At 52.3% G+C, this 141,302-nt stretch overlaps 4 protein-coding genes, 1 non-coding gene and 1 pseudogene across 5 annotated transcripts in view; all 6 read right to left on the bottom strand.

Annotated features, from left to right (window-relative positions):
* Nucleotides 1–1,261: 1,261 nt before the first annotated feature.
* Nucleotides 1,262–34,648, bottom strand: TMPRSS6 (transmembrane serine protease 6). The gene is made up of 17 exons (XM_052640892.1): nucleotides 34,453–34,648; nucleotides 29,402–29,535; nucleotides 27,926–27,993; nucleotides 27,167–27,351; nucleotides 26,869–26,910; nucleotides 22,360–22,564; nucleotides 19,529–19,665; nucleotides 18,059–18,171; nucleotides 17,653–17,762; nucleotides 9,227–9,372; nucleotides 8,750–8,848; nucleotides 7,692–7,805; nucleotides 6,172–6,288; nucleotides 5,704–5,872; nucleotides 4,084–4,355; nucleotides 1,951–2,087; nucleotides 1,262–1,420 (listed from the first exon to the last, which is right to left on the bottom strand). Exons 1-17 carry the CDS (start codon nucleotides 34,646–34,648, stop codon nucleotides 1,262–1,264), a joined length of 2,403 nt encoding a protein of 800 aa, XP_052496852.1.
* TRNAC-ACA (transfer RNA cysteine (anticodon ACA)) lies at nucleotides 23,014–23,085 on the bottom strand. The gene has a single exon. It is a non-coding gene; the product is annotated as a tRNA-Cys (tRNA).
* Nucleotides 34,649–57,931: 23,283 nt separating the features above from the next.
* On the bottom strand, nucleotides 57,932–100,226 carry IL2RB (interleukin 2 receptor subunit beta). The gene is made up of 15 exons (XM_052640604.1): nucleotides 100,212–100,226; nucleotides 99,575–99,695; nucleotides 99,029–99,245; nucleotides 97,451–97,617; nucleotides 95,304–95,452; nucleotides 72,832–72,942; nucleotides 69,364–69,484; nucleotides 68,815–69,031; nucleotides 67,911–68,013; nucleotides 67,249–67,354; nucleotides 65,439–65,587; nucleotides 64,070–64,304; nucleotides 63,476–63,596; nucleotides 62,091–62,175; nucleotides 57,932–58,687 (listed from the first exon to the last, which is right to left on the bottom strand). The coding sequence occupies exons 1-15, from the start codon at nucleotides 100,224–100,226 to the stop codon at nucleotides 57,932–57,934; spliced, it is 2,673 nt and encodes an 890-aa protein (XP_052496564.1).
* Nucleotides 100,227–123,145: 22,919 nt separating this feature from the next.
* C1QTNF6 (C1q and TNF related 6) lies at nucleotides 123,146–129,188 on the bottom strand. Its single transcript, XM_052640781.1, has 3 exons — nucleotides 129,061–129,188; nucleotides 126,544–126,802; nucleotides 123,146–124,240 (listed from the first exon to the last, which is right to left on the bottom strand). Exons 2-3 carry the CDS (start codon nucleotides 126,794–126,796, stop codon nucleotides 123,693–123,695), a joined length of 801 nt encoding a protein of 266 aa, XP_052496741.1. The 5' UTR covers nucleotides 126,797–126,802; nucleotides 129,061–129,188; the 3' UTR covers nucleotides 123,146–123,692.
* A 5,345-nt stretch (nucleotides 129,189–134,533) lies between these two features.
* Nucleotides 134,534–134,862, bottom strand: LOC128048205 (ras-related protein Rab-6B-like; annotated as a pseudogene).
* Nucleotides 134,863–141,198: 6,336 nt separating this feature from the next.
* SSTR3 (somatostatin receptor 3) overlaps nucleotides 141,199–141,302 on the bottom strand; it is a 1,269-nt gene continuing 1,165 nt past the window's right edge. The window contains exon 1 of the mRNA XM_052641176.1: nucleotides 141,199–141,302. This exon is cut by the window's right edge and continues 1,165 nt beyond it. Within this exon, the coding sequence (XP_052497136.1) occupies nucleotides 141,199–141,302 (104 nt within the window).

Here is a 141,302-nt window from a genome sequence, read left to right on the forward strand (position 1 = left end):
GGCACGTGGTCAGAGCCTGTGAGTTGCTGAATAAGAGACGCAGAATGCAGAGGCAGTGCTGAGACAGAGAAGTCGTCGCCTGGGAATCAGGAGACAGGGCTTCCGCCCCAGGCTCCACTCCTGACCCCTCCCTGGTGCGATCAGGAGGCTCCTTGTCCCTCAGTTTCCTCCTAGGCTTCCAGAAGCAGCCCAGCACTTGTCCCAGCCCTGACTGACCTGTGTGCGTCTGACTCTTTGTGGCCCAATGGACTGTTGAAGGGAGTTTCCAGGCAAGAATACTGAAGTGGGGTGCCATTTCCTACTCCAGGGGATCTTCTGAACCCAGAGGTTGAACCTGTGTCTCTTGCATCTCCTGCCTGGCAGGCGGATTCTTTACCACTAGTGCCACCTGGGAAGCCCAACTCTGACCTGAGGGCACCCAACCACTGCCTTTCCAGGGTGGCTCCTGGGATTTAGGCAGATGCCCTGGAGGTCAGCCCTGCCCCCACTGACCCCGCCTTGGCCTTCTGGACACGTAGCCAACAGGCTGAGCAGATAGCAAGGGTCTGTTCAGTCAAGGGCATGAGATTGGTGCTGGGGCCCCATTCAACCCCCAGAGTAGGACCTTGGGTCAGACGGCTTTATTCCACAGGGCAGCTGAGCTCACCTCCTGGTGAGAATGGACAGTGAAGTCCCAAGGGGCAGGTGGGGTTAGGAGGACCCTGGACCCAGGGCTCCCCACCCTTTGGCTTGCAGTGGCGGCTGGCCCACTTGGCTGTCTCCAGGACTCTGAGGGCCCTTCCTGTGGGAGCACCTTCCTCCTCCACCACTCAAGTTAGGCCGAGGGCTTCAAAGGCCAGAATCTGCTGTCTGGAGAAGATGCCATCCCAACAGCCTTTGCACTGGGGTAGGGGTGGTGGCGGGAGGACCTTGCAGCCACAGGATCACTGCTCAACTCTTCCCCACAAAAGTCAGCAGCGGAGGAGCAGGGAGGAGAAGAGAGAATCAGGAGGTGACAGCCTGGATGAGAACCCCCCATCCAGGACTGGTGACCATCCCAGGCCCTCAGGGGTGGTCTGGACCACCAGCGAATGGCCCACCTCCCTCTTTGTACCCGCACTGAGGCTGATATCAGGCATTAGGTTGGGGGACAGGAAAGACACCACCTCCTGTCCCCTCCAGGCCCTGCTGCCTGCAGAATACTTGCTCCCAACCCCCCAGTGGGTGCCCTGGGCTCTCTGAGTCCAAGAGGTAGGCCCCTGCTCTGCAGGGGGGCAGCTCCTCAAGTCAGCACCTGCTGGATCCAGCTTATCACACCAGTGATGCGGGTATAGACGCCAAAATAGTTGGGCCGGCCACAGCCCAGACCCCAGCTGACGAGCCCTGCCAGGAACCAACGGCCACTGGGCTCCTTGCACACCAGCGGGCCACCTGAGTCACCCTGTAAGGCGCGGAGAGACAGGACTACGTCAGGGTAAAGGAATCCACTTCCAGGTAAAGGGCTGGACTACTGGGGATATTCTGGGAGTGACAGCAGGAAAATGACAACCCCTTTGGAAGCCTCCGATACATGGAGGGAGCCCGAACCAACCCAGCCTGGCCTCCAGCGGGGCCTGACTCTCATGGAAGCTTGAATGTGTGTCCCAATGCCCTGCCCAGCTCTGCCTCCATTCTGTGGGCTCCGTCTAGTCCTCTCTGCTGGGTCACTTGGGCAAAGTGCCTCTCAGAGGATAAGAAGCAGCGCTGGGGTTGGGTCTCAGACCTGGCACCTGGGTCTCTTCTGATCTGGGGTCTGCAACCTGGAAGCAGTCTCTCAACCTCCCAACCCTCAGTTTCCTCACCCACAAAGTGGGGACAGCCAAGCCCACCTTGCCATGAGGCTGCTGCAGGCTGCTGTGAGCCAAGGGCCGGGCCCTGGGTGATGAGAGCCGTGCCCTCTCCCCGCCCCCTGGCACACTCCGCGGGAGTCACCTGGCAGGCATCCTTCTTGCCGTTGCGGTAGCCGGCGCACAGCATGCGGGGTGTCACCTGGTAGCGGTAGGCCTCGCTGCACAGGTCCTGCGGGATCAGCTGCACGTCCACCTTCTGCAGGCCGTTGCTGGTGGGGCCTGCCCGGCAGGGTTGAGGGCAAAGGTAAGAGGATCTGAGGTGCCCAGGGCCCCGTCTCTTCTCTTGGCTGTTCCTTTCGTATCTCAAGAGCTCCTTCCTCGTCCTGCTCTGCCCTCCCTCCCATCTCCACCATCCCCCTCACTGACACTCTGTTCTGGCTCCTTCTCCAAGTGGCTCGTGGGGACAGAGCCCCCCACCCACCAGGGCCAGTGTCCTCAGGTTCTCCTCCACCCCTTCCTCATGCCTGAGGCCTCTTGGCCGCCTCCCCTCTTCTCTGTGACAGCCCTGGGGAATTTTTCCAGAGTACACACCTCACGCCTCTGCTCCCACCTAAAACTCAGCCAGCGTCTGCTCATTGTCCAGCCAGCGCTTCTCCAGGAGGATGCGTGTTAGGACCCCGCCACCCAACCACGGAGTTTCAATATACACCCTGTGCCTAGCTCCACTGGAGGATCCGGTCTGTTCAGCTGGGGTAGGACCCAGACGCTGATTTTCTTTCCTGAAGCCCTGAGACCTTCATTCAGGTCAGGAGTAGGAATCCTAGCTCAAGATCCTGACTGAGATTCCCTGCCTGCCCTTCCTTCCTGTCCTCACCCAGATCCACCTGCTCCCGGCTCCCCTCTGGTGCTGTGTGTTCTCAGGTGGGCTGCCACCTATGCTCTTACCAGAAACGCCTTTCTGCTTTGCTGGGACACTGCTGACCCACCTGCAAGCCTCAGCTGAGCCCACCCCTCCTCTGGGCTGCCGTTGCCCCCACACCCCCATCCGCGTCAGCTCTTAGCACTGTCTCCTATTCATTTTTATACTGCTTTGTCCAACTCAGTGCCCCCCATATAGCAGATGTCCACAAATGTGTCACTGAATGAATGAATGAGAAAGTGGACAGAGCCTTGCTCGACCGCTGTTCTCTATCATCTTCTTGGACAAGTCACTTTACACGTGAGCCTCAGCTTCTCCATCTTTGCATTATCCCTCAACCTCACCTACCTCCAGATTGTAAAGCACAGTACACACTCCTGAACGCCACCACCACGAAGGGTGCAGGGCATGGCTGTAGTTGTGTACAGAACTGAGAGCTGGCCTCTAGGGACAGCAGCCTCTGGTCAGTGCAGGAGCGAAGGACAGAAACTCATGTTTCTGAGAGGCAGTAGCAGGAACAGCAGAGTCTCTGGGGTCAGACAGTCCTGGGTTCTAGTCTCTATTCCAGCTCGCCCTGGCTGTGTGACTTTGAGTCAACACTAAATGTCTCTGTTTTCCCATCCTTAAGATGGGGTCCATGATTACCAATAACTAGAGTTGTTGGATGGATTAAATGAAATCATGTTCCCCTAAAATCTAACCTCCATATGGTAAGTGTTAACAATTAAAAGTCTCCCCCCAACACAGACATACCCTCCATTGTCCAAGGAGCACAGGGCTGGAGCTTGCCCAAGGGCCATGGGGCCCCTGGCCTGCCCTGTCACCCCACAGATATCCCCCAGCATCGCCTCCATGACCCTGGTTCTCCTTAAGTGCCCTTCACTTGAAAGGTATTGAAACTCCAATACTTTGGCCACCTGATGCAAAGAGTTGATTCATTGGAAAAGACTCTGGTGCTGGGAGGGATTGGGGGCAGGAGAAGGGGACGACAGAGGATGAGATGGCTGGGTGGCATCACCGACTCAATGGACATGAGTTTGAGTGAACTCCGGGAGTTGATGATGGACAGGGAGGCCTGGAATGCTGCAATTCATGGGGTCGCAAAGAGTCAGACACTACTGAGCAACTGAACTGAACTGAACTGAACTGAAGTGCCCTTCTGGAAGGAAGGGAAGGGCCAGGGAGACAACCCATGGCTGTAGTAAAAGCTTTTTTTTTTTTTTCTATGAAATACAACCCCATTTAATCCAGGACTGGCAAGAGTGGAGCCCCAGGGTCCCTCGCCAACTCCCTTCCAGGCTCAGAAGTTAGGTGAGCCAGACCCACCCCATCTCCCCTGCCCGCAGTCCAGCTCACCGCCTTCTCGCAGGGCACCCCAGCCTGTGATCCAGCAGTACAGGCCTGGCTCGAAGAAGTGGGAGCGGGCAGGCAGGCAGACGGGCTGCACGGCGGCTGAGCGCACCACGGGGTGGTCGAGCTGCAGCAGGGCCACGTCGTAGTCGTGGCTGTCCTCCTCGTGGTACGGGTGCAAGAGCAGGCGGCTCACCTTGAAGGACACCTCACCCGGCCAGCGTGAGCTCTGCCACACTTTGCCCAGGAACACGGTCCACAGCGCCGGGGATGCCATGCTGGGGGCAGGATGGGGACTCGCTCAGCGGCCGCCTCCCCCATCCCATCCCGGATCCCTGTGATAGCCAGCATTCCCACCTGGGACCCGGTCCCCCACACCCATCCCCACCCTGTTCTGGCAGACCGTGCAGCTGGCAGTGTGGTGCTCAGTGCTGGCCCTGGAGTCTGACTACCTGGATTTCAGCCCCAGCTTCAGCCCTTCCTAGAGGTGCATGTACCTCTCTAGGCCTCAGTCACCCTATCTGTGAAGTGGGAATAGCATCTTCGGCTCATATGTTCCTGGGGGAATTCAATAAGATGGTGGATTAAAAAAAAAAAAATCCAGCACAGTGCCAGGCACCGGCAGATGTTTTCTGCGCACTCTATAGATGGAGAAACTGGGAAACCCCTGGAATTTGCGGGTCCTCAGGAGGAGCGGGTGGGAGTTGAGTGTGAAAGAATCGGCAGAGACTGGGCTGTGCAGATCCCTGGAGGCCAGGTCAGCATCCAGGTCTTTCTCTACCTTGTGGACAGTGGGGAGCCAGGGATGGAGTGAAAGAACCTGGGTAGTCAGACCACACCCAGAAGGGCACCTGGGCACCCAGGCATAGGATGCAGAAGGGATCTGGACTCTGGGCTGCTGCAGTGACGCAGGGGTGATGGTGGCAGCATGGACGGGCAGTGGCTGAAGATGCGTCCGAACCACTGAGAGGGCTTGCTGCCTGGCTGAGTGTAGGGGAGAGGAAAGGGTGCCCGGGTGGCTCCAGGCCTTTGGTTTGGACTGTGCAGACCCAGGAAAGAGGAGGAAGTGTGGGGAGAGAGTCCAGGGCTGCCGTGCTGGGTGCTGGGTCTGGAGCACAGGGCATCAGGCTGGAGGTGGAAAGGGGAGCTGTCAGCCCACCATGGAGATGGGGGGATGTCTGTGGGCGGGGTGAGATGGCCCTTCTTGTGGGCTTCTCTGCATCTCTCCGTCCCCGGGGTGGGGGACAGGCACACCTGGAGAAGGGTGTCACGACCTCTGACCAGGGCAGGAATTCTGTTCTCAGCTCTACCCCAGTGTCTCGCACAGTCCCTGGCACATGGTAGAAGCACAACAGATATCGCTGAACGGAGGAATGAGTAAGTGAATGGCTCACTGGCCCAGCTGAGAGCAAGACACCAGAAGCAGAGCGCAGCAGGGGTTAGCAACCTTTCCCAGGGCGCAGAGTGTGTTCTGGTAGTCAGGGCTGAACCCAAGTGTCGGGACAGCAAGTCTGAGGGGCTTCCCACAACCCTCCCCTCTGTCTGCTGAGATCTCAGACACACTGCCCCCGCCCCCTCACCACCACCTTCCTACCCACCTCTCATGGCCTGTGTCCCCAGGCTCACCTTTCCTCCTGGAAGCAGTGGGCAGCAGTGATCACCCAGCGGTCAGCGATGAGGGCCCCCCCACAGATGTGTCGGCCACGAACCTGGAGGCTGGCCTGCCACGGCCACTCACCCTCTGAGGACACGGCCCCGCCCACGATGCGGCCCGAGGGGCCCTGAAGGCCACAGTCTGGGGGCAGGGGCAGGGGCAGGAGAGAACCAGTGAGACACAGGGACAGGAGAGGCATGGAAGAGGAGAGAGGAAAGACACAGAGGGGGCCAGGGAAAGAGAATGAGGGAGCGAGAGAGAGGGAGGTGGGCAGGACCCCCACGAGAGGCCAGAGGTGGGGTAAAAAGAGACAGATGGACAGACAGTGAGCTCTCCCTCCAGCCCCCCAGGGTGGGCACCTCCCTGCCCCCCATGCTCGTGGGCCCAGCAGGTGGAGGGTGTCCTGCCCACCCCAGCCTGTCGGAGCGCCCAGGACTCACCGCAGCGCTGCTCGTCTGAGCCATCCCTGCAGTCGGGGTGCCCGTCACACTGCGGGTTGGGCTTCTTCACACAGCTGCGGTCCTCACACTGAAAGGTGAAGGTCCCACAAGGCACCCCTAGGATTGGGTGGGGGGCAGGGTGCAGAGGGTGGGTCCCTGAGCCCGAAGGAGTCTCCAAAACAAGGCCCAGGGAAGATGGAGCCTGAAAGAGGCCAGGAGACGACTGGAGAGGGGTCCCTTGATCACTCTAAAGGGTCCCCTGAGGCTCCTTTAGGATTCCCTAGAGGAGAATCCCCTCCTGACCCCTCGCTCCCTCAGACTGGTGTTTTGAGAGAAGGTGATGTCTCCCCTCTCAGACCTGGGCTCCTGACGGTAGGGTCAGGCCTTTCCTAGGTGTGGTACCTGAAGCCAGAACTGTGCCTCCCCCTTGAGATGAGCAAGGCTCCCAAGAGCAAGGCTATGCCCCTCCCATCACGCTACCTTGGCCTGGCAGCTCTCCAGGCCCCCACCCACCTAGACACCCACCTGTGCCTCACTGCCTTCACTGTGAAGAGCTTTCTGCCCCACCAGCCAGTCTTCACCTGGTCTCCTTTCCTCCTCTATTTAAGTCTTATTTCTCTTCAAGGCCCAGTTCAAAGCCCACCTTCTCTAGTTCCAGCCACATCTCCTCCTTGCCCTCCAGTCTTTCTATGCTACTGGGCACGATGCTCAGAGGCTTTGGCCCAGAGTGACCCATCTTTTTTTTTTTTTTTAAATCAGATAATCCCCAGAGGACGGGGACCACTTCTCCGGTGCCTTTTATTTCATTTTCCTTACTCTGCCTTGCATATCACCGGGTAATCTGCAAGTGAAGGTTGGATGGTCTGAGAGATGGATGGGTGGGTGGATGGATGGATGGATAAAACAATGGAGACTCAGACAAGAGACTGGGCAGACCAATAAATGTGCAGTGTGATGGTCTGATAAGAAGACTGACACACAGCTATTTAGATGGATAAATGAGTGGATGTAAGTGCCAGTGGACAAACAACTAGTTAGATCCCTGGATGGATGCCTGCACCTGTGCATTCATGGATGCATGGACGGAGAATGGAACAACAGACAGGTAACTGGGTAAACAAATAAACCCAATAAATGAGTAGATTGATGGCTTAGCGGACAGGGAGATAGGTGGTTGGACAGGCTGATGGACGAATCAGTGGGTGGATGTATGAATCAACAAACAGACAAATAGTTGGAGAGACCAGAAGACGGATGGATGGACAGATGGATGGATGGATGGATGGATGGGTGGATGGAAGAATGGGTGGATGGGTATTTGGATGGATGAATAGATAGATGGATGGATGGACAGATGATGGGTAGACAGATGGACATATAGGCACACTTATAGATGGGCTGGTAAGTATTTGGACAAGAGGGCAGAAACCTTTGTGGAAGAAGCATGGAGAAGGGCCAGGCTGTCTGGCTGAGCCCATTCTTTGGTTTCCCTCTAGATACCTAGTCATACCCTGCCCTACCTTCCTGGCATTGCTCTTCGTCACTCCCGTTGAGACAGTCGGGCTGCCGGTCACAGACCCTGGACAGGGGGATGCACGTGCTGTCCTCCTGGCACTGGAATGTGGCTCTGCAGACTGTGAGGACACAGAGGAGGGGCAAGTGGGAGGAAGCCAGAGGCACCAGGCTGGGACTTTGTGTTGCCTGGAGACCATGCGTGGTGTCGCAAGTTATGATCACAAATCTCTTTCTCAGCTACTTTGCACGAGTCTCACAGCAACCCGGTGAGATACTCCATTTCACTGGTGGAAAAACGGAAACAAAGTGACTTATCTGAGGTCACCTGGCTGAGCAAGAACTTGAAGCCAGATGTTCTGCTTCCAAATATGAGGTGCCTTCCTCAGCATGAAGGCAGGATCAGTCCAGAGGCAGGCACATCCCCTTTCCCTCCTACTTCCCTCCCACGTGTATAGACTTTGATGGGATGCAGGCTGCTGTGATGGTGACTCTGGGGGCCAGAAGCCAGGATTCAGAGGCAGAGTTATTATTCCAAGAGAATCCTGACTTGGGGACCATCAGAAGCCCCTTCTGATCCCCTTCTGCCAGGGTTGGGTGGCGGTGAGCATAGCCCCAGGAAGAGTCAGCAGCTCCAGTCTGAACCCCTGCAGTGGAGGGTCCTGCTCAAAACAGGCAGATACAGTGTCCTCTCTTTGGCCACCCTGGGCCTGCCCAACCCTGCTTAAGAGCCTTCTTCCTCCTGGGCCTGCCCTCCCTCGTCTGCTCTGTTCCTTCTCGGATGGCTGCCTGGGCAGAAGGCTGAGGGTCATAGCCTGGTGGCAAGAAGCCATGAGCTGGGAAGCAGCATACCTGGGTCCCCGTTTGTCTCTGCCACTGCCCCACGGGGAAACCCTGGAGAGGACACTTGCCCATCCTGTGCGTCCACCCTGCATCTCAACACAGCGAGGGAGTCTCCTGAATGCTGATAATGGGAGCTGCCCACTGGGAGATCTCGAAACGATAGGCTCAGCCCAGCAGCACAGAGGTGGGGAGAGAGGAGGGACCGAGTGGGTGGGCTGCTCACCGCAGTTTCTCTCATCCAGGCCGTTGGGGCAATCCTTGACCCCATCACAGGTGGGCACACAGAGTCCGTTCACGGAGCAGAGGAACTCTCCAGGGCAGGCTGGATGGGGAGGGCACCATCAGGACACACATCATTATGAAAACACGTGCAGACACACCACAGCTGTGTGCTCACATGTGTGCCCATGTGGCTGTGTACATGGTCCATGAGGACACACACATCTGGGGACATGCACACAGCACACACTCGGGTATGTATGAGTGTATATACCTCATAAACACCTGTGAGTGCCTTGCACATGTGGGCACACGCAAAGCTGCCTATGCTCATGCACACATGTGGGCACACGAGTGAACACACACACACACACAACACTCCTTTAGACTAGCCTCTAGGTGCTTCCAGGGAGGGCTAAGAAGCAGGGAGAAGCTGAAGGGGCTTTGGGGTCCCCCCACTCCCTGATCTGCCCACACTCACGATCTGACTGGTTGTACAGGCTATAGTGCACCTGCACGCCGGGCCCGGTGAGGGAGATCTGGGATGTGAAGTTGATGGTGATGCCGGCGCTGGCCACCACGGGGATCCTCTCAGCGTAGGGCTGCAGGGTGCGCAGGCCACACAGCCTAGGGGGGACCAGAGACAGACTGCGGGCTACACGGGCTGGTCCAAGGCACGGGACAGCCTGGGTCCCGGTGCACAGACAGAGCAAGGACAGGGCAGCTGGGGAAGAAAGGGGAGCTGCACCCTGGGCACCCCCCACCCCTTCTGTCTTGGTTTCTCCCCTGGGTGACCGCTTACCCCCACAGTCATCCAGAAAGCAGCCTGGCAGTGTCACTGCCCTGCTCAGAAGCCTTCGATGCCTCCCCATTGCCGGCAGGATAAAATTTATCGTCTGGATTCTAGTCCCAGTCACCTAGGAGCTGTGAGATTCTAGCAGGTCAGAGCCCTTCTCTGAATCTCACTTTCTTCACTTGTAAAACAAGGGAAATTCTCATCTCTGTTGACCTGACAAAAGGCTCCAATGTGTCAGTGGAAGGAAAATTCCTTTACTGGTCTACTCTCCATAGGTGAGAAGGGACATTCCTACTGTACTCAGTCAGAGTGGGGCAAGAAGACAGCCATGCTCTCCATTCAAGCCCGTGCCTCCCACTGAGAAGTCTCCATAGCCCTGGGGGCTTCCCTGTGGCTTTCTGGACACAAGGGGACACCAGTGCAGCTCCAGGACCAACAGGTGATGGGCAGCACCTTCTCAAGCATGGCCACACCCAGCCACCATCCCCCAACCATGGGAACACACTCATATCCCTGCTGGCCCCCCAACCCCCACGGATGATGATTTTGTTCCCACAGAACAGGTGGGAGACCTCCATGGAAAGGTGGAATCCCACCCCCTGGGAAGCAGGTAGGAATCCTCCCAACTCCAGGGCAGGGGGAAAAGGGGGCTTTTCCCACACAGCATTGGTCCCAGCTCGCCTCACAGAGCAAGTGGACATGCTTTCATGGAAGGTGCAGCCACACCCCCAGAGTGGCAGGACCCACCGCAAAGAGCAACCCAGGGTACGCTGCCTTCCCAGGCAGGACACCCTCACGGAAGAGATGGGTCAGCCCCATCAGATCCTAGGAATGCCCGCCCCTATAAGGAATGCCTGTACAGATGAGAGAAGCACCCAGAATATGGGTGGAAAAGTCTGCAGGGAGAAGTGAAAATGACACTAGCAGAGAAGGTAGGAGGAAGTCAGGAGAGCAAGTGAGAGTGCCCCAAAGCATGATGAGAACATCTCACAGCAGGTGCAGCAGCCCACACTGCAGGTCCCCTGACTCCCAGGGGTCAGAGGCTTCCTCATAACTCCTAGAACATGGCAAGCACTTACTGGTTCAGTAATAGTTGGAGGCCTCATTGCATGGGGATTTTGAGGTCACAGCAGCTCCACCCTATAAGCAGGAATTGTTCTCATCCTGTTTTCCAGAAGAGGCTCAGCAAGGGAAATGCGAAGGTAGGCAAAAATCCAGCCTCCTCAAGGCCCAGAAGGCCCCACCTGGCCTGCTCTAAGTGGAGGTGGACACCCTGACCCTCACGCCACATGAGCTCCACAGGCTGAGCCCTCATGTCCCCTATGGCCCCTCTCAGACCTGGCCATACTGTCTGGCTGTGGGAACCATATTCTTGCCCCTATGCCAATGAATAGTTCTCAAAATGTGGCCTGGGGACCCTTGGAGGTTCAAAGAGAAAATTATTTTTATAATAATTCTCAGGTATCATTTGCTTTTTTCACTCTCATTCTCCACAAGGATAAAGTAGAATTTTCCAGAGACTATGTAAGGATGTTTGTGTGTGTTCCATCACTCAGTTGTGCCCGACTCTCTGTGACCCCGTGGACTGAAGCCCACCAGGCTCCTCCACTCATGGGATTCTCCAGACAAGAATACTGGCGTGGTTAGCCATTCCCTTCTCCAAGGGATCTTCCTGACCCAGAGATCAAACCTGGGTCTCCTGCATTGCAGGCGGATTCCTTACTGTCTGAGACACCAGGGAAGCCCCCATATAAGAATACAGTAAAATTTTCCAGAGACTACGGGATATATGATACTGTAACCCACTGAACGAAGAAGCAGATGTGGGAATTCAGTCCTGGTCTATTAATCCAATTACTAAATAAAGTTGCAAAAACATAAAATGAGGATATTTTTCTTCACCAAATGTTTTTAGTTTTGGAAAATATAATTCATTTTCTTTATGTTAAAATGTAATGGTTTTTTCTTTTAAATGAATTGATAAATATGTTTAAATGTTTTAAGTTTTCATTTCTACTACTGTACATATAGATTACAAATATAGTTTTTGTATGAGGCATATAACTCTCTGGGTTGCTCAAGAATTTTTATGAGTATAGAGGATTCTGAAATGGAAATTTTTGAGAACCAGGGCAGTACAGCCCAGGGGGACCCGAGAGGGATGAGGTGCCACCAGGGGGCGTCCCGAGCAAACCTGGTTCTTATCCTTTCAAAGCTAAGGAAACAAGGCGGGGATGGCGTGGGGATCCTCCATTTGTTTTTAAAGTATTTTAGTAAAAGTTATCAAGGATTACTCTCCCCAGAGACTGGTCCTGGGGAGTGGATAGGGAATCTGGGGGTTGGGAGATACTGAGCAAGGGGAAATGAGAAATCAGGGGCATCCTGAACATACTTAAGGTTCAGGGGCCTGGGGCATTGTCCCCACATGCTCACTGTGGACAGACACAGAATCAGAGCTGGGTTAGAGGGAAGGGAAACGTTATATTTATAAGAATTTGAGGGCTGCGTGGTCGCCGTGGCCAGAGGCTCTAAGGACATTTTGGGGCAAGGCTCTTCCGTTAGCAGACACGAACAAAAGAATTCAAGGCAGAGGCTGAAATCTGGCGACGTAGGCTAAATTACTCAATCAAAAGAGGATCTATTTAGCCTATGCAGTGTTAAAAACCTTTTAAAAAATGCACGTGCCAGCTAATTTCACATAACGGCCTAGATTCTTGCCTCTGAAAACTACACCCCAGAAACATTGGCTGGAAGTAATCAGAGGCTGCCCGAATTAGCCAGGGCATGTATAGTCCAGCTAAGGCGGTTCCTCCCTCCCTTGCTCCCTCTCCCCCACAGCAGCCCGGCTTATGGAACTACACACTGGCTTGGCCTCTTTGCACATTTTCGTTTCTGGTTCTTACTGCAGTGCCTTCTGGGAGAGGGTTTAAATCCCCTGACTCTCCAATCCCTCTTCATCTATCAAATGCTGCCCCCACCCCCATACACCCTCTCCAAGGCGCGCCAAAAGTCTTAAGACTGTGGAGCCCACCTCTCATCTCAGCTACAAAGTGCTTGGGGTCTGAAGGCACCATTTTTTGCACTCATGCCTGCCTTGCTTTCTCTGAATGTGGGGAATTTTGCTTCTTGCCTCACACAGACAGTAAGCAGGGATCCAGTCAACCTTGCATATCAGCATCTCTAGCTGAACTCAAGGAGTTCAAGAAAGATTGGATGGTGGACGGATAGAAGGGTGGGTAGATGGGAAGAAGGAAGGGTGGGTTGGTGTATTGATGGATGGATGAATGCATAGAAGGAAGGAAGGACTGATGGTAGATGAAGGATTGAAGGTGGGTGAATGGATAGATGGATGAATATACACACACAGATATTCCCTTCCCTCAACACAGGCTAAATGGGAAAGAGAGTCAGAGAAGGCGAGCACTGAAAAAGGGAGGTCAGCAGTGTCTCACATGGCCAGAGCACTGGACCTGAAGCTGCAGAGCTGAGGCTGAGGCTGGGCTTTGCCACGTGAGCCAGCTGTGTGACCTTGGGCATCTCGCCCAACCTCAGCAAGCTTCTGTTTCCATGTCTGTAGTAAGATGGGGTGCTAGCTCCCCGTAGGATGTTTTATGGAGTGAATGAGAAGGGATTTCTTTGAAAACTAGCTGCTGACGTCGTTGGGCTGTGAGCTCACTGAAGACAGTAGCTCCCCCTTCCACACTGCCGGCCCCCAGCAGTGCCCGGGGAGCCTCTGTGGCCACCCAGGGGCTCTGGAGACCAGAAGGGCTACCCCATATCTAGGCCCAGCCTGAGGGGCTCCAGCAGGCTTAAGGAGCCAGTGACTCTGCCTGTCGCCATCAGCGAAGTGGAAATGGTTGGGCAGATCACAAGAAAAGTGACATCACAGGGGAGGAAGCTGGCAGGAGGCAGGTTCCCGGAAAGGGGGAAGCCTGTGCTGTATTGACGCCCCGTCAGAGCTGGTTCTGTGAAACCCAGCCGCTGCTGGCCGGATCTCACGAGGTCAGCTTCCTCCCCCGCATCCAGGCCACTCAAAGGGCATGAGGCCTAGGCCAGGGAGAAACTGGGGAGGAAAGAGGGAGGTGGGAGGAAGGCAGTAAGGGCTCAGAGGAGGAAGGTGACATGCCCAAGGATGCCTCGCCAATGGAGGGAGCCCAGCCAGCCTCTCCTCATCACCATGCTGGCACTGAAGGGTGAGACCCCCCTCTCCCCCAACCTACCCTCTGTCGCTCCTCGTCAATGGCCATTCTGTGCATCCCCCTCCCTACAGATCCTGTGCCTGGAAATCTACACCCTTCCCCAGACCTCTCATGTCTCTGCCACCCACACAAGCAGATTTTCCAACAAATGCTTATTCAAAGAATTTCCCAGCAACTACATGGGCTGATGGTTATCAAAAAAGATCAGAACCAGAGGAAACGGTTTGCCCAGTGCTTGCAATCTGGAGGTACACTTCTGCCTCCCCTTTTGCACTCAGACGCGGGTAGGAGCCTAGGGGCAGGGGGCCGCGAGTCTCTCCTAGGGACCCTGATCCTTACAAAGGTCTGCGAAGACAGAGCTGGGACTTCCCAGGTGGCTCTCAGATGTGGAGAGAGACAGAGCAGTGGTCAGTCCCCTTAGAAGGGCGCCTTGACCATGGGAGGGAACAGCTGACACGGCTGCCCCAAGGCTCTGACAGAAGACTGCACAAGTGTGCGTGTACATACTCTCACAGACACACGCTCACAGGCCCACACGCCCTCATGCATGCTCTGGATCTTACTGCTCAACTCTGTTTTCTCTAGTTATAAGCTGAGTGATTTTGTGGGAATGCCTTTGCTTCTCTGTGCCTTGGCCCCTCATAGGTCTATGAAGGCAGCGTGGGGCCAGCTCCCTCTCCAGGTTGCTGAGGGTGAGGGAAATGGCACCCGAGCTCAGGGCCTGCCTGGTGCAGAGTCAGGAGCCAGTCCTGAATGTATGGTTGGTGCCTTCTTGAACTGGGCTTTATCCCAGCCTACAGGAGCCAGCATCCTCTAGCCATCATTTCAGTTACTCTTCCCTGGATGGGAGGTCTGCTTCATGCCCATTTTTTAAATGGGCTACTTGAGGCTGAGAAAGGTGAGTCCTTGCCAAATAGAAGGAGGGGAGCCAGGACTTGAATCCTGCTTTCTTGTTTCAATAGCTAAACTCTTTCTACCTCTCCAGCCCAACTTGGAATGACATTTCATTAGGAACTAATAAACACAACTTACTGGGAGACATCTTTCTGATGGGTAAATAATAAAAAGTTACGGCCTTGGGCTGGCCTAACTTTCTTGTTTTATCGATAAGGAACAGGATGTACCCAGAGTTACATGCCAAACCAGGTGGACAGGCTTCCCTGAGCACATCTTTATCACCCCAGCCTCCCCTCTGTCGCTCCTTGTCAACGGCCAAGGTGGACGAGGCTTCAGAAGAGAGAGGGGGGTGGGAGCGCCAGGCCCTGTCGGGCTTCACCTCCCCACCCCACCTGCCACTTCAAGACAAAGAGACAAGGACATTAGGCCAGGGACTTCCCTGGTGGTCCAGTGGTTAAGAACCTGCCTTCCAATGGAGAGGATGTGGGTTTGATCCCTGATCAAGGAACTAAGATCCCACGGGCCACAACAAGAGAAGTCAGTGTGCCACAACTAGAGAAAGTCACAAGGAAGACCCAGCACAGCCAAAAATAAATAAATAAATAAATATAATAATAAAAGGACAAGTTCTTAGTCCTCCTTTGGCCTCAGTTTTCCCACCTGTACAATGGGTAAAGATAGGGTTCAATGGCCAGCCCAGCCCACTTTTCTGTAGCTCAACGGTGCTTTGAGACACTAGGGTGGGTGAGACTCCTCCAACTTTGGTAGATTCTGCCACAGTGCCTGAAATTTCACCATTGCAGCATCATTCCTTTTGATGAAGACTCTCCCCATCTATGGTCCCCCCTGGAAACCCAAGGGCAACTCATGAAGTCCTACCACCTAGGGCCCCCACCTCTGCCCAACCCTCCTGGCTGCGTCAGGGAGGCAGACAGGAGGCCCTCCAGGGGAGCACGGCGTGGACCACTGTGTGTCCCGCTGTTCCCATGGTGTGCATGGGAGAGGGGCCCTGACTCTGGACCCATCTGGGTACCACTTAATCCCACTGAGCCTTGGTTTCCTTCTCTGGGAAATGGAATGATGATACTGCTGACATCACAGGCTGTCAGGCCAGTGAACTGAGGCCCTGTGCTGAACACCAAGCAGGCGGAATGGGGCACCTGATGCCAGGGCCCACCTCCCAGCCCACGGAATAGCCTTGGGGGTGGGAAGTACGTGAAGAAGCATCAGACCCAGGGCCCTTCTGTCTTCCTAGCTCCTCTTTGAGATATCAGATTCACCTCTAGGGTTGAGAAGGCAACAGGAAAAGATATTAATCTCATTCGGAGGACCATGAATCAAGGACCACTCTCAAGGTCACTCTGTGGGCTCCCGATGCTGAGTTGGGGGTCAGCCCAGTCATCCTCAATCTGCGTGGCCCCAAGCCGATGCGGAGGGCCCTGAGGGAGCTCCATGAAAGATCAAGGCAGTCATGCCCAGAAAGGCCTCCCACATGCTGGGGCCTGTGGGACAAGATGCCTTCTGCTCTCCAAAAAGCACAGGGCCAGAGTCACACCACCTGACATCACCCCCAAATAGCACAGGCCCAAACTCACATTGTTGGCATGTCTTCTTTTCCCTTTTAATCACAGTCCCTGACAGCTTCCCAAATCCCTGGAAAGGATGGTGACGAGTCAACGAGTGTAGTCAAATCCCTGTCCCCCTTTGCCTGGCTGATGCTTTTCAATAGGATCAACCAATAAGCAAAACCCAAGCATGGGTGAACATGAACACTACCCCCAGAATCCAAGAATTCCAGAGTCCCAGAACTTTCCAATTTTAATGTATTGGAATCTTTGATACTGAAAATCTGCGAAACAAAGAAATCAGGAACCTTGCACATTAGAATCCCAGCCTCTCATAGACCCCTAGGACCTCAGGGTTGGAAGGAAGAGCAGAAGGCCAACCTGAGATGAGATGTAGAATCTTCTCTTGGGCATTCTTGGTCCCCAGGTGGGGAGGGGGTTCCCTAGTTCTGCGAGGCTACTTTGAGACCCCTTCTCTCTCCCCAAGCCTCTGCCCCACCCTTGCAACAACGGTGCCATGCCAAGATGTTCTGCTGCTGCCCTTTGTGCCTCCTACTCCCCTCCCGCCTCACCCCCTCCCGGTGACGACCCATGCCTGAGCCATCCTCTCCCGCTACGGGACGCTCCTGCACAGTATTTAGACACAGAGCCCCTCCCATTGTACACATCCCCTCCCTGAACGCCCCAGTCCACTGTCTCTCTCCAAACCAGGGGAAACTCACCTGCAATGTCTGCATTTCCCACCTCCCCACCCACCCCACTCCTCTGAGACTGCCAGGACCACCTGTGGCCCTCAGGGGGCCAGCCCCCCTCATCCCACTGATCAAACTGCATTCATGCTGACCAGGGGATGGCCTGGCTCTGCCGCGTCCTGCCCACCTCTCCAAAGGACTCAATTCTTCCTCAGGAACTCTGTCACCAGGGGGCCAAGGGTAGGACAGAGAGCAGGACCGGCATCCCACGAGGGATGCGGGTGACTCAGGTGGCTTCGGAGAGTGGTCAGGTTAGCAGAAGTCGCGTGGACTCAGGCTAAGCAGTGTTGAGGCCCAGAAACTGCTTTATTTTGACCAACAATGGGGGGCAGGATAAGGGATGGCACTGGGGTGGATTTAGGAAAGGTGCCCCAGCACTGCTGAGTCCTATGACTCTGCATCATCTCATTTAAGGATTCGGGGTGCCAGGCAGTGGGGTGACAGTACCTACAACAATGAAACCATTTCACTCTAACGAGGATCAGCATCCAAGGTGACTGATGACAAATGTGTGTCTGAGACCTCTGAGTGGCAGGAGGCGAGGCTGGGGCTGGAGCTGGACAGGGGTCAAGAGTAAGGCAACAGGCTGACCAACCCCACCTATGCTCTCTTCCCGTGATGCCCCTCTGAGATTCCACACTTGAGCTCCCAAGGGAGGTTACCTGCAGAGAAAGGGAGGGGGTCCAGGGGGTGGGTACCTTCTGTTTTGGATGGTCCACTGGCCCTGGGTGCATGGCATGTCGTATTTCTGCCTCCGCAGTGCGTAGGCGTCAAACCAGAGGGCCAAGCCGTAGTCCAGAGAGGGCACCTAGGACAGAGGAGCCGGTCACTAGGGGGCCCACGGGCTGTGGCGGCACTGATGGCCCCATCTCCCAGGAGCACAAAGCAGGAAGGAGGCCTGCCAACATAGAGCGCTGGCTGGGGCTGAGGTCTGTCAGTCACTCAACCATCAAGTGTCGCCATGGCCAAGGGACCCATCCCACCCACCCCAGAGGGACTAGTACCCAGGGGGCAGCCTGGGTCAGAGGCAGAACACTGCTCCCCTCCCAGCTGGCGTCCCTGGAGGTCTATAGGGTGCTGTGGGCAGAGGGTAGGTGGGCTCACCGTCAGGTGCCAGGAGCAGTGGGTGTTGGGTGAGTAGTAGCTGGGGAAGTATGGTGTGCTGAGGACACCCTGCGGCTCCAGCCGGCCCTCCAGGGTCAGGTTCACCTCGCAGGCTGGGCCCAGAGAACAGAAGTTACAGAGGGTTCCTCAGCCCTGCCCCACTGCACCTGCCAGCAGGTGGGGGGCAGCTGAAACCCCACCAATCTGACTGCCACTAAACAGTACAGCCTAAAGACTGAGTGTGAATGCATGAACTTGGGCCTCAGTTTCTCCCTCTGTGAAATGGGGACAATAAAAGTACATACTTCATAGGGTAGTTGAGCAGATTACACAGACATGGCATGTAGTAAATGCTCAATAAATGTTCGCTACTGACATCAGCTGTGCAGCCCTTGATCGTTTACTGAACGTGTTCACTGCTGCGCCAGCCTCACGGTTACAGGGACTGGGCAGAAAGAACCATTCCCCTTTTCAAAGATGATGAGGTTCAGAGAAAAGGAGCAACTTGGATGAAGTCACACAGTGAGAGGGCGAGGGATGGGGAGCAGCTGTGTCCTCAGCTGCCCTGACACCTCCCATGGAGCCAGGGTCCCTAAAGCCCTCCTTCCCCTCCCCATCGAGGTGTATCAGAGACGCCCATGAGAACGGGCCGACTGTGGCACTTCTTCAACCCCAGAGACTCCCAGAGGGTCACCTGTGGATCTGGGTGACCAACAGGAGACCAAGAGGGTGGAACCAGGGGAGGGAGGGCAAGTGGCAGAGGAAGGGAAAGGGGGCAGGCCCTGTGTCCTCGGCGTAGCCCTCCCTCCACGGAGCCCGGGAAACTTCAAGTTTTGCTTTGTCTGCCCAGAGGCATCTGATGGGTGATAATTGATGGTGATGATGACAGTCAGGAGGCGTGAGGGTGGGGCCTGCTCTTCCTGAGAAAGCGGGTGGTGGAGGGGGATTCGGAAGCAGGAGAGAGTGGGGAAGGCTCAGAGGGGCAGCCTGGGCACCCTTTCCCATGAATCGCCCGCCTCTGAACACCCTTCCCCTGCCATCTCTAGGGACAAATGCTCTGACCTTTAGTGTGAGAGGGTCCTCGGGGACTCCACTCTCCACGCTCAGCCAGGGTGCGCACAGAGGGAGGAGGGGCAGGGGAGGGGACTGGGAGAGGAGACAGCCAAGGAGGGAGGGAAGAGAGAGGAGGCAAAGAGGCAAGTTGTCTGCAAGAGGGCAGGAGAGAGGATGAGGTGAGGAGGAGGGAGGAAGCATGGGTGGGGCAGGGGCAGGGGTGGTGGAGCCAGAACAGAGAGAGATAAAGGGGCTCAGAGGGGTGGGTGTGAATTTGGAGAGCAGAGAGGCTTCCAGAACCTTCCCTCCCCCATCCCATCTCCAACCAGAGCAAAGAAGGGGAAGGCAAGCCCAAGGAACACCCGTGGCTTCTGCCGCTGAGCCCCTCTCCTCCCCGAAGGACTCCTGACCCCTCACCCTGGAAGGTCACAGGCTGCACGGAGAGCACGAAGGGGTCGTAGTAGCTGTGAAGGCCCTTCTTCCAGACCACCGCCATGATGGCGCCTGAGGCTAGGACCTCCACCACGGGCTCCTGGCGACTGCAGCCATAGACCCTGGTGGGACAGAGAAAGGTGACGAGGAGGGGCGGGGCCTGGGAAGGACATCTGGGAGGGCTGTGGGCTGCCCAGAAGAACAGATGAGGAGGGACTGGGAGCCTGTACATCTATGGCCAGGCTGCTGTGTGTCCTCAGGCAGGTGTCTAACCCTCTCAGAGGGCTCCTATAAGGGTCAGTCCAGCTCCTCAGAGGAGAGAAGACAAGGGGTTTCCCAGACTTCTGGAGCTTACAATTCCACTGTGACTGCTGACTCCTGTCCCACAGCACCCCTCCAGCCCCTCAGAATCCCTGTGACCCCTAAGTGCCCAGCCTATGCCCTGTAAGGAGACCAGACTGGCACCTATGCGGGCCATGCCCTCTGGCTGACCATACCTAACTCCTGGCTCTCCTGACTGGAATAGAGAGAAGACAGGTGTACAGTCTGGTGATCCCCTGGGTACCCCAGGACTCTACCCAGAGCTTGGCTTGGGGGAGGCACAGGAGAAATAACCATATCTTAGAATTCGAGACTCAGGAATGTCAACCATGATAAAGTTCTTCAGTGATTGTCAAGGTTAACTGCTTGGTTACCAGGTGGGGAAACTGAGGCTCATGAAGCTGCCAAGGCCCCACTCTGGGTCCACAGCACAGACAGACCCATGCTGGGCACTGCCTGTGATAGCGGCTGGCACTCCTACAATGTCTGTGCCCCCATTCAACCCATTTCAGGGTACGATGCTCCAGGCTTCCCCCACCCTCACTGTTGGCCAACCTCTGCCAAACTTCCTCTTGACAGAATTCTCTGGAGCAGTAGACCAATTCCTAGGAAGCTAGTAACCCTGCGTCCCCTGGAGGGAGTGCGCCGGCATCCAGCAGGGAGGTACTGCCTGCCTGACCTGTGCCAGCTCTGAACTCGACCGGTGTGAGGGGACGGCAATGGGGGGACTGCAGGCACCCAGGCAAATGCGAGAAACCTCAAGCACAGCCTCAGAAGCACCATCCACACCAGCCCTGGGAACCCTGCAGCTGGCGAGGGAAGAGTGAGCAATCCAGAAATTTCCTCAGGAAAGTCTTGGTGCCCCAGGGTCCTGGAAGGGTCCTTTCCCCTGGCCTCGGCTCACCCAGGAGGCGCTCACCCCTCCCTGGTCCTACTGCTTTGACCATCACCAGCTTGTTCTCACTGCTGGGGGCCCCCCCCCACCCTCCTACACCATGCCTCCACTACTCCTCTCCTTCAGGAGGTGGGAGATAAGATATAAGAGGTCACCTTTAATCCTCACTTGTAATATTGGGGATTTCTTTTCATTTACTTAAGCAGCTGAGCCCTTGTTGTAACTAAAATGAGCTGAAGGTTGATGGAGACCCCACCAGTTCCCCCTACCACCCTATGCCCCTCGCTCTGTGTTCCTATCACCCCTAAGGTACCCCTCTCATGGTACAGGATGCAAGTCTGAGGACTCCCCTCAAGTCCTGTCTGATCCACCATTTTACACCTTCTCTGAGGGCCTGAGACAGCAGTCAGATCCCCTCTCCAGTAGCAGGCTGAAGGGGGCACTTGGAGAAGCCCCAGGGAAAGCCCTGAAGTATCCCCACCCTCATCAGGCCTGGAAATCAGCTGGTGTCTGGCTTCTCTGCTTCCCAGAGCCCTCCAGGAACCCAGCCTACACACAGCCTAGACTGCGGTCAGCTCATGGCAGTGGGTGGGGCCGCAGATGACAGGCAGCCTCATAGCCTGGAGAATCAGAGAAGCCCTGGGGGAGGCAGCCGGGGAGAACCTCACTCAGCTCACCCTGCAGGACTGCCCTGGACCCAAACATGCAGGTCGCACCCCCATCGGGCTTGGAAGCTGGTGCCCAAGCAGGACAGAGAAGGCAGCAGCCTGGTGCCCCAGGGTCTCCCCCAAGCTCCTGTAGCCCCCTGCCCCATCCCCACCCTGTGGGAAGGCGACCAGGCTCCTGGAGGCCAAGGCCATTTCCAGCCCCTTCATGGGCTCCCCAAGGCCCACTACTTGCCTGTCTTCAGCATTCCACATCTTATCCTGAAGTTCTTCTCTTCTGCTCAAGAACTTTTCATTAGTTCCCCACTTACCAAGTATTAAAGATCAGATTATCCCTTGCATTCCATGCCCTTTGTGACCTCGCCCCAGCTAGACTGTACATAATGATAAGTAATAATGGCTAGCAGCTGCTGGAGGTTTAATGGATACATCGAACGTTTGGTAATAGTGGACAGCATTACTGTGTGTAAAGATCTTGGCCCAGATCTGATTGAAATCCTCTCAATAACCCTGCAAGGTAGGAATGGCTGTGCACCCATTTTACAGGTGAGCAAACTGAGGTTCAGAAAGGCAAAGTAACTTGCCTTAGGGCACATAGCTAGGAAGCAGTAGCGTAGGGTTGGAAGTCAGGGACTGCCAGACTTCAGAGCATTCTTACAAGATCATGTCACCTCCCAGAGCTGAGCTTAATCGTCTAGTACAACTGCTTTGTTACAGATGGGAACACGGGCTGGGGGAGGAGAAGGGGATTGCCCAAAGTACACAAGCACTTCCACTCTTCTCTCGCCATCTCCCTCTGGCCTCACTGTCTCCCAGATGCCAACTACAGGGCCCAGGGTCACCCAGCCCCTTGTCTCAGAGCACTGGGTGTGGCTTTGACCTCACACCATCACCCCCTTCCCAACTTTCCCCCCACCACCTCCCCAGGGACTCACGAGGTGATGAGCCTCCTCTCGAGAGGCCCCGCCGCATCATACATGGCCAGCCGGTCCCGGCAGTCAGCCAGCTTCCACTCGAGCCGGAGTTTGAGCATGAGATCCTGGGGGCCCTGAAGGTGCCACAGGCAGCTGGAGGCCAGGGTGTCGGGCCCCTTCAGCCGGAGGACCTGGCCCTGGCCCACGTAGCTGTAGCGGTAGCAGCCTGGAGTGGGGAAAGGGACAGGCCCCCTGACCCCTGTTAGCTGGGAGGAGGGACTCGGTTGGGGGGCAGCCCACCAGGTCCTCACCTGGGCAGGGGTGGGGTGGGGAGAGGGGCTGGATGGGGGTCAGCCCAGAGGCCCTCTGCCCCAGCTCCCTGTTTCCCCACTGCTTTCATCTCCAGCCTCCTCATCCACACATACATTCATTGGTTCATTCATTCATCCCCTTCACGCTCACCAGACCAGGCGAATGCTAGAGAAAGGGTCGGTCAACTGCCCGGGCGTAACGAGAACAGCAGGGAAATATATAGACGCTGAAATGAAGTGAAGTCACTCAGTCGTGTCCGACTCTTTGCAACCCCATAAACTGCTGCCTGCCAGGCTCCTCTGTCCATGGGATTTTCTAGGCAATAGTACTGGAGTGGATTGCCATTTCCTTCTCCAGGGGATCTTCCCAACCCAGGGCTCGAACCTGGGTCTCCTGCATTGTAGACAGGCGCTTTACCACCTGAGCCACCAGGGAAGTCCAAAACTTACTTGGGAATGTTTACGTGGGTCTATTTCTGGTTTCTGTATTTTACTCCATTTATTGATGTGTTTTCAGGTGTGTGTGTTAGTCGCTCAGTCATGTCTGTCTCTTTGCAACCCCATGGACTGTAGCCCGTCAGGGTGCTCCATCCATGGGATTCTCCAGGCAAGAATACTGGAGTGGGTAGCTAGTCCCTTCTCCAGGGGATCTTCCCAACCCAGGGATTGAACCTAAGTTGCCTTCAGTGCAGTCAGATTCTTTACCACCTGAGCCACCTGGGGGGGGGGGGGGCGGATATCTCGGAAGTGAGGGATCTCAGGGAAGTCCGGTGGAGGGTGGGGGGCGTGTCACAGAGTGAGCACAGGGCTGCAGGCTAGGGTGGGCAGGGGCCTTGGAGGCAGGAGGGCACGCTAGAGGAGGGAGGCAGGGCCCCCTCACGCCCAGGAGAGAAGCCTTTTGGTCCTGCAGATGACAGCCATGGAAGGTTACGTGAGGATGGGACACGACTGGGCTCGGGCCACAGACTCCTCTGGCTGCTGAGAGCAACGCCGAGGAAACCAGGAGACCAGCAGGATGGCCAGGCAGTAAGGGGAGCCGGCTCAGGGCTGCATTTCGCATGGAGAGAAGGGAGTGTGTTCCAGTGGGGCTGGGAGGCAGCCAGGTAGAGGAAGTCAGCTCAAGCCAGTGATCCTCCAACAGCACGAATGAAACAGACTGCACTGAGCAGGCATTTTGATACATGCCCAGAGTGAACCAAGTGCCATACACTCACAATCTCATTCAACGGCTCCACGAAATAGTTTCTATTATTGGCCCCATTTTACAGACCTGGGCCAGGCACATCTAGGTTCACAGAATCTCCACCTGATCTTCCTTGGGCCTCAGTTTTTTCCTCTGTAGAATGGAGGCAGTGGTGATCCTTGCTAGGTTGTCACAAAGCTTAAGGAGGGTGCATGCTTGAACACTCAGCATAGTGCCTTGCACATGCATGCATGCTCAGTCGCTTCAGTCACGTCCAACTCTTTGCGACCCCACGGACTGTGGCCCACCAGGCTCCTCTGTCCAAGGAATTCTCTAGGCAAGAATACTGGAGTGGGTTACCATTTCCTTCTCCAGAGAATCTTCCTGACCCAGGGATCGAACCCAGGTCTTCTGCACTGCAGGCAGATTCTCTACCACTGAGCCACCTGGGAAGCCTTGCACATAGCAGGTGCTCAATACAGGTAGTGACCATTCTTCTTCAGGTAGGTGTGGGGGAAAGGGAGAAGGTGGAGCTGGGAAGAAACTCCTATGACTTCTCACCCTTCGGCTGGTCACACTTGAGGCTCAGAGGTAACCTGTCCCGCTGGCTGCCCTCGCTCCTCGCCTGCCCCATCACACCTGTCTGCTTCCACACCCCCGCTGTGCTGCCTGTCTTGCAGCCCTCCACGAGCTTTGAATGCAGCGCTAGACGCTGCACAGCAGTATCGCCTATACCATTCACTCATTCTTCATAGCTGATGGGCACCTGTACTGTGCTGGACTTAGGCTCCAAGGACCAGCAGTGAACCTGGGCTGTAAGTATGTCATTTAAACCTCACCTTGACCTATAAAGAAGGGAGGATGCATGCTCTGCCAGGAAGCAGAAGGGATGTGGGAACCAGCCCCGGATGTGAGAGGCAGCCTGCTGCGCAGGGAGTCCACACTCTGTATGATTGTTCTGGCACCGCCTCTTGCTGCTGTGTGACTTCGTATCAGTTGCTCAGTCACTCTGAGTTCTGTCAAATGGACATATTGCTGATCCCTGTCCCACCTCTTTCTCTGCGTGGTTCTGAGAACCAGGAAGGGTGCGGAGGCGAAGGACCAGGCTTTGCTCTGACTGCTACCACTTGCTCAGCTCCCTCCTCCTGATGACCCCTGGCCATCCTGACCCCAGCTGTGGAGCTGATCTCTCCAGGGAGAAACCTCTGACATCGCCAAGGGGAAGGGAGAGGGAGCCTGGGGAAAGGTGCCTGGCATTTGTATTCTTTGAATCTTGCTCCAAGCTGATGCTTGCTTTTGCCGCTTTCATAATTACTTTTTTGTATGAAGCTGATCAGGGGAGTGCTGGTCTCTGTTGATCATCAGAAACACCTTTAGGGAGGCTGGGAGAAAGTAAATGAAGCTCCTGTGTATTCTCCTCGCTGCCCTTTGCTCATGCTCCTCTCTCTACCCAGAGTGTCCTTTCCCCACTGGATCTGACGGATTCCTCCCTATCCCCCAATCCTGAGCCTCCCTCCTCCAGGAAGCCTTCTAGGACCTCTCTAGTCAGGAGCACCCCTTCTTCCCTCTAGAGACACATCCCTTCCTCTGCTTTGGATCACAGCCCCGGGGGTCCACCTCTGTCCCAGGGCAGAATGGTTCCCTTTCTGCACTGCCCCCGGGACCTCTATTCTTGCCCTGGCACTTGGTGCTGTGAGATTCTGTTTATGTGTTTGTCTCCCTCGTGGGGCTCAGAGCTCCTCTGAGGGCAGGGGTGAGGACACGGTCAGCTGGTGTCTTGTGAGCCAGCATGGGGCCTGGCAGGGAGAAAGTGCCCCCTAAGCCTACTTAGAGGACTTGAATTGTCATCCTTGCCCCATGAGACACTGTGCTTTGGGAGGGCAGGGGCTGTAGACATGTACTGAACCAAATAAGGATAATTATAAAGCAACTGCCAGAAACCTGGGGACATGTGAACACTCAGCATAGGCAAGCGCAATGGAAAGGCTTGTTTGAGACCAAGGATCAGGGCAATGTGTGCACCAATGCGGTGTCAGATGATGCATATTAATAAATATAGACAGATTAATTTCTTGTGCTCTCCTTTAGACATGAGGGAAAATCCTACTGCTTCCCTCATTGGTGAGTTAAACAAATCTTTGACATGTGCTCATATCTTTGTACGAGAATCATGATTTTAAGTATTTGAAAACTGTCCTTTGACCCCATCACCTCCATCCACCAAGGAAGTAAGCCTTTGACTAGCCACATGGGAGGACAGGAAGGTCAGAGAAGGTACAACCAGGATTTCAACTCTGCCTCCCTAGGTAGAAGAGGAAGAATCTGGGAATTTAGATCTTGCTCAGAGCCACAGGGTACAGCAGTAGCCCAGGCAATGCACTGCCCAATTCCGGACGTCAGCAGTCACACAGCCTACGAAGTGGACAGCACTCCTTGGTGGCCCTGCTGGTGCTCTGCTTCCCAGGGCTCAGTAGGAAGACTGGAGCCTCTTGGAGAAGCACAAGGTGACTCTAGCAATAGGGCATGGGGATGGGGTGGGAGGAGAAGACAGATTAGCCCGACTGGCTGAGAAAGGGAAGGAAAAGATGGAGGGAGTATCCTTACCTGTGACAGAAATAGCTCCCAAGACCAAGTTTCAAAGCCAAAGTGACTGACATACCTCAAATCAACAAGATTATTTTCTACCATCAGTGGAAACATAAGATTTCAAAACAGAAGAAATGGAATTCCATGAGAGAAAAGCAGGGTCACATTGATGTGCAACTAAATCTGCTACTCACTCACATCCCACACATGAAACACACACACTTTTGTGCAAACACACACTTTGTTCACACGTGCACAACACCTCCTCCCCCCAGAGGCCCCCAGTCCTGCTCAGGACCTGTCTCTGAGTCTATATTATCATGCCCCTTGGGTGACCCCAGACCAGTGCCCCTTGCACCCAAAGAAGCCGTGTGGACCCCTGACACTCAGCCAAACCGAGGAAAATACCAACTCAAAAGGCAAGTGGAGAGGGAAAACCAAGTGGCGTACCCAGCGTGGAATTCAGTGCAACTATGTCTTTCACGCTGGCTTCTGTTAAAAGGAAACGAACAAACAAATGAACAGAGAGAATAAATAAATGAAATGAAAATAAAAATAGAAGAGACTATCAGAGCCTGTCTGAGACTGACCCTGACTGCCCACCGTCCCCCATGACCCACCCCTCCGTCCTGGCTCCTGGCCACTGGGGTTGGGGGTGGGAGGGGCCATCCCGAGAGCATCCCATTTCTGGAGGCAGGCTTGCCGGGCCTCGCCAGACCGTCCCATGTTCCTCGTCTCCAGTACTGACCCAGGATCACCAGGCCCTCGGGGTCCACCTCGTACTCGGTCCGATAGGGAGCGGGGACCGAGCTGTTGGCAGCAGACAGCAGCTCCTCCGCCAGCAGGGCCCGCACCACGTCGGGGCTCAGCATTGGCCGGCGGTGCTCCGGGATTTGGAGGATGAACCAGAAGAAGCAGGTGAATGGTCCCTCCCTGGCGGGCGGAGGTGAGAGGGGCTGGGGGAGGAGCCTGGAGTGTGGGCCCCACCCAGCCCCCGGCTCCTGGTGAGAGTTAGAGGGGGCCCGCAACTGTGGCTCATGTGATGGGCATGGAGCCAGGCATCCCTTTTCATCTTCACGTGGAAACCTAACACCCTCTGAGGGAGGAGCTCTGGAGAGGCCCACCCATTTCACAGATAAGGAAATTGAGGCGTGAGAGGTTAGGTTACATATCACACACTCTGTTATAAGTGAATGGGACCACTGCACTCCCCACCCCTACTACTTCTCCGTGGTCTCATCTGATACCTGTCAGGCCCTTGATAAAGACACCACAGTCACTGTCTAGTATAATCCCTGCCACACCATTGTTTTCATTCTACAGATGAGAAACCCGAGTTCAGTGAAGGGAGGTCACATGCAGGAATCCAAGTTTCCTCTGTGTCTCAGTTTCCCCATTTTAATACATGAAGGCGTTGCATCAGAAGCCTACAGCATCCCCTCCCATTCTCCAAGTCACAGGCTCTAGCAAAGGCTGATGAGGGTGGGAGGTGCTCAAGAAGACTCACCCAAAGGAGTAGACGGCACTGGAGTTGTAGTAAGTACCTAGGGGGGTGCTGGCAATGAGCTCCTTGAGCTAAAAGGAGGGAAAACAATCAGAGTCCCCTCTGCAGAAACCCTCTCCTACCCTGGGACACCCTTTGACCCTCCCACAGCCCTCCTTGACTGAGGAATCTATAGGATAGAGAGGCTTGCCCATGGTCACACGGTGGGTGATGACAACGACAGGGAACAAACCTCATTCAGTCTGTATTTCCCTCCCCTTGCACACAGGCGGGCTTCCCTGGTGGCTCAGTGGTGAAGAATCTGCCTGCCCCTTCCACTAGCTCTGAACTTGACCAGATTACCAGTGGCTTCTCCCCCTCCATCAGATCACTCCTTGATTCTGAGAAGCTCCCCCTGGGCTTCTGAGTCCCCTTCTTAGGCCTAAGGAGCCCCCACTAGCCACGGGGGCTCAGACAGTTGGTCTTCGCACATGTTCAATGGCAGTGCTGCTGTGGGGTGGAATGCAGGATCATGGGTTCTTAAAGAGCTCTGAGTGGCACAGAGCTAACATCCATATGCTCTCATTTTAACCCCACGACAACCCTGCAGACAGGCACTGTTGTTATCACTCCACTCTGCAGAAAAGGAAAGAGAGTCTTGGGTGGGTCTCCCCGAAGCAGGTCCTGAGGCAAGTGGTTTATTTGCAGGTGATTCCAAGGCACATCAGTGGGGAAGGAGATAGGCAGGAAGGCAGCCAACATGGCTGCGAAGGTTCCGGGCAGAGCTGTGGGTGGCTGAGGAGCAGATCCAGCAGAGATCTCTGAGAGACTGTGGTGGAGGTGGTGGGTTGGTCATTAAGTCATGTCTGACTCTTACGACCCCATGGACTAGGAACCTACCAGGCTCCCCTGTCCATGGGATTCTCCAGGCAGGAATACTGGAGTGGGTTGCCATTTCCTTCTTCAGGGGGTCTTCCCGACCCAGGGATTGAACGCGGGTCTCCTGCACTGCAGGCAGATTCTTTACCAACTGAGCTATGAAGGAAGCCTGAGAGACTGTGGGGGCATCTTCAGAACTGCTCTCCCCAAGAGCTGAGGGGTCCACCTTCTCTGTCTCTTGTGCCTGAGGGTTGCTGCTGGGAATTACTCCTCAGCACTTCCAGCCCACCCTGCTGGACAGGTGCTGGCTGTGAGGGACACCATCCCCAGTGCATAAGCCATTGTTAGGAGGAGAAGGGGCGTGGGTGGGTCCTGGCAGCATCTTTAACGCTGCCCTAATTTTCAAAGGTCATGCTTCTACTAAGTGGCAAAATCAGGATTTAATCCAAGTGCAGTTTGACTCCAGAATCCACTAGCTTTCCCACCAGTCTACACCGTCTCCCTTCCATGGTGCCTAGAGCAGGGCTCTGATCCTAATGAGTGTTCTGGATGGATTCACCCACTGCCTGGACATGATCAGGCCCCTCCCCTCTCCCTTCTCATCCCCACCATCCTTCCTACCATCTTCTGAGCTTTGGCAGTTTCACTGCGGAAGGCACTGGACTCCCGGCGGGCAAGGTCCTGGGAGAAGTGGCGATTGAGCACGCGGAGGCTGCCTGAGTACACCTGGCTGACTGTCACCTCTGCCTTGTACCCTGCCCAGGAAGAAACCAGCAAAGGTTAACCAAGGGAGTAGATGGGGATGGTTCCTGTGTCCCCTACTCCTTCTCCTGCCACCCTGAACCCTCAACACAGCCTCCAGCATCTTGGGCCTCCAAGGCACCATCATCACTGCCATCATTTTTGTCGTTGTCATTCAGAGTTTGGGTAGTGACAAATTGGCCACACAGAGCCAGGGAGGACAGAGGCCTACGGGTGGGTGGTGTTCCAGGGGCTCCCAGGCAGAAGTTGACCCAGTGATCAGTCTAGGACATGGATACCAAGAAACCCATCTTGGACCCAGAAGGTCAGGTTCTTGATTTAGCACCTCTGTGTTGTCCACTGAGTTGTCCAGGCTGCGCCTCCTATGAGAGGTGCACTAGTAAACCAAGACAGGCAGGCCTCCCCACGTGGACCTGACAGAGACGGGTAAGACAGGCTTTCCCCCAGCAGCCGTGCAGCCTGCGGGATTCATCTGCCAGGATGTCTTAAAGGAGAAGCACGAGGTGCTCTTGAGGGTTCATGACAAACCCTAGGCCAGGGTGGCGCTCCATCTGAGACAGGAGGAATGGAGAATAAATTAAGAAGGGGAGAAGCAGCGGAGTATCTTCAGGGCAGAAGGAATAGCATATGCAAAATCTCCACAATGGGGGTCACGGTAAGGACCAGGGCCAAGAGCCTGTTTGGCTGGGGCAATCAGACAGGGGTAATAAGAGGCTGAGACATCAACAGGGCGGGATTTTGGTCTTTCCCTGATGAACAAGGGAAACCATGAAAGGTTTAAAATCAGGGTGATGTCATCAGATTTCCGTTTTGCAAAGATCGTTTTGACTGATGTGAAGACAACAGATTCACAGACCGGACTTTCTAGCCTTATTCAGTCATTTATTCATTCATTCAACTCATATTTATTGAGAACCTGCTATGTTTAGGGACTGGCCTAGAGTACATGGGAATATACCAGTAGGACAGTGAACAGATAACAAAAACCAAAAAACCAAAGCTGTCCTTAAAAAGCTTCTAGTCTAATAAGAAAGACAGACAATAGACAGTGAACACAGGACATAACATATTAGAGGTGTTAAGTGGTGTGGAAATCAAGGGTTGCTGTGGCTGCAACGTGGAGGCCAGAGAGGAGGGAAGTGGTGTCGGCCAAGTGCATGTTAACCTACGGGGAGAGCATTCTAGGCAGCAGACTGGCAAGTGCAAAGGCCCTGTGGCAGGAGCTTGTCTGCCGTGTTTGAGCAACAGCAAAGATTTGAACAAGCGGAAAGCAGGAGGAGATAGGATGGTGGAGGAAGGGTCACATAGGGCCTTGCAACCCGGGGAGCACTTTGATTTTTGCTCTGAGTGAGATGGGAGCCATGGCAGGCTTTAAGCAAAGAAGTCTGATGATTTGATTCACTTCATAAAACAATCCCTCTGCCTTTGTGCTGAGAACAGGCTGTGAGCAGGCCAGGGCAGAAGCATGGGGACCTACAGGAGGCTCCTGCAGCCGTCCCAGTGTGAGTGGTCCAGGGGAGCCTGAGCAGGCTGCGAAGGGAAGAGAGAAGTGATTGGGGTCGGGGTATATTTTGGGTTTGCTGGCTGGCAAATGGGGGCTGGGCAGTAAAAGAAAGAGGAGTAAGGGGGAACGTAGGAAGGATAAAATGACCACCACCTGGGATGTTCTCTCCATTTTTTTCAATTTTAAAGGATTTTCTTAGGTCATGATTTTCTATCTTATTTTATTTTTTGGCATACTTCAAGATATCCAGAACTTCCCTGACCAGGCATTGAACCAAAACCTCCTGCAGTGGAAATAGTCTTAACCACAGGACCACCAGCGAAGTCCAGGTCGCTAATGATGATACGATAAAGTTACAATCATTTCTCAAAATCTCAAACTTCTGAAAAACTTGTCTATAAAGACACATTGCCTCAGAGACATGGAAAATCAATAGTTCAATATCATTTTATGTTAACAACTGGTATAAATCAATTAAAAAGTTAAAGCCCCCTTCAAAATATACTCCAAAGGTAGACTGACAATTTATAAAAGAGTTAACTCTCAGTGAGGTCTGAAATACCCTTAGACATCCTGGAGGAGGAGCAGCGCCTCCAGCCCCCATCCCCTCACCACCACCACCCCGCCCCCACCCACCCTCCCGGTGCACCGTGGAGCTCAAGGGCTGGAAATGCTGGAATGCTGGAAATGCAAATTTGGGAATCATCAGGGGATAAGGGCGTAAATGGAGGCAGAGGGGAGGAGAGTCCCTCCAACAGCAAAGACAGAGAAGAAGCCATCACTGAGGACAAAGAAAGTGTGGGTGCCCCGGAAGCCAAGTGAGGAAAGTGTTTCGAGGAGGAGGGGATGAGGTACGAGTCAAGTGCTGCCTGCAGGTCAAATGCCATGAGGACTGGCCACTAGATTCAGCAGTGACCATGACAAGTACTCTCGGGGTCATGGGGGTGGGAGACAGGGAGTCAGATTGGAAAGGGTACCAGACAGAGGTGTGGAACTGGAGGGCACAGCATTTTGAAACACCAGGAGTTTGCTGCAAAAGGAATCTGAGAAATGGCTGGCAGGGGGTGGGGAGACCAGAGGGACTGAGTACAGGGCCAAAGAGAAGCACTGTACCCTGGTGGATGGTGCCCCAGAGGAGAGAGGCAGGCATGGCTGGAGCCGGGCCACTGCATGGCAGAGGGGTGGGATCCAGGCTGGGAGGACGGCAGGCTTTACAAGGCTTTTTGTTTGTTTGGTTGGTTGGTTGGTTGGTTTGCTCCCCACCCCCTGACACACCACACAGCATGTGGGATCTGGTTCTCTGACCAGGAATCGAACCTGCGCCCTCTGCACTGGGAGCCCAGAGTTTAACCACAGAACTATCAGGGACGTCCACAACTGGCTTTAGATAAGGCAGGGCTGGTTCACCCATGCGGATGGTGGAGGACAGAGCACATGGCTACAGCTGGGAGGACATCTATGGGGCTTCTCTTCTGAGTGGTTCCATTTTCTCGTTGAAGCGGGAGGCAGAGTGGGTGCGGGATATGGGAGAGTTTGAGAAGAAAGCATAAAACTGTGGCCCAGGAGAGCAGGAGACGGAAAGGACCAGGGCAATACAGCTGGGCAGCATGAAGGGCCCCACTACCCAGATCTGAGTGGACCAACCCAGGGCCCACTGGGCTTGGGAAGCCAGCCCTCACCCTATACTCTCCTGGACCACTGAGTCAGGCTGCCACTTATCCAGACATTTGGTCTTCACTTCAGGCTTATCCTGCTCCAGTGTAATAAGCCTCTTGTCCATCTCCCCTTCCAGACCGGACAGGGGGCATGTCTGTGGTCCATCCTCTCCCCAGTGCCCAATATCCGGAGCACTGCCTGGCCCAGGATGGGAGAAACTATTCAAACATCTCCTAAAGTGCTCTTCTACCTGCATCCCTCTGGGGAGAGGGTTGCCTTCCCCCAGCTGGAAGGAGCTCTCACCCTCTGGGTCCTCAGCCCCCATGGAGCATCCTGTGCCCCCAGTGGGGTGATTCACTCCAGAATTCTAACCAGGAGAAATCAGACGCTGTGAAGACAATCGGCAGGTGAGTTCCCGCCCCACTGCCCGCCCCCCCGCCCCCCGCAACCAGCCCCACTGCCGCAGCTTGGTGCTCTGCAGTTTTCCCTGAAGACTAATTATCCTGCAGCTTAAGGAGGCCTCAGCAGCCTTGTGCTATTTGGGACCCTGGCTTCCTGCTGGTTGTAAAATGCACACAGCTTCCACTCTTAGCCCGCGTTGCTCGGTTTTGAGCAGAATCACAATCCACCTAGAATCATGGCAAGTGGGTGAGTGTCAGACCCAGGCTTCCTAACAGCTTCAACCCAGGGGCTGGTTCTAGAACACCCCCTACCTCAACTCCCTTTGGAGTCGGGCGTAGGCTGCTCTCCCCAGTGGCTGCTCCAAAGTGGGTCCCCATTCCTTTCAAAGGACCTGAAATTCCACCAGGAGATGCAGTCAGTAAGAAGATGGTCTAACTTTTGCAGAGTGCATAATGGGAGATCTCTGATCTCTTCTGCAAGGTGGGTTATCCCTGCTAGGGTTCTGTTGGGTCCCCTCAGCTTGCTCTGTCCTAACACTTGGCAGACTTTATGCTGAGGGCAGGGTTGTCTCCAGAACCTGCACAAGGCTGGTGTATAGGAGGTGGTCAGTACTGAATGAATAAATGAATGATGGATGGACGAATGGACCCAGAATATAGGCTACTTGCTCCTGGGGCCCCAACAGACTGACTGAGAGCTGTAATACCAGAGATGGAGGGCCTAAATTCAGGACATGGGGAGACACACCTGCTCTGGACATTCTTGCCCCCATTTCCCTCTGGGTTGAATTCCAGGTGCGCTCAAGCTGGGGTATAAAGCCATCGGCATGCATGGACACCGCCCTGGACACCTGACTCCTGGGTGCCCCTCCCCTTCATCCCAACTCATGTTGGGTCCTGGAGACTCAGAGATGATAGAGCCAAGGTCCCCCCTGCCTAGAAGAGCTCCCAGGTTGGACTCAAGTGAGCAGAAACACTAATTGGTGTCAGGCACCACCAGCACCACTGGGCCTCCTCCAACTGAGCCAGCTGGCTCCAAGCCCAGGGGCAACCCAGGAGGGCTGTGGGCAAGAGAGGCAGTGGTTACACTCCTTCAGCTTGTCAGTTTAGAAGAACTGGAAAAGCGCTTCTTCCTCAGCTGCTGGGAATTAGGGGCACTTGGCCCCAGAAAGGATTTTGCACTACCATCTTACAAGATAGGAAGAGAGACTCCAAGAGAAGTGCATGTCCAAGGTCACACAGTGAGTTTCCAGGTGTTGCTGAGCCTGGAATCCTGGTCTGTCCTGCTGTGCCCCTTCGACCACCCTAAGTCCTCCCCAGGTGCCTCTCCCAGGGGCCCATGCAGTTACCTAGGAAATACCAGAGCAGGAGCCCCACTGAAGCCAACATGACCAGAGCCAGCCACAGGGGAGCCAGGCGGAGGCAGTCTCGGACTTTTCTCTTCGTGTCCTTGGGGGCCGTGAACATCCCTTCCGGCTCTGCCTCTTCGCCATCACCTCCATCACTCTGCCCGCCAGCCGCTTGGGGGGCCTTTGTCATGGGCATCCTGGCAAGGGAACAGATCAGGGTTGGACACAGCCTGGCATTTGCAAGGGAGCTTTTGCTGAATGCCAGCCTCGCAGAGAAGTAAGACAGCACCTCTGCCTTTTGGAAGAGCAGGATCATAATGCCAGGTGCCAGTCATTGAAAGTGGGCCCTGAGCCAGCTCCCAAAGGCGGGAAGCATGTCTCAGGATGGCTCTCCCCGGGTGGCCAACTGGAACCGCTACCTTTGCATCTGGCGTCAGAGGAGAGAAGGAAGTTTCACTCCCTAAACCCCACCCCCAAGGCTGTAACCTCAGATGAAACTGGGGTACATACATGGCATAAATGTTTCTGTAAAACAATTCCGCCTGCCCTCAGGATTTCCTAGACTTGGCTTCTCTTCCATTCAGGGGATGCTTTTTCCTTGCTCCTCGTTCTCAACAGCAAAGCTTTCCACAGCATTAATGCAGTTCATTTGCTTGGCCCTCCCTGCCTAGAAGCCCTGAGTCAGCTCTGTGTTGAGCCAGGTTCTGCCCTCCAAGGAGCACCACCCTTCCTGTGTCCCCACTATCCAAAGTATCTTAGGGGCAGAGGAAGGAGATAAAAACTAATATTCATGTAGTGTTTGCATAAGACAGTTCATAGATATCACTCCCTTTAATCCTCTGGTCTCTGGAATGTGAGGACCATTGTCCCCATGCATTCCTCTTCCTCAGGTCCTCTCTGTGTAGACACTCTACTTGTATTTTCTTGCTTAACCTCCAAATGCCTTTCAACGTTCTGCACCCATTGAACAGAGGAGGGCACTGAGACCTAGAATGTTTTAGCAACAACTCAGTCCAGGGATTTCCTGGCCTCATTTTTATCAATGCAATATGAATGTCTGGTGCTGGCAACCAGCCCCATTTTGCAGATGGAAAAACTGAAGCCCAGAGTGGCTAAGCCACTCACAAAATGTTACGTAACAGATAAGTGGGGTGTCTGACTCCAAGCCCTGGTGTCTGACTCCCTGATCTTTCCGCTACTCTGGGCCACTTCCTGGAAATGAGGTGTTAAATAACAAATCATGATGAAATAATACCTGAATGTCACCCCTCTGTGCCCCAGGCCTGCAGCTGTCTCTCCTTCTAGACCCTCCGGGAAACTGCTGAGAGCTATTTCGCTTCTTGGGCAGGTTTTCCACAGTCCAGAAAGGGCCCTTCTCTTGCCTGCCCACCAGCAGAGCAAGGATTCCACACCTCTGAGAAATTAGCCTCTTCTTCCCACAACCCAAAGGCCATTGTACCTTTAAGATACATGCCCAAATGTATGTGTGTGTGTGTGTGTGTGTGTGTGGCGGAGGGGTCCTTTGGGTTGTGTCTTGGGTTTTCACACAAAGGGTTTCTGAAAACAGAGCTCATTTGTGATGCTTGAAGTTTCTCAGCCAAGAATGTCTGGCTCCAGGCACATGGATCTAACTGGCCTCCACTGATGCAAGGAAAGGAGGCGACTGCTGGTCATTCTCAACTGGGTATAGGACCTCCCTCCACCAGAGGACTTCTTACACACGGGGCAGGCCCTGCTGGCTTTCATGGGACCAGGACCATGGATGGTAAAGATCCTGCAATGAGTGGACAGCCCTGCCCACTGCTCAGAGTGTCCAAGGCCACCCCAGGTGGAAGTGGCTGCCCCCATGAGCTGAGTGGGGTGGCTAGAGCCAGGAGAGCCCTGTGATGGCCCAGTTCCTTCCCTCTCTCGGCCCCGAGTCCACTCTCTCTGCCAGAGAGCCACATCCCTATTTTACTGAGTCTGGATCAGCAAGGACCTACTGGGGACTCGGAGAGCACAGAGGTGACCACGACTGACATTTATTTGAATTGTTTTTTCCGGTGTTTTAGTGATTTCCCTGGTGGCTCAGACAATAAAGAATCTATCTGCTGGTGCAGGAGAGGCAGGTTCAATCCCTGGATTGGGAATATGCCCTGGAGAAGGAAATGGCAACCCACTTCTTGCCTGGAAAATTCCATGGATAGAAGAGCTTGGTGGGCTACAGTCCATGGGGTTGCAAAGAGTCAGACATGACTGAGTGACTAACACTTTCACTTTCCAGTGTTTTATAAGCACTGTCTCGTGTAAGGCTTCTGCAGACTCTCAGAGACAGGGTCTGTTATTATCCATCCCCATTTTATAGATGAGAAAGTTGAGGCACAGAGAGACTGAGGAACTTGACTGAGATCCTGCAGTTGGTCAATGGCAGAGTCAGGCTGCAAACACATGCTATTTGTCTCCAGGACAATGCCCTCGCCACCATGCTTTACTGCCTCGCACATCATCAGGGTACAAGGGGAAACTGAGGCTCAGAGAAGGTCATAGATCTGATAGAGGAGGCACAGAGGGGAGTAGTCCCAGGCAGGATGCTCAGTAGGCACCCCCTTCCTCCCCCCATACCCCAAGCACTGCTTTCACTCCCTGGGTTTTGCCCCCCTTATAAATAACGCTCACATTCATCTGGGGGAACTCTGAGTATCACAGAAAATACCCTGTGTGAGACCCATGATCTGACACAGCCCAAATTGGGGCAGGTGAGGAATACACCTGGGCTCCCCATCACCTCCCACCCGGACTCCCAGGGCAGCCTCCTAATGCCCTCTCTGTCTCCCATCTCTGCCTCTAGCACATCTTCCGTGCTGTTAGCAGAGAGCTCTCCCTGCCCACCTCCAACCACTCACCTGCTCGGAGTCCTCTCAAGGCCCTCAGCCACCTCCAAACCCCTAGCTGAGGCCCCCAAGGCCCTCCATGGCCAGGCTGCCTTCGCCCCCACAGCCCTCCTTTTGTCACACACACCACCCTGCAGGACCACAAGGTGTGCCTTTGCACTGTCACACGCTCTGCCTAAAGGACGATGGGCCCCTAAAGGCCAGCTCCAAGGTCACCTGCCCAGTGACGGGGCCCAAGGCCTTGGAGAGTGAGCCCCTCTCTCCCCTAGGCAGCCCTTGGTCAAGATCAGCAATCTGCCTGGCTTTCGGCTTCGTTTCCTCTTCTCTAAGAGAAAGACAAGTCTGTGCCTTATCCACTTCTGGATCCCCATAGAGTCCAGCGCAGGGCCTGCCACTTGAATGAATAGTTCATAAAAGAATGGGTGAGCAAAAACTGAATTAAATTTTTTTTAAAAAGGCTGCATGAGTAGAGCCCCAGTTATCTAGATTCCCACTGTGGGGCTCTCGTTCACATCTTGCTGCCTCTGGGGAGCAGGACATGTGAGGCTTGGAGCTGGGTCACGGAGGGGGTGCCGGTTTCTGGGGTCCAGGATTCAGTTATCAGGCCCTCTATGCTTATTGAGCACCTGCTAGGTGTCAGGCTCTGTGCTGGGCACAGGGGTCACACTGGTGAGTATAACAGACCTCATTCCCAGCCTCCTGTCTTTTACTACTATTATATGGTGACTGTTCCATTGCTTTTAGGATCCAGTCACCAGAAAAGTCTGTGACTCTATCTCCCAACTGCTCCCAGGACCCAGCCCCTTCTTGGCACCTCTGTGGCTCCCACCACCATCCAGGTCAATGTCATCTGTCACCTTGACTCCTACACCGGCCAGTCATCTGGCCACCTTCACCAGCCAGTTCCCACACAACCACCAGAGTGGTCTTCACCACGCATCCTGCTTACAAGCCCCGCCTAGAACAGAGCCCAAAGCCCTTGTCACAGCCCACCAGGGCCTCTGTGACATGGCCCTTGTGTACCTTTCTGTCCTCTCTGCTGCAGCTAAACACAGCTCCTGGCCAGATCTTCACCAGATGGAGTACAGGCTACCTCAGGGCCTTTGCACTTGCTGTTGCTCTGCCAGAAATGCTTTTCCTTCAGTCTTGCCTCATGACCTGCCCCTTTACCTCCTTCAAGTCTTTGCTCCAATGTTACCTCTTCACTGAGACCTTCTCTGACTGCTCCCCGCTCTTGGCTGCATCTTCCTTTATAGCTCTTTTCAGGACTGATATTGCCTGATACGCTTCTCTGTCCCTGGCAGTACTGGAGCAGGGGCTTTATTCTATTTGCTCTGCATACCCTGCTCAGAGAGCAGAACGTGGTTCCTGCCCGTGCAGCAGGGTGCTGGGTGCACGTGTGGCCTGGCCAACGCTTTCTGCCTCCTTCCACCCCTCTCCCACTTTACCTTGTTGCATCCTAGTCACATTGGGCTTCCCTGTGATTGATTCTGAAAATGAAGACGGTAAAAAGCTTTTCCAGATTTAGGATTCCTAGCTAGCTCTGGGTGAAGAGTGTCACAGGATTGTGTCTTAAACCCTGAAAGTTCTTGCTCACCACCTGGCTTTCTTCCTTCTGTCTGGGCTGCCCACCTCCTGACCTGGCCCCTTCACACCTCTGCTCAGCTCTTACACGCTCCTGGCAGCTCTCCCAGAGTGCCCTGGAGGGGTGGCTGCTCCTCTGAAGCGTCCTGGGCTTCTCCCATCAATGCACAGTTCATCTTGGGGCATTCTCTGTGTCCCCCTTGACGGCGAGCCCCTGGAGGGAGGGACTGGAGGTACTCCAACTGCCACAGGGTCTGGGGCTTCTCCCCTGAGCCTAGACACCAGTCCGGAACCTGCTCCTCACTCCCTCCGTCCCTTCTGGTCATTGCAGCTCCTCAGTCTGCCCACGGGAGGCTGAGCTTGCTGGGGCTGAAAGATTGCAACTCCTGTGTGTCAGCCCGAGCTGGACGCTGACACAATCAAGTTCTGTTTCCGCCTCCAGCAGCCTTGTTTTCTCTACTTAATGGTTGGGGAAACCAAAATACGTATAGAGAGAAAAGGACTTACTCGGGTCACTCCATCAGGGTAGACAGAGCAGAGCGGGGCAGGGATTCTGATTTAGGACCTACTGGGGAGGCCATTCGGGCCTAGGGTTCACCCCCACCACGAGCTGGGCTGACTGAGTCCCCAAGTGTAGGGGAAGGGGTGAAAGTCCCTTCCACACACTCCCAAACTCACACACAGATGTACACCAACAGAAACAGGCTGAAGTACACGCATAGCTATCTGTGCTATACAAACGGCTAGGTACATGCTTGTGTACACACACCCACACACACACAGAGCTACATTCAGCTCTCAGCCTGCCGCCTGTTTTTGCAGTGGGGAGCTCTGGGCCTTTCTCCCCTACCAGAAAACCAGGTGGAGTATCTGAATATGGAAGGGGCAGTTTGTCCAGCCCAAAATGAGAGTGGGGTCTTCAGCCTGACAAACCAGGCCTCTCCCCTGCCCCGTGCCTGCCCCAGAGTCCACCAACCACAGCTGAGCCTTGGGCCTCCCAGACCCCAGAACCTGTAGCCCCTCCACTGCTCTGTGCCTCTCCCCAGGTCTACGGTCTCCTCACCTTCAGCTCACCCGGTCACTCCCTGGCCCATGAGGCCCAGCAGAGCAGGTCTCAGAGCAGGGCAGTTGGCTGCTGCCCCAGGGAACCAGGCCCGACTCTCCAGGTGGACTCTGTCACCGGGTCATTCCTAGGTCCTGATCTCCTGTCTTGGAGGTCCCCGCTTACCTTTGGGAATGGCGGGTGGGTGTTAGGCCCGCACACAGGCCTCAGAGCCTCTGTTTGTCCAGGCCAACGTCTCCCCACCCCCACCCAGCCAGCCTGGGATCAATGACCCACAGCCATGGCCAGGGTGTCTGGCCCTTGTCCCCTGTGGCCTGTGGCCCCAGCCTCCATGGGCTTCCTGCTGGGTGGGGGACAGCACTGTGACTGAGCCCAGGTAAACAGACCGGAGGCAGCCCAGGAGGCAGGAGGCAGGCAGCGCCCCGCCCCACCTCACCCCGCCCGTGGGCACCCGGGAAGGCTGGCAGGCAGGTGCAGGAGATCCGAGCTCTCCCTCGAGGCCCGTTGCCTGGTGATGTTCCCGCCTGGCTACAGCCCCTGGTCCCCTGGAGCATGAGGTGGGGGTGGCTGAGGACTGGGGGCTGCGCAGGGGCCCGAGCAGTGCGGGCAGGGGCTCATGAGGGGCTCCTTACCTGGGCAGGTGAGACCAGGGGAGTCAGTGGCTCCAAGAGAGCAAAGGAGACAGGGCCCATGTGCTGCGGGGCGGGAGGGGAGAAGGTGGGGTCGGGTGGGGTAGGACGCTATTTTCTGTTCAGCTGGAAATTATTTGCATTGCAGCCTGATTCGGGAGAGCTGTGCTATCCACTTTGGTGGCCTCTGGGCGCATGTGGCTCTTGATCCCCCCTGGGACATGGCCAGTCTGAAGTGAGATGTGCCGCATGGGTAAGATACACACCAAGTACTGAAGACTGAGTGTGAAGAAAGTAAAATAGCTGAAGAAGAATTTTTTAGGTTCATCACATGTTGATAACTTAGCAATATGTGGTTAATAAAGTATATTATTAAAATTCATCTCACCTGATTAATTTTACATTTTTTAATACGACTATAAGCACATTGGACTCACAAGTGTGGTAGTGAATGGAATGCAGCAGAGATGGTGGTTGGATGTGGCCATGCTCCAAAGCACTTGTTGGGAACCAGGGTTTTCTGGGTGTGTACAGGCTGCTGGCTACCTCCAGGCAGGAGAAGGACTGGCTTGGGCTCCAGGAGAGGGCACATGGAGGGGCTGGTTAGGGATTCTGGGTTGGGAATACCTTCCCTCACTTCTCCTATTCTTTAACCCTGCCCGAGTCCTAACCCTGACCTCAGCCTTGACTCCCCTCCATCGCCCCCAGCCCCAGGGCAATTTTCCTTCCTCCCTCCAGTCTCCCCTCCTGCTAGACCCTGGTACCCGCCTCCCCAAAAACATTCCAAGAGAGAGGCACTTAGGATGGGAGCAAGGAGCACTGGGGTGTAGACACCCCAAGCCCTGCCGCTGTCCTTCTCCAAAGTAGCCCGGGTCCCTGGATGAGGCAGGCTGGTAATGGGAGTCTTTTTTTCTAATTGGAGTATAGTTGCTTTACAATGTTGTGTTTCCACTGTTCAGCAAAGTGAGCCAGCTACACATAGACGTATATCTCCTCTCTTTTGGATTTCCTTCCCGTTTAAGTCACTGCAGAGCACTGAGTAGAGTTCCCCGTGCTATATAGTCGGTTCTCGTTATCCTTCTATGAAAAGTGAAAGTGAAAGGCACTCGGTTGTGTCCAACTCTTCGCGACCCCATTGACTATATGGTCCATGGAATTCTCCAGGCCAGAATACTGAAGTGGGCAGCTGTTCCCTTCTCCAAGGTATCTTCCCAACCTGGGGACTGAACCCAGGTTTCCCACATTGCAGGCAGATTCTTTACCAGCTGAGCCACCAGGGAAGCCCAAGAGTACTGGAGTCGGTAGCCTATCCCTTCACCAGCAGATCTTCCCAACCCAGGAACTGAACTGGGGTCTCCTGCATTGCAAGCAGATTCTTTACCAGCTGAGCCACCAGGGAAGCCCTATCTCTTCTATACATAGTATGAATAGTGTGCATATGTCAACCCCAATCTCTCCGCTCATCCCACCACCACCCCCTTCTCCCTGGGAGCTGGACAGTCTTTGAAAAGCAGATCTTGTGCAATCAGCCCTCTACACCTGTCAGCACCGAGCCGTCGACTGGTCACAGCCTGGGGGAGGGGCTGACTTGGGGGGCAGCAGAGTGCCAAGGAAGGCATTTGAAAGCAGGGGCAGCGTGCCAACTCCCCAAGAGCTCAGAGAACGGTGGGCCGGGGCCACCCACCACTGAGACAGGCTTCGCTCTGTCAACTGACGGACTCCCTGGTGGTCCAGTGGTTACGACACCATACTCTTAGTGTAGGAGGTGCAGGTTCGATCCCTTGTCAGGGAAGATCCCTCATGCCTCGTCAGTTCAGTTCAGTCACTCAGTCTTGTCTGGCTGTTTGCGACCCCATGAATCGCAGCACGCCAGGCCTCCCTGTCCATCGCCAACTCCCAGAATTCACCCAAACTCATGTCCATCGCGTCAGTGATGCCATCCAGCCCATCTCATCCTCTGTCGTCCCCTTCTCCTCCTGCCCCCAATCCCTCCCAGCATCAGAGTCTTTTCCAGTGAGTCAACTCTTCGCATGAGGTGGCCAAAGTACTGGAGTTTCAGCTTTAGCATCATTCCTTCCAAAGAAATCCCAGGGCTGATCTCCGTCAGAATGGACTGGTTGGATCTCCTTGCAGTCCAAGGGACTCTCAAGAGTCTTCTCCAACACCACAGTTCAAAACCATTAATTCTTCAGCGCTCAGCCTTCTTCACAGTCCACCTCTCACATCCATACATGACCACAGGAAAAACCATAGCCTTGACTAGACGGACCTTAGTAGGCAAAGTAATGTCTCTGCTTTTGAATATGCTATCTAGGTTGGTCATAACTTTTCTTCCAAGGAGTAAGCGTCTTTTAATTTCATGGCTGCAGTCACCATCTGCAGTGATTTTGGAGCCCCCAAAATAAAGTTTGACACTGTTTCCCCATCTATTTCCCATGAAGTGATGGGACCAGATGCCATGGTCTTCGTTTTCTGAATGTTGAGCTTTAAGCTCGTAGTGCAGTCCAAAGAAAGGGAGAAACTTTGATTAAACCTCTGTCAATGGGGTAACAGTATGCCCCTCATCCCTGAGCCAGCGAGACACACCCACCAAGGGACAAAGGCCTTGCTGTTCCCTGAGAATCTGCATTTCACACTAACACTGGGTCCCCTTGGTCTCCAGGGGCAGAGAAGCTACCCGGAGGCCTGGCCCGTGAGGCTTGGAGGCTACGGGGCACAGCAGGCTGGACCCAGCAGGACAAGAAGAGACAGACTTCAGCATGTGCACCACACTCAGGCGGCAAAGATCCAGCTGGAGAACAGAGGACCTGGCCCGAATCTCATAGCCTCCACCTGCTGTGACCTGGCAAGACATACCACCTCCCCGCGCTGCCACCTTGTCACCTGTGGAATGGGGAAAACAGAGCTGGGTTGTTGAAGGCAGAAAGAAGAAACTGGATGTGAATGGCAGATTCTGTGCCTGGTGCACAGCTGCCTTTTGTTTTATTATTATTATTCTTTTGGCCATGCCATGTAGCATACGGAATCTTAGTTCCCCAGTCAGGGATCGAATCTGTGGTCTCTGCATTGGGAGCACAAAGTCCTAATCACTGGACCACCAGGGACATCCCTGGCTGCCTTTCTCTTAATCCAAGGTTAGGGAGGAGTCAGGGGCAGGGTCAGGCAGCCGCAAGCTCCCATCACCCTGCATCACAGCCTTGTGATAAGGGCCCTCCAGGTCCTGATCAGTGCTGTGGGGAATACTCACTGTGGGCCAGACCCTGCCCCTAGCACTTCTCGGATTACTTGACTGACTTCTCACAACCACCCGTTAGTTGATACCATTTTTAGCCCCAATTTGCAGAAACTGAGGCCCTGGTGAAATCTGAACTCACAACTCATAGTTTATTTAATCACACAGACATACATTAAGAGCCTACGAAGGGTCAGGCTGTCCTGGGTGCTGGGAAAGGGAGGTGAAAGAGACACGTCTGACGTCTTTTCAACAGAGCAGGACATTATGCAAAAGTCCTTGGGTGGAAAGGAAATGAGGTGGACGTTAGCATTCCTTTTCACAAGACATTTTGAAGATGAGCTGACGCTCTGAGGCGGAGGCCGGGGGCAGTGAGTCACAACCCTGACCTCAGCCCTCGGTGAGGGCTGCCAGCAGGACAGGTGCTTGACTTTCTGGAAGCACAGAGAAGGTGCCTGTGATGTGTTGAACTGTGAACCCCCAATTCATATATGGGACCCCCAGTAGCTCTAGGCGTGACCTTCTTTACAGATAGAGTAGTCACAAATGTAATTAGTTAAGATGACAATCGCACTGGAGAAGGGCGGGTCCCTAATCAAATATGACTAACGGCTTTATGAAAGGGGGAAATTTGGAGACTGATACACAGGGAGAATTCCATGAAAACATGAAGGCGGAGATCCGGGTGATGTTTCTGCTGGCTGAGGTAAGCCGAAAGATCACTAGGAAACTACCAGAGAGCAGGGAAGAGGCACGGAATGGATTCTCTCTCACAGCTGCAGAAAGAACCAAGCCTGCTAACAGCCAGCTTGGACCTCTCACCTCCAGAACCATGAGACATTACATTGCCATTGTTTAAGTTGCTCAGTTTTAGGACTTCCTGGTGGTCCAGTGGTTCCACTGAGCTTCCACTGCAGGATCACGAATTTGATCCTAGGTTGGGGAACTAAGATCCCACATGCCATGGGGCATGGCCAAGAAATCACTGCTCAGTTTGGGGTCCTTTGTTACACAGCCCAAGCAAACTAACAGAAGGCGCTGGACAAATGCCACGGCAACAATGTCTGCGCTGTGTGAACACAGCAGGTGCTCACGACTGGCCATCAAAGAGGCTGAAGAGCCAAATATCTGCATTTTTAATTATGTCTTGAGCTCAGTCACGTTGGAGGAGACTGAGGAAGCAGACCTTATCTGAACTTAGGAAAGCCCCGCAGCGAGGACTCCAACAGCCCAGAGGCAAATTGTGTCACAACACGCCTCTGAAATCATCCCTGCCCTACTCTCTCCACCCCTAGACTGTGAACCCCATGAAAACAAAGGGTTTGTCTGTCTTGTCGCATCTAGGATCCCAGCCTAGAACAGTGCCTGGCAAACAGGACAAGCCAACATTTGTTGAGTGAACAAGTAACAGTTCCTGTCTACTCCATGGATGGTAACCTCGTATTTTGAGTTTTGGGGCCCCAGCTGGAGCCCCAGTGATGCCTCAGGTTCAGGCTTGGGAGTGGGACTGCATGTCTCCACTCAGCAGAAGAGACCGAGGTCCTGAGAGAAGAGGGTGGCCCGCCCCAGGATGCACAGCCTAGGGCAGGTGGAACGGATCTCTTTGATGGGAGGTATATCAGTTTCCTAGGTGGCCGTAACAAATTGGCTTAAACTGGATGACTTAAAATGACGGGGATATATTGTCTCATAATTCTGGAGGGGAGTCCACAACCCCACGTCAGTCCATTCTCTCTCTGAAGGAAGAAAGAACCCTCCCTTGCTTCTTCCTAACTTCTTGTTCTCACCAGCAATCCTTGTCATTTCTCGGCTTGGAGAAGCATCACTCTGATCTCTATCTTTATGGTCACGTGTTCTCTTCCTTGTATGTCTGTGTCTATGGATCCAAATTCCCTCTTGGTATAAGGACACCAGTTAGAGAGGATCTGCTGCTGCTGCTGCTGAGTCACTTCTGTCGTGTCCGACTCTGTGCGACCCCAGAGATGGCAGCCCACCAGGCTTCCCCATCCCCTCTAACCCAGGATGACCTCATGGTTGCCAGCTTACGTCTGCAAAGACCGTGTGTCCCAGATTCCTGGTGGACATGGGTTCTGTGGACACTGTTCAGTCCAGCACAGGGAATGACTGTCTCAGGGGGATGAGGCTGGGAGACATGAGAGCGCTAACCCTCCTGGTCAGCCTGTCCTGTGGGTCAGCAAGTCTCAGAGCTCAAGAAGGCTAGTGAGGGTAGAGCTGGAATATCCCTGGGGAAGGTTCCTGACTGGCTGAGCCAGCTCTGACACCCTCTGAGGAAGTACAGGGCTCACAGTTAAGGGCTGCGGTGAGGGGTGAAGGGCGGGCTCCAGGTGCCCCCGACAGATGCTGTCTAGACAGTGTCTGGAAAAAGGAGGCTCTTCTAGCCAAGGCAGTGTGTAATTGTTTCCCGGGACTGTCCTAACAAGGAACTACCAGCGGGGTGGCTTAAAACAATAGAAACTCTTTCTCTCATAGATCTGGAGGCCTCAAGTCCAGGACCAAGGTACCCACAGGTGCACACTCTCCTGCAAGCTCTCAGGGAGGCTCCTTCCTGCCTCTCCCAGCTTCGGTGGCTACTGGTACCCTTGCTTGGGTGGTGGCAGCGTGACTTCAACCTCTGCCTCCCTTGCCGCCTGGCCTTCTCCCTGTGTGTCTTTCTCAGTGTCTCTTCTCTTCCTTTAAGGACACCCATCATGTTGGATCCAGGCACGCGTAGCGACCTCATCTATTCACAGCTGCAAAAATTCCTAGATCCGAATAAGGTCACATCCAGAGCTACTAGAGTTTGGGATTTCCACATATCTTCTGGGGACACAGTTCAGCCTGTTATAGACAAGGTGAGAGGCTGGGAACAGGCTGGTTACTGACAACACCATGGACTGCTGTTCCAAAGATGCATGTTTCCCTGGGTCCTCACCTCACTTCCAAAGCCTGTTTTCTCTCTAAACTCCTAACCTCCTCACCCTCTTCCCACATAGACACAGGTCCAACCTGCCCCCTTCTCCTTCCTGCAGGCTCTGGAGCTCCATGGAGGCGAGCAGTGGGGAGGAAACTCCCTGCGCTGAACCCGTCTTTCCCATTGCCTCAACCAAATCATCAGGGGCTGCCCAGGCAGGGGTCCCTCTCTTACCTTCGTCCAACGCACCACACACCTATAGTCACTAGCTCACTTCTTTAAACGGGTGTCAAGCACCTACATGGTGCTTGCTTATGCTGACCCCCAGGCCACAGAAACAAGCAAGGCTCAGTGTCTGCCCCTGAGAGATGCAGCCCACCTCGGGAGACAGCGGAACAGGTGAAGACCTCTGTCCTCACAACAGCAGATGGAGGACAGGGCCCTTGGTAGACTTAGAGGCGTTCCTTAGTGCTTCCAGGAAGGGGAATCCATTGGAAGGGGTTGCCGTGGAGCCAAACAGGAGCCCTCGCAGGAGTCGTCATTGTGGTGGCCTGAGTTCCCTCACCTGCAGAGGGGTTCAAGTTCCTAAGTTCCTCCAGGATCCCCATAGAGGCCCTGAGACTCTGTGATTTTATGCTACTACTAACCAAACACAAGGCTGGCCTCATCCCCTAATTTAACAATGGCCGCTTGACCCCATTTTGCAGGTGAGAAAGTAGAGCTGAGAAAGCAGGTGTCATTTGCTCTTGGTCACACGGCCGGAGGTGCTGGGGTTCAGACCCAGGAACCTCTGACTTCAGAGCCCTCTGACTTCATCCCCTCTGGGTGTGTGTCCCTCCCCCCTTGCCACCCATCTCCTGGCCCCCTCAGCCCTCCTGGACCCTGGCCTTTGGCCTCTGTCTGCCAGGTGAGAACTCACAGGTCTCCAGCCTGCTCTTTCCCAGCCGGGTGGTCAGGGGAGTGGCTTCTGATCAGGGGTTTGAGGTTTGAGAGGCGCTGCCTCAGGCCAGGCCGCTGGGGACACAGAATGGAAACTGTTGATGCGTCATTCAACCTGGCCTTCTCCACCGTGGGGTCCCAGCAGGAGGGGTTCCAGGCAGGGGGTTGGGGTGAATAGACTACCCAAAGTCACATGGCATGGCTGAAACAGGGTTGGGGCTGAAAAGCAAATTACCCAGGTTCCCAGGCCTGTGCTCTTGCCAGCACTCTGACCCAAATTAAATGTTTAAAAATAAAATCAAAGGGCAATATCATTACTGAGCATGCAAGTTCTTAAGTAGAAAGTTAAAATAATTTTCCAAGGCACACACACACGTGTGTGTATAGCCTCAAATATTGTTGCAGCCAGAGCGCCTCGCTACCGGCGGCTGAGTTTGAGAGTCTGACTCTTGCTCCTCCAGGGGAGCCCTGTTCAAGGTTAAAGGAACAGAAGGCTCTTCAAGGAGCCTCTTTCCTGCCGCCCTTAGAGGCAACCCCAGAGCCGTTTAAGGCTCTGGCCTTAAACGGTGCTTCTCTTCTCCTTGAGGCTCCATGTCATCAGGGCAGCTGCTCATCCTGGTGGGGCTCCATGAGGTCCTAATGCCTGTGGGCTCTGTCCCATCGGCCGTCCTCATTGGTTTCTGATTTCTGTGCAAGTCCACATTCTTGGAACTGCTATGTAACTGCCTCTCCCTCCCTTTGCTTCTTCCTCTCTCCCTCCCCTCACCCCTTCACAGTCTACACATTCACTCAATGAACATCCTGTGGCAGGTGCTGGAATTCAGTGATGAACGGGGCATTCAGGATCAGGGCCCCGCAAAGGCTCACAGTGGGACTCAGAGCACAGGGTGGGGAGGATGGAGCGCCCAGCCCAGCCAAGGTCCGGAGGAAGTGACCTTTTACAGTAAATCCCAGAAGATGGCTTTTCTTTATTCCTCCCAAGAAGACACATTTTGCTTGGCTTGTTTGTGTTTTAATTTTTTTTTTAAGTTAGTTGCCAATATTTAAAACTCAGGATACTATACTCTGCAGCTTCCCTTAAATGTTTCAAAGATCTGGGTCTGCCTCCCAACACAGCAACTGTCAGTGGTGGCTCCTCTGAGCAATTTCAATACGACACAGACCCCCACCACTCCTAATTGTCTTCCACGGTCTGGGTTAAAAACACAAGTACTGAAGCCTGAAGCCTGGGTTCAAGTCCTGACTCTGACTCTTGTTAGCATAAGACCTGAGTTACAAGTTATTTGGTCTAGTTATGCCTTCGCTCTGTCATATAGAAAATGAGACAATAACTATAAGTGATGTGAAAACTGAAAGAAAGAACTGATGAGTGGAACTCAGAACAGTCCTGCACCTACTAAGTACTCACTGCATGTTGCTGTCATCATTTTCAGCACTGTTGCTGTGATCTGCCCCCCACAGCTTTCCCCAGCAGCATCTGCATCTGAGTTGGGATCCCAGCAGCAAAGGTTTCGTTGTTAGTCTCCTATTTGCATAAATCACAAGCAACAGACTTCGCTGACTTACTCAGCTCCCGGATGGTTGCTTTGACCAGTGCAGCTGGAGCTCTCCTGCACCGTTTTTACTAGAGTCACTGGACCCTTGGCCAGGGACACTCTCTCAAGCACTGGGGTTGACCAACACCAAGCCCTGACCCAAGCAATCCCAATTTCCTGCAATCCAATGTCTACTTTGAACAGTGCCATGCACACAGTAGAAGCTCAATAAATGCATCAGAATGAATGGGGAATGGGTTGCCTGCAGCAGACTGGGCTACCAGTCATGCCACATGAGGTTTATCTAATTAGTATCTTCCCTAGGTACTTAACATTGAGTTGGGGGTTGGGGAGGAAAATCGCCAAGGCAAATTTTCTGGGTCATTTTTAGCCGAGCGAGTGGGGACTCCATCCAGAACAGACTGGTTGAGTCAGAAGAGAGCTTCAAGGTTAGACAGACTCCCCTCCCCCTGCACCTTTCACCCCAGTTAACAGTTGAAGAGACTGAGCCTCAAAGGGGATGAGTGGCTCAGAGCTGGGACAAAGGGGACAGACTGAATGCCCTTGACCCTGGACTAGGCTGGCAGCAGCTCATGTGGGTGGATTTGAGAGGCGGGCTGCCTTTCTCACACCTCTGGAATCCCCCCCCACCCCCCACCCCCCGTTAGAGATTGATCCCTTGGGGCATTTGCATCCCCCTAGGGAGGGTCATGCCTTAAGCCATTATCCCCCTGAGACTTACCAGGTGCTTGGGGAAGATAGACACTGCAGTGGCATCCAGGTCAGCCCTGCCCCAAACAGCAGAGAGCATCTGAGAGGCTGCCCAGCAAGTCAGCTGCCTCCACACTTGCAGCCCTTGGGCTTTCCCTGGTCACAGCCCTGTATCTGTCTGTCCTATCTCCCCGAAGCCAGCTCATCTCTTTTAAGTACTTTGTATACACTCACTTCTTTAAGCCTGATAACAGTCCTGGTCCTTCCCTCTGCCTTTTACAATGAGAACACGGAGGCACACAGAAGTTTAGGTACTTGCCCAAGGTCACATCTGGTAAGTGGCAAAACCAGGATTTAATCCATGTCACCTAGGTCTAGAGTGAGGACTTTGCCCACCACACCCATTGTCCCAAAGGGGCTGTAGGAGCCTCAAGGCAGGCTGGACTGTGTTTTGTCCACTGCTGCATTCCCGGCAGCTAGCACACACCCTGCACATAGTAAGCCCTCAGTAAACACACACTGAGTGAATAAATGAATCTCTCAGAACACTTCCTCCAGGAGCCAACTTTGGTCAACTACAGTAACTCCCCTGTATCTGCAGTTTCAGTTGCCTGTGGTCAACCTCAGTTCAAAAATATGAAATGGGAAATTCCAGAAATCAACAACGCCTAAGTTTCAAATCATTTTCTACCTCAGCCGGGCCATGAATTACTCCTTTATCCAGCATATACTGCCGTTAGTCACTTAGTAGCCACCTTGGTTATCAGATGGCCTGTCGAAGAAGTATCTCAGAGCAGTGGTCAAGTAACCCTTGTTTACTTAGTAATGGCCCTAAAGTTCAAGAGTAGTGATGCTGGCAATTCAGATATTCTCTTATTGTGCCTTATTCATTTATTAAAAAAAAATTTTTTTTAATGTTTTGGCCATACTGTGCTGCATATGGAGTCTTAGTTCCCTGACCAAGGACTGAACCCATGTCCCTTGTATTGGAAGGCAGAGTCTTAATCACTAGACCCCTGGGGAAGATCCCTGGGCCTCACTTATAAATTAAACTCTATCACAGGTATATAGGTACAGTATAGGTAAAAACAGTATATATGGGATTCGGTTCTCCAGTATTCTTACCTGGAGAATCCCACAGACAGAGGAGCCTGGTGGGCTACAGTCCATGAGGTCTCAAAGAGTAGGACACAACTGAAGCAACTTAGCACACAGCACTATCCTCGGTTGGAGGCATCCATTGGGGGGTCTGGACTGTGTCCCCCAGGGATAAGGGGAGACTGCTATCTGTGTATCTGAAACTAATGGGGCTGAACTCCTCTTGTTAAAGACCCTTACAGAATTTTACCCTCCCTTCCCAAGCTAGGAGACTCCGGAGCTTTCCCAGGTCGGGTATTTCCGATAAAGGTTCTGATTGACAGCCCTCCAGAGCAGGAGGGTGTGACTATGTGTTGACTCGTCCATCCTTTGCGGTCACGCCCTCCCCCAAAGGCTGGAGTCTCTGCCGACTGGGCAGCAGGCAAGTCTTCTCTTCGCGGCTGGGGCTTGGCATGCGGCCAGATGCATAGAGGACTGGAAGCTGATGCGTCTCCCGCCAGCTCCTCCCTCCCCTCTGCATCCTGACTTCCTGGAATTGTAGACTGGGTACCTTTTCTCCCCACAGGCAACTCTCCCCCCATTCAGCACTTCCGGCCTTGCTTTCTCACAGCTCTGTCCGACAGCCTCCCTCCCGGGCGCTGTGATGGGATATGTGTCATACCTGCGGTGGTGGAAAATGTCTCAGAGCCACCCAAGGGGATGTCCCGGGGCTGTCACAGGGGCCAGGCCCAGGCTGTTGGTGCTGAGCTCAAGTTTAATCAACAACCCAACCACCCTCCCCAACCCCAGTGACAAAGGCCAGGAGACAGCAAGCTGCAAGGGTGGGATCTGGGTTTCTAGTCATTCCCCGAGTCGAATTCACCGAGTGGCCTGGTACAGGGCACCCTCCTCTCAGGACTGCATGTCTGCATCTGTGATGCAGAACCTGGAATCTTGGTCATTCTTGTCATGCTGGGTTGCTGAGAGATTATATGACATCTTTGAGTGCACATACGTTAAAGCAGTAAAGAGCTAGCCCATGTGAGAGCTGAAGACTGCCTGAGTTCAAATCCTTGCTCTACTGTGTTCCAGTTGTGTCCTTGAACAAGTCATTAACTACTCTGTGACTTCGTCTTCTCACCTGCCAAATGGATAAGAATAGTCCTTCCCTTGTGGCAATGTTGTAAAGATCAAGTGAGCTAGTAACACAATGCATTCAGAACAGAGTCTGATGCCTGCTAAGTGCTCAAAAAATGCCCCTTTGATGAGACCCTGAAGGATGGAGAACATTCCACTGTGGTCTCGACAGGTCCTTGTCCTTGCACCTGCCCCTCCCACACTGCCTGTTGATAAAAGCCAAATTGCTAAATGGTAGCTGCTGATATGTAAGAACAGTTTCTCTCTCTTTCAAGAACCACCCTCAGACAATTGTTTCCCATACAAGCTGAACTCCAGCGGAGCCCCTACTACAGCCCCCCGCAACATTCTGCCTTCTGTCCCTGAGTCAGAAACTCCTTTATTGTCTTCTCGTGCCTGGTATTTCCAAACAAAGGCTTGTGCTAGTGGGGCTTTAGCTGGTTTTCTTCTATAGCTGTTATTATCAGCTCTGTAACTCCAGAATCTAGTTCAGGATCTCTCTGGCCCATAGCACCAGAGATGATTAGAAGAGGGATCTCAGGAAGGGCACAGTAGGAGGAAGTACTCAATCCAACTTGGAATGAATTAGAGGGTCTTCCAGAAGTGGGGATGTTTGAAGGTCCTGAGGGATGTGTAGGAGTCCAGGAGTGAATTGTTTGGGTGGTGGGTCTGCTTCAAACCCAGAGACCAGCATGTCCCAAAGCAAGTGAGTCAGTTGCGGTCCTTGTCCTCATCCCCACCCTCGAGCCCCAGCCTCCCACTCTTGAAGAGAAATACATGTAATCCCAGCCACCAGCCACATTCCGTGTGACACCTGAAACTACAGACTATCAGGGCCTGGAGAGCACTTTAGAAGTCATCCATCTGACTCCAGACGCCATTCACAGACGGATGAGTGAGCCATGAAATCAGATGGGACCTGCATGGAGTCCCTAAGTTATTCATTATTACATTAATGCTTTCAGCTAATGTCCTGAAAACAACAGGGAGTTGTTGGGGGTTTAGGTGGGGATGTGGCATGATCCAGATGTGCCCATGATAAGATCACCCTGGAAGGGCTCAGAGGTGGAAGAACGGGGGGCAAGTGGAGGGGGACTGGTGGACCAGGAGGAGGCTGAGCAGGAACCTGAGTGAGAAGTGATGTTTCCAGGTCACAAGAATGGGATGATCACAATCATCAATTCGATCACAATCACAATCATGGAATATAGGCTGCTTTTCTTTTTTTAACTGGTTACCAGGAAGCATCCAGTCCCATCATTTCATGGCAAATAGATGGAGGAAAAATGAAAACAGTGACAGACTTTATTTTCTTGGGCTCCAAAATCACTATGGATGCTGACCTGCAGCCATGAAATAAAAGACGCTTACCCCTTGGAAGAAAAGCTATAACAAACATAGACAGCATATTAAAGAGCAGAGACAACACTGCCAACAAAGGTCCATATAGTCAAAGTTATGGTTTTTCCTGTAGTCATGTATGGATGTGAGAGTTGAACCATAAAGAAGGCTGAGCATCAAAGAACTGATGCTTTCGAATTGGGGTGCTGGAGAAGACTCTTGGGAGTCCCTTGGACAGCAAGGAGATCAAACCAGTCAATCCTAAAGGAAATCAGTCCTGAATATTCATTGGAAGGACTGCTGCTGAAGCTGAAACTCCAATACTCCAATAGTTTGGCCACCTGATGGCTGCCTCATACTTACTGCTCTGCACCTGACAGTTCTTTGAGACCCTAGGCTCCCTGGTCCCCAGCTGGTGCCTCTCCTCTCTCCTACAGTCTGACCCAAGCAAGCCTGTCTTTCTTTCATCTCTTCTGCCCCTGCCAGCTGCCCTCTCCTTACCCCCAACTCATTGGAAAAGACATTGATGCTGGGAAAGATTGAGGGCAGGAGAAGGGGATGACAGAAGATGAGAGGGTTGGATGGCATCACTGACTCAATGAACATGTGTTTGATCAAACTCCAGGAGATGGTGAAGGACAGGGAAGCCTGGCGTGCTGCAGTCCATGGGTTCATGAAGACTCGGACATGACTGAGTGACTGAACGACAACCACCACCAGAAAGCTTAGAATGGAATTTTGCTTGTTTTTTTTCCCTCTAATATAATTGTCCCCTATGCAGTCCTGTATATGCAAAAGGGCCAAAATCTCTGGCACCAAACGCACCAAGTTTGAATCCTGGATCCACCAACAATCAGCTGTATTTCTTAACCTCCATAAGCCTCAGGGTCCTAACCTGCAAAATGTGGAGCATGTCACCTGCCTCACAAAGTTCTTTTCAGATGATGAAATGCTGTTTGGAAAATGTCTGGCACTGTGTCTGGAACATAAAATATTAGCTGCCTTCCCACTTTTAAAGGTGCTTCTTGATCATTTTTTAAGTTCTCTAGGATGTCAACAATTCGGAGGACAGTGGTAAGTGATTCATCCTAGCCATGAACTGTTTTGACAGTAATTTGCTTGATAACTGTGGACAGTGACAGTTGCTTGGAGTGGGAATTGGTAGGTAGGGGGAGAGCAGAGGTATTGGGGGGTTAGGGAGGTGAAGGAATAAATACAGCTCAAGACATTGGAGACCTGAGGGGCTGGAAGGCCCTTCTCACCTCTCCTCTCTGTTCTTTTATTCCCCAATCAGCCCTGGCTGCCTCATACTTACTGCTCTGCACCTGACAGTTCTTTGAGACCCTAGGCTCCCTGGTCCCCAGCTGGTGCCTCTCCTCTCTCCTACAGTCTGACCCAAGCAAGCCTGTCTTTCCTTCATCTCTTCTGCCCCTGCCAGCTGCCCTCTCCTTACCCATCTCCCAAGACCCATACCCTACTGCACACTAACCATGCCACACTGTGGCTTCCAGCCCATCAGTCCATCTCCACTTGGTGTAAGGTAACTCCCTGCTCTGCTCACTGCCAGCTCAGATCTCCTGTCAGACTGGGCAGGGACAGCTGGGTTCCCTGGCTGTGCCTGCTCATAAGCCCTTCTCAGCTTTCCTCTCTCCATCATCTCAGCCTCAGTTTTACCTGCCAAGAGAATTGGAGTCGGAGCAACAACTTCTGTTATGGAAGAAACCTGAGGAGTTATCTGGTCTAGAGCTACCACCAGGTGCCAGCTATGATCAACTGGGACCTGCCTACAGAGTCTAAGACTGCATCCAAGCACCAAAAAAGGAGTGCTGTGGTCAGCTAGCAGTGTCTGCCAAGCACCAGTACTATTGATATGGTTGATTAGCAATGTCTGCCCTGAGTGCAGCTTCATGAATGCCAAACATTGCTATTCATGATCTGGGCCAATTTTTCAGAATCAAGGACACTGAAAAAAATAAAATTATATTTTCAGGAGATCTGGGGTCGATTGCTGGGTTGGAAGATCTCCTGGAGAAGGGGACAGCTACTCACTCCAGTATTCTGGCCTGGAGAATTCTATGGACTACAGTCCATGGGGTCGCAAAGAGTTGGACACAACTGAGCAATTTTCACTTACATATTCAAGTAGAATATTTTCCCATAAGACCATGTCAAATGGTGCCTGGACACAGAATAAGATAAATATGATTCCTTTTAGTGAAAAAGACATTCCATTTATAATCCTTCAGCATTTTCTCAAGAAAGAAGTCTCTGTTTGGTTTCCATATACCTTCATCAGCTTCCCAACACTTGTTAATCTTCCCTTTAAAATAAGAGAGCAGATTTTCAGCAGGCAATAAACTGAAACATTCTGTTTTATTGTACTTACTTTGTGCTATTGCCTTTTATTTATACTGAATATTGGTTTTTTCATTTACAGAATCAACATAAAATTTTTCCTTAAATAAAACTATTAAAACAAAAATTGAACTGATTTAAAGAAAAATATCAAGTAAACAATAACAAACATGATACACACGTGTATCAGCATACTGCTGATGAACTAATGAGTGGGCTTCTGTTAGGTGCCCAATCAGTTGAAAGCAGGGCCTATAAATGCAGGCACTGCGCGCTTTCATACCTCAGCTGATAGCAGGAACATCTCCGGGGTCTTCACCTCTGGGAGAATTCTTGTCATCACAAATGTGATCAATGCCAGGGATAGAAGGACGAGAAGTGGACGGGTGGTGGGAGCACCAAGAAGGAAGGGGCTCGCCATGTGTGGTGGGGCAGGACTGCCATGTGAGAGGATGAGCCTCTTGCTGGGGCGGGCATGCTGGAACCTAGTGGACATGGACTGCTCGCCTCTCCAAGGCTTGACCTCAGAAACGTCAAGTGCCAGGGGTGCCCCTGAGAGCTCGATGATATCCACCCTGCATGAAGGCAGCAAGGGCACACAGAGACCAGGCATGGTGACGCCAGATAGGTTATTAATTCACCCAGGGACTACGATAGGATGTAGAGTCGACTCTGTCCAGGGCAGGGAATGGAACTGCCGTCTGGAGGCAGTGTGCCAGCCTTTGAGCTGCAGAAAAGACCCCTCCAGTGGAAGTTGGAGCAGGAGGGGCCTGAGGGAGGGCTCCTACGACAGCATCAGGACCCGCCACTTGGAGGGGTTTACTTTCCAGCGGCTTGCCATTGTGGAAAGATCCAGCCAGCGTCCACTTTGCTGGGCATTTGTGCACAGATGGGCCACAGCTGTAGGCAAGCATTCCGAGGTCACGAGAGACCCCAAAGGGGATGTGACAGAGACACTTTGTCCCACCACCCTGTGTCCCTGAGGGCCTGTCCCTCCAGCACTGAATCTCGAGTTTGGGCACATGAGAGGAGGCAGTGTTTCCCTGTAAGCGAAGCAGAACTGCCACCTGAAGGATGAGGGGAGTTTGTCACCCAGATGAGGGAGGAGAGGGCCCCCCAGGAGCAGGAAATCACACATACAAAGGAGTGGGGAAGTGAGGGAGTTCCGAGTGGCTCTGTGGGACTGTGTTGTTCAGTCGCTCAGTCATGTCCGACTCCTTGAGACCCCATGCACTGCAGCATGCCAGGCTCTTCTGTCCTTCACTGTCTCCAGGAGTTTGCTCAAACTCATGTCCATTGAGTCAGTGATGCCATCCCACCGTCTCATCCTCTGTTGCCCCCTTCTCCTCCTGCCTTCAATCTTTCCCAGCATCAGGGTCTCTGAGTAGGACTGCTGGGAGGATTCTAGATGGGAATGTCCCAACATGATGCTGGAGGACCAACAGGTCAAGAAGTTGTACTGAGGGCAGTGGTGAGCCATGGCGGGATTTTAAACCAGGAGCAGCACATGTATGCCCATTCGCTCTGTCGTGTCTAACTCTTTGCAATCCCATGGACTGTAGCCCGCCAGGCTCCTCTGTCCATGGGATTTTCCAGGAAAGAATACTGGAGTGGGTTGCCATTTCCTTCTCCAGGAGGAGCAGCATAGCTCCATTTATGTTTTGGAAAGATTCCGCTGATTGTCCTGTGGTGGGTGGGTGGGAGGGGTGTGATCCAGGCAGGAAGCCCAGTGAGTAAGCCAGGGTGAAGACCACTGGAGAACCACAAACTCTCCCTGAAAAGTAGCTATAGGGCTGGAGAGGAGAAATGCTTCAGAGGTAAAACCACAGGACTCCACGACGAATGAGGGAATGGGGGAGTCAAAGGACCCCACCCCCAAAGTTCTTGGCTTGGGCAATAGGACCAGGGAGCAGCAACTGAGGTTTGGAAATCAACAGCTGAGTGTGCAGGACTGGGTGAGGCCCTCTGGACAGAGATGTCCAGGGGTTGCTGGACACCGTGTCTCAGCAGGGGAAAAGCCTCATGGACAGGGAGTCCTCAAGCAGGCCTGGCGCAGCAGTGGACGGCCACCTGCCTCCCAGGTCTGGCTGTCTGTCTACACCAAGTAAGCTGGGTCCCGATCCTGGAGCTCTTGGAGGGATAGGTAGGCATCAGTGTTCAGGGTCAGGCAGGCAGTGGGGGCCCTGACTTGGCCTTGCCCGGGAGGGCTGGCCCAGGGGAAGCTGGTCCCCTCCCTTGGACTGGGGCCAGGTACCTTCTCTCTTGCTTCTCCCAGCTCATGCCCTGGGGGTGACTGAATATCCACCAGGTCAGGGGCTTCCAGAACAGGAGGCCCCAGTGGCTGGGGGATCGAATCTCCAGGGATTCCCTCCTGTGGGCTGGAGGCCAGCCTCTCTTCACCAGCCCCAGTGCCCTGCTGGGAAGTGTTCAGGGGGCCTGGGCCACTGAGGAGACTCGGAGAGAAGAGTAGCAGGTCTTCTCCGGGGGGGAAGGTGCAGTAGGCATCGTCATCCCCTGGTGGAGTCGGCAGGGGTGGAAGGAGAGCTCCTTCAGGGGCCCTGGGCCCACCCTCATTAAGCTCCTCTGTGCATGGGTCGTAAACGAAGTACACCTGGCAGGCCTCAATCTCTAGGGCATCTGGGAGGTGGAAGAAGAAGTAGCCTTGGTTGGTGAAGCAGCTGGTCACCGAGTGGCCGCTGGTCTCAGCTAAGGACAATGAGCCCTTGTCCTGCTGCAGCAGGAACAGCTGTGTGGCCTTGGCGTCCCTGTCCAACACCTCCAGTGGGGAGATCTCGGGGTCTGGGCCACTGCGGCTGAAGGAGGACGAGGGGAAAGGTGAAGAGAGCCACTTCTGTGAAGAGAAAGGACAGTGGGAGGATGAGGGGGCCGTCTCTTCCAAACTCAGCAATAACGCCTAACTCCTCCTTCTTTAGCAGTAGACTCAGGGCTGCCACCTCCGGGGAGCCCTCCTTGACTGCAACCCCCCCACCCCCCCCACCCCCACCCTTGCTGCCCTACCTCCCAAATGCACACACATGCACACACACACAAACTCTGCCCATTGGTTTGGGGAATGTTCCACATCAGTGTGTGTGCCTGCTTCCCAGCCTCAGTACAGATCTTTCTGGCTCACTAGGGGCCCAGGGGATGTGTTGGGTCAATACCTGACTGCTTATTGAGCAGCTAGTATGTGCTCTTGCCTGGAGAATCCCATGGACAGAGGTGCCTGGTAGGCTGCAGTCCATGGGGTCGCTAAGAGTCGGACATGACTGAGCGACTTCACTTTCACTTTTCACTTTCATACATTGGAGAAGGAAATGTCAACCCACTCTAGTGTTCTTGCCTGGAGAATCCCAGGGACGGGGGAGCCTGGTGGGCTGCCATCTCAGGGATCGCACAGAGTCGGATACAACTGAAGTGACTTAGCAGCAGCAGTCTTAGCAAACTAGTGCTGCTCCAGGTCCCAGGGACATAGAGATGGGTGGAATCCTCAGACTGACTGGTGGGGACCAGTGTGAGTGTCTGAACCAACCAACCAACCACTGCCGAAGCAGAAAGAGCCCTGAGAGTACATCACGACCACCATACGAATGCCCAGAGAGAGCCCGTGCCCTGGCCCTGATCACACAGCCAGCGGGTAGAAAAGCTGGGCTTCATGTTCCCCACTCACACTGCCATGGAACCATCTCCAGTGGGGTGCTAATGGTCCCGCCCCCTGCCTCCCACACACTCCACCCACTGAGAGAGGCAAGCACCCATCAGAGGCAAGCACTTCTCAGTTGCTCTGGAGTGTGGAGAGCCCTGGCAAGGAGCAGGGAGACCCAGTTCCAGCCCTGGCCCTGGCATTCACAAGCTGTGTGACCCTGGGCAGGTGACTGCACCTCTTGAGCCTCAGTTCAGTAATAGTTAGCTGCCTCTTTCCTGACTGCCTCACTATGGCCCAGCAAAGAGATGTTAAAGAAGAAAATGAAGATGGAAACACTTGGCACAGGTAGCATGCACATGGCCAGCAGAGGTGAAGGGGACAATACCCCCCTGAGGACAGGGTGATGGGGCAGGAGGGTGCACTTGAAAACCCCAACAGCCTTCTGTCCTGGGAGCCTTCTGCAGCTGGACTGTGGTCCCCTGAGCACAGGGGCCAGGTGTGACGGGTCTCCCTGCACCCTTGTGCCCAGCGTGGGGATCCAAAGGCCCAGTCGATATATTGCAGGTGAATTAATGGCTGGACCACTTGACAGCATCTACCCCCTTCCCCAAACCAGGTGTTCATGTTACAGGAGAAAAGGCCAAGAGAGAAGGACAGTGAGGGCCAGCTAAGGGTGGCAAAGGACAGAGGCGTGGGAGAGAGGGCAAGAGCCAGGCCGGGTGGGGCTCCAACACTGCAAGAGGCAGCGGAGGGCAGGGCCAGGCAGCAGTGCTGAGCAGTGGCCAGAAGGAAAGGGCAGCCCTGTGGCCTGCGCTGGTGCGCTGGGCCTCTGAGCTGTGTGGTTAGCCACTTCCGGGGCCTGGGCCTCCATCCACAATGCCTTGAAGTGGACGTGGGCAAGGGAGGGGGGATTGCGGTGCGGCACAGGAAGAAACTCATCCCTATCACACACAATGGCACATGCACTCCTGGGTCCCACGGACAGGGCAGTGGGCCCTGGGCTCTTGGAGCTCGGGGGTCTGGGGCAGAGAGACAGAGAGGAGCTGGCCTATCACCCAGATGCAGAGGAGAGGGTGGGGGTTCCTCTCGGCCATCTGTCACCCCCAGTCACACCTGCACCCCCAGGGCCTTTTTGGGATACCCCCCACCACACACAGAAGGCCTGGGCCAGGCATTTTGACCTGGGGTTGATCTCATGGGAAGATGCAGCTCTCTAGAAAGGACCGCAGTCCTGCCTCAAAATGTCCCAAGCCCATTGACTCAGGAGGACCTCAAGCTGGAAGCGGTCTGAGGCTGCATCTAGTCCAGCTTCCCACTAGGAATCCCTTCTGCCATGTGACCAACACATAGTCAGCCAAGGCTGGCTTGAATACCTTTGTTGGTGGGGAGATCACTACCTTTCAGGCTAAGGGAAAAGTTATAAGGAGATACATAACCCCACATAAAGAGCACTGCAGGCAAGATGTGCCCAGACCTGGGAGTTTTCCAGAGACTTCCAGAAGGGGCCCTGATCAGCCCCGATAGAGAATGCCAAAGCCAGCTTGTGACAGGCCTGCTGCAGCATGGCTTCCCAGCCTCTGGGCATTTCTCTCGACCTCTGTCCACTCCCGCCTCACCCCCCTCCACCAACACCAATCTAGGGAGCCTAGAGTATGGGGTGGGGTGGCAGAATTGGCCCACCACACCTCCCTACCCCCGTAAGCTTCGTTCCTGAAGCACGTGTGTGGGCTGAGGGAGACAACTGAACTCTGCACGGCATTCAGAGCGTTCCGACATACAGGGTGCACTTTTTAAATGAATCTGTTTTGTAACTAGAAATGCCTAAAGGCCTTGCTAGCATTTGTGATAAATCATGGAGGCTGGCCGGGAGGATTTTTCAAGAGCAGGGAGAGCACCAGCCCCTAAGAGCAGATCTGCACAAGAGAGAGGGGTGAGAACTTGGACCTGGTGAATCCTGCTCCAACAGCAGCCCAGTGCAGGTAATTCCAGCGAGGGTTTTGTGAGCATTAACTGTGTGCTGGGCTATGTCCTTGGGATCATAAGCATATTAATATTATCTCACCTTACCCACCCACCCATTTTACAGGTGAGGAAACTGAGACACAGAGAGGTTCTATAACTTGCCCCAGGCCACACAGCCAGGAAGTGGTGGAGCCAGAATTAGAGCCCAGATAGGCTGGCTCACTCAGATGGGCACTGCTATTCAGCCTGAGAACGCTGGTACCAGAACTGGAGATAGGGGTCCAGGGCTTCCCAGGTAGCGAAGTTGTTAAAGAATCTGCCTGCCAGTGCAGGAGATGCAAGAGACTTGGGTTCGATCCCTGGGTCAGGAAGATCCCCTGGAGGAGTTCATGGCCACCCACTCCAGTATTCTTGCCTGGAGAGTCCCAGGGACGGAGGAGCCAGGCTGGCTACAATCCATGGGGTTGCAAAGAGTCCAGCACAACTGTGCACACACATACCTGCGAGGCAGCTGACTTTACATTTCTTCGCCCAAAGTGCAAAACCCACTGTTGTGCACCTCCTTCCCACCCTGTCCACACCCCAGCCCCCACTCTGGCCAGCCTGTGTCAACTGCCTGCTCTGTCCTCCTCCTCCAGACTCCTACCTGGAAATCTCCTCCAGGCTCAGAGCTCAGCTGGGGAAAAAACTCCGAGGGGTCTGGGATGTGACACTTGAGAACGTTCTTCAGCCTGCAGAGGGGAGAGGAGGGAGGGAGCAAGGGTGAGAAGAGAAAGGAGCCCGCAGTGTCCTGCCATGAGTCCCGCAGCTCTGAGCACAGGGCACAGTGCCTCACCACACACGTTATTTTGTCAGTGTTGATTGCATGCCCGGTAAGGGAGGGTATTGTGCTGGGCGCTGAGAACACAAGAAGAGTCAACAGAGGAGGTCCCTGCTCTTAAGGAGCTGACATTCTAATGGGGAGCCAGTCAATAAACCAAGTGTGAGAGCAGAAGGACGTGGGGGTGGGTGGCCACAGAGAAGACCGGAGCAGAGTGAGCCACGAGGAGGGAGGTGAGAGAGAGGCCAGACTGTGGGCCTCCTAGTCAAGGCTGCCATGGACAGTGGCTCAAGTTGTGCATTGTCCAAGGGTGCCTGGGTTTTTTTTTTTTTTTAAGGGGGAGGACCGATGGTGACTGGAAGCTGAATACCAGCCCGTGCACTGCTTGCCAAGCTGAGTGCCCCAGTGTCTGTGTGCATCCACGTCAAGATGTATGCCTCAAGACCCCAGGAAACCTGGCTGCTGCCCAGAAGTCCAGGCTCAGATCCCAGACTTCCTTCCGGTCTCTAACCACACCCACTTTCCTATACTCTCCGTTCCTGGAATGCTCCTCCCTTGTTTCCACCCAAGGTCTTTGCACAGGCTTGTCCTCTGCCTGGGATGGACGAGCTCCTGACCCTTTCCTGCCTGGTTTGCTCCTCGGGGATGCTTACGCTGGTCACCCCTTAGCTGAGGCTCCCCTTCCTGTTGTCTACTTCCAGTACTTCTAGCACCTTCTTTCCTTCACCACCCCAATCTCATGTCATTATAAACCTGCGTGATAAATATCTGCCATCCCCGATGGGACAGTGAGTCCATGAAAATGTGATGACATGCCTGTGGCTGTGCTTACGTTCCCAGCGCTCAGCACCATACCTGGTTCTGAGCTGGTACTCGGCAAATAAAGGAAAGAACAAATGAATGGTCAGACCCATAATGACACCCCATCCCCCACCACAGGCGGCTGGCTCATATACATACACATACTCAAGTCCTGAGCCTAATGCTCGGGGTAGAGCTCCCATGGGGTTCTCCCTGTGCCTCTCCTCTTGGGCTGGTCCCTTGGGCCTCCTTCTTTGGGAGGAAAGGCCAGATGTTAGGAAGGGAGGGCCCTTGGGATGGCAGAGGGAGCACTGGAGTGTCAGAACACGGGGCTCAGCCCAGAAGCTGACCTGGCCATGGGGGATGTCATACCGAGACGCGAAAGACGGGGAAGGGAGCATTCTCCTTACCGTAGCCTGATGCACTGGAAGCTGCCCAGAAAGTAAACCAAGAGGACAAGACCAAAGAAACTGCCAACGCCCAAGAAGATGGGGACCAACCAAGGGAGAGGTGGGATCTTCTTCTCGGTTTCTGCCCAAGGGGTAGGAAGAGGAGAAGGGGAGGCGTTAAAGAAGTGTGCCCTGCCCCGAGTCACTCCAGCATCCCCCACACATAACGTGGTGCTGAGGGACAGGATGACCACTGACCCAAGGCCTTTATAGGGTCCCAGCTAGTCCAGCAGAGCTGCTGTGCACCTGGCTGACATGGGGGCATCGCATGCCTTCATCACAGCAGCCCTGCCGTGGTACCATGCTACCCACTTCACAGACGAAGAAATAGGCCAACAGGTGAAAACAGCCCACCCCAGACCTTGGCAGAAACCAAAAGCTTGAGGTTAAATGGTAGAGAAAAAGGAAAGAGCCTCTCCACTAACTCACAAGGCCTCTGAGAAGTCACATCCCATCACCAAATCCTTGTTCCCATCTGCAAAACTTGCCCACATTTCCCACCCTGCAGGTCACATCCAGTGAGCTAAAGATAGTCAAAGGGTGCTGAACACATACCCCAAGACTGCCCCGCCAGTCTCTTTCTCCTTTCCAGGCTGCATCCCCATCTCAGCTTCCCATCAGTACCTGCAGGGACTGTCCTGAAGGCCAGGGGCTGGCTCCAGTGGCTCCAAACCTCATGGCTGCCTAGGTGGGGCTTGGCCCGCACCTGAAGCTCATATTCCATGCCTGGAGTGAGATTCTCCAGGAAGATCCATCGCTGGTTCTGCTTGAGGATCAGTAGCGGGACGTCCTTGGGCAGAGACAGGGCTGTCAGACCAGAGGGGTCTGCACTGCCCCCTCACTTCCTGTGGCAGGGCTGGCTGAGAGTATGAGCAGAGCAGTGCCTTCCTTTATCCCTTCCAGCCCTCCACCCTGCACTGTCCCCCACTCCTACAGGAAGGCTCCCCAACTAGCCACTTGCAGGGGCCCCAGGAATCAGGGTCTTCCTGAACTCCTCCCCCTCCCTCAACTCCAGTATCCAAAGCCATCTGTCAATCAGCTGGTTTCACCTGCAGAACCTATTCTGGACCCTTCCCTCTTCTCTCCACTCCTTCCTCCTGCAGGTCTGAGCCCCCATGACCTCTGAGCCCTGTCCAAGGTCTCCCTCCTTCCCTGTGCCCCGCAGCCCTGTGCTCTGCGGCAGTCTCTTCTCCACTCAGCCATAAGGAGGTGTTTCCCATAGACCTCTCCCTGCTCGGCGTCACCTTTTTTGCTTTTTTTCCAGCGCGCCAGACACACAGGCCATCTCTTGCCTTTGCTATGGTTCTTTCCTCTGCCTGGAAGGCCCTCCCCAGATCCTCAAATAACCACCTCCTACTTGAGCCCCAGATCTCAGAAAGGCCTGGTCGCATGAGTCTGAAGGAGCCTGGCCCAGGCCTTCTCAACTGTGCTATCACAATGAAATCTCATGAGAGTATGTAAAAACATCGCAGAGTCTCTTCCTATGCCCCATGCGAGTTTCCTCAGAGGCAGCTTGTCAGATCTCCCTCCATTCTCGCCCCAGCATCCAGCACGGAGCAGGTACTCAGGGAATGTTTGTTGAGTGAGAGAGCGAATAAAGGAATGGGTGAGTGAACGAATAAGTGATCAACCTCTGTGACTTAGACCACACTGGATTTGAAGAGGGCACAGTGGCTGCCCAGGCCCTCTGAAATCTTCAGAGGGGGAGTCTGCTGCCTCTTAGCTTTGTAAATCTTGCCTAGAAACTGCCACCGGCAGGACCCCTGGGGTGCCAGGGGGCCTCAGAGAGACGGTGTTGGGGGGGCAGTTCCAAGGAGCAGCAGGGGTTGATTAGGGGCTTCTGTGGCTTTGCTGAGATGAAGGATGGACAGGGTGCCCAGGACAGGGAGGAGTTAGGGCAGATGGGACAGAGCCAGGTACTCACCTCCCAGCTGCGGCCCGCAGACCTAGTCCGGACCTCAAATTCCATGACGTCTTGGATGTAGTGGGATACCTGGGAGATGGTCCAGGTTATGTTGCACCTACGGGTCTCTATGTGGGCGACTCGGAGTGAGTGGGGTGGAACCAGACGAACTGGAGACAGGAGAGAGACAATGGCAGACAGAACAAGCTTGGGGGGTGCCACATGCTGATGCTGAGATGAGAAAGCCGAGCCGAGCTCCCACCTTCACCTCTGTACCTGCTATTCCTCCCTCCTGGTGCTCTCTTTTCCCAGGGATCGGCAGGTCCCTGCTCAAATATCACCCATTCAGAGAAGCTTACCCCGCCCACCCACCACTCTCTGTCCCTGTCGCTTGTTTCATTTTTCTACCTAGTACTTATCATCATCTGACATATTAAATATCTACTTCTGATTCTTTATTCGTTTTCTGTCTGCCCCACCAGACTGAGCTCTCTGAGGGCAAGGACTTGATCTCTGGAGTATCCTTGGTGCCTGGAACGTTACCCAGCACATGGTGGGCACTTGATTAGATATCTGCAGAATGAATGAATCGAGGCAGCCTTTCTCTGCACTCAGATTTGATCAGAGAATTATCTGGATCATCTCATTCATTTAATTTAATTCTACGTCAGCAATCTTATATGACAATAAGATTGTATGATTCTGAAGTTCAATTGATCTAAATTTTTATACTTCTGAGATTCTATAGAACTCCACAAATGTTTATTGTGATATTTCTGTGTCTTGGCTTATAGATTCTTAAGCAACCATGTTGTTGTGGTTGTTCCTTAGTCGCTAAGTCGTGTCTGACTCTTTTCAACCCCATGGACTATAGCCCACCAGGCTCCTCTGTCAGTGGAATGTCCCAGGCAAGCATACTGGAGTGAATTACCATTTCCTTTTCCAGGGAATCTTCCTGATCCAGGAATCAAACCCACATCTGCTGCATTGCAGGTGGATTCCTTACCTTGGAGCCACCACAGAAGCCCTACAGCAACTCTAGGCAGCAGGTAACTGGTTATCCCCACTTTACAGGTGAGGAAACTGAGGCTCAGACATGTTAAATGACCTGCCAGTCAGATTACACTCAGTTAAAGTAGGGTTGCATTTAGAAACCCTGGATATCACTCTATGCTCCCATCTCTTTCCTAGAGATGACCTCCAAGGTTGGAGATGGAGAGGGGGACAGGCTGGAGGTGGGGGAGGGCACTTAGTCATTCACCAACCTTCCCCCAGCACCACCCAGATCAGCCCTGATGCTGAGTATTCCGAACAGAGATGTAAGGATGGCAGAAGCTCTGCCCTCAGGAAACTCACAGCCCAATGAGGGAGACAGACCCATTATCAGGCAGCAAAGACCCAGGACATAAACGCCCTAAAAGAGGAGGTACCAAGGGCTCCAGGAGTCTGGGAAGGCCTCCTGGAGGAGGTGACTCCTCATTGAACTTGAAGCGTGAGTGACAATTTTTGGGGTGACAAGAGCCTTTCAAGCAGTGGGTCCATGGTGTGCAAGTGTTTAGAGGCATGGAAGGGCAAGTTGAACCTGGAGAGCTGGCCGTTGGTGTGGCAGGAATATAAGCCACAAGAGGAGGCATGCTGGAAAAGGAAGCCAGGCCAAGTGGCCTTGAACACCAGGATAAGTGTCGGGGACTTCATCCCAAGTTCAGTGGGCAGTGAGTTGCTCAGATGGGGATGTGGAAGTTGATGGGGAGATAGTAGAAACTAGAGAGGGAGACAGGGAGGGAGGTGGCTGCCCACCCCACACCAGCTCCACCCTGGAGTCCTTACTCACTGTAATCAAAGGGCTTGATATCCTGGGTAATCATCCTCCTCCACTTCCCGCCTTCAGAGCACATCACCGTCAATTTCATGAAGTCCACTACGGTCAGTTTCTGAGACTGCATGGGAAGGAGGCTGGGGATGTAATTGCCAGTAGCTGGTATGGGGACGGAGAGGCTGCTGGGATGTGGATGGCAGGGGAAACCATGGCTGTAATAAGCTGGACCCCTCCCTGAGATCCTCCATCTAAGACACGGCTCAGCAAACTTTATGGAAAGGATCAGATAGTTAATATTTTTGACGCTGCAGGTCATATGATCTCTGTCAGAACTATTCAGTGTTGCCATTGTTGCTGTCCTGCAAAAGCAGCCATAAAAAAACAGGAGAGCAAATGGGTGTGGCTGTGTGCCAATAAAACTTAATTTATAAAACCAGACAGTAGGCAGGAGCAGAGCTGAGTGGCTGACACCTCAATAACCTCGGATCCCTCCTGCCCGGGTCAGTCATCTGTTCTCCCTGGATGCTGCCTCCTTCCTCCTTTCTCCTACCTCCCCAGCCCAGGAAGCCCACTCTGCCGCAGCCCCTGACCACTGGGTATGCTTGGGCCTCCATAAGAAAGATGCTCCTCTGCACCCACTGCCCCTCTGGCCAACCCTCTTAGCTCTGGTTACTCACTTCTGGAGAAGGTCCCAGGACCAGGTTGCATGCCCAGGATCCCGGCTTCACTCGTTGCAGCTCACAGGTGTGGTTCCAATTTTTTGTAGGAAAAACCAGCTCTCTTTGAAGAAAAAGAGGGACCCCTTCAGAGCTGGCCTCAGGAGGGTCCCCATGCAGCATTACTGATCTGATCCCGGCTCTATGCCAACCCCATCTGCCCCGCTTCCTTTTGTGAGCATCTCTCCCTCCCTCCTCATCTCCGTCAAGCCCCAGGGCAGCTAAAGTGATCCAGAAACAAATCCATTCAGGGCACATGGCCCTTTCCATGTAAAGCCCTTCAAATTCTCCCTATAGGGTGCAGGCGTTCCCTAACAGGCCCTCCAGAGACCCTTAGAATCACCACCTACCTGGGAGCCAAGGTCAAAGCTGCCCTGCTGGCTGCTACCAGCTGGATGTTTGGATCAGCGACCCTTCACCAGTTCCTTCCCAGCCGGCAGGTTCGTTCCCCAAGCCTCTCCCCAGTCCCCTGTCCCCACAGCTGCCCTAGGCATCTCACAAAATCCCAGGTTATTCAAAAACTTTGGGGAGCCCCATTAGGTCCTCCTTGCCTCTAACATCGAGTCCATCCTCGGCGTATCAGACGAGCAGCCCAGTGTCCCCAAACTACCTAGTCTGGCTCATGCCCAGCCTTGCTACTGCAGCCTGGATTGCACACCCACTGCAACTCAGGCTCCAGGAGTCTAAATATCTGACCCCCCAGTTCTTCCAGACTCCTGTGACACCAGCAGTCTGTGGGTCTTATTAGTCCAGAATTCTCAAAGTGTAGAGTTCTTGGAGTTTGATTTCAAGAGTGTAAAGTTCAGGATGATATGACCTCCATGCCCTGCGGTTCCGTACATTTGCCCGTCAACCCCACACGCACCTTGGAGGCTGACGGCTGTGCAAGTAGCAGGTGGTGGCCCGCAGGCCCTCATCATGGTTCCAGGTGCAGGAGACATTGGCTCTCGAGTTATAGAAGCATGTGATGTTGGAAGTATTTGCCTTGAAGATGCTTCGTGTGGGGCTGGCTGTAGGGCACGCATGGCCTTCAAGGGTTCTCCCGCCACTCCTGTTCCTACCAGGTGAGGAGATGCTCAATCCTGGTGGGCAGAGAAAGGGTTCATGGGTCCGCTTCAGAGAGGACAAAACTGAGTCCCACAGCCCGCAGGGACCCCCAGACTGGTCGAGGCAGGGCAGAGACAAGAAGACATTGTCTTCCTGGGATTCGGAGAGGCCCGTGGGTACAGTGTAGACAGGATGGTTGAGGGAGAAGGTAGATACCCGGTCTCTGGTCCCATTGGCCCCGTCCCCCACCTCCTACCCCCGCTGATGGGGCTTCTGCCAAGAATCAGGGGTCTCAGAACAAGTTCTAGAAGGGCCTCGGCCTCCCTCCTGAGGGAAAGCCCAGCTCTGCAGATGCCAGGGTCCTCACCGTTCACTGCTGTAGATGCCTGAGGGATGGCCAGGGACAAGAGGAGGACGAGGAGGGACAGACAGCGGGACAGAGCCGGAGCCGCCATCACATCCACGGGCGGGGGCTGGGGAAGGGAGCCCTGGATGGAGGAAGAAGGAGAGAGGGCGCGAGTGAGCAGCCAGCCACCTCCTCCCCCACCCAAGAGACAGGCTGGGCACTGCCCTCCCGAGGTGCGCCCGTCGGCTCCCCACCATGCCAGCCTCAGGCCTTTGCACCTGCGCACCCCTCTGCCCCACACATGCTCTTTCTTTTCCTTTGGAGATTCAGGGCCCCGTGTTGTCATTGCTGAAAGGACTCTCTAGCATGTCCAAACTTGTTCAAATGTTGGGGAAAATAAGGCCCAGAAAGAGGAAAGACCTGCTTACATCCACATAGAGAGGCCAGCACAGAGCTGGAATTAGAACGTACCTCCTCTCTACCCAGCTGCCCGCTTAACCACACCAAAACCATTTGTCGAGAGGTTCCTCTATGCCAGGCTCTATTTTAATTAAACCTTTAACCATGGCAATCAGGGTATCTACTGGAGATACACTCATTATTCCCATTTTCAGATGAGAAACTGAGGTGCAGAGAGATGAAGCAAATTACCCAAGGTTGCACAGCTCATAATAGGCAGCTGTGGAATCGGAGCCAAGGAACACTGCCTGGAGCCCAGTGAATTGTGCTGATCACCTCATAACAATACCTCGTAGCAATTCTAGAGGAGGTGAGTGCAGTGGAGGATGGGGACTAAGCCCTCACACTGCTAGGGTTTCGTGTGCACCAGCTCATCTAACGGAGAAGGCAATGGCACCCCACTCCAGTGCTCTTGCCTGGAAAATCCCATGGACGGAGGAGCCTGGTGGGCTGCAGTCCATGGGGTCACCAAGAGTTGGACATGACTGAGCGACTTCACTTTCACTTTTCACTTTCATGCATTGGAGAAGGAAATGGCAGCCCACTCCAGTGTTCTTGCCTGGAGAATCCCAGGGACAGGGAAACCTTGTGGGCTGCCATCTATGGGGTCGCACAGAGTCGGACACGACTGAAGCAACTTAGCAGCTGCAGCAACAGCAGCTCATCTAATCTGCCAGCAGCAGGGGCTGGGAGCATGTATTGTCTCCTTACTCCGATGAGGAGGCCAAGGCTCTAACCCATGAGCCCACCCAAGGTCACATCGCAGAAGAAGCAGAGCTGGATTTCCACCCCCGGACTGCACCCTGAGGCCCATTCCCTCTCATCATTCTGCCCCACCCAGACTCTGTCCCAGAGGTAGGGCCCACAGCTTCCCCTCCCTGGGGAGTCAAACCCTGGCAGGGGCAGCGAGTATCTGACCTGGTTGTGGAGAAGGGCCCAAACAGGTACCCGGGGGCACCTCCTTGCCTGGCCCACTGTCTCCCCAGGGCAACGCTCCCAGGATGGGGCTATTTGCCTCTTTCTTTGGATCTTCCAACCCGCGATAGCACAGAGCACAGGGCTGGGACCCCAGAGGCTGGGGAGCCCAAGAACGCAGCTCCAACAAGCCCCTGGTGCCCTCTCTTTGTGGATCATGGCCCTGGGGCCCCCCAGAAGGAGTTGCCTAGGGCCAGACCTCCACCAGCAGGGTCACCCTAGGCCCAGGACAAGATCTGGCACAGAGCCTCTGTATGAGAAGAGAAGGGTAGAGGCAAAGGTGTGCAAGATTACAGGAAGGTCAGGGCCAAACCACAGCCCCAGCCTACATGAGTCGGGCAGAAGAAGCATCATCTAGAATGAGTTCCCGCCACCCATAGCCAAAAGGGTGCAGCGGAACCCCGAGAGGGCAAAGAGCAAGGAGGATGGGATGAGGAGGGCTCCCAGCTGTCTCTGAGGCTGCCCCCTCCTGCAGAGGAGGAGAGAGAGTCTCAGGTCAGTTAAGAAACCTGCTCAAGCTCGCAGAGAAATGATGAGGCCCAGCCTCAGGGAGGGCAAGTGGGATCTCTGAATCCCCAGCTGGCTCCATCCTGGATTCTCACACACACCTGTGCCCTGCCCTTCATGACTGCACAGCCGAGCACACTCACGGACTCGTTAGGTCCCCACCTCGCCCTGGGAATGTGTGTTGTTATCCCCATTTGATAGGTGTCAAGACTGTCAGAGCTGCCCAAGGAACCGGATTTTAACGCAGGTTATCTGATGTCAAGTTAGAGGAGGATAGTGATGATAGTGATGGTGATGGAGCTGATGATGATGGTGATGGTGGGGGTCGTGATGATAGTGGTCCTGATGGCTAATGCTCAGCCCTCACTCTGCCCAGCACTGTCCTTAGCACTTTCAGGTATTACCTCATTCAACGTTCACAGCAACCCTGTGAGTAGATAACTGTTATGACTCCTTTTCTCAGATGAGGAAACTAAGGCCCTTGTAAGCCTCTTGGGCTGGAGTTGGGATTTGAACCCAGTCAGTATAGCCTGAGGCTCTGCCAGGGCTAATATTGTGGGATGTGGGGTACCGAGAGGCTGGGGAGGGTTTGAAGCAGGGGCTCGGTAGTCTGAGTCACATCCCACCTGACCTTTGAAGCAGGGGCTCCATCTCCCCTCGGCTTCTCCGGCCAACCCCTCATCTCCCACTCTAGGACTCCCTCTTGCTGTTTAAGTTTGGGAGCATCTCCCCAGCTGTGTGTGGGATGCTGGCTTTGGGAGAAGAAAGGGGACCCTTGGGGGTGGCTCCACCCCTTAGGTGTTCCAAATACAGGTCAGGGTGGGAGGCCTCAGCCCCCAGGAGTGGAGTAAAACCCTGACCTGCAGGGAGTTCTACCCGCTTTGGGGGCACCTGGAGACCCTCCTGACCTGCTGGGTCACACATACAAGTAAGGGACAACAAAGATGAACTCAAGCTCAGGAGCCCAGCCTCTAGCCCAGGGCTCCCAGAAACCTCCCAGAACACCCACTTCATAGCCAGGTCTCAGAGGGGCCCCTCTCCTTTTCCCTCACCCCACAGCCTCCTGAGGTACCCTTTACACAGGGGCACATCCCCAGTGCAGGCCACATCTCTCCCACCCACACTCCACACCCTCTCTGGGCACCCAGCACATCTGAGTCTCAGCCAGCCTTCCCCTTCTCAGGCCTCAAACCTCCTTTTCCACTCCTCTCGGTTAGGGGACCCAGCACAGGGCCTGGGAAAGCCCCTCATCCCAGAGTAACTCCTGGCTTCCCACAGGGAGAGTTGGGAGGGAGGGAAAGACTAGAACCTGAAGCCAGAGACATGGGAACAGGGCCTGCCCCATCCCTGGGGGATTCTAAGATAAGCCTGGGGGCAAGGGCTGAGAGATGGCAGATCAGGCAGAAACTTCTGGTGGGTCTGAGTCAGAGCTGAAAGAAATCCCCGTGACCTTCATCTCCAGCCCCCTGGCTGGTGGCAGGGGTCAGGAGGGAAGCTTCGGCTACCTGGGGACCAGGCCAGGCAGGGCCAGGGCAGGGTGGGTCTTACCTGGCTGGGACATGGAGCTGCGATGCGCTGTCTCTGCTTCTCTCCACTGCTGGGACCGCAGCCATCTCCCCAGGGCCGGGCTCCAGCTCCCTCGGCCCAGGTAGTAGACGGCTGACGGCGAGCAGGCAGAGACTAAAACCCCAGGGCCAGCCCACTTCCTGTGCAGAGGATGGAGGGGGTAAGGCCTGGGGGTGGGAAGGCGGGGGAGATCTGACTGGTTAGAAAGCCTGAAACTCCTGCAGCACCAGGGGCCAGATAAAGATCTCCCTCCTCCGCTGGGGGCGGCTGGGGTATGGGGGGGTCTGGGGGGGGGGGGCACTGTGGGTGTTGCGGCAGCAGGCACGCGTGTGCACCGTCGCACACATGTCTCTCACTCACAAATAGGCACCACGCTGCACACAAGAGCCTGCGGGGACAAGGCCCCTTCTTCTCCCTCTCATGCCACACCCTCCCCATCTCACAGGCCGCCTCAGGCCTCTGACACCTTCATCCAGTCACACACATGTCCACTAACACCCAGGCCTCGCTCAAACCTGTCCCTTTAGGTGTGCCCCAGCCATGGAATGAGACATGCCAACTCCCTCAGACACCCTTTCTCACCCGGCCTTCCAAGAAGCCCCTGACTCAGTTTAGCATTCAGGGATGACTATTTGGGGGGGCCTTTGCAAACAATTGCAATCAAATTGGCCACTTATTGAACATTCTAGAACCTTCCTCTGCCTCTCAAGTCATGGTTTATAATCCGCTTTCTCCTCCTTTCCTTGGCAGAGAGAATCAGTTCCAGGCTTTTTCTTTTTTTTAATACCGAGCAGTTACAGACCCCCTGTTTGGGAGGGTGCATGTCCACCTATATCCAGTGTCACAGGCCTAGGGACCCCGTAACGTTCCATCCAGTATCAGAAGAAGCAACTCTGCTCTCTCTTTATTCTAAACTGTCTGCTTCGGGGAAGGTTTTCCTGTGAGCTGCCATCTCTTTCACCACCGGGAATCAGGTGAACAGGACGGGGAGTGAAAAGAGCAGCTCTGCAGAAGTTTCTGTCAGCAGAGAAGTGAGAAAACAGAGTTGAAGACCCTGAGAGACAATCAGGCCAACTCCCTTCTGAGCAGGAGGCAAGAGCCAGTGTGGCCGAGAAGAAGAGCAGATTCGAGGCTCCTGGAAGCTGAGTGACCCGCCCGCCTGTGCTTCCCTGTCCACGCCTGTAGAATGAGGGGTGGCTGTTTCTGCGGGGCTGTCAGGAGGACCGAGCAGCAGGAGGGCGTGAGTCTCTCACCTGGTGACCCCCTGGAGTGGGCCCTCAAGAAGCCCATCTCCCCCTCCCCTAGAGCAAGTCTTCTGACTGCAGGAGAGAGTGACAAACATGAGGACCAAAAGACGAGGGTGACAGCCGAGATTTATTAAGGCTAGAATAGTTCTGGAAGCTTCTCAGGGAACGGGGGATGCTGATTCTTCCAGGGAGGAAAGCCGGCTCAGGAAAGGAGGGGAAGTCCGCTTTTTGCTGTAGACTCTTTTATACCACGTGCATGTATTTCCTGTCCCCAAACTCATGAATCCATATATAAAGAAAAATCCAAGGAAGGCAAATACCACATGATATCACTTATATGGACTCTAAAATATGACACAAATGACCCTGTCTATGAAACAGAAACAGACTCCTAGACACAGAAAATAGACGCGAAGTTGCCAAGGGGGAGGTGGGAAGAGGAGGCAGGGATTGGGAGCTTGGGGTTAACAGAACTTGCAAACCCTTGCATGTAGAATGGATAAATAACCAGGTCCTACTGTACTGCACTCTACAGAGAGCTATATCCAATCCCCGGGAATAAACCTAATGGAAAAGAATATAAAAAAGAATGTATATGGGTGTATAACTGAGTTTGCTATACAGCAGAAATCAACAACATTGCAAATTAACTATGAAAGTGAAAGTGTTAGTTTCTCAGTCATGTCTGACTCTTTCCAACTCCATGGACTGTAGCCTGCCAGGCCCCTCTGCCCATGGAATTCTCCAGGCAGGAATACTGGAGTGGGTTGCCACTCCCTTCTCCAGTGGATCTTCCCAACACAGGGATCGAACTCAGATCTCCTGCATTGCAGGCAGGTTCTTCACTGCCTGAGCCACACTTCAGTTTAAAAAAAGAAAGATAAAATCCATCTGCAAGTGAAGGCAGAAACTGTGGACCCAGCTTTGTCCATGCTCAGGCATGGCTGCCGTCAGCAAGCATGCCAAGCACCCCACCTCCACCCCCACCCCCTGTGTACACACTGATGCCCACCTAGCTGCTTCCATGCTCCCTGCAGAGCTAATGCCTTCCTTCCCATTTTACAGGCAAGTAAACTGAGGCTCACTGGTCACCCAACCAGAATGCGGCAGGACCGGGATTAGAACCACAGTCTGTCTGACGGAAGACATCAGATTCTCTCCGAGACGACCTGAAGAGGAATCCAGGAACTTCTCCAGTGGCAGGGGCCCGACAGAGCCCTCTCAGGCCTGCCCAGACCTTGGACTCAGGAGTTTGGGGGTTACATCCAGCCTCCTCCAGCCATCCCCCTTCTGTCCCAGCACCCAATATACAAAGCCCCTTAAACCCTGTCCTGCGCCTTCCTCGCTGTGTCCTCAGGGTCCCACTGTGAACCAACTTCCCTGCACCCTTGGCTCTCATGGACAGAGCCGTGGCTCCTGCCTGGGGACCCCACTTTCACAGGAGCCGTGGGGCATGTGTATTTGGGCTCTTCTGGCTTCTGTGTCCTTTGTGACCATGACATTTCCACCCATCACAGGGCTGCCTCTTCTGGAGATGCCAGACCCTGTGCCCACCTCAGCCGTGGCCTCTACCAAATGCTCCTTCCCCCTTCCTCTGTGCTCCAGCTCCCAGGTAACTTCAGGGCCTCATAGCAGCCTTCAGACTCCTGCACCATCTTCTCCCCAGGGACCCTCCACTGACTCCACATTGCAGCCCAGGTCCACCCTGAGACCCCGTCATCACCCTGACTTGTGCCAGCCAGACGCCCTTGCGGCCACCACCCCTTCCACTCTGCAACAATGTCCCAGTTTGCATTGAGTCCAGCTGTGTCTGTCAAAAGAGAATTGAAGAGTGTAACAGGACCCTAAAGTAAGAGAGCAAGTTACTTTTCTTTCACATAAAAGCCATCCAGGGACTTCCCAGGTGGTCCAGTGGTTAAGGGTCTCCCATTCAATGTGGGGGACATGGTCAGGGAACTAAAGATTCCACACGCCACGGAGCAACTAGGCCCACGTGCTGCAACTACTGAGCCCACACGCCACAACTAAGACCCAACCCAAATAAAACAACAAACCATTTTTTTTAAAGTCGTCAGAGGAAGGCTATTGAGGGCTGGTGGAGGGGCCCTATGATGACATCAGAATCCTTAGTTCACTTCGTCTTGCTACTGGGGCATCCCCAATATCTTTCTTCTATCTCGTGGACCAAGAAAGCAGTTCAAGCTCCATCCATCACACATGCATTCCTGCAGTTGGACAGTGGAGGAAGAAGCAAAGAAGGACATCCTCTGCCAAGCAAGGACCTTTCCCCAAAGTTGCCCTAGACACTTCTTACATCCCATTAGCTATAACTGAGTCACATGACCATTTGTTCGCATTCCACCGTGAATTTCCTGGTTCATCAGCCATTCCAGCACCAGCCCTGAGCAACTCATGTCTCATGCAAATCATGACAGTCACATAGAAAGTGATTCCCTGTTCCTGTTCCTCACCACCAAGGCTCCAGGGGAAGCAGCTGTCCTGCTTTGCCTGAGGCAGTTTCCAGAACACAGGCGTTTCAATGCTAAAACTAGGACAGAGCTGGTCACCCACTGCCAGCCCACTCTTCCAGACTAACTCAACGGGATGATTTAAAACTGATTCTTCCTGGAACCCCCACCCCAGCCTGATTGGACCCAAGATACACATCACTTGCTTATTTCGGGTCGTGACTTTCTGTTCAGGTGTCTGCACTGGGAGTTGCCTGAGAACAGGGACCATGTTTGATTCACCCAGATTGTCCCAGAGCCTCGAAAATGACCTGACACACAGAGGTGTCAAGCTGCAGGGAAGGAAGGAGAAAAAGGAAAAGGAAAAGAACGGAGGTTTCCAAATCTCTAATGCGTGAAAGGACCCAGAAGTGGCAGATTAGAAACAACGCAGAGAATATCCATATTTGAAGCTTCAAGAGATTTGCCAGGGCTTCCCTGGTGGCTTGGTGGTAAAGAGTCCACTTGCCAGGGAACACCGAGTCAGTCCCTGGTCTGGGCAGATCCCGCCTGCTGCAGAGCAACTGAGCCCGCTTGCTACCGCTGTCCAGCCTGTGCTCCAGAGCCCGGGAGCCACAGCTACTGACGCCTGTGCTCCTCAACAAGAGAAATCACTGCAGTGAGAAACCTACACAGCACAACTAGAGAAAAGGCAGCAACAAGGACCCAGCAAAGCCAAAAAGAAACAAATAAAATTCTTTAAAAAAAAAAAGGAAGAGACAGCTGTCTACAGAGGAGCTACCCACGTCCAAGGTCAGGGGCAGCGGCCTAGAGTGCCAGGCTGCGACGGCGCAGGAACGGCCGAGAAGAGCTACCCCGCGTCCGAGGTCAGGGGCGGCGGCCGAGAGGAGACATCCTGCGTCCGAGGTCACAGCGGCGGCCGGAAGGAGCTACCCCGCATCCGAGGCCAGTGGCGACCGGGAGGAGACAGCCCGCATCGGAGGTCAGGGGCGGCCGGGATAAGCCACCTCACGCCCGAGGCCAAGGGCGGTGACCCTGAGGAGCCACCCCGAGCCCTAGGCCAGGGGCGGCAGCTGGGAGGAGCCACCTCACGCCCGAGGCCATGGGCGGTGACCCTGAGGAGCCACCCCGAGCCCGCAGCTGGAAGGAGCTACCCACGCCCGAGGCCAGGGCCCGCAGCCCGGGAGGAGCAACCCGAGGAGCAGTGGCTGCAGGCACAGGAGGGCCTAGAGGAGCTATCCCAGGTTGAAGGTCAGGAATGGTGGCGGTAAGGAGATGCCCCTCAACCAAGGTAAGGAGCAGTGGCTGTGCTTTGCTGGAGCAGCCGTGAAGAGATACCCCCACGTCCAAGGTAAGAGAAACCCAAGTAAAATGGTAGGTGTTGGAAGACGGCATCAGAGGGCAGACACACTGAAACCATACTCACAGAAAACTAGTCAATCTAATCACACTAAGACCACAGCCTTGTTTAACTCAGTGAAACCAAGCCATGCCTGCAGGGCAACCCAAGACAGGCGGGTCATGGTGGAGAGGTCTGACAGAATGTGGTCCACTGGAGAAGGGAATGGCAAGCCACTTCAGTATTCTCGCCTTGAGAACCCCATGAACAGTATGAAAAGGCAATATGATAGGATACCAAAAGAGGAACTCCCCAGGTCATTAGGTGCCCAATATGCTACTGGAGATCAGAGGAGAAATAAATACAGAAAGAATGAAGGGATGGAGCCAAAGCAAAAACAATACCCTGCTGTGGATGTGACTGGTGATAGAAGCAAGGTCTGATGCTGTAAAGAGCAATATTGCATAGGAACCTGGAATCTCAGATCCATGAATCAAGACAAATTGGAAGTGGTCAAACAAGAGATGGCAAGGGTGAACGTCAACATTCTAGGAATCAGCGAACTAAAATGGACTGGAATGGGTGAATTTAACTCAGATGACCATTGTATCTACTACTGCAGGCAGGAATCCCTCAGAAGAAATGGAGTAGCCATATGGTCAACAAAAGAGTCTGAAATGCAGTACTTGGATGCAGTCTCAAAAAGGACAGAATGATCTCTGTTTGTCTCCAAGGCAAACCATTCAATATCACAGTTATCCAAGTCTATGCCCCAACCAGTAATGCTGAAGAAGCTGAAGTTGAACGGTTTTATGAAGACCTACAAGACCTTTTAGAACTAATACCCAAAAAAGATGTCATTTTTATTGTAGGGAACTGGAATGCAAAAGTAGGAAGTCAAGAAACACCTGGAGTAACACGCAAATTTGGCCTTGGAATGTGGAATGAAGCAGGGCCAAGACTAATAGAGTTTTGCCAAGAAAATGCACCGGTCATAGCAAACACCCTCTTCCAACAACACAAGAGAAGACTCTACACATGGACATCACCAGATGGTCAACACCGAAATCAGATTGATTATATTTTTTGCAGCCAAAGATAGAGAAGCTCTATACAGTCAACAAAAACAAGACCAGGAGCTGACTGTGGCTCAGATCATGAACTCCTTATTACCAAATTCAGACTTAAATTGAAGAAAGTAGGGAAAACCGCTAGACCATTCAGGTATGACCTAAATCAAATCCCTTATGATTATACAGTGGAAGTGAGAAATAGATTTAAGGGCCTAGATCTGATAGATAGAGTGCCTGATGAACTATAGAATGAAGTTCGTGACATTGTGCAGGAGACAGGGATCAAGACCATCCCCATGGAAAAGAAATGCAAAAAAGCAAAATGGCTGTCTGGGGAGGCCTTACAAATAGCTGTGAAAAGAAGAGAGGTGAAAAGCAAAGGAGAAAAGGAAAGATATAGGCATCTAAATGCAGAGTTCCAAAGAATAGCAAGAAGAGATAAGAAAGCCTTCTTCAGCGATCAAGGCAAAGAAATAGAGGAAAACAACAGATTGGGAAAGACTAGAGATCTCTTCAAGAAAATTAGAGATACCAAGGGAACATTTCATGCAAAGATGGGCTCGATAAAGGACAGAAATGGTATGGACCTAACAGAAGCAGAAGATATTAAGAAGAGGTGGCAAGAATACACAGAAGAACTGTACAAAAAAGATCTTCACGACCCAGATATTCATGATGATGTGATCACTAATTTAGAACCAGAGATCTTGGAATGTGAAGTCAAGTGGGCCTTAGAAAGCATCACTACGAACAAAGCTAGTGGAGGTGATGGAATTCCAGTTGAGCTGTTTCAAATCCTGAAAGATGATGCTGTGAAAGTGCTGCACTCAATATGCCAGCAAATTTGGAAAACTCAGCAGTGGCCACAGGACTGGAAAAGGTCAGTTTTCCTTCCAATCCCAAAGAAAGGCATTGCCAAAGAATGCTCAAACTACCGCACAATTGCACTCATCTCACATGCTAGTAAAGTAATGCTCAAAATTCTCCAAGCCAGGCTTCAGCAATACGTGAACCGTGAATTCCCTGACGTTCAAGCTGGTTTTAGAAAAGGCAGAGGAGCCAGAGATCAAATTGCCAACATCTGCTGGATCATGGAAAAAGCAAGACAGTTCCAGAAAAACATCTATTTCTGCTTTATTGACTATGCCAAAGCCTTTGACTCTGTGTATCACAATAAACTGTGGAAAATTCTGAAAGAGATGGAAATACCAGACCACCTGACCTGTCTCTTGAGAAATCTGTATGCAGGTCAGGAAGCAACAATTAGAACTGGACATGGAACAACAGACTGGTTCCAAATAGGAAAAGGAGTACGTCAAGGCTGTATATTGTCACCCTGCTTATTTAACTTCTATGCAGAGTACATCATGAGAAACACTGGGCTGGAAGAAACACAAGCTGGAATCAAGATTGCCGGGAGAAATATCAATAACCTCAGATATGCAGATGACACCACCCTTATGGCAGAAAGTGAAGAAGAACTAAAAAGCCTCTTGATGAAAGTGAAAGAGGAGAGTGAAAAAGTTGGCTTAAATCTCAACATTCAGAAAATGAAGATCATGGCATCCGGTCCCAACACTTCATGGGAAATAGATGGGGAAACAGTGGAAACAGTGTCAGACTTTATTTGGGGGGGCTCCAGAATCACTGCAGAAGGTGACTGCAGCCATGAAATTAAAAGATGCTTACTCCTTGGAAGAAAAGTTATGACCAACCTAGATAGCATATTCAAAAGCAGAGACATTACTTCGCCTACTAAGGTCTATCTAGTCAAGGCTATGGTTTTTCCTGTGGTCATGTATGGATGTGAGAGTTGGACTGTGAAGAAGGCTGAGTGCCGAAGAATTGATGCTTTTGAACTGTGGTGTTGGAGAAGACTCTTGAGGGTCCCTTGGACTGCAAGGAGATCCAACCAGTCCATTCTGAAGGAGATCAGCCCTGGGATTTCTTTGGAAGGAATGATGCTAAAGCTGAAGCTCCGGTACTTTGGCCACCTCATGTGAAGAGTTGACTCATTGGAAAAGACTCTGATGCTGGGAGGGATTGGGGGCAGGAGGAGAAGGGGACGACAGAGGATGAGATGGCCGGATGGCATCACTGACTCAATGGACGTGAGTTTGAGTAAACTCCGGGAGTTGGTGATGGACAGGGAGGCCTGGCGTGCTGCGATTCATGGGGTCGCAAAGAGCCGGACACGACTGAGCGACTGAAATGAACTGAACTGAACTGATGTGGAACAATCCCCAGGATGTGCCAGTGGGTGAAAACAAGGCAAGTCCAGCTCAAAGTGTGCAGTGGAAGGGTGTAACTGCATGAGTGTGTGACTGTGAGAGGACATGTGCCAGGGTGTGTGTGTGTGTTTGTGAGGGTGTGTGTGTGTGTAGGGGTGGGTAGGTGTGAGTGCCTGATGGCTGTAGGGTGAGTCTGTCTGTGTGTGAGAGGGTATGCGTGTGTGAGGGGGGAGTGGGGGTGTGCTTGTTGTGCGTTTGTGAGAATGTGTGTGCAAGTGAGTGTGTGTTGTGTGCGTGTGTCTGTGACCTGGCAGGTACAGGCACCGGGTTGTTCTGGAACTAATTCTTAGGGACTGAATTTACCTCAGGGAGGGAGCTGGGAGACCCAAGAAGCAGTGGAGGGTGGGGAATATTTCGTGAATAACCTTTGGTAACTTTTGAAATTTGTTTCATGGGAACATAATACCTATTTAAGAAAATGAGTAAAATAGGAATCAGAATTAAACTGTAAAAGCCTGGGACCCTTGGTGGAGGCTGAGGTTCTCCTCAAGGGTCACCAGACACCAGACCTCCTACTGCTGCTGCTGCTAAGTTGCTTCAGTCGTGTCCGACTCTGTGCGACCCCATAGACGGCAGCCCACCAGGCTCTGTCATCCCTGGGATTCTCCAGGCAAGAACACTGGAGTGGGTTGCCATTTCTTTCTCCAATGCAGGAAAGTGGAAAGTGGAAAGTGAAAATGAAGTCACTCAGTAATGTCCGACTCTTAGCGACCCCATGGATTACAGCCCACCAGGCTCCTCCATCCATGGGGTTTTCCAGGCAAGAATACTGGGGTGGGGTGCCATTGCCTTCTCCGAGACCTCCTACTACTCCTGTTTAATTCCAACCTCTACAGAGGAACGCTGGGTTCACCTCCCTGTGCCGATGGTGCCTAGGAAGGGAAGCGTTTTGTCCACGGTCACACCGCTCCTCACCCCCGTCTCCTGACTGCCAGGCCAGAGTCCTGCTATGGGGACAGCCAGGAAAGCTCTGAGGACCCTTTGACAGCTCCCACAGTGGTTTCCCCCCCTTTCCCGTGAGAAACAGGTAGAAAAAAGATCTTTTCACTTGTTCTTATTCTTAAGTAGGTTTCACCAAGATCTGTGATCTTTCTCAGAAGACAATCTAGGTGTTGCAGTGAGGAAAGAGGACGTGTGATGTTTGCAAAGTGTCTGTGAGAAGTTCCTCTCTATCTAGAGGTTATGCTTGCTTGCTTTTCTTTTCTGGGTGTTTTTATTAAGGAACGGCAAAACATTTAAATGTCCCTTCGCTTAGATTGTCCCCAGCTGTCAGTACTGTCTACAGTGTCTGCTTGGAGGTGAGCAGTAAACAGGGTCAGAAGCTCACCCAGCTCTGGAATGATGGCCCCAGTCAAGCCTGGCCACAGGGGTGGGAACCCTAGATGGCTGCCTGCACCCTGAGAACGGGAACTCTGAACTCCTCTGAGCAGTGAAGATGCCTGCTTCAGGCTGTAGGCAGGGGCAAGGTGAGGCAGATCTGGCTACCACCTGGCCCAGGATCATACAGACAGACTGTGAAACCTTCCCCTGGCCCTTGATTCTTGGCATCCTGGTATGTGTGTCTCATTGCCACCTCAAGGATCTAAATAAGGTGGGACTGAGAGAAGAGAGGCAACCATATTTTGGCAGATTCTGAAACAACCACGATGAGGGTATAGAAAAGACCATGAGTCTCCTTCAGAACAAAGGGGCTGAACTGAGCCAGATGAGGGGGCGCTCTGGGCAAGTGCAAAGCCACGGAAGGTGTTGGGCCGGCATCGAGGATTCATGGAGAAGGGCCCCTCTGGGTGGCACTGTGGGAAGCATGCTGGTGGGAGGAGGCCCTGTCCTTACTGCCCCACACCTGCAGCTCGAAGCTTCCCCAGCTGTGTGCTCCTACAGGGGCTCTACCAAGTTTAAAACAGGCTTCTCTTGACATCATTTTTACTCACTCAGGTTCGCAGGCCCACTCGAGGGCCACCCCAGCTGTATTGTAGAGATATCAGGGATCAAGTAGTTTTCGGACAATCGGCAATTCACTAAAACACATCCGACTCCCTTGGCCTCCCAACATCAAAGACTTCTCTTTGGGTGAGGGAGGTGGCCTTGTCTCCCCCTCACTGTGGGTTTGGATTGGGGACCCCAACTAAGATGAAACAGGGGCCAGACAGGAACCCATGCTTGAGGCTGGCAGGAGGAAACCATGGTAAACTGGGGTCTCCATTGCTGTGGGATGGCAGATGGGAACGACGGCTCGATACTGCCAGGAAATTCTCAATTTTCATAAAAAGCAGAAAACTGAGAATTGTTTTTTTAAACGTGAAATTCTCTTACTTAAAATAATGGTCATTTATTTTAACTTCAACCCACAGCAAGACACCCACCACCAGGCCTGCCCCAGAGAGAACACACTGCCGGCCACGAGGTGTGAGGAAGCCGACTTTAGGAGGGAGGAGTGGGGCTGAGGGCTGACAAGGACCCTCTGTTGGGGATGTTTCTTCTTAGGTACTGGCCGGATATTTATTTTTCATTGTGGTCACACTGCAGCTTTGCAAACCTTTCCTGTGTTTGTGGTGTTTACCTCTTTAGGAGCCCTGGGTCCCAAGCAACAAGCTCAAGCTTTACTTTCCCAGTCTCCCTTGCAGCGGGGGCAGTGAGCACGTGATCAGGCTCACCCATTCAGGAGTGTCTGCTGCAGACCTCCCTCGGGATGGGAGCCAGGGATGCGGGTTAGGAGGCAGAGAACTCCAGGAGGCTGGTGAGGGTGACAACAGAGCATTTCAGAAACTGTACCCCTCCTAGCCTGGTTTATAGAGATTCTTGAGCTGCAGAAGATCCTGAACCAAATGCTTTTCTAACGAAAGCGGCCAGGTGGGGTCTTTGGTTTGCATTTGATATTCCTGACTGACACAGGTGCTTTGAAGCCAGGCAGGGTGGACAGTCACTTAGCATGCAGATTAAGACTCGAAATCATCTTTAATTACTAGCCCCCCACCCCATCCTGGGACTTGGTGGCTCAGACAGTCAAGAACCCACCTGCAATGCAGGAGACCCAGGTTTCATCCCTGGGTTGGGAAGATCCCCTGGAGAAAGGAATGGCAACCCACTCCAGTATTTTCACCTGGGAAATTTCATGGACAGAGGAACCTGGTGGGCTGCAGTCCGTGGGGTTGCAAAGAGTTGGACACCACTGAGGGACTAACACATACACACACACACACACACACACACACACACACACACACACCATCCCACTCTTCATGCAGAGCTAACTAGCTAGGGTGATGGCAAAGTGGGAACCAAGTGAGAGGGCACAAGAGGAGTGTGTCTGTTGGGGTTTTCTCTCTGCTGGGGCCCTTGGAATAAAATCTGTGTTGTAATGCAGATCTGATGGCCAGGCGTGAGCACTAGCTCTTGAGGGCAAAACAGGGGGGTTTAAGACAAAAACGTGCCTTGTGTTCTCCAGTTGTAGGTGACTCTAGAGAGGCAGTCACAGCTGATGTCCTCCTAGCCGATTCCATGATTGAATGCCTGGGAGGCCCATGCACACTCAGTGAGCTGGCTGACATTGAATCTCTCTCACTGACTGGTTTCCACTTTGGGTGCTGGTTAATAAAGAGACAGCCTGCCGGAGGCCCCCATGTTTGGTGGGTGGCTGGTTTCACTTTCAGGATGAGTTAGACTCAGCCCGTTGTGAATCCTCCCACTGCACAGAGTCACAAACCCACCCTGACTTGTGTGAACCAGATCAGCGCATGCTCTGTTTACCAATTCCTCCTTCCCTGGGGAAGGCCTGCACCCCCTCATCCCTACCCGGAGGGAGTTTCTACCACGTGCCAGGGGTTCTGGGCAGGGCCAGGGCATGTGTGAGGGTGGCAGGGAGCCTCGAGCACTGGCTGACCCCCTCTCACATTCACGCGCCTCCTCACACTCTGCCCAGCAGTCAAACCACCAACATCCCCACCCAACACCAGGCTGGAGCTGAGAACACATGTATCTTCGCTATGATTCTGCTTCATTTCAGTCCTGTCCCTCCTCCCAGGCCAGGGCGCCTTCGAGGGGACACAGGCTGGGAATCTAGGGACCTGGGTTTGAGTTCCAGCAGCGGCCCCAACCCCCGAGTAACACGTCCTCCCCTGCGGTAATCACCATTCTGGGGAGGCAGACCATGGGAACAGACTGTGGCTAACTCGGGCAATACAGAAATGAAAGGATCTGGAGTGGTTCCCAAGACCAAGACCTCAGCGGAGCAGATTCCAGACCAGCTGCAGGGACCTGGCTGCGAAGATGCCTTCAAGGCACCAAACTCCAGCTGTTTCCTGGCCCCATTCCACTCTTCTTCAAAGAGTACCATTGGCTATGATGAGGTCAAATGGCCACCCTTGGCTGGAGAGGTTGGATGGGGTACTTTGACTGACAGCTTGACCAAGATGTCATCTAATGCAGGTAAATCTCCAAAGAGAAATGAGTGATGTTACCAGAAACAGGGGGCCAGATGATGCTGACTAAGCAAGAACCAAAAGGGTCAGACCATTCCTCTTTGGGCCCAGCCTCCCAGCCCTACAAGGACAGGATCAGGTCAGACAGAATCTTCCAGGAAAGGCATCCTCTGATTGGAGGAATCCAAACCGGGCACCTTGCTTTCCTGCTGGGGTGGGGTGCAGGAGGGTGAAGGAGGAGCCACAGGGTGGTGGGAGAGGCTCTTCTCAGTCCTCAGAGGGGGCTTCTGGCATGAGGGTGCATTGCACACCCACCCTGAAGCCTCCCTATTTAAGAGAGAACCAGGCAGGGTCAGGGCAGCTGCCTGAGTGGGAAAAAGGGACGCTTACCTCCTCCCCTACATGGGGCTTAAACCAGTGACCTTGATCTCATGGGCCCCGGGGAGCTCATGAGCCAACTTGAAAGCAGCAAAGGATGAAGGGCCCCAGGCTGCATTACCCCATCTCAGGGCAAGGCCGGAGGAACACTGTGACTAGCTCGTTCCTCAGGGCCTGGAGTTGGGAAATAACCTAAACTGGGACTTGGTCAGCAACCGGCTGTACTCGCCAGGAGGCCCTCGCCTGCTCCAGACTGAGGAAGGTGATTTGTATACCCATTTTTCAAGGGTCACCAGATGGCACCCCCTGGAAACAACCCTATTAGGTAGAGAACAAAGACCTCGGGATGAGGGAGCGAAGGGAGGGGCAGGTCTCAAAGGCAGAGCTGAGTCAGATGCTCAGCCATCCAGGCCCCCAACACAGAGCTCTCTGTCTACAACCTCTTGGCTGACCCATCCCCCAACCTCCACCTCTTCAGAAGCACCCAGGAACCCCAGCCTCACCACCACTGTCCAAGCCAGGACTCAAGGACCAACCAGGCCTGGCCAGTGCACCAGAGTCCGGGCGGGGTAGGGGGGCCTGGGCAGAGCAAGGAGGGGACCAAGGGGCACGTCCATCGAGAGGATGTGGCCGAGGGCTTCAGGCCTGCGGTTCCAGGCAGAGCGCTGCTGGCCCCTGGCTGAAGTCACCTGTGCCCTTCCCGCAGGAAGCAGGGGGCGGCAGGAGCGGAGGGGGCAGGGGAAGCTGTGAGGTGTGTGGTTTAGACTGTGAAGCGCACACTGGGGTAAGCCCGGACACTCAAGTGGGTGGGCCTGGTGAGCTGCTTCTGCCACCAGGCCCTCTTCCTGTGTCTCTCTTCTCAGCTCTGTCCTGAAACCTGCCCACTAACACCTGTTCCTCCTCAGCGCCTTCAGCACAGACCACCAAGAAGGTTCAGAACAGCCCACCTCAGACAGAAGAGGCACCAGCATCACCAAGGCTCCAGAGGGCAGAGCACCGCGAAGGTACACTGAAAGAGGCCAGAAAGTCCTCAGAGCTTTCTCTGAGGCACCAGGCACCAGTGCTGACGACACTGCCCCGGTCCCTACCATGCTCCAGGCCCTGTTCCTAGTTTATGGGTGTTAATTCCCGAATAGGCCAAGTGTGGTCAGATCCAACAGCACCAGCATCCCCAGGTGCTTGTCAGAAACGTGGTATCTCAGGTCCCACCCCAGACTGAATCTGAATCTGCATCTTAACCAAGTTCCCAGGTGATTTCTGCACACATGAAAGTTTGAGAAGCATCATATTAATTCATTTAATCCTGATAACAGCACTTGGTACCTCAGACAGTAAAGAAAGTGCCTGCAATGCAGGAGAACCAGGTTCAATCCCTGGGCTGGAAAAATCCTCTGGAGAAGGGAATGGCTACCCACTCCAGTATTCTTGGCTGGAAAATTCCATGGACAGAGGAGTCTGGTGGGCTACAGTCCATGGGGTCACAAAAAGTCAGACATGACTGAGCAACTAACACTTTCAGGTAGGTATTCTTACGATCCCCTTTTACAGATGAGGAAACTAAGGCACAGGTTAAATAGCTTGCCCACGGCCGCACAGCGGGGTTAGTGCCAGGGCTGGGACTTGAACCCAGACCATCTGGCTCCAGAGGACATACTCCTCACTGCTGGGAGGCTACTGCCTTCGGAATGAGAGGACCATGGGGATTCCAGTCACTGCTGGCCATTCGGCGCCTGTTCTACCTGTGCTGGCCTACCTTCCAGAACCCACTCCAGCCTTCTTGCTATTTTTCTGCCCTCCGCCTGTCTAGGGAGAGTCTGAATCATGGTTTTCTCAGGCATAGAAGGCAAGAACACCCACCAATTGCATGGACCATTCGTCAAGCATGTGTCATACTGGGAGTTACAACCCTTACAAAAGATGCTCAGGATTCAAGTCTGCCTCCGAGAGTCCAGGGCCTAATAGAAGAGACAGAAGACAGGAATGGTCACATGGGTGAATAAAACTTACCTGGAGGTGTTCAGACACTCCCTGTGTGGCTGCCTCTTTAAGGCAGACCACAGGGAGGAGGAAGTTTTGAGCCAGACCTTGAAGGCTGAAACATCTAACACAGGACAAGGGTCAGAGACCAGCTTGAGTGAAGGGGCAGAGGAGGGTGTAGATACAGGTGTTAAGTGGCCTGTGTGGCTGAAGTGGGTGCATGGAGCTTAGCTTAAAGCATCCCCCGCTCCAACCCTCAGCTGATGCCCAGCTCCCCTCCACAGCCTCTCACCCAGAGTGCCCAGACTCCCTGGAATGCCCCGCTATGATGAGGAGACCACTCCTTCCTATAGCAGGAAGCCCAGGCCATCTCTGGTGTGCCCACAGATATGTTCATTCTAGCCAGCACACCTGTGTACAGGTAGATGTCCTTCAAGCACACCTGAGCCATGTAGATCCAGCTGGTCCTGCTGCTACCTAGGAAGTAACAGATGCCTAAATACCCAAGACATCTGCTGTACTAGACAGGCCCCCACCCCTAGAACCTTGAAGTCCTGGCTCCGTGGGCCTTAGCATCTTGACTCCACCCTGCTTGGAAGAACCCTGAGGCTGGCATGGCCACACACACAGTAGGGAGCCCTCTGGATGGTGCTCTTTGCTGAAGGCCCTGAGCATGCGCAGGTAATAAACACAGCTTGCTTGTCCTGGGCTGGAGTGACGCTGACGTGAGGTCCCCCTACAATGCCATTTAACACCCACTGCAGCCACAGGACCTCCCTCCACCATGACTACCACTAGACATGAGAACACCCAGAGCTCCCTCGTAATTGGGATCTGAGCTCCGATCGGTGACCCTAGCGTCGAGTTCTGAGCACCTACACAAGATTCCTTCCCTCCTTCCCCTCATTGCCCACCTCCCCCACACTTGCCTCAGTACTTTGCACACAAAGGGCACTCAGTAATTGCTTTAGAACATTTGAGTTTAGGGACTTCCCTGATGGCTCAGTGGTTAAGAATCTGCCCGGCCATGCAGGAGATGGCCACACGCCATCCCACATGACAGAAGCCCGCATACAGCATGGGCCGCAAGGAAAGATCCCACGTGAGGCAGAAAAGATCCTGCATGCTGTAACTAAGACCCTACAGAAGTGAAATAATAAATAAACATTAAAAAAAAAAAAAACGAACACGGAGTTATAGGCCCAGAAGTTGCCACCAGGGGGCGATGCGTGCTGCTCCCCAGCCTCCACCTTGGAGGGAGGTGAGATGAAGGCAAGGACAGTGGCCCAATGTGGACACTGGCTATTTCTGCCCTGAAAAGGGCAGGTGCCCACAGGACAAGACAGGGAAGCAAGCAGGGCCCGTCAATTCCAGGCAGGCGGCATGAGGGGAACCCAAGGAAAGAGAAAGCCAAGAGAATGACCCACAAGGGATCTTGGAGACTCTCAGATCTGTCCTCTCCCCGTAGAGATGATGAGCCTGGGCCCGGATAGGGGCAGATGTCAGCCTTAGGTCACACAGCAGGGTGGAGGTTTAAACCCTGCCCTCCAACCTCCCAGAACCCTTCGTCCCACTTAACCCCCAGATACAGAGAAGGAAGTTTATATCAACGGATCCCTCATCTTCCTCTAGTTGAAACAGATCAGAAATGGGTTCCTGAGACAGCCCCAGGCCCCAGCCCTCTGCTCCTGCATCTCTTTCCCAAACACCCTCACCTCTGACCTTAACTACCCAAGGATTCACAGTCCTGCAGCTCTTGCTGTGACCCACCACCTCAGCCCTCCATCTCCCTTGTTCTGCTCATCTGGCCATCATTCTGTCCCCCAAGGACCACTGCCAAGCCTTTGGGCTCAGCTGCTGACCTCTTAGAATGAAAATCAGATAATATCCTGTCCTTGCTTGAACCCCCGCCCAACAAAGGCTTCCCGCTGCCCTTATGATACAACCGCACCTGCTCACCCTGCAAGTCTCAGCCCTACTGCCCCTCCCCCTGGAAGGCTCTAAGCTCAAACCTGCCGGACCCTCACCGTGCTCCCTCTGACCTCCTACTGCAGTCTTCCCAGACCAGCATCACCCCATCTAAAGCCGATATGTGCCTATTAAGTCCTGGCACCCACCTGTCTCCCCAGAGCACTCACTCTCATTTTTAATTGATTGGACATTGGGGAAGGATTTGCTTGGGATCTGTCCTCCTGGCTGGACCGTGGCTCCTCAAGATCACAGGCCAACTCCATGGAGTCCCACGGCTTCTCTGGCAACTAAAGCCCTTTGTGATTCAGGGAAGGTGCTCAGATTATAATTGTTGAAAGAACTGATGGATGGAGGTGACAGCTTATGGTGAGCAGTCTCGAATTCGTGATCTCCGAAGGAGAGGAGAGGATTTCGCTTCAGGACCAAAGACATGGCTCCAGTCACTCAGAGCTTTGCAAAAGTTTCATTATAGTGAAAAAGAGATGGAGAAAGCTTCTGACATAGACATCAAAAGGAGGCAGGGAGCACCTCACTCACTAGTTGGGATCGGGCTTTATATACTTTATCAATTGGTTAGTAACAATAGATTAAAAGAATGTTTCAAGGTTTTTAAAGTCTTACTAGACCCACCCCCGTAACATACATTTTAGGATAACAGGATTAGCCTGAAGGTTCTTGTTAAAAAGGAGAAACATATCCTCGAGCAAGATACATTGTTGTTATATAATAATTAGTATAGAACTTAAGGAAAAACATATCCTTCTGGCTCAGAAGGTAAAGCATCTGTCTACAATGCAGGAGACCCGGGTTTGAGCCCTGGGTTGGGAAGATCCCTTGGAGAAGGAAATGGCAATCCACTCCAGTACTATTGCTTGGAAAATCCCATGGACAGAGGAGCCTGGCGGGCTGCAGTCTACGGGGTTGCACAGAGTCGGACACGACTGAGTGACTTCACTTCACTTCAGCAAGATGAGTTATTTTGTTGTGTAATCATTCCGTTCAGTTCAGTCGCTCAGTTGTGTCCGACTCTTTGCAACCCCATGATTTGCAGCACGCCAGGCCTCCCTGTCCATCACCAGCTCCCGGAGTTCACTCAGACTCACGTCCATCGAGTCAGTGATGCCATCCAGCCATCTCATCCTCTGTCGTCCCCTTCTCCTCCTCCCCCAATCCCTCCCAGCATCAAAGTCTTTTCCAATGAGTCAACTCTTTGCCTGAGGTGGCCAAAGTACTGGAGTTTCAGCTTTAGAATCATTCACTCCAAATAAATCCCAGGGTTGATCTCCTTCAGAATGGACTGGTTGGATCTCCTTGCAGTCCAAGGGACTCTCAAGAGTCTTCTCCAACACCACAGTTCAAAAGCATCAATTCTTCGGCGCTCAGCTTTCTTCACAGTCCAGCTCTCACATCCATACATGACCACAGGAAAAACCATAGCCTTGACTAGATGGTCCTTTGTTGGCAAAGTAATGTCTCTGCTGTTGAATATGTTATCTAGGTTGGTCATAACTTTTCTTCCAAGGAGTAAGCATCTTTTAATTTCATGGGGGCAGTCACCATCTGCAGTGATTTTTGGAGCCCAAAGAAATAAAGTCTGACACTGTTTCCACTGTTTCTCCATCTATTTCCCATGAAGTGATGGGACCAGATGCCATGATCTTCGTTTTCTGAATGTTGAGCTTTAAGCCAGCTTTTTCACTCTCCACTTTCACTTTAGCTCTGGGCTTAAAGAAAGTTAGTATTAGGCAATCTTTTTAATTGGTTTTAATTTAGTTGTTATGATCATTTCCATAACAACTCAGAGCTTAAGAAAAAAAAGTCTTATGTAACTAAGATGAAGGAATGTAGAAAAAACATTTGTCCCTTTCTCCTCCTTGAGGGCCCTGGACTCCTTATCAACCTACCTAAGAATAGCTCTCTCAGAGGGATGGATGGATGAGGGATGTTGTTCAGTCTCTAAGTCCTATCCGACTCTTTGCAACCCCATGGACTGCAACACACCACGCTTCCCTGTCCTTCACTGTCTCCTGGAGTTTGCTCAAATTCATGTCAATTGAGTTGGTGATGCTATCCAACCTTCTCATCCTCTGCTGGCCACTTCTCCTCCTGCCCTCAATCTTTCCCAGCATCAGGGTCCTTACCAATGAGTTAGCTCTTTGCATCAGGTAGCCAAAGTATTGGAGCTTCAGCATCAGTCCTTCCAATGAATACTGAGGGTTGATTTCCTTTAGGATGGCTGGTTTTGATCTCCTTGCATTCCAAGGAACTCTAAAGAGTCTTCTCCTGAACCACACAGTCTCAAAGCATCAGTTCTTTGGCACTAAGCCTTCTTCATGGTCCAAATCTCACATCCGTACATGACCACTGGTAAAACCATAGTTGTGACCATACAAACTTTTGTTGGGAAAGTGATGTCTATGCTCTTCATACACTGTCTAGGTTTGTCATATCTTTTCTTCCAAGGACCAAGTGTCTTAATTTCATGGCTGCAGTCACCATCCACAGTGATTTTGGAGCCCAAGAGAATAAAATCTGTCACTGCTTCCACTTTTTCCCCTTCTGTTTACCATGAAGTGATGGGACTGGATGCCATGATCTTAAATTTTTTGAACATTGAATTTAAAGTGAGCCTTTTCACTGGAGGATGGAGGGATAGATGGATGGATTGAGACAAAGATGAAGGATGAAATGAAGGAAGGTCTTGGCATTGGGTTGAGAAAGGATCTATTCACCCATTCATTAATCTAACAGTGATTTACTGAGTACCTACTGCCAGCACATGCTGGGCACTCTGGGTGTTACAGAATGCATGGGACTTGAAATCTGTCTAACTCAAGGAAATGTCTCTTAGTATGGGAGTAGGGCAAATATGCAAATAATAACAACAAAAGGAGGGTGTCAGTACAATAACCATTGGGTTAAATTTTCACAACTGTCCTAATATCAAATGATAACAGTAAATACTATGCTTGATTCTAAATATTTCAAGGTTTTATCTAAATAAAGTAACAATGCAGGAAAAAAAAATCATTTTTCAGACTATATAGGCAATTTTGTCTTTAGAAAATGTGGTCATAATAAGTATAAAATGCATAGAGTAGGCCAGTTCAAATAAAACATATACAGAGAGAAAAAAAAAACCAGATCCTTGCTTGACTGAGCCAAGAAGGGAAGACCTTTTAGCTACCTTCTAAACCTTCTATATATGCCCTTAACCTTCTAAAATTCTAGGCTCGTACTCATTCAATCAACAAATTTTTACTGAGTACCTACTATGTAGCAGCTCTCTTCTAGGTTCCTGGACTATAACAGTATAGAGCTCACACTCTGGTGGGAGTCGGGGTCAGGGGAGACAATAGCAATGGGTGGGCAGAGACAGTAAATGCAATAGCCAAGTAAATTTCATAAGGAGGGGCTTCCCTGGTGGCTCAGAGGTAAAGAATCCACCTAAAAACTCAGGAGACACAGGTTCGGTCTTTGGTCCTATAAGATCCCATATGTCTCAGAGCAACTAAAAGAAATCAAAAGTTTGAGATTTCGGAGTAGAGAGAGTGGAAAAAATCTCACTGGCCTCACACTAACTCACAACCCCACTGGCAAGTCCCACTCCCTCTCTGAACCCCTGTTCCCGTCTGTAAAGCACGCCCACGTTACCACCCTGCAGGTAACATCCAGTGAGTTAATGATGGTCAAAGGGCGCCCTACCCACACTCCAATGCTGCCCCAGCAGCTGCCCCCAGTCCCTGCCTCCTGCCCAGGCTGTATCACCACCTCAGCTCCCCATCAGTACCTGCTGGGACTGTCCTGAAGGCCAGGGGCTGGCTCCAGTGGCTCCAAACCTCATGGCTGCCTAGCTGGGGCTTGGCCCGCATCTGAAGCTCATATTCCATGCCTGGAGTGAGATTCTCCAAGGAGATCCTTGCTGGTTCTGCCTGAGGGTCAGTAGCGCAGCGTCCTTGGGCAGAGACAGGGCTGTCAGACCAGAGGGGTCTGCACTGCCCCCTCACTTCCTGTGGCAGGGCTGGCTGAGAGTATGAGCAGAGCAGTGCCTTCCTTTATCCCTTCCAGCCCTCCACCCTGCACTGTCCCCCACTCCTACAGGAAGGCTCCCCAACTAGCCACTTGCAGGGGCCCCAGGAATCAGGGTCTTCCTGAACTCCTCCCCCTCCCTCAACTCCAGTATCCAAAGCCATCTGTCAATCAGCTGGTTTCACCTGCAGAACCTATTCTGGACCCTTCCCTCTTCTCTCCACTCCTTCCTCCTGCAGGTCTGAGCCCCCATGACCTCTGAGCCCCGTCCAAGGTCTCCCTCCTTCCCTGTGCCCCGCAGCCCTGTGCTCTGCGGCAGTCTCTTCTCCACTCAGCCATAAGGAGGGGTTTCCCATAGACCTCTCCCTGCTTGGCGTCACCTTTTTTGCTTTTTTTCCAGCGCACCAGACACACAGGCCATCTCTTGCCTTTGTGATGGTTCTTTCCTCTGCCTGGAAGACCCTCCCCAGATCCTCAAAGGCCCAATTCCTGCCTAAGCCCCAGATCTCAGAAAGGCCTGGTCGCATGAGTCTGAAGGAGCCTGGCCCAGGCCTTCTCAACTGTGCTATCACAATGAAATCTCATGAGAGTATGTAAAAACATCACAGAGTCTCTTCCTATGCCCCATGCGAGTTTCCTCAGAGGCAGCTTGTCAGATCTCCCTCCATTCTCGCCCCAGCATCCAGCATGGAGCAGGTACTCAGGGAATGTTTGTTGAGTGAGAGAGCGAATAAAGGAATGGGTGAGTGAACGAGTGGTGGTTCTACAGTAAATAATTTGCCGCATGCAGGAGACCTGGGTTGAATCCTTGGGTCAGGAAGATTGCTGGAGAAGGGAATGGCAACCCTTTCCAGTATTACTACCTTGAGAATCCCATGAACAGAGGAGCCTAGCAGGCTACAGTCCCTGGGGTCACAAAGCATCGGACACATCTGAGCGACTAACACACAGTGAATGAGTAAGAGATCAACCCCCATGGACGTGGACCACACTGGATTTGAAGAGGGAAGAGTGGCTGCCCAATGCCTCTGGAATCTTCAGAGGGGAAGTCACCTGCCTCTTGACTTTATAAATCTTGCCTTGAATATGATACCAGCTGGACCCTTGGGGTGTCAGGGGACCCCAGAGGGAGGTGGTGGGGGGCAGTTCCAATGAGCAGCAGGGGTTGATTAGGGGCTTCTGTGGCTTTACTGAGATGAAGGATGGACAGGGTGCCCAGGACAGGGAGGAGTCAGGGTAGGTGGGACGGAGCCAGGTACTCACCTCCCAGCTGTGGCCCGCAGACCTAGTCCGGACCTCAAACTCCATGATGTCTTGGATGTAGTGGGATACCTGGGAGATGGTCCAGGTTATGTTGCACCTACGGGTCTTTATGTGGGCGACTTGGAGTGAGTGGGGTGGAACCAGACGAACTGGAGACAGGAGAGAGACAATGGCAGACAGAACAAGCTTGGGGGGTGCCACATGCCAATGCTGAGATGAGAAAGCCGAGCCGAGCTCCCACCTTCACCTCTGTACCTGCTGTTCCTCCCTGCTGGCATTCTCTTTTCCCAGGGATCGGCAGGTCCCTGCTCAAACATCACCCATTCAGAGAAGCTTACCCCGCCCACCCACCACTCTCTGTCCCTGTCGCTTGTTTCATTTTTCTACCTAGTACTTATCATCATCTGATATATTAAATATCTACTTCTGATTCTTTATTCGTTTTCTGTCGGCCCCATCAGACTGAGCTCTCTGAGGGCAAGGACTTGATTTTCTCTAGTATCCTTGGTGCCTGGAACGTTACCCAGCACATGGTGGGCACTTGATTAGATATCTGTGGAATGGATGCATCGAGGCACACTTTCTCTGCAATCAGATTTGATCAAAGAGATTTACCTGGATCATCTCATTTAATTTAATTCTACTTCATCACTCTTATATGATTATAAGACTGTATGATTCTGAAGTTCAATTGATCTAAATTTTTATACTCCTGAGACTCTGTAGAACTCCACAAATAATAATTAGCAAATGTTTATCGAGCAAGTGCTAAACAATTTCTGTATCTTGGCTTATAGACTCCTACAGCAACCATGCTTTTGGTGTTGTTTAGCTGCTAAGTTGGAGAAGGCGATGGCACCCCACTCCAATACTCTTGCCTGGAAAATCCCATGGATGGAGGAGCCTGGTGGGCTACAGCCCATGGGGTCGCTAAGAGTCGGACACGGCTAAGCGACTTCCCTTTCACTTTTCACTTTCATGCATTGGAGAAGGAAATGGCAACCCACCCCAGTGTTCTTGCCTGGAGAATCCCATGGACGGGGGAGCCTGGTGGGCTGCCGTCTATGGGGTCGCACAGAGTCGGACATGACTGAAGTGATTTAGCAGCAGCAGCAGCAGCAGTCACTAAGTTGTGTCTGACTGTTTTCGACCGCATGGACTGTAGCCCACCAGGCTCCTCTGTCAGTGGAATGTCCCAGGCAAGAAAAGTAAAGTGGATTGCCATTTCCTTCTTCGGGAATTTTCATGACCCAAGGGTTGAACCTTCATCTCCTCCACTGCAGGTGGATTCTTTATCTCTGAGCCACCACAGAACACCACAGAAGCCCTACAGCAACCACAGGCAGCAGGTAACCGATTATCCCCACTTTACAGATGAGGAAACTGAGGCTCAGACATGTTAAATGACCTGCCAGTCAGATTACACTCAGTTAATGCAGGATTGCATTTAGAACCCTGGATCTCACTCTATGCTCCCATCTCTTCCCAAGAGATGACCTCCAAGGTTGGAGAGGGAGGGGGATAGGCTGGAGGTGGGGGAGGGCACTCAGTCCTTCAACAAACTTTTGCCTAGCACCACCCAGATCAGCCCTGATGCTGAGTATTCCGAACAGAGATGTAAGGATGGCAGAAGCTCTGCCCTCAGGAAACTCAGCCCAATGAGGGAGACAGACCCATTATCAGGCAGCAAAGACCCAGGACATAAACACCCTGAAAGAGGAGGTACCAAGGGCTCCAGGAGTCTGGGAAGGCCTCCTGGAGGAGGTGACTCCTCACTGAACTTGATGGGTGAGTGGCAATTTTGGGGGTGACAAGAGCCTTCCAAGCAGGCTGAGACTACTTGGCGTGCAAGTGTTTAGAGGCATGGAAGGGCAAGTTGAGCCTGGAGAGCTGGTCCTTGGTGTGGCAGGAATACAAGCCACAAGAGGAGGCATGCTGGAAAAGGAAGCCAGGCCAAGTGGCCTTGAACACTAGGGTAAGGGTCCGGGACTTCATCCCAAGTTCAGGAGGCAGTGAGTTGGAAGCTGATAGGGGTGTGGAAGCTGATGGGGACAGACTAGTGTTGGGTGATGCCAGAGGGGAAGACAGGGAAGGAAGTGCCCACCCTTTCCACCCCACGCAGGCTCCACCCTGGAGTCCTTACTCACTGTAATCAAAGGGCTTGATATCCTGGGTCATCCTCCTCCTCCACTTCCCGCCTTCAGAGTACATCACCATCAATTTCCTGACGTCCACTACGGTCAGTTTCTGAGCTTGCAAGGGAAGGAGGCTGGGGATATAACTGCCAGTAGCTGGTATGGGGATGGAGAAGATGCTGGGATGTGGATGGCAGGGGAAACCACGGCTGTAATAAGCTGGACCCCTCCCTGAGATCCTCCATCTAAGGCATGGCTCTGATTCTTTATGAAAAGGGTCAGATAGTTAATATTTTTGACGCTGCAGGTCATATGATCTCTGTCAGAACTATTCAGTTGCCATTGTTGCTGTCCTGCAAAAGCAGCCATAAAAAAACAGGAGAGCAAATGGGTGTGGCTGTGTGCCAATAAACCTTAATTTATAAAAGCAGAGGAACAGAGCTTTTAATTTATTTTTAATTTATAGGAGTAGAGCTGAGCAGCCGACACCTCAATAACCTCAGGTCCCTCCGCCCCTGGGTCAGTCATCTGTTCTCCCTGGTTGCTACCTCCTTCCTCCTGCCTCCCCAGCCCAGGAAGCCCACTCTGCCGCAGCCCCTGACCACTGGGTGTGCTGGCGCCTCCACCAGAAAGATGCTCCTCTGCACTCACTGCCCCCCTGGCCACCCCTGTTAGCTCTGGTTACTCACTTCTGGAGAATGTTCCAGGACCAGGTTGCATCCCCAGGATCCTGGCTTCACTGGTTGCAGCTCAAAGGTGTGGTTTCACTGTTTTGTAGGAAAAAGCACCTCTCTTTGAAGAAAAAGAGGGACCCGCTCAGAGCTGGCCTCAGGAGGGTCCCCATGCAGCATTACTATTCTAAGCCTGGGTTTTATGTCAACCCAACCTGCCCCACTTCCCTTTGTGAGCATCTCTCCCTCCCAGTCAAGCCCCAAGGCAGTGAAAGTGTCCAGAAACAATTTTGTTCAGGGCACATGACCCTTCCCACCTAAAGCCCTCTAAATTCTCCCCATAGGGCTGAGGGTGCAGACGATCCTTGACAGGCCCTCCAGAGCCCCTTAGAATCACCACCTACCTGGGAGCCAAGGTCAAAGCCGCCCTGCTGGCTGCTACCAGCTGGATGTTTGGATCAGCGACCCTTCACCAGTTCCTTCCCAGCCGGCAGGTTCATTCCCCAAGCCTCTCCCCAGTCCCCTGTCCCCACAGCTGCCCTAGGCATCTCACAAAATCCCAGATTATTCAAAAACTTTGGGGAAACCCATTAGGTCCTCCTTGCCTCTAACATCGAGTCCATCCTCGGCGCATCAGGCGAGCAGCCCAGTGTCCCCAAACTGCCTAGTCTGGCTCATGCCCAGCCTTGCTACTGCAGCCTGGATCGCACACCCACTGCAACTCAGGCTCCAGGAGTCTAAATATCTGACCCCCCAGTTCATCCAGACTCCTGTGACACCAGCAGTCTGTGGGTCTTATTAGTCCAAAATTCTCAAAGTGTAGAGTTCTTGGAGTTTGATTTCAAGAGTGTAAAGTTCAGGATGATATGACCTCCATGCCCTGCGGTTCCGTACATTTGCCCGTCAACCCCACACGCACCTTGGAGGCTGACGGCTGTGCAAGTAGCAGGTGGTGGCCCGCAGGCCCTCATCATGGTTCCAGGTGCAGGAGACGTTGGCTCTCGAGTTATAGAAGCATGTGATGTTGGAAGCATTTGCTGTGAAGATGCTTCGTGTGGGGCTGGCTGTAGGGCACCCGTGGCCTTCAAGGGTTCTCCTGCCACTCCTGTCCCTACCAGGTGAGGAGATGCTCAATCCTGGTGGGCAGAGAAAGGGTTCATGGGTCCACTTCAGGGAGGACAAAACTGAGTCCCACAGCCTGCAAGGACCCCCAGACTGGTCGAGGCAGGACAGAGACAAGACATTGTCTTCCTGGGATTCGGAGAGGCCCATGGGTACAGTGTAGACAGGATGGTCAAGGGAGAAGGTAGATACCCGGTCTCTGGTCCCATTGGCCCCGTCCCCCACCTCCTACCCCCGCTGATGGGGCTTCTGCCAAGAATCAGGGGTCTCAGAACAAGTTCTAGAAGGGCCTCGGCCTCCCTCCTGAGGGAAAGCCCAGCTCTGCAGATGCCAGGGTCCTCACCGTTCACTGCTGTAGATGCCTGAGGGATGGCCAGGGACAAGAGGAGGACGAGGAGGGACAGACAGCGGGACAGAGCCGGAGCCGCCATCACATCCACGGGCGGGGGCTGGGGAAGGGAGCCCTGGATGGAGGAAGAAGGGGAGAGGGCGCGAGTGAGCAGCCAGCCACCTCCTCCCCCACCCAAGAGACAGGCTGGGCACTGCCCTCCCGAGGTGCGCCCGTCGGCTCCCCACCATGCCAGCCTCAGGCCTTTGCACCTGCGCACCCCTCTGCCCCACACATGCTCTTTCCTTTCCTTTGGAGATTCAGGGACCCATGTTGTCATTGCTGAAAGGACTCTCTGAGTGGGCCCAACCCTTATTGAAAAGTTGGGGGAAATAAGGCCCAGAAGGAGGGAAGATCTGCTTACATCCACATAGAGAGGCCAGCACAGAGATGGAACTAGAGCTCACAGACTCAGGTTAGATCTCTGGGTCAGGAAGATCCCCTGGAGAAGGAAATGGCAACCCAAATCAGTATTTTTGCCTGGAAAATTCCACAGACAGAGGAGCCTGGCAGGTTACAGTCCGTTGGGTCGCAAATAGTTGGCCACGACTGAGTGACTGAACACATCCTCTTTACCTGGCTGCTCACTCACCCATACCAAAACCATTTGTCTAGACGTTTTGAAACCATTAACCTCAGGTTAGGACTTGAACCCATGTGGCCAGGACTGGAACCCAGCCAAAACCCAGGTTGGAGCTTGAACCCACCTGGATCTTTTAATTAGAATAAAAAACCCTTGGATCTTTTAATTAGAATCACTCACCTGATGTCTGGACTTACAGAGACTCAGGTTCTTTGTGTCATCACAGAAAGAATTCAGTGAGAGACAAAGTGATAGGTATGAGGTGGATTTATTCAGAATCAGAAAGAAGCACACTGCACAGACAGGGTATGCGCCACTGTAAAGTGGCGGTGAAATGTGGCCTGGTTAGTTTCTATAGGCTGGGTAATTTCATATGCTGACGAGTAGGAGGATTATTCCAACTATTTTGGGGAAAGGGTGAGGATTTTCAGGAACTGGGCCACCACCTTGCTCTTTTGACAGTGCCTTGAAACTGTCAGGGGTCTCTCGATATGTCATTTAGCTTGCTGATTGAGGATCAAGGTCTAATCAAAGTCCACTTGTCTGCCATCTTGGGCCCATTTGATTCTTAATCAAATGTGCTTATATTATGTCCTTGGGCTATGTCATTCTTTCAAAAATTGTGCCCTGCCCTTTCCCTCCTGTTACAGTTCCTCTATGCCAGGCTCTATTTCAAACCTTTAACCATGGCGATCAGGGTATCTACGGGAGATACACTCATTATTCCCGTTTTCAGAAGAGAAATTGAGGTGCAGAGAGGTGAAGCAAATTACCCAAGATCACACAGCTGATAAGAGGCAGCTGTGGAATCGGAGCCAAGGCACACTGCCTGGAGCCCAGTAAACTGTGCTAATCATCTTGTAACAAAACCTCATAGCAATTCTTGAGTAAGGGATGGGGTGGGGGAATGGGGACTAAGCCCCCACGCTGTGCCAGTGTTTCACGTGCACCAGCTCATCTAATCTGCCAGCAGCAGGGGCTGGGAGTATGTATTGTCTCATTACTCAGATGAGGAGGCCGAGGCTCTAAGCCATGAACCCACCCAATGTCACATTGCAGAAGAAGCAGAGCTGGGATTCCACCCCAGGGCTGCACCAAGAGGCCCATTCCCTCCCATCATTCTGTCCCATCCAGACCCTGTCCCAGAAGTAAGGCCCACAGCTTCCCCTCCTGAGCCTCACTGGCCCACCAGAGGGCATCTGGCCTGAGTGTGGAGCAGGGCCCAGAAAGTTACCTAGTTGCTCCTCCTTGCCCAGGCCAATGTCTCCCTAGAGCAATGCTCCCTGACCAGGCTGTTTGTCTCTTTGGATCCTCCAATCCCCTATAGTACAGAGCATAGCCTCAGTACTTTGCACAAAAAGGGTGCTCAATAATTGCTTTAAGGGCTTCCCTGGTTGGAGAAGACTCTTGGGAGTCCCTTTGGACTACAAAGAGATCCAACCAGTCAATCCTAAAGGAAGTCAACCCTGAATATTCATTGGAAGAACTGATGCTGAAGCTGAAGCTCCAGTACTGATGTGAAGAGCTGACTCATTAGAAAAGACCTTGATGCTGGGAAAGATTGAAGGCAGGAGGAGAAGGGGATGACAGAGGATGAGATGGTTGAGTGACATTACCAACTCAATGGACATGAGTTTGAGCAAGCTCCGGGAGATGGTGACGGACAGGGAAGCCTGGCATGCTGTAGTCCATGGGATTACAAAGAGTTGAACATGACTTAGCAACTGAACAAGGCTGCAGTAAAACTAAGCCTGCATGCGGCAACTAGAGAGTCCATGTGTCACAAGGAAAGATCTGGCATGACACAAGGAAGACCCCTCCTGCCTCAACTAAGATCTGGCATTCTGCAAATAATAAATAAATAAATACAAAAAAAAACCCCCAAACCACCAATTATGAGCCCAGAAGTTACCACTAGAGGGCGATGTGTGCCTCTTCCCAGCCTCCACACTGGAGCAGGAAAGTGACGTGTAAGCAAGGAGAGTGGCCCAAAGTGGACAATGGCCTCTTCCTCCTTGGGAGCTCCAGGTGCCCACAGGACAAGATGGGGAAGCAAGCAGGGCCTGTCAATTCCAGGCAGGAGGCATGAGGGGAACCCAAGGAAAGAGAAAGCCAAGAGAATGACCCACAAGGGATCTTGGAGACTCTCAGATCTATCCTCTCTCTGTAGAGATGATGAGCCTGGGCCCGGATAGGGGCAGATGTCAGCCTTAGGTCACACAGCAGGGCGGAGGTTTAAACCCTGCCCTCCAGCCTCCCAGAACCCTTCGTCCCACTTAACCCCCAGATACAGAGAAGGAAGCTTAACTCAATGGATCCCTCATCTTCCTTTAGTTGAAACAGATCAGAAATGGGTTCCTGAGACAGCTCCAGGCCCCAGCCCTCTGCTCCTGCATCTCTTTCCCAAACACCCTCACCTCCAACCCTAACTACCCAAGGATTCACAGTCCTGCAGCTCTTGCTGTGACCCACCTCCTCAGCCCTCCATCTCCCAACCCTAACTACCCAAGGATTCACAGTCCTGCAGCTCTTGCTGTGACCCACCTCCTCAGCCCTCCATCTCCCAACCCTAACTACCCAAGGATTCACAGTCCTGCAGCTCTTGCTGTGACCCACCTCCTCAGCCGTCCATCTCCCTTGTTCTGCTCATCTGGCCATCATTCTGTCCCCCAAGGACCACTGCCAAGCCTCAGCTGCCATCCTCTTGGGCTTCCCTGGTGGCTCAGATGGTAAAGAGTCTGCCTGCAGTGCAGGAGACCCGGGTTCGATCCCTGGGTTGGGAAGATCCCTTGGAGAAGGAAATGGCAACCCACTCCAGTACTCTTGCTGGAAAATTCCATTGACAGAGGAGTCTGTAGGCTACAGTCCATGGGGTTGCAAATAAATGAAAATCGGATAACATCCTGTCCTTGCTTGAACTGCCCGCCGCCCAACAAGGCTTCTCGCAGCCCTTATGATACAACCTCACCTGCTCACCCTGCAAGTCTCAGCCCTGCCACCCCTGCCCCTGCCTCCCTGTTAGTCCCTGGAGGGCTCTAAGCTCAAACCTGCCGGACCCTCACCATGCTCCCTCTGAGCTCCTACTACAGTCTTCCCAGAGCAGCCTCACCCCATCTAAAGTCGACATGAGCCTGTTAAGTCCTGGCACCCACCTGTCTCTCCAGAGCACTCACTCTCATTTGTAATTGGTTGGACATTGGGGAAGGATTTGCTTGGGATCTGTCCTCCTGGCTGGACTGTGGCTCCTCAAGATCACAGGTCAAGTCCATGGAGTCCCATGGGTTCTCTGCCAAGTGGAGCTATATGTGGCTCACGGTAGGTGCTCAAATTGTAGCTGTTGAAAGAATGGATGGATGGATGGAGGGAGGGATGGATGGATGGAGAGAAGGATGGAGGGTGGAAAGAGGGAAGGTCTCAGTATTAGATTGAGACAGTGTCTATTCATGCTCTCATCAGTATAATAGGGATTTACAGAATACCTACTGCCAGCACCCTGCTGGGCACTGTGGGAGTTACAGGATGGGTGGGACTTGAAGTCTGTCTAAAGCAAGGAAGCATCTGTTAGTATGGGAGTAGGAAAAGTGAAAGTGTTATTCTCTCAGGGCTGTCTGACTCTTCTGCAGCTCCATGGACTGTATCCTGCCAGGCTCCCCTGTCCATGGAATTCTCCCGGCAGGAATACCATAGTGGATAGCCATTTGCTTCTCCAGGGGATCTTCCTGACCCAGGAAGATCTCCCACATTTCAGGCAGATTCTTTACCATCTGAGCCACCAGGGAAGCCCATGGGAGTAGGGCAAATATGTAAATAACTAGTAAGGGAGTATGCCAGTACCATGTCCTTTGGGTTGAATTTTCAGGACATGTATCAAATGATAAGAGTAAATATATATGATTTGATTTTAAACCTTGCAAGTTTTTATCTAAATAAAGTAATAAGACAGAATAAGTCATTTTTCAGACACATTTTGTCTTTAGAAAATGTGGTCATAATGAATCTAAAAGACGTAGAGTAGGTCAGTTCAGATAAAACACATGCAGAGGGAAAAAAAGAAAGCAGATTTTTGCTTGATAGGGTTAAGCAGGGAATACCTCCCCACCTATGCCCTGAACCTCCCCAAATCTAAGACTTTATTCAGGCAACTAGCTGTTGAACAACCATTGGCAGGAAGATACTCCACATCCAAGGACAAAGGAGAAGCCACAACAAAATGGTAGGAGGAGCACAGTTATAATAAAATCAAATCCTATTACCCACTGGGTGGGCAAGTCACAAACCAGAGAACAATACCAAAGCAGTTCTTGCAGTGCCGCGAAGGTTCTAGACCCCCACATCAGGCTGCCCAGCCTGAGGATCCAGCCAAGGGATTGGGACTCCCCAGGGAATCTGATTTTGAAGGCCATGGGATTTGATTACAGAGTTTCCATAGAACGGGGGGAAACAGAGACTCTTGGAGGGCAACAAAATCTTGTGCACACCAGGGCCCAGGGGAATGGAGCAGTGACCCTAGAGGAGAGTGAGCCAGAACTACTTGTGAGTGTTTGAGGCATGGGTCAGAGGCATGGGTCAGCAGTGGCCTGCCACGGGGATGGGGCCACTGGCAGCAGCAGGCCTAGGAGATGCATCTTTGCGTAAGTCCTTTTGAAGTTTATCAATAGTCCTACTATAGAAGTCTACAGACCCCAGGACTGAATTGCTTCAGGCTGAACAACTAACAGGGAGGAAGCCCAGCCCCACCCATCAGCAGACAACTGGATTAAAGTTTACTGAGCAGGACCCTGCCCACCAGAGCAAGACCCAGTTTTCCCCACAGCCAGTCCCTCTCATCAGGAAGCTTGCACAAGCCTCTTTTCCTCATCCACCGGAGGGCAGACAGAAGAAATAAGAACTACAATCCCAACAGCCTCCTGAACTAACACCACAATCAGAAAGCTACTCAAAAAGAAAAGAAATAGATTATGTCCCACATGAAGGAACAAAACAAATCCTCAGAAAAACAGTTAAAGCAAGTGGAGATAGGCAACCTTCCAGAAAAAGAATGTGGAATAATGATAGAGAAGATGATTCGGGATCTTTGAAAAACAATGGAGGCAAAGATTGAAAATATGTAAGAAATGTTTACCAAGGACCTAAAAGCACTAAAGAACAAACAAACAGAGATGAACAATACACTAGAAGGAATAATAGCAGAATAGCTGAGGCAGAAAACTGGATAAGTGACCTGGAAGACAGAAAGGTGGAAATCAATACAGAAAACAGAATACAGAAAAAAGAATGAGAAGAAATGAAGACAGCCTAACAGACCTCCAGGACAACATTAAACACATCAATATTCACATTACAGGGGTCCAAGAAGGAAAAGAGAGAGAGAGAGAAAGGACCCAAGAAAATATCTGAAGAGATAATAGCTGAAACTTCCCCAACATGGTAAAGAAAATAGTCAACCATGTCCAGGAAGCACAGAGAGTCCCAGGCAGGATAAACCCAAGGAGGAACACACCAAGTCACATGGTAATGAAAATGACAAAAATTAAAGACAAAGAAAAATTATTAAAAGCAACGAGGGAAAAAAGACAAGTAACATATAAATCAGCTGATTTCTCAGCAGGGACTGTACAAACCAGAAGGGAATGGCATGATATATTCCAAGTGATGACAACCAAGACTCCTCTACCCTACAAAACTCTCATTCAAGCCTGATGGAGAAATCAAAAGCTTTTCAGACAAGCAAAAGTTAGGATAATTCAGCACCGCTAAACCAGTCTTACAACAAATGCTAAAGGAACGTCTCTAGGCAGGAAACACAAGAGAAGGAAAAGATCTATAAAAAATAAGCCAAAAGCAATTAACAGAATGGTAATAGGATCACATATATCAATAATTACCTTAAATGTAAATGGATTAAATGCACCAACCAAAAGACATAGACTGGCTGGGTGGATACAAAAAGAACACCCATATAGATATATATTGTCTACAAGAGACCCACTTCATACCTACAGACACTTACAGACTGAAAATAAGGGGATAGCAAAAGGTATTTCATGCAAATAGAAATAATAAGAAAGCTGGAGTAGCAATACTTGTATCAGACAAAATAGACCTTAAAATAAAGACTGTTATAAAGACAAAGAAAGACACTACATAATGATCAAGGGTTCGATCCAAAAACAAGATATAATTATAAATATATATATGCACCCAACATAGGAGCAGATATGCAGATGACACCACCCTTATGGCAGAAAGTGAAGAGGAACTAAAAAGCCTCTTGATGAAAGTGAAAGAGGAGAGTGAAAAAGTTGGCTTAAAGCTCAACATTCAGAAAACGAAGATCATGGCATCTGGTCCCATCACTTCATGGGAAATAGACGGGAAAACAGTGGAAACAGTGCCAGACTTTAGTTTTTGGGGCTCCAAAATCACAGCAGATGGTGATTGCAGCCATGAAATTAAAAGACGCTTGTTCCTTGGAAGAAAAGTTATGACCAACCTAGATAGCATATTCAAAAGCAGAGACACTACTTTGCCTACTAAGGTCCGTCTAGTCAAGGCTATGGTTTTTCCTGTGGTCATGTATGGATGTGAGAGTTGGACTGTGAAGACGGGTGAGCACCGAAGAATTGATGCTTTTGAACTGTGGTGTTGGAGAAGACTCTTGAGGGTCCCTTGGACTGCAAGGAGATCCAACCAGTCCATTCTGAAGGAGATCAACCCTGGGATTTCTTTGGAAGGAATGATGCTAAAGCTGAAGCTCCAGTACTTTGGCCACCTCATGTGAAGAGATGACTCACTGGAAAAAGACTCTGATGCTGGGAGGGATTGGGGGCAGGAGGAGAAGGGGACAACTGAGGATGAGGTGGCTGGATGGCATCACTGACTCGATGGACATGAGTCTGGGTGAACTCCGGGAGCTGGTGATGGACAGGGAGGCCTGGCGTGCTGCGATTCATGGGGTTGCAAAGAGTTGGACACGACGGAGCGACTGAACTGAACTGAACTGAACATAGGAGCACTTCAATATGTAAGGCAAATACTAACAAAGGTAAAGGGGAAAATTGACAGTAACACAATAATAGTGGGGGACTTTAATACCCCACTTTCATCAATGGACAGATCATCCGGACAGAAAATAAGTAAGGAAACACAGGCCTTAAATGATACTTTAGACAAGTTGAACTTAATTGATATTTATAGAGCATTCCATCCAAAAGCAGCTGACTACACATTTTTCTTAACTGCACACGACATTCCCAAGGGTTGACCACATGCTGGGCCACAAGGCAAACCTTGTTAAATTTAAGAAAATCAAAATCATATCAAGCATCTTTTCTGATCACAATGCTATGAGATTAGAAATAAACTACAAGGAAAAAAAACTCTAAGAAACACAAACATGTGGCAGCTAAACCATATGTTACTAAACAACAATTGGATCACTGAAGAAATCAAAGAGGAAACTAAAAATACCCAGAGACAAATGAAAATGAAAGCACAATAGTCCAAAACTTATGGGATGCAGCAAAAGCAGTTCTAATAGGGGAAGCTTACAGAATACAATCTTACCTTAAGAAACAGAAAAATCTCGAATAAACAACCTAACTTTACACCTAAAACAACTAGAGAAAGAAGAACAAACAAAACCCAGAGCTAGTAGAAGGAAGGAGATCATAAAGATCAGAGCAGAAATAAATGAAATAGAGACCAAAAAAAAACTGCACAGATCGACGAAACTAAAAGCTGGTTCTCTGAAAGGATAAACAAGATTGATAAACTTTAGCCAGACTCAAGAAAAATTGGGACAGGACTCAAATCAGTAAAATTAGAAGTAAAAAGGAAAAGTTACAACTGACTCCACAGAAATACCAAGGATCGTAAATGATTACTGTGAACAACTGTATGCCAATATAATGGACGATCTGGAAGAAATGGACAAATTCTTAGAAAGGTACAGCCTCCATAAACTGAACCAGGAAGAAGTAGGAAATATGAACAGACCAGTCACAAGCATTGAAATTGAATTAAAACCTCCGTGATGAAAAACCTCCCAACAGACAAAAGTCCAGGACCTGACAGCTTCACAGGCAAGTTTTATTAAACATTTAGAGAAGCGTTAACACCTGTTGTTCTGAAACTGTTCCAAAAATTCACAGAGGAAGGAAAACTTCCCAACTCATTTGGCCACCATCACCCTGATATCAAAACTAGACAAAGCTACCATACACACAAGAAAATTACAGGTCATATCACTGATGAACATAGATGCAACAATCCTCAAGAAAATACTAGCAATCCATATTCTAACGATACATTAAAAAGATCATACACCATGATCAAGTGGGATTCATCCCAGGGATGTGAGAATTTTTCAACATCCACAAGCCAATTAACATGATACACCATATTAAAAAATTGAAGAATAAAAGCCATATGATCATCTCAACAGATGCAGAAAAAGGATTTTAACAGAATCCAGCATCCATTTATGATAAAAACTCTCCAGAAAGTGGACAAAGAGGGTACATACCTCAATATAATAAAGGCTATGTACGACAAACTGACAATTAACATCATACTCAATGGTGAAAAGCTGAAAGCATTCCCTCTAAGATCAGGAATAAGACAAAAGGCCCACTCTCACAACTTTTATTTGACATAGTTTTGGAAGTCCTAGCTACAACAATCAGAGAAGATAAATAAGTAAAGAGCATCCAAATTGGAAAAGAATTGAAACTGTCACTTGTTTGCAGATGACATGATACTAATCGTAGAAGATCCTAAAGATGCCGCCAGAAAACTACCAGAACTCATCAATGAATTTAGTAAAGTTGCAGGTTACACAATTAATACATAGAAATCTACTATATTTCTATACACTAACAATGAAAGATTAAAAAGAGAAATTCAAGAAGCAATTCCCTTTACCATTGCATCAAAAAGAATAAAATACCTCGGAATAAACATACCTATGGACACAAAAGACCTGGAGGAATCAAGCTCCCTGACTTTGGACTATATTACCATGCTACAGTCATCAAAACAGTATGGTACTGGCACAAAAAATAGAAATATAGAACAATGGAACAGAATACAAAACCCAGAAATAAGCCCATGCACCTACTGTCAATTAATCTATGACAAAGGAGGCAAGACTACACAATGCTGGAAAGACAGTCTCTTCAACAAATGCTGCTGGGAAAACTGGACAGCCATATGTAAAAAAATGAAATTAGATCATTCCTTAACTCCATACACAAAAATAAGCTCAACATGGATTAAAGACCGAAATGCCATACCAGACACTCTAAAACTCTAAGAGGAAAACATAAGCAGAACACTCTCTGACATAAATCACAGCAATATCTTCTTAATCCATCTCCCAGAATAATGGAAATGAGAGCAAAAATAAACAAGTGGAACCTACTTAAACTCTAAAGCTTTTGCAAAGCAAGGAAAACAATAAACTAAATAAGAAAACAACCCACAGATTGGGGGAAAATATTTGCAAATAATGTGACTGATAAGGGATTAGTCTCCAAAATTTACAAACACCTCATGACACATAATAGCATCGAAACAAATAATCCACTCAAAAAATGGGCAGAAGGACTGAATAGACATTTCCCTAAAAAGGACATACAGATGGCCGATGAACACATGAAAAGATGTTCAACATCACTAGTTATTAGAGACATAAACCAAAACTACAACAAGATATCACCTCACACCAGTCAGAACGGCCATCCTCAAAAAGTTCACAAACAAGTGATGGAGAGGGGGTGGAGAGAAGGGACCCTTCTTGCACTGTTGGTGGGAATGTAAATTAGTACACCCACTACAAAGAACAATACGGAGGTTCCTCAAAAAACTAAAACTAGAGCTACCATATGACCTTGCAATCCCACTCCTGGGCATATATCCAGAGAAGAACATGGCCTGGAAAGATATATGCACCCCAGTGTTCACCCCAATGCATGCTTATTGCAGCACTGTTTACAACAGCCAAGACATGGAAACAAACTAAATGTCCACCAACAGAGGAGTGGATAAAGAAGATGTGGTACATACATGCAAAGGACTATTACTCAGTCATTACAGAGAATGAAATAATGCCGTCTGCAGCAGCATGGACGGACCCGGAGACTGTCATACTGACTGAAGTAAGTCAGACAGGGAAGGAGAAATATCATATGACATCCCTTACATGTGGAATCTAAAAAGAAATGGTACGAATGAACTTACAAAACAGAAAGAGACTCACAGATTTAGAAAACAAACTCATGGTTGCCAGGGGGAAGGGATAGTTAAGGACTTTGGGAAGGTCATGTACACACTGCTATGTTTAAAATGGATAACCAACAAAAACCTATTTTATAGCAAGCACAAGGAACTCTGCTCAGTGTCACATGCCAGCCTGGATGGGAGCAGCGTTTGACAGAGAATGGATACATGGATATGTATGGCTGAGTCCCTTCGCTGTTCTTCTGAAGCTATCACAACATTGTTAATCGACTACACCCCAATAGTATTGAAAAAATACAATTTAAAAAAGTTTAATCCCATCAAAAATGATGAAAATAAAAAATAAGACGTATTCATTCAATGAATTTTTATTGAGTACCTACTATGTAGCAAGCTCCCTTCTAGGTTTGTGGACTATAAGAGTCTGGTGGGAGACTAGAGGTTGGGGTAGACAGCAGCAGCCAGTGCATAGAAACAATAAATACAATAGCCAAGTAAATTCCATAAGCAAGGCTTCTCGGGTGGCTCAGTGGTAAAGAATCTGTCTGCCAATGCAGGTTCGGTCCCTGATCCAGGAAGATCCCACATGTCTCGGGACAACTAAGCCCAAGCACCACAGCTACCGAGCCTGTGCTCTAGAGCCCGTGCTCCCCAGTAAGAGAAGCTACTGCAATGAGAAGCTCATGTACTGCAACTAGAGAATAACCCCCACTTGCCACAATTAGAGAAAAGCCCTGGAAGCAATCAAAAACAAATAAAATTATCTTTAAAATCCCATAGGGAGTTAGAAGATGACGAACACTGTGAGAAAAGAAAGCAGGACACAGGGGATCAGAAGCACAGGTTTAAATAAGGCAGCCAGAGACCTCATGAGAAGGTAATGCCAAAATCTGGAGCCAGGCAAACTGGAGGAGGGATCGAAAAAACAAAACAAAACTGCACAGCAACTGACAGCTGCCTGAAACATGCCCCGTGATCCCCGGTCCATCCTTTGCCTGCACCAGCTGGTGAGTTCCAGATGGGATGAAACAGACTTGCTCTCAAAGAGTATTTACAGGATGTGTGAACTAACTTGTCCAGAATGGAAAGCTTCTTTTTCACTTCTTCCTAGCAAACTCCCACTCATCCTTGAACACCCAAATTTACATGGGCAGAGTTGATTGCTCTCTCTTTTTAGCTATGCCCATTTATACAAACTTTGCACCCCATACAAAGTTCTTTAAAGCCCCCAAATGCACTGTGGGCTTCCCTGGTGGCTCAGTGGTAAAGAATCCACCTGCCAATGCAGAGACTCAGGTTCAATCCCTGGGCCAGAAAGATCCCATGGAGGAAATAGCAACTTACTTCAGTATACGTACCTGGAGGATTCAATGGATAGAGGAGCCTGGTGGGCTACAGTCCATGGGGTAGCAAAAGAGTGGACATGACTGAGGGCTCGCTCTCTTTCTCTCTCTCTTTCACACACACACACACAACACACACACACACACACACACAGAACTTGGAAAGGTGTTGAAGTCTCTGAGAAATAATAGCTTAGAATGTGGGTTTGAATCCGGGGTCCACCTCTGATCCAATACCTTAAACTCCTTCAAAGATCACCTGCCAGATAGATCTAGAAGCCCAGCTCCTGCCTCGGTTAAGTCACTCAGTCATGTCTGACTCTTTGTGACCCCATGGACTGCAGCATGCCAGGCCTCCCTGTCTATCACCAACTCCCAGAGTTTACTCAAACTCATGTCCATTGAGTTGGTGATGCCATCCAACCATCTCATCCTCTGTCGTCCCCTTTTCTTCCCACCTTCAATCTTTCCCAGCATCAAGGTCTTTTCAGATGAGTCAGCTCTTCACATCAGGTGTCCAAATTATTGGAGTTTCAGCTTCAATATCAGTCCTTCCAATGAATATTCAGGGATGATTTCCTTTACAATGGACTGGATGGATCTCCTTGCAATCTAAGGGACTCTCCAGAGTCTTCTCCAACACCACAGTTCAAAAGAATCAGTTCTTCCACACTCAGCTTTTTTTTATAATTCAACTCTCATACCCATACATGACTACTGGAAAAACCATAGTCTTGACTAGATGGACCTTTGTTGGCAAAGTAATGTCTCTGTTTTTTAATATGCTGTCTAGCTTGGAAATAACTTTTCTTCCAAAGAGTAAATGTCTTTTAATTTCATGGCTGCAGTCACTATCTGCAGTAATTTGGGAGCCCCCCAAAATAAAATCTGTCACTGTTTCAGTGAAACAGTGTACCAAGGCCACAGAAGAGGAGCCCAGAATGAAGGTCATACCTGGAACTGACTGAGCCCCTTTGTAACCATTGCCAAAAGCCCCCCTGATTACTCCTTGGAAGGAAAGTTATGACCAACCTAGATAGCATATTCAAAAGCAGAGACATTACTTTGCCAACAAAAGTCCGTCTAGTCAAGGCTATGGTTCTTCCAATGGTCATGTATGGATGTGAGAGTTGGACTGTGAAGAAAGCTGAGCATCAAAGAATTGATGCTTTTGAACTGTGGTGTTGGAGAAGACTCTTGAGAGTCCCTTGGACTGCAAAGAGATCCAATCAGTCCATTCTAAGGGAGATCAGTCTTGGGTGTTCATTGGAAGGACTAATGCTAAAGCTGAAACTCCAATAGTTTGGCCACCTCATGCGAAGAGTTGACTCATTGGAAAAGACCCTGATGCTGGGAGGAATTGGGGGCAGGAGGAGAAGGAGATAACACAGGATGAGATGCCTGGGTGGCATCACCGACTCGATGGACAGGAGTCTGAGTGAACTCCGGGAGTTGGTGATGGACAGGGAGGCCTGGCGTGCCATGATTCATGGGGTCGCAAAGAGTCAGACATGACTGAGCGACTGAACTGAACTAAACTGATCAGAACCAGCAAGCTTCCTGACCCCATATTAGGCAAAAATGCCCAGCCCAGTACCTACCCTATAGCACCCTACAATTGGGTGTGCGTGCTCTGTCATGTCCAACTCTTTGGAGCTCCATGAACTAGAGCCTTCCAGGCTCCTCTGTCCATGGGATTCTCCAGGTAAGAGTATTGCAGTGGGTTGCCATTTCCAGAGGATCTTCCTGACCCAGAGATAGAGCCCACATCTCCTGTGTCTCCTGCATTGGCAGACAGAGTCTTTAACACTGAGCCACCTGGGAAGTCCCACCCTAATCAATCATCTAATTTCACCCTTCTAGCAGGAATTTTCTTTGCCTTGAGGCTATAAAAATTGGCCACTAGCCCACAAAAAGCACAGCCCGCTGAGCCAGCCCGCTGTTCTAACAGTGTCTTATAAGTGCTCCCTGGCCTGCTGCATCTGCAGAACCTTCATTATCTCTGCTCCCTGCTCTTATTAAACTCACACCCTTCTGAAATGCTCTGTGTCTGGAAATTCCTTTCCAACCTGTGCTCAATCTGCCACGACAATGCCAACCTGCTCCTTCTTGCCTCCTAGCCTTTGTTCAGTTTCCAGGACATGCTGAGCAGTTTCCCACCTCCAGGCTTTTGCTCATGGGGGTTCCTCTGCCTGTAGTGCTGGTTTCCCCTCTCCCCATCTGAGGCTTGGCTGAACCACGTCTTCCTCAGAGAGATCATCTCTGACCACCACCCCCCCAACAACCTTCCAAACTGGCTTCTTCCATTATTACTTTGAGAGCACTGACCCTAATTAGAGATCCTAGTGTGATGATCTATAAAAAATGGGATATTTTCTGCAATATCAGTAAACAAGGATGTCACAGTCATCAGTTACTGCAGCCCTCCAATGTGAGCAGGTGGACTCCAAGGGAGGGAGTCAGGAGGGACTCAGGAGGAGAAGAATACCTGCTGTCTATCGACTGTTGCCACTCCCGATGGTGAGCCCCAAAGAAAGGAAGCTCAGTTTGTTTGTTTGTTTGCTTTTTACTTTACAACATTGTATTGGTTTTGCCATACTTCCAGGCCCCGGATGGCTGAGGAACATACTGAAGGAGTGATTTCAGTGAGCCGAGACTCTTGCATCTTCCTGTACACAGAAAGGCACTAACTTCCTTAACTTGGAATATCTGGTTTTAATTATCAATAATCTTTTGATGTTCAGACTGCTTGGCCCCTGTTGCAAAGCTTCTATATAACCTGGCTCCTCCTCCATGTCCTTAGGGCAGTTCTCTCAGGGTCATACGAGATGCAATCTTCCAGGCTTCCAGTTGTGTTTTATTCAGCAGGAATTTGAAAAATTCCCACCAAATAAAACATAACTCTCAACTTTGACCAACTAATGTGAAGAGCTGACTCATTTGGAAAAGACCCTGATGCTGGGAAAGACTGAAGGCAAAAGGAGAAGCAGGCAGCAGAAGATGAGATGGTTAGATAGTGTCACTGTGTTGCTAATCCTGTTCAGGATGCCAGTTATCTCACTGTTCACACTGTGTGCACTGTTCACTGACCCAGGGTAGGCAAGGCGCAAGCTAAGAGGCTGGAAGGAGACTCGAGGAGCCATAGGAACTGCAGACACGTTGACTCTGTCCTGGCTGGCTCAGCAGCCGTAACACAGCCTCTCTCTTGGCTGATGCTGCAGCTGTAGCAGCAGCTACATTTGTGTAGCAATAACATAGCCATGCTGCTGCTGCTGCTAAGTCGCTTCAGTCGTGTCCGACTCTGTGCGACCCCATAGACGGCAGCCCACCAGGCTCCCCCGTCCCTGGGATTCTCCAGGCAAGAACACTGGAGTGGGTTGCCATTGCCTTCTCTAATGCATGAAAGTGAAAAGTGAAAGTGAAGTCGCTCAGTCGTGTCTGACCCTTAGTGACCTCATGAACTGTAGCCTACCAGGCTCCTCTGTCCATGGGATTTTCCAGGCAAGAGTGCTGGAGTGGGGTGCCGTTGCCTTCTCCAAACATAGCCATGACAGAACCTCAAATAACACAACCGTGATGCCACTCCAGTGTAGCCCCAGTGTTGTAGCAGCCAGGGCTTTCCTGGTGAAGCTCTTACAGGTGTGTGGCACAAAGCAGGTCGTGACCAAGTGAATACTCGTGAGGTACATGCGCAGCGCTATAAGTGATCTCAGCTGTTACACAGTCATTGTTTACAAAACATAAGGCAAAAGCGAGAGGCTGTGGGGTGAGAGAGCCTGACCATACCATCTTGCCTAATTTGCTCTTCCCCTACAATCACTGATTCAATGCACACAAATTTGAACAAACTCTGGGAGATAGTGGAGAACAGAGGAACCCGGCGTGCTGCAGTCAGTGGGGTCACAGAGTCAGACATGACATAGTGACTGAACAACAATAACTCAACTTTTAGGTTGTGAATTATTTTAAAGTCGACATCTGTATGATGTCTACCCTCCCAGCTAGACCAGAAGCCCCATGAGAGCTGAGTCCATGTGGGCTTTTGCTCATTGCTTTGCCCCTCTACCCAGCACAGCACAGGGCCCATCATAGGCAGTGAAGCCCTAAGTGTTGAATGAATGAACAGACACATTGAGGAAATTATCCAGTCACAGTTTCTTCTGTAAAATGAATATGATAAAATGTCTCTCTTCAAATAACATTTAACACTAATGAAGAGCCAACGGTGAGTCAGGATTTTACATACACTTACACCTTTAAACCCTCACAACAGCCTTCTGGGGTGGATGCTGTTATTATTATTATTTTTTAAATATTTATTTGGCTGTACTGGGTCTTAGTTGTAGCACATGGGATCTTCGATCTTTGTTGCAGCATGCAGGATCTTTAGTTGCAGCATGTGGGATCTAGTTCCCTGACTAGAGATTGAACCTGGGCCCCCAGCATTGGAAGCATGGAGTCTCAACCACTGGATCACTAAGGAAGTTCTAAAGCTGTTATTATTATCCCCAGTTTCCAGATGAGGAAACTGAAGATCTAATATGTCAGATAACCTGCTCTCCTTTACCTGGTTAGAATTAAACCCAGGCAGTGTCTCCAGCAGGCTCAGTTAAACTCAGGGAAGCTCAACTCTTTTGAGGGAGGGTTGGGGAGGACTCCTGGAGCTGATGATATTTCACCGCTGCTATAGCCCCAGTGCCCCAGGACCTTGTAGCTCAGTGGTTAGGGCTGATAACTGATGAGTGCTGTGATCGGGGATCACTCAGGGCCAAAGCTGTCTCCAAGTCTGAGCAGCCTCCCTAGAACCAAGATACTCTGGCTGAGGAAGATACTCATGTCTAATGATTGGAAGGGAAATTAAAATGGAGGAAGTCTTCAGAAGCAGGAGAGCAGGCCTCTGACCTCCTTCTTACCTGCCCAAACACTGTCTGGATTCCGCACCTGCCTGTAAGCATAGCAAGTCAAGTGACACTTTAGATATCACAAAAAAGGGAATGGAACTTGGAATTCTTGAGTCCCTGGAAGTCTGGCCAACCCCCCGGGGTCTAAGCAAATCCTATAACTCACAAGGTGAAACAAGTAGCATTGTAAAAAGGTTAAAGTAGAACCAGAGCTGCATTTTTTGCATGCAAAACTGATGATGATATCAGCTTGTGGCCTGGGATTATAAGCAGGAGCCCCAGAAACTGCAATTTGAAATCTCACCCATGGGTGGATGCACCACCAGGGCCCCTTTCCCAATTTGGACTCCAAATTGCTGTTAAAGAGGGACCTCACAGCGTTGTTCAAGTCCGGATGTAGGCCGGCCCAGTTTGGTGATATATATGGTGTTACTTTTCTCTATTGTTTCTTTTCTTTTAATGCCTGTATGTTGAAATTAAGTAAAATAATCCATGAAACATCAAAACTGTTTATGTGTAATAAGTGGTTTCTCTTGTTAACGAATCCTTCAAACCTAAATAAAAGTGAAACTTTCAGCAAGACAATGATGTGGCCGGAGACCTTTGATGAGAAATGAACCAGCTGTGCTCTTGACCACTTCTCACCTGCCACAACCTTTCTGATCTTACTTGGGGGTTTAGCCTAGACCCTTGCGGTTCACCCTAGACACTTAGGGTTCACTGGTAAATTTTGCTTCCCATCATCCTGCTCTCCTTCCCAGAGGTTGGGTTAGTTGTGGCCCTGAGGGAAGCTGGCTTGAGAACAAATCTGTTGCACTGAATGGGCTAAGTGGAAATATGGAACAGGTCAGGGTCCTTAGTGATGCTGCTGAGCTGATGAACTAACCAGCTCCAGAGCTACCTCACCTCGGGATTCAGGGTTATTTTTTTCCTTTTTCAAAGCTCTATGTTCAATATGTGTTTCTTGCACCCAAGATCATCCTAACAAATACAGAAAGGGTATGTAACAAAAAGCAGAGAGAGGAAAGGAGGCTTTTCCAGAGTCTTGTTTCAAAATGAAGCACAAGCTGGAATCAAGATTGCTGGGAGAAATATCAATCACCTCAGATATGCAAATGATACCACCCTTATGGCAGAAAGTGAAGAGGAACTAAAGAGCCTCTTGATGAAAGTGAGAGAGGAGAGTGAAAAAGTTGGTTTAAAGCTCAACATTCAGAAAACTCAGATCACGGCATCTGGTCCCATCACTTTATGGCAAATAGATGGGGAAACAGTGGAAACAGTGTCAGACTTTATTTGGGGGGGCTCCAAAATCACTTCAGATGGTGACTGCACCCATGAAATAAAAAGATGCTTACTCCTTGGAAGAAAAGTTATGACCAACCTAGACAGTTTATTAAAAAGCAGAGACATTACTTTGCCAACAAAGGTCCGTCTAATCAAGGCTATGGTTTTTCCAGTAGTCTTGTATGCATCTGAGAGTTGGACTATAAAGAAAGCTGAGGGCTGAAGAATTGATGCTTTTGAAGTGTGGTGTTGGAGAAGACTCTTGAGAGTCCCTTGGACTGCAAGGAGATCCAACCAGTCCATCCCAAAGGAGATCAGTCCTGGGTGTTCATTGGAGGGACTGATGTTGAAGCTGAAACTCCAATACTTTGGCCACCTGATGCGAAGAACTGACTCATTTGAAAAGATCCTGATGCTGGGAAAAACTGAAGGCAAGAGGAGAAGGGGACGACAGAGGACGAGATGGTTGGATAGCATCACTGACTCGATGGACATGAGTTTGAGTAAACTCTGGGAGTTGGTGATAGACAGAGAGGCCTGGTGTGCTGCAGTCTATGGGGTCACAAAGAGTCGGACATGACTGAGCAACTTAACTGATATTGATGGTTCAAAATAAGAAGGAAAGAGCCTGTGTTCCCAGTTAAGAGCTTTGGGAGAAGATACTCTAACTGGACACACAGTCCTCTCTATTGCAATGCCCAAGATGCCCCGGGGTGGCGGGGAGAGGCAGGCCAAGGGGAGGCAAGGAGTGTCAAGGTTGAGGCTCCTGGTGAACCTGGATCCTGGCCCCTCTTTCCCAGCTGAGCCTGGTGGCGAGGGCTACAGGGAAGACTTCCAGCAGGTCTGGGGCATCTGAGACTCAGAGGAGCCATTCCCCTCTCACTGAGCAGAACCCTGGGGAGGTGGCTGAGACACCAGGGAAGAAACGGTCAGATGGTGCATCTAGCCAGATAGGGCTAGCTAGGCTCAGACCTCTGAGGGATACAGAATTTGTGAGATAAGCATGCATGCAGAGAGGACCTGGCTGTCCCAAGAGTAATGAGGACATAGGAGGCTTTGCAGCAACAGGTGTGGTTTAGCAGGTGTGGGGGTGAGAGTGGTACTGACACACTTAATAGATATCCTGTGGGTGTGCCCTTCCAGGTGACCCTCCCACTGCCAGGATGCAGCTCTCAATGCAGCTCCCTAGGAAGTGTGGTAAGAGAAGAACCCCAGCTGGCCAAAATCACATTTCTTCAACTTCAGCAGAATGGAAATTAAGCTTAGTCGTGAAGAAACGAAGCAAGATCTATTCTGTGTACATCTGAGTTCGTGGCATCAATTCACTGCCCACAGTGGTGAAGAGCAGTCAGCCAGAGGAAGGTCAGCCACCACCGACCGCCCACCCGCCCTGCTGCTGCCCTACAGTGGGGCGCCTGTTTCCTCCATCGTGCCTCCACCCCAATTACTACTTCCTCCCGCCCACGCCACTGCCTGCAGGCGACCTCACACCTTATCCTGACTCGGTGCTGCAGCACTGAGCCTGGTTCCTGGCCTCCCCAGCCTGCTGTCCTCCTGGGTCCACAGACCAGCTGCTCCCAGCCACGCTGGCTTAGCTCCGTGCACTCTTGACTCATGTCATGGAAATCCTTCTCCTTCCTTTTTGGCTCCTGCAGCTGCCCGCTGGCAGCAGCTCTCCCCAGTTTGGCCCCACCCATAATGTTCTTGACATCTGTCTCTGGTCTTGCTGAGTTTCTGCCTATGTTTTTCCCTGCCTCCAGACGCACACGTGGCAGCATGAGGCTACTGGGACAGGCCCTCGGAGCTGGCAGGAGGGGAGGGAGCAGGGAGTTGCATGATTTTATTCCCTGGCCCAGGACTCCGGTTCTTGCTTCCTGCAGCTCCTCTTGCCTTTTGCTAGGTAAAAATCATTCATCTAACAAACATTCTCCGCTTTTCAAGGACCCACGTGGCTGCCACTGCTAACACACAAACACCATCACATCTGGTCCTCACTCAGAATGGGAAGGGGATGGCCCCCAGGGTGGGGTGACAGGCATTTCACCAGCTCCCTGGGGTCACTGGGACTACGCATTGCTGATGCCCTGGAGATGTCACCACAGACCTGTCAGCAGGCTGGGGGGGCCTCCACTTTTCCAGGGCCCTTGCCCAATCCCCACCAAAACCCTACCTGTTGGGAGAGTCTCCATAACAAAGATGGAGTGGCTTTTAACCACCACTGGTGATAATATGCCTCCAAGTCAAGAACTGGGATCCCACGGGAACAACTGGCCCAGACAGACCAGAGGCCACCTCTGAAGCACAGATGGACACGTTTGCAATGACTCTGATGATGCAATGGAGGGCTGCTGGTCTCGGAGCTTTGAATTCATGTGGCCTGGAAATGTCTGTGACCTTTGGCTTCTGTTTGCAAAGGACAAATTTCAGTCCTGCAGGTACTTGGCAAGCAATGATAAAAGCTTTTCTGTCTCAGTAATCAGCAAACCACTTCCCAGGTAGTTCAGAGGTAAAGAACCTGCCTGCCAAGAAGAGACAAGGGTTTGATCCCTGGGTCTAGAAGATCCCCTGGATAAGGAAATGGCAACCCACTCCAGTATTCTTGCCTGGGAAATTCCATGGCCAGAGGAGCTTGGTGAGCTACAGTCCATGAGATCACAGAATCAGACACAACTTAGCGACTAAGCAACAACAATCAACACACCAGGTCCTCATGATGTCCATGACGGGAGGCTCCTGCCTGGCACTGGGGGTGACCTTTACCACCAGGGTTGAAGTGGGGGTGCTGGTGAGGCTGATGCTGCTTCAACAGAGCCTTAGCTAAAAGGATGGAGTGGGGGAACTTCCCTGGTTGTCCAGTGGTTAAGATTCCATGCTTCCAGTTCAGGGGGCATGTGTTCAATTCCTGGTTGGAGAACTAAAATCCCATAGGCCATGGGGCATGACCGAAAAATAAAAAAGAGCAAGCAGTGGCCTTGCTCCCCTGAGCAGCTCTGTTAGGACCTTTTGTGTGAGAACTGTGAGAACTTCAGCTGTGGTGGGAAACCTCCTTAAGAGGCCAGATGGGCTCCAAGAAAGCAAAGGTTTGTGTCTCCCTCCACCTGGGTGGCCACAGGCTCAGGTGAATCCTGGGAATCCTGGCACAGTTATAGTGGGTTTGTCTTTATAGTATCCTCTTCCACGTGGTACCGAGAGAACCACTGAACACAGCAATAGGCACGCGGGCAGCACAGGACACTGCCATCAAGCCAATAAGGGGAGTCAACACAGATGGCTTTAAGTGTCTTTATGTGAGTGGCTGCTGTGCTAACTCAGAAGTCAGAACCCACAAAGACTGCCCTCTGTACGATGTGAAGCACTTTCCTCCTGAGAATATCCAGTGATTCTGCAGTAAACATTACACAGAGAATGTGAGACCAAAGTCTCAAGTGAGGATCTGTGGTTTGTTCTGCACGTCCAAGGGCCTCACTAGAACATAAACTCCATGGGTGTTCTCCACTGGGAGGTGATGGATTGTGCTTCCCTCCACTGAAGCCTCCAAGCTTAATGGGGTACCCAGCCCATAGTAGGTGCTCAATAGTTGTGGTTCCAAGGATGAACTTTGCTCTCACTAGGCAACCTTTCTTCTAATCCTTATGGCCACCTCCATAAGAGGGACAATCAGCATTCCCATTTTACCAGACAAGGAAACTGAGGCTCAGAGACATGGGGACTTTCCCAAGGCCACAGCCAGGGAGTGGCACAGCAGACTCAACTGGGTCCACTGCCTCCAAGGCTCACAGGCTGGGCAAGTGACCGGGGGCGCTGGCTTCCCTGTGGCTGGGGAGCACGTGTAGCAGATCCCTGGACTGCCTTGGTCCCTCTGGAGCTCTGAACCTGGGCGTAGCAGAATGGAACGCACTGGCCTCCCAAAGTGGGCAAACAAAACAGAGCAGAAACAACCAACCTGAGTTGCCAAGAAAACATAAAACCTTTAATCACACTGGTCAAGCAGGGCAGGGGTGAAGTCAGGTTGGGGAGGTTGGGGCTGCTGCACGGGACTGGCCTTCACGGCACCGGGTCAGGCCCTGCTGCCACGCCCCAGCCATGTGGCCATGGCTCCCTTTGCTAGGAGTAAGCACCAGAGACCAGCACCGGGGTCACCTCTGCCCCCAAGTCCGCACAAGCACCAATGGGTCTCCCTCCAGGAAGAGAGTCTGGCCACCTGGGGCTGGGGAAGGGGAAGGCTGGGGGCCTCCAGGCTGACCCACCCTGGGAGGAGGGAAAGGACAGAAGCCCTGATGTCCCTCGATTGGCCTCAGCCTCTCCCAGTGCCTCCCTCAGCATCATGGCTCAGAGGAGCGTCCCCGGACTGACCTGAAACATGACTGGCTTCAGTTCCCCAGACCTGCTGAGGGGTCCAAAGCCCGGTGACCTCCTTCCTGGCTCATTGCCGGGAGTGGCATTTGTAACTGCAGCAGCAGCCAGAGGCAGCTCTGCTGGGCAGCAGGGCCTCAGCACCTTAACAGAGTGTGGAGGGCCAGGGGCATGGGCTGGTGAGGGGCGCCAAGGAGGTCAGAGCACCTGGAGACAGACATCAGTGTCTGACAGTGGCTGGGAGCCTGGGAGGACGGAGGCCCAAGCAGCAGAGAGGGCTGTGCACGGCCCTGACAGCACCAGGGAGCAGGGCAGGGAGGGCACGCCCTGAGGGTGGTGGTGGGGGAGCCCTTGAAGCATCCATCCCAGCTGTGTAGGCAGCTTGTCTGGGCTTCCTTCTTCAGGGGATGCCTTACCCCAAAATGCCTCCAAACCCCTGAGTCCTCTCCTGATAGCACCTGTCCCTGACCAAGGTTTGTTTTAAAGATGGGCATGGGGCAGAGAAGAAAGGACAGGCAGAGGGTACCCATTTCACCTTGGTATCCTAACCTGTCAGCCTTGGGGAGTGGTGGGTAATGAAGGGCCACAGTGCCTGAACACCCAGAACACAGATGTACATGACCAGAGCCCCAAGAAGTTCTCTGGGGCTGTTTTCAGGATCCTCTGTGTCTCCCCTCCCCGGCTGGACTGGGTGCTTACCGAAAGCAGGGCCTGTGTCTGCTTTGCCTCAGCCTTCCCAGAGCCGGGCACAGAGAGGGTGCTCAGTGAATGTTCAGCAACTGAATAAACGCACTATGGGTGTGCATGTGGGGGGCAAACAGGAGTTCAGAGAGAAGGAAGAGGTTGCAAGAGACAAGAGGAGGAAGTATCCTAGAAGGATGAAATTTAAGGATGTTGGGAAGATTCCAGAATGTTTGGAAGATTTCAAAATGTTTGGAAAGTACCAAAATGTTGTGAAAGCTGTAGGACCTGGTTACTCAAGTGGGGTCCCAGAGATCAGCAGCACCGGCATCACTCAGGAAGGTACTGGAAATGCTGAATCCTGGGCCCACTCCACACCTGCTGAATCAGACTCTGCATTTCAGCACGATGCCCCAGTGATTTGTGTCACATTCAAGTTTGAAAATGGCTGGTCTACAAGGTTGGGAAAGTTCTAGAAGATGTAGGTTAGGAGATTTCTTAAAATGTTCAAGAGGAGAGAGGCAGGAACAGACTAGGAGGGGTGATGGAGGGCAAAAAAGGAGGAGGAAGGCTGCCCAGAATGCCAGGTCAGGGGCCCATTTTACAGATGGGCAAACTGGGGCCCCCACAGGAGACAGACCTGCCCACAGCCACCCCAGGGCAGAGCTGCCCCAGGGGAGGCACTAATCGTCCTCGGGCTTGATGAGGTGGCCGCTGAAGGTAATGTAGGTGTCTATGTCGTCGCTGTAGACGGCATTCTCACGCTCACGCTTGAAGAGCCGTGCCCAGACGCGGTCGCCTGGCGCCAGGGCCAACATCACGCTCTGGCTCTGCATGATGCTGCGGTCGCTGGGCTGCGCATACAGGATGACGGCTGCCTTGTCATTGTGCACCACGTGCACGTAGGTCTCCTTGAAGTTCCAGCTGTGCACATTAAGGCTGAAGAAGTAGAGGCCGCGCAGGGGGGCAACGAAGTGGCCAGCAGCCAGGTTGAAGTGCCCGTCGGGGTTCACGAAGACCGTGTCGAAGAGCAGCGGCTGGAAACCCTCGCTGCTGTGCAGGGCTGTCTTGCGGCCCACGGAGAAGGCCGAGAAGCGCGTCTGGCATGGACTGCCAGGGCTGCCCACCTGCCCCTTGGCACCTTTGATGCCCTGGGGGCCACGGTCCCCCCGGGGACCCTCCCTGCCCAGCTTCCCAGGTGAGCCCAGCAGGCCTCGGTCCCCTTTGTCACCTGTGGGGACAAGAAGAGGAAAAGTCAGGGCAGGTGCCCAGGGCTGCTTCTAAGCATCTGCAGAAGGCTCTACCCTGGCCAAGAGAAGGTAGGCCAGAGGAACCGCCATTTACTGAGCACCTACTGCATGCCAGGCATCACTGCCCCAAACGACCCTTTAAAGGAGACACCATGTCCACCGCCATTCATAGGGAGGTGAAGGGACTCGCCTTGGTGGCATGGCACGGCTTAGGAGCAGGGTGGCATGCATGCAAGTTAAGTTGCTTCAGTCGTGTCCAACTCTTTGTGACCTCATGGACTGTAGCCCACCAGGTTCCTCTCTCCATAGGGTTTGCCAGGCAAGAATCTTGGAGTGGGTTGCCATTCTCTTTGTCAGGGGATCTTCCCGACCCAGAGATCAAACCTGCATCTCCTGCAGGTGGATATTTTACCACTGAACCACCAGGGAAGTGCCACTGTGCATGCTAAGTCGCTTCAGTCATGTCTGACTCTTTGCGACCCTAAGAACTTATAACCTGCCAGGTTCCTCTGTCCATGGGATTTTCCAGGCAAGAATACTGAAGTGGGTTGCCATTTCTTCCTCCAGGGGATTTTCCTGACCCAGGGATCGAACCCAGGTCTCCTACATTGGCAGGCAGATTCTTTTCCACTGAGCCACCTGGGAAGCTGCGCTTCTTGAGGAAACAGATCCCAAATATTTTGCTACTGCCTGTCACAGTGCCAGTAATCACCCTCAGTCACATCCCTTTGAATGAAATGGACAGCCCTGTGTTCTCCTGGGTCCCCCTCTGACCACAGTGATGTTGCTAGGAAGAGGGGAAGAAAGGGCAGAAAAGAGGACACAGGCCCTCAGAGGAGAAGCCTGGAGAGAAGCAAGGAGGAGGGGGTCAAGATCTCTGCAGAAGTCTTCCTCACCAGCCCCGTTGGTGAAGTAACTACCTCATCACATGCCCTGCACTTTACAGTTTGCAGAGCACTTTCTTCGTCCCAGTCCCAAGGGATGGTAGTCCTAGTTTATACATGATGCAGCGAGCCCAGGAAGGAAGAGACCCTGCTGCCCCACACAGCAAGGAAGCTGAAGAGCTGTGGCTGGGACCCGGGGAAGGAGAAAGGTGCCTTCCGCCACAGCAGACGCCCGCCCACCTAACAGGCAGCTGGAGAGGTGGCCCAGGAGAGGTGTGTGGGATTTTATGGAGGACAGTAACGAGGAAGTACTGTCGACAGCCAGGTACCTCGTTAACCTCACACAGAGGGCTCTGCTGGCCTTGGGGAAGCGGTGATGTGTGAATTGGTGAGAAAAGCGGGGTGAGGAAGAGAGGGTCTCAATTCCGTGGAGTGGAGTGGTCCTCTGCATTCCTCCTCATAAATCCTAGCTCTGCCTCTGACAGTGGTGTGACCCCAGAAGATCTCCTCCTCTCTCGGAGGCTCAGTTTTCCCCATCTGCAAAGTGGGAGGATTAAGTATACTGCCCTCATGGGGTTGTGAGCAAAGACGGAGGTAGCAGCCCCCAACAGCAGAAGTAGCTCTCTTGGGGTCTGGTCTTAGAGGACAGGGAGTCAGCTCTCACTTGAATGGCTCAGGGGGTCCCCACAGCTCTCCCCATTTCTGCCTTGTCTCCCACCATCTAGTCTCCAGGAGAAATCAGAGGGATCCATTTGAAACCTAAGCCGGGTCAGGCCCCTTGTCTGCTCAGCCCCGCCCCCCAACTTGCTCCCTATCTCACTCAGAGAAGAAACCCACATTTTGTTTCTAACCTCAGCTCCTCCGCTTGTTCCCTGCTCCTTAAACATGCCAGGCCCATTATTCACTCTGTGAATAGAGTGAGCTGCTATTCACTCTGCCTGGAATGCTCTTCCCCAGGCATCTACATGGCTTCTTCCTTACCTGCTCAGGGAGACCTCCCCTGACCACCCCCGTTCAACATGCGCCCCGCGCCCCACACCCGCACTCCCAGTGCTTTTTCCACCTCAGCACTTCCTTAGCATTTATCACCATCCATCTTTTTAACTTGGGTGATATGTTTATTGCTCATTGTGTGCCTTCCCCACTAGAACAGAAGCTCCACAGACATGGCATCTCTGTCTGGTTTATACACACTCCCTCCCAGAATTCAGAATGATCCTGGCACATGGTGGGTACTCAGTATAACGTGTGAATGAAAGAAAGGGTCTGAGACAGTTTTCTGTCCTGGTTTCTCCTGCTCCTCTCACTTCACCTCCCCCAGGCCCAGGGAGAGACCTTCCCACACGCCCTCCTTGACGCCGACCAGGTCAGTCCAGCCCAAGTCCTGTGTGGGTCCTCACCCTTCAGGATGGTGATGTTAATGTAGGGCCTGACCTCAGGCAGCACATATGGGAGGGCAGACGGAGAGGCTGAGGACACATGCGCAGCATCAGCAAGGACCGCGGGGTCTTCAGAGTCACAGCACCGTCGACAATGTCCAGGGGAACTAGAGGCCACAGCTTCCCCAGAAGTGGGCTCCTCGGTGGGGAGTCCAGACACCGAGAGAGGGAGCAGGAGCGCTGCCCAGAGGAGGCCCAGGGCAGCCATCCCCATGGCGACCTGGAGCAGGAAGAAAGGACAGGAGTATAGTTACCTGAAGGTCTACACTCTGTTGATGCCCAGAGTGGATGTTGCCACCTGCAGCATGGGTGTTCCTGATATAACCCAGGCAGGGAGCACTGGTGCCCCATTTAACAGACAAGAAGACTGAGGCCTAAACAGGAAGACAAGTTCTCCAAGTTCACAAAGAGACCTGCGGTAGTGCAGGGCCTGGAGTCTGAGTCTCCAGTCCCTGGGGGCTTCTGCCACACGTGGGCCCATCTTCAGAAGAAGATGAAGGTCCTGGGAGGTCTCTGCTGGGGGGGGGTGAGGACGATGCCCTGCTGCCCATGTGACATAGCCCATGAGACTGTGAAATGCTTTTCCCGCACTCCCAATCTCCCTCAGCCTCGTTTCCCTGTCACTGACTCCACAGCCAATGGAACACAAGTTGGAAGAAAGAGCCCCTTGGGACAGACTAATTAGAAAGAAACCAACAGGAGTCCCAGCAGCCATGCAACACTGAAGGTGTGTAGCTGGTGTCAGCCCACCTCCTTGCTCAGCATCTTTGTGCAGTCAACGGCTTACACAACTCAACCTCACCTAACCCTACAGGGAGGGAGCGGGAGAGAGTAGAATTCATTGAAAGGTGGTTGTGCCAACTATCTGAGACACGTCAGCCATCTTAGACCTGCCAATCAGCTGCCAGGGTGGTAATTTGGAATTAAAGAACAGAACCCAGGAGTTCTGGAAAATTTAAAAGGAACAAGGAAGTCCAAGGATTTGTGAGAAGCTGTCTTTGGCCTTGGCCAAGAAGGGATCCAGAGTTCCAGAAGAGGGGCAGAAGGTAGCCCGGACAGCAGTGACGGGAGACGAGCCAGGCTGGTGGGCAGGAAGCCAGGCAAAGAGCTTCCGAGGTGGTGGCAGTCTTTAGGGGCTGGCACACGTTATCGCAGGATCAGAAACTCGCTTTTTGAAACCAGACTGGTTTTTACACTTCTGGCGTTTCTTTGTTTATTTCCTTTTTGATCTCCTGTAACATTTAGTACAATTCAAAAATATTTTTCTGTGGTTAATACGGGTTGAGAGGTAAAATTATTATTATTTTTTTTAAATGCCCTTCTATCCTAACCTGAGCACTGAAATAAGAGTTGGGTTTTAAAGGGGCAGGAGCACTCCCTGCACCAGCCCCCTCCCCTCCCCGCTCCCCAGAGCTGGGTCTAGCAGTGGGCAGCAGCCTCCAGAGTGGTCACCCTCTCCTGGAGGTGACCTTGTTCCCCACTCCCCACCCCCACCCTGTGCTGGTTTCCAGGTTCTGTTCAATAAGGCAGGTCAGGTCTTCAGGGAGCAGCACCCACTCTGGCCAAGATTATCACCCTTACCTTTTATTTGTAAATTATAATACACATCCCATCAGTTTTGAGAAGAGCAGAACCCCCTCTTTCCTGGCAACAGATGTGAGACTTTAGAATCAGACCTGAGATTCCAGAATGGTTTGCAAGCTGTTGTGACCTAAGGCTAGTGGCTTAACCTCTCTGGGCTTTGTGCTCCTTAACATTTTACAAGGAGGAGACAACACCACCTCCCCACCAGCTTATCTGGGAGGATTTAAAAGCAGGAAAGTCACCTGTCTGGTAAAACACTCTTAATTAAACTTTTGTTCCTTTCTCTGCTGCCCAACATGACCTCTCCCCTAGTCCTGCATGGGACAGGAAGAGTAGAACTGTTCCCAGAGAACTGGCATGGGCTGGGGACATTTCTGTTGGGCCAGACAGCTGGGAGTCAAAATATCTGTGACACAGAACTGTGACCTGGGGCGGGGGGAGGGGGACGCAGGAAGCAGGAAGCAAAGCAGCCTTTAACAAAAGTAATAACCACAGCTGTGGTCACTGGCTGTCCCTGGGGGAGAGTGTCATGCAGGCATCAAGTGGAGGGACCATGCCACGGGGGTGATTCGGGGGTCCCTGCTGCCTCCACTATGGAGCTGGGGCCTCTTCGGGATCGAGGGAGAGTCAAGCCCTGCTGGAGCAGATTCAGTGCCCGTCCAGGCAGGAGTGGGCACAAGCCAGGAGCATCGGTGGAGGGCAGCCCTTCCCCAGCACCTCAGTCAGAGGAAGGGATGGGGAGGAGAGAGCCTAGAGGGGCTGGCCGGGGCCAGAGGGAGACAGCAGGGCCCCGAGATATGCACAGGAAGAGAGGAGGAAGGAGAGGCATTCCAGGCTCTGACCCCAACCCCCTTGGCCGTGCTGGAGGAAGCTGCAGGACCTCCCATCACTCACTCAGTGTCCGACAGCCTCGTACAGTAGTTCATGGACCCCGGGCCTCCCGGCAGCCTCTGTTTCCTTGATCCATGTTTGCGATAATGATAATAACTTGTTGCCGGCCCAGACCCCCAGGTCTGGCGGGCTGGCCCAGGAGGGAGGAGGGATGGAGGCAGCGCGAGGAGGGAGGGAGGGAGGGAGGGAGGGCGGAGGGAGCAGGCTGGCTTCCCACTGGCCCTCCTCCCTGCTCCCTCCCCTCCAGACTCTAGGTTCTGCGGAGATGAAGGGAGCTGGTGGATTCCCTTTGCTTAACTCTTTGGTAGTCCTAGAGGGTCTTGTTTAATTCAGAGACCCTATAGATTTCCAGCAGGAAGGGGTCTGAGGTTCCTGATGTGCAGGCTGGGAAATCAAGCCCCGGAAGGGGTAAGGGCAGGAGGCCCCTAAGTTGCTCAGAAAGGGGAAGGCTCCAACCTAAGCTGAAGGGCTCCTTAGTCCTGAGTCACCAAGGCAGGAGGCATACAGAGGGCATAGGCACCAGCCCAGCTGCCGCAGGTTCAAATCCTGGCTCAGGCACCCTATGGCCAGTCCTTTCCCCTCTCAGGCCCTGGTTTTCTGTAGAACTCCAGTCCCCAGCCTCATCCTCTGTGCCAGTCACAAGGGGAGGCTTAGTAAGTATTTGCTGAGTGATGGTCGCATCTCCTCGGGGATCAGCTAAGGGTGGCGACCAGGTCAGTAGCTCCACCTCCAATGGACACCGAAGTCCTACTCTGCCTGGAAATTTTGTCACGGGTATCCACTCTCCTGGTCTTCGAGAGCCATGGAAATAACTCTCAAGTTCGCAGGAGGGCAGTCTGTACAGAAGACCCCAGGGCCCCAGGAAGGGTCTTGCCTCTGCTTCCTTCTGGTTAGGCTGCAGGAGGCTTTGCAAAGGCTGCAGTCCTGGCTCCCTGGGCCAAGACCCCTATACAAAGACTCTCTCACAGGTCTCTCACCCTCCAGTCCCCTCTACATTTGTTGAGTACTTACTGCCCGTGCCAGCCTTCATCTTCAGAGGTGCTTTTGTCACCCAAAGGGTATTGACATCCATTATTTCTACTCTTCTTACCCCAGCCTTGGGAAAAGGAGCTAGTGGTGGAGCTGATGTGACTCACCAAGGGTCACACAGTTAGTGAAGAGGAACCACAACCCTACAGAATGGAAGGAGTTCCCACGATGACCCAACTGGGTACGGCTGTGTGCAAAGGCTGCAGTTCAGGGTCTGTCCCCTGGGCAGAGAGAGGTGGTGACATTGTGCCTCTCAGGTGGCACAAGAGTGCAGTGACCTAAGGGGGGTTTATTAAAGTCTGGGGCTTTGGGGGTTAACCCTCAGGCTCCACTCACAGCTGGACAAAGTGTGAAGGAGGGAACAGTCCTGGCTGTGTGTTGTTGACCATCTTTTGTCTCTGAGCTTCTGTTTTTCTATTACTTCAGGGGGATAATCACACAGCAGAATATCCAGGCCTGGAAGGACCCTTAGGGGTGATCTAATCCAAGCAGGGACACTGTGACTCAGGGACGGCAACAAGGTCACACATCAGACTGGAGTCTAAGTTGGGATGAGAGCCAGACTCTCCCAACTTCTAGCGTTGTGCTGCTTCCCTCTCGCAAGCCCACCTGGAGTGCCCCCCACCCAGGCCTATTTAGGGGTCCAAAGCAGCCCAAAGGAACACAGATAGAAGCACTGTGGACCCTGGGAAGGCTATCAGGTCCACACTGGCTGTGCCCTCTATGTGGCCTTGCCCCAGGCAGCATTCCCAGGGCACTGTGCCAGGGCTGCAGAGGGAGGGAAGTAAGGGGAGCCGCCCTTTCCTCCCTCCCCTGCTGCTGCCACCAGAGGGAAAAGGGCTGAATCAGCAGCTCTGGAGGCTGACACGGCTCCTGGCTGTCTCTCAGAGATCTGGCTTAGAAAGCCTAGCATCTGAGGACAAAGGGATGGGGGGGTGTGGACAGGCAGGGTGGGGACACAGGATTGCTTTGGTCCAGGGCCCATTGTGTGCTCCTGCCACGCTCAACAGGCCCGCTGCAGAGAAGGAGCCTCAACTCAAAGGTTTGGAAAATAACATTCTTGTTCAGTTGCTAGTTGTGTCCGACTCTTTGCGATCCCATGGACGGCAACATGCCAGGCTTCCCTGTTCTTCACTGTCTCCCAGAGTTTGCTCAAATTCATGTCCATCAAGTCAGTGATGCTATCTAACCATCTCATCCTCTGCCACCCTTTTGTTTTACCTCCAATCTTCCCCAACATCAAGGTCTTCTCCAAAGAGTCAGAAAATAATATTTTTTAAGGGAAGTGCTACATTAGTTATTAAAAGTGGTACAGAATTCCAAGTGGATGTTAAAGCAATCCTTTGTAGAAAAGAATTGGAAACATCCATATCACACATTTGATCCATAGCTCAGCTAGTAAAGAATCTGCCTGGAATGCAGAAGACCACAGTTTGATTCCTGGGTCAGGAAGATCCCCTAGAGGAGGGCATGGCAACCCACTCCAATATTCTTGCCTGGAGAATTCCATGGACAGAGAAGCCTGGCGGGCTACAGTCCATGACGTCGTAAAGAGTTGGACACAACTGAGGGACTAATCACACATTTGAGCCAGTTACATTTTACACACTTTCTCTGGAATGCCATAGGAAGGTGCTAATGTCATTTTGATGACTTAACTTTGCTATATAAATTTAATAAACTAGGTATATATAGGAAAAAGAAAAAAGAAGGAGCCTCATCTCACTTAACAGGTGAGGAGGCTGAGGTCTGGACAAGAAAACCATTCTCACCAGGTTCTAGGTCCAGCTTCTTTGACTCCCAGCTGTGGTCAATGACCCAGAAAAGGGCTCCTTGTCCCCGCCCCCGGCTCTCAGGCAGCTAGCTGTGATGAGGGGCAGGGCAGACAAGAGGGTTGGACTCTGGAATATTATACACAACTTTAATAATATTCTTCCTCCCGCTGTCTTCCATCCTCTGGAAAATTTCCCCATTTGTGCATGGGCCCTTAGTCCCCCAGCCATTCTGCTGCTCTCCACAGCAGCCCAGGTAGCTTGGAGACAAGCCCTGGATCAGACAAGACGGGGTTACATCTCAGCTCCTTCCAGCTCTGTTGACCGTGGCCACGTCCCCCTACCTCTGAGCCTTGGTGTCCCTGGGCCAGAGGGACATGAGGAGACCTAAACCATCTGAGCAGCCTGGCAGGATATTCAATGGGATACATACACTGGCCACCAACCAGTGCTTCTCCCAGTGAATATGGTGAGGACATTAGCCCATTCTCCTCAGGCACACATCTGAGACACAGACTCACTGACTCTCAGAACCAAGCTCCTAGCCACACCCACCTTCCAGCCCAAAGTTTGGACGAAGATATAAAAATAGTGACACTCGGTGCTTGCAACAAGAACCCTTCATGCATTTTTTAAAAATAAAATGTGCCCGTCATAAAGTGAGAGAGAACAGAAAACAGGATTCCTGGAGTCAGCTATGTAAGTGGTGTATGGCAAGTCACCGATCTATTAATAACTGTTCGAGGGCAGTCATCAAGAAACGAAACAAAGGAAACCGTGAGCGCCACCCACTGGGGAGTCATGGAGCCGGGCACCTGCCCCACGCCACCCGGCCTTCTGATGTACCCCATCCGTCCCCTTCTTAGGGAGCTGGCAGGGGATAAGATGGAGGGCCCACTGAGATGCGCAGTTCCCTCACTTCTTCCAACAACGTGGGTAGGGGGTCCAATGGGACCATCGCTCTCCCAAGCTGCTAGCTTACTCTGCTTCCTGGATCTGCAGAGCCCCTCCTTCGACCATCTGAGTAGTCGAGGGTGAACTTCGCTCTCCGGACTCCATTTCTCCGTCCTGGGCTTTCTCAGCAACCCACGTCTGTCCTTCAGGTGTTCATCTGACTTGGGCGAGTTTAATCTCATTTTACAGAAGGGGAAACCGAATCCCCAAGAGGCCTACAGAAAGGAAGAGCCAGCCCAATCCCAGGCCTCCTGGCCCCTAACAAGGACGGCGGTTAGGGAAACTGAGGCTCAGGGAAGCAGGTGCGCCAACTGGCTCCTCCTCACGGCCGACTAGGGGCAGAGCCAGATGACGGGGCGGGCAAGGTACGCGGGAGGCCACTGCCACCTCCCACTTCTCTCGGCCAAATTAAGGGGCGCGACACCCCCACCCCCAAGCAGGGGGAGCCCCAACAACCCCCCACCCCCACTTCGGGCTCAAACCCTGGGGAAAACTGCCGCCAGCTGCGGCCACTCTTGGCAACACCCAGGGCTCTGCTAGAACAGACCCCCGCCACAAAGAAACCCGCCGGCGTCTTCGTTCTGGCCACCGCGCCTGTAAGCCAGAAGCCCAACACGAGATGGGTGAAGGCAGCCGCGGCGGCGCGGGGGAAGGGCCTTTGAGAGTTAAGCTCCGGTGGAGCCGAGCAGAACCGAGCAAAGCCGAACTTGGCCGAATGCAGCCGAGTCCAGCCGAGTCCAGCCGAGTCAAGCGGGTCTGGCGGATCAGAGCCGGGTCTGACCGAATGGTGCCGAGTTGAGCCGAGTTCGGCCGAGTGGAGCTGCTGGAGGGAGCCAAGGGAGAGGGGAAGGTCACTCGGCGCCCCCTGCTGGACACAGAGCCCGGCGCTCGACTCAGCCGAAGCTAACGCGCCGCCGCCTCCCAGTCCTGCGACAGTCGGGGGCTACTGAGCCCGTTTTATGGATGTGGAAGCTGAGGTTCCAAGACGTTTCGAGCCTGGCCCAAAGGCATACAGAGATAAGAAGTGGTGGCTGTGAGGTTCGAAACAGATTGTATGGCAGAGAGCTCACCTGTCACTGCCACCCACTGCAGTGATCATTGTGTGTTTGCTTTGTTCTCGCAGGAATTGCTGTCATTTATCATGGTCATCCAGGGGGAGGCACCTGCCCTGTTTGATGATCCGGGGTAGACCCACCCTGGAGCACAGAGATAACCCCTGTTCTTACAGGTGGTGAAACCAAGTAGGCTCTGGGCACGCTGACCGAGCACAGCAGGGCCAGCTGTCCCCATATGCAAATATTGACATGTTTCCCGGTCATTAAAGCAGAGAGCAAGTCGGAGAGGCCCTATACGACTGCAGGCCTCATTTTCTCTTCCTGTTTACAAGATGGCTAGAGGCTAGGAGCTCCTGGCTGTCTGCAGGCTGTGTTCCTGGGCTATGTGAGCCAGGACCTGGGATGTCTGGGACCCTGGAGGAGGCCAAGTGTGGCTCCAAGCACTGTCTTTGAGCTTGTGAAAAAGTGAAGACTGGCCTTGCCCTCCACACACATGTGTGTGCTCAAATACATCAGTGACGTTCACTCCTGTGTGCAGGCCACCTTAGCCTGCCAGACAGGCCTATGCCAAGGCTGCAAGGCTGGCTGGAGGGTGGCTGGGCTGGGCTTCTAGAACACAACTGATATCACAACAAATGAGTAGTGTCAAAGGAAGGTCAGACTGCATCAATGGAAGCAGCTACCCTCGCTGGCCAGGGGCTCCTGGAGTTTGTCCGGCTTGATGTCGGCCATCCCTTCTTTGCTTCTCTTCTGGACATTTGCCATTCCAAGCAGAGCCGAGCCCACAGGTCGGAAGAGCTGCTTCACGCAGTAGCCTGTCTTTGCACTTGTCTCGATGAACATGATACTGAGTTCTTCGGCGTGCCACTTGCCCTCTTCAGTGGTCATCTGCCTTCGTTGCCCAGGTCCATCTTGTTGCCCACCAGCAGCATGATGACATCACTGCCCCGCTCTGTCCTGACGTCAACAATCCAGAGGCCTGGGCTGCCCTTCATGCTGCTGAGTCTTGCTCAAGGACATCGCCTGTCACCACCAGTGGCTGCCAAGGGGGAGCTGACACCATTGGCCTCCAAGTTCTTTCCACACCCAGCATCACTCCTGCCACACTCACCTTCATTTTCGTAGTTTCTAAAAACTATAGGTGCTGGACTGGAGACTAGGAAAATGGGGTTCTTGGTCTGCCTCTGGTGCTGAGACCATGGGTGAATCATGTGACCATCCCAGGCCTCACTGTCTTCAGGTGTAAAATGGATATGAGAGCTGTTCAGTCGTACTGTGAACATCTTTCCCGCTTCTTCCCAGAGCACAAACTCCAGTTCCCTCTTGATGCTTGGCTGGGCTATAACCCCTCCAGCAAGATTACCACCCCCACCCATGGATGGCTTCTCACTTTTGTTAAAGCATTACTCAAGGTTTATTTAATACATAGTACCTACAATGCACTGTGAAAGTGAAGTGCTAGTTACTCAGTTGTGTCCAGCTCTTTGCGACCCCATTGACTGTAGCCCACCAGGCTCCTCTGTCCATGGGATTTTTCAGGCAAGAATACTGGAGTGGGTAGCCATTCCCTTCTCCGGGGGATCTTCCCAACCCAGGAATCAAACCTGGGTCTCCCATGTTGCAAGCAGATTCTTTACTGTCTGAGCCACCAGTGAAGCCCTGTACAATCGACTGTACTACTCACATAATCTTCTTAACATAGATGTCTAGCCTCATCTTCATCTCAGAGAGACGGAAACTGAGGCACAGAAAGGTTAATCAAACAGCTAGTGAATGGATGAGTGGGGATTCAAAACTAGACAGTTCCAGATTGCAGGGGCTTAAGAACCACCCCTTTATCTCTTATGTTCAATGTGACTTCCTTCGCCCCTGAAGACAGGCCTTGTATTTCTCTACCTTCTGCTTTTCACATTCGGCAGCTGTTCTATAAACACTTGTTAAATGAAGACATGAATGAATGATAATGTCCAAGGTCTTCCAGAGGCCCGGGAGAGGCAGGGATGCTGGCTTTGTTTTGCAGGTGGTAATTGTATTAGTTTGCCAGGACTGCTGGACTGAACTACCACAAACTAGGTGATTTAAACAACCCAAATGTATTTTCTCATAGCTCTGGAGGCTGGAAGTCCAAGACCAAGGTGTCAGGCAAGGCTGCTTCCTTCTGAGGGTTGAGAGGATGGACATGTTCCAGACGTCTCTCCCAGTTTCCGGTGGTTTTCTGGCTGTCTTTGGCACTGACCCTTGGGTGCATCACCCAGCATTTTCCCCATGATTGTGTCTGTGTCCTGATCTTCCCTTTTTTAAGAACACCAGTCATACTGAAAGAGATCCATCTTACTCCAGGGTAATGTCATCTGAACTCCTTAAGACTGGAAGGATCTTATTTCCAAATAAAGTTACATCTGGAGGTACTGAAGGTTAGGGTTTCATATGAATTTGAGGAAGAGGGACACAATTCGATGCACAGTGGAAGTTAACTTCCTAGGAGGTCCTGTCGGACACAACTTCTGTCCCTGAACTGGGCCTTTCTCCCTTTCATTCACTGCCTTTCTCCGACCCCAGGGCCTTAGCACATACTGTCCCCCTGCTAGACACACTCAGGCTCACCCTCTGCTCTCAGCGCCACCCCCAGCACAGACCCCTCCCCCCAGCTGTGTTCGTCCAGAGCGCACTGCACTAGCATTCCCGCTGGTTAGTAGTCCGCTTACCTGGGTGGCTGCCTGTGAGAGCCACAAGCATGGGAACCGCGTCTATTTCCCTCTGCTGTACTCCCAGTCCAGTGTCGGGGCCTTACACGCAGGAAAACCTTTGTCAACTTAAGGAACTTTGCCCAAAGAGGTCAAGTGAATGGCCAAGGCCACGTGGTAGGTGTGTGGCAGAGTGGGCCTGCCTCCCGGGTCTCCTGACTTTGGGTCTTAAGACGTTTAAGGGATGTGTTTGCCCTCTGGCCTTCCAGTAGACTCACCAAGTCTCACCAGGGCCTGCCAGCCACAGAGGAGCACCCTGGTGTTTTGATGGGACTGTGGCCTTGTACAACTCCCCTCACCTTATACCTGGAGTTCTTGCTGTCTTTAGAGTGCTTTCTTCTGTGTCTGGAGTCCTTTGGAACCCAGGCTGTCCCTTCTGTATGGGACAGTGGCCTCTGTCTCCCCCACTCCTTGGAGGTGAAAAGGGCTGTAGCCCTGGGTCCTTGGCTTCCTTGTCCCAGCCCTGCAGACTCCTTTCTGCTGGTGCTGAGGCTGATGTATGAAGTCCTAGTCCAAGCCATGGGCTGTTGCCTGGCAACTGCCTCTGAGAGACAAGTTTAAGGTAAGGTCTTGGGTCTTGGATGTCTTGAGCAACTTGGACATCTGGAGAGAAGGAATCAGGCAGGGAGGACCATCACCACCCCTTCCTGCCTGCTTGGGCTCACAGCTCCAGAGCCTCCCCTGAACCCATAGCCCCTGTGGTTCCCATAAGCCACAGATTCTAACCCCAAACCCCCGTATGACTCTTTCCACCCCCTCGATTCTTCCCACATTTATTCAGGGTCACCACAGTGCACCAAAGAATTGATGCTTTCAAACTTTGGTGTTGGAGAAGAGTCTTGAGAGTCCCTTGGACTGCAAAGAGATCAAACCAGTCAACCCTAAAGGAAATCAACCCTGAATATTCATTGGAAGGACTGTTGCTGAAGCTGAAGCTCCAATGCTTTGGCCACCTGATGCCAAGAGCTGACTCATTGGAAGACCCTGATGCTGGGAAAGATAGAAGGCAGGAGGAGAAGGGGATGACAGAGGATGAGATGATTGGATGGCATCACTGACTCAAGGACATGAGTTTGAGCAACTCCAGGAGTTGGTGATGCAGGGAAGCCTGGCATGCTGCAGTTCATGGGGTCACAAAGAGTCGGACACGACTGAGTGACCGAACAACAACAAGCACATTGTACCAACCAAAGGAAGCTAGAGTAACAGTGTGAAAATTTCCCCCTGGAACTGTGAAATGGAGTTTCTCCCATTCACTCACTTATCCCAAATCATCTTATGAAGGGCCCACAGCATTGCCAGGCCCTGGGAACATGGATACATCAGGCTTGAACCCTGCCTGGAAGCACAAGGCTAGTAGGACACTCCCCCTCCCACACGCACATGTGTGTGCACAGGTAGTGAGTGACACATAGGAAGTCAGGGGAGCTGGAGGGCTGTGGGCTCCAGAGACGTGACCCTAGCCAAGACCCCACTCCCCACACAACCTTGGCTGCCAGCAGTCCCTCTGCTCCCAGCCCGTGCACAACTGCCACACACAGCAGGCCCTGTGCTTCACCCCAGGCACCCTCCCTCGAGGATATGGCCAAGATGCCTGAGCACCTACTGTGTGGCCTGCCACTGTATTTACACACCCCTCCTCCATCCTGCTGCTGCTGCTGCCTGTGTCATTTCGCCCTGCCATTGAGAGTCTGTCCCTGACCTAATTCCTACCCCACTGGTCAGGCCAAACTGTCCGTCACAGTGTCCCGCCTTCTTTGTAGCTGGAAAGATGGACTTATGACCCACATCTGACCAATCATGGCATTCTATCACCTTTGATCTATCCATATGGCCATCGTGTGACCCAATTAGAACCAATCAGCTCTCTTCTATGAGGTCTGAAACTTGGACACAGCCAAAGAGTAGGGTTACTGCTTTTGGATCAAGCTCTCTAAGGATATAGGCTGCGGCTTGTCAGGAGCATCTTCCATGACTCCTGGAGGACCAGGACTCTGGAAGGCAATACACAAGGAGGCCTGGGCATGCAGAGCTGAGAAACGGGAGAGGAGTATCCGGATAGAAAGGCATGCATGGACACACCCCTACTCAGGCACACCAATCTGAAACACAGTGCTAGTCAGAGCAGTTGGCCCAGGCCGGTCGTCACGTGTCACCAACTTTATTGACAAGAGTGCGGGTCAGAATTTTCCTAAGGGGCCTCGCAGCCACCCTTGTAGAAGTGGCTCACTTGCCCCCGGAATCAGGAAAGCAGGAAATGCTGGAATGCCAGGGGTCCTCTTCCCTCAGACCCCCAGCCCCTCCTCGGGAACCCTAGAATGAGGACTGGCCCTCCAGCCTCCAACCTCTGTACAAGCTCTAGTTTTGTCCACTTCCTTCCGCCTGATGGGGCCTCACTCTCCCCCAAGCCCCGCCCCCCGATTCTTGGCCTCTGAACCTCAACTTCCCTTCCTTGTATCCTGTAGTGTCCTTACCCCCAAGGACTGGAAGACAGAGAAGCCACTCCATGAGAAAGGAGGAGGCTGCCTCCACTCTATAATCTGTTATGCCCCAGCCTCACCCACTGCAGCGTACATGGAAGTTTACCCCAGATGACTCTTTTTCTTCCCAAATCCCAGGAGGCAGGCAAACCGGGACAACCACTGCCATTTTATGAGGGGGAAACTGAGGCCCAGAGAGGGCAAGGCTGGACAGGATCTGGAGGTCTCCCACGTTTTCTCTGAGGACCCCCTACCCTCTGAAAGGTGGGGGTTGGGAGATTTAGCAAGAGGTGCCACCTTCCTCAGAACCAGTCTCGCTGTGGCTCTAAGGGGTCATCTCGGAGAGGGAGTCCAGGCCAGCCCAGGCCCAACCTTGGACAATGGCCCCTCCCTATGGTCTCCCTCCAGCCTCCTCTAGTCTTTTCTTCCTTGAGCCTTCCCGACCTGGACCTGGGGAATGTGAAAGAACGGGAGGCCTGCTCCCCAGCCTGCCAGGGCCACACCACTCCTCCCAACCTCTCCGGGGAGCCAGGCCCTGCTTCTCAGCTCTGCCCCCAGTTCCCATCAAGGCCCAACACTCCAGTGCACTGCAGGCCCTCAAGGGTTGCTGGCCCCATACTTTTCAGGGCATTAGCTTTTCCATCCTGATGGCATCCTTTCCTTGAGCTTGATCAGGCCAGGCACTGACTGGCAACCCAGTTTCATTGATGTTGCCGCTGAGCTCAGCCCAGGGGGGCCAACGTTGCCCCAAGGTCATGAGACAGATCTGACCTCCACTTTTTCTTCCTTCCCCCTCTTCCCCCTTCTCTTCCTTCTTTTTCTTCCCCTCTCCCTCCTCCTCTTCTTCCTCTTCTTTCCAGTTCTATTTAGACGTTCTGCCTTTCCGTGCCAGTCCGCCCAGGCCAGGTCCCTGCCTTAGTCAATGAGAGGGGAGAAGCAGGGAGAATTTCTCCTATGAGAAGGCTCCTGAGCCCTCAAAACCCAGAGATCCCCTCCAGCCATAGGACCAAAGCAAGATGCTTTGAGGGTTGATCAGCTGCCCCCAACAGGGCCTGAGCTAGCCTTTGGGGGGCCTGTGCAGTATGGGGTCCTGTTTAAGAAAAGAAATACAAAATTACAAAGACAAAATTAGACTCAGAGCCTCAGAAGGGCCCAAGCAGTCAGGGACCATGAAGCTGGACTTAATTAGCTTCCTGGAAAATCGGCCTCTTCTCTTGTCCAGGAACACAGGAGTCCTGGTACTGACCATCTGGACCAAGAAGGCCTGGAGGTTATCAGGTTGTTCAGCAGGTGAGGCCTGAGGTCCAGAGAGGAGAAGGGCTGGCCCTTGGCCTTGCAGCAAGAGGAGCAGAGCTGACGTGCGGCCTGGGCAGTCTCACACCCCTTCTCCCTACTGGGGAAGACTTCCTCCCACATGGGGCTGCAGTACTGACCCCTGTGACGACTGGGCCCCGCTCCCTCTTTTGTGAACCTGACTGAGCCCAGGAAATCCAAGGCCCTGGTTTACCCTTCTGAGGGCCAATATTCAGGGTGCTCTGTCTCTGAAGCGGAGAGCCCAACTCTGCCTCTCCCCTTGTTCGTGCTGTGCGTGCCAAGTTGCTTTAGTCGTGTCTGACTCTTTGCGACCTTGTGGAATGCAGCCCACCAGGCTTCTCTGTCCATGGGATTCTCCTGGCAAGAATAGTGGAATGGCTTGCCATGCCCTCCTCCAGGGGAACTTCCTGACCCAGGGATCGAACCCTCATCTCCTGTGGCTCCTGATTGCAGGCAGATTCTTTACCCCTGAGCCACCAGGGAAGTTCCACCCCCTCCCTTATCCTGACCCTATTCAGGAAGATCAGCCCAGTGGTGATGCCCCTCCAGATTTTTAATCGGATAGAGCTCATCCAGGCTGCTGTCTCCCATCCCTGAGTCACAGAGGAGAAAACAAGGCCCAGAGAGGGGGAAGCCACCTATCTAAGGTCACACAGTAAGTCACACAGCAAGGGGATTAGAGCCCAGGCCTCCAAATATTCCATCATGGGCCCCTGCTACCTCGGGTGGCACACCCTAGGTGCACCCACAGTCTTTACCCATTCCTCAGGCTACCCTGGCCCTCCACAGGCCTCTAGAGATAGCTGATGTGCAGCGTGTCGGATTTCTCCCCAGCCGAGGGTTCTTGGGGTAGGAACTGATGCTCCTTGCTGGTGGTGCTGCTGGGAGGCCGCTCCT

Source organism: Budorcas taxicolor, chromosome 5 (genome assembly GCF_023091745.1).
Source record: "Budorcas taxicolor isolate Tak-1 chromosome 5, Takin1.1, whole genome shotgun sequence".
In the NCBI taxonomy this organism is placed as follows: domain Eukaryota; kingdom Metazoa; phylum Chordata; class Mammalia; order Artiodactyla; family Bovidae; genus Budorcas; species Budorcas taxicolor.

Bases quoted from the DNA above. Each gene is read 5' to 3' on its own strand.
- C1QTNF6 (XM_052640781.1), bottom strand. From the start codon at position 126,796: ATGGGGATGGCTGCCCTGGGCCTCCTCTGGGCAGCGCTCCTGCTCCCT. The intron at 124,241-126,543 runs GTGAGGACCCAC...TTGTCCCCACAG, and splicing joins TAACATCACCATCCTGAAGG to GTGACAAAGGGGACCGAGGC.
- IL2RB (XM_052640604.1), bottom strand. The intron at 67,355-67,910 runs GTGAGTAACCAG...CTTCCCATGCAG, and splicing joins TCCTGGGACCTTCTCCAGAA to TCTCAGAAACTGACCGTAGT. The intron at 62,176-63,475 runs GTAAGGAGAATG...TCCCCTCTGCAG, and splicing joins TTCCAGTGCATCAGGCTACG to GCTGAAGAACGTTCTCAAGT.
- TMPRSS6 (XM_052640892.1), bottom strand. From the start codon at position 34,648: ATGCCCATGACAAAGGCCCCCCAAGCGGCTGGCGGGCAGAGTGATGGA. The intron at 6,289-7,691 runs GTAGGGCAGGGT...ACCCAATCCTAG, and splicing joins CGAAGAGCAATGCCAGGAAG to GGGTGCCTTGTGGGACCTTC. The intron at 4,356-5,703 runs GTGAGCCTGGGG...TCCTGCCCCCAG, and splicing joins CACTGCTTCCAGGAGGAAAG to CATGGCATCCCCGGCGCTGT.